We start from the raw sequence: 106,573 nt of genomic DNA, 5'->3' as shown, positions 1-106,573 counted from the left end.
CCACCCTTGCCGAACAAGGCGCGTAGCCACCAGTGGCTATTACGAGTTATGTCCCTTCTATGACCCTCCTATTGACCAATCAAATTCCATCCGTCATATCACTTGCATTTGCTTCAAACAAAATGGCAGCCCTGTCAAGACGATCTGATCGATAATCAAGATCTATATTGTAATAAAATTGGTCTACCCCTCGAAGTGCATGAAATCACTTGAGCACCTTGATCACAAACATGAAAAGATTGGCAAATATTTGTCAGCGCTCAGCTGACGGTACACATGCTTTGCCAATCCTGCAGTCAACCGAAATTTGAACGTTGAAGTCCGTGTTGTTTACGAACTGGATGTCCAGTTCATTACGCGATTTTGATTGGACTATGCAAAGAATCGTCAGTCCAACCATAATGAATTCCGGAAATCCAGCCTAGTTTGGCAAGGGTGGAAACTGGACTTTTAAATTCAGTTAATTCCCTTGTCTCGGGAAGATGCCACCCTATTGATCATGTCGGTGATAAAAATGAATCTAACTATAGAATGTTATTTGATGATGTATGTGATACGGAAATCATAGTTGTGTTGTGAACCTCAACTTTGCTGGGGGCGGTCGGGTAGTCTAGTGGTTAAAGCGTTCGCTCATCACGACACGCCGAACACCCGGGTTCGATTCCCGACATGGGTACAATGTGTGAAGCGCATTTCTGATATCCCCCGCCGTGATGTGGCTGAAATATTGCTAAAAGCGGCGTAAAACCATACGCATTCACTCAAGCCTAGTAACGTTTTGAAGACGGTTGTACTTCTTTTTAATCCAATTCAATTTTCATGTGTATACTTTCTTTCCCCCGGCGGTTCATAACATCAAATATGGGATACTAGGAACTTCCCCGGAATCCCCCAGGGAGCAATCTTAATAGAAGATTATATGTATGGTGTATGCTAGTTTCAAAGAACGATAAGGGGCGGTCGGGTAGCCTAGTGGTTAAAGCGTTCGCTCGTCACGCCGAACACCCGGGTTCGATTCCCGACATTGGTACAATGTGTGAAGCCCATTTCAGGTGTACCCGCCGTGATATTGCTGGAATATTGCTAAAAGCGGCGAAAAGAACGATAATTTCACACGTTTTGGATTCAATGGAAACTGACTGAATGCCAAAAAAATCAAGAAACCTCCAAACTGAACGATGTATTTCCTAGTAATGACCCTGAGATGGTGAGGCAACAAACACACTGTATCAAACACATATTTCTTAACATGAATAATCTTTCGGAAATCGGAAGACATATGTGATTGAATTAAGATCTTGGTGAAGGTGTGCGCTTAGGTATCATTATAACCTTGTCATCTTAGCGTAAATATTTAAAAACTAATAATCAATATTTAATTTACTTTTACGAGGAACTGTCAAAAAAGCAATCACATCCTTTCTTTATAGCACGCAGATGTCATACAATCCGAGAAGGTAATCCGGTTCGTCCTCATGACGGCAATGCTCAATTACGGCTCTCCTCCCACATTAATCTGACACGCCGTGATATAACTAGGATACTGTTCAAAGCGGCGTTAAACCCTACTTACTCACTGCAAAGAGACCCTTTATGAATTGGTTGGTTTGTTATTTTACGCCACTCAGCAATATTCCAGCTATATGACGGCGATCTGTAAATAGTCGAGTCTGGATCTGACAATCCAGTGATTGATATTATGAGCATGAATCCATACATTTGGGATCGATGACATGCATCAACCAAGTCAGCGAGCCTGACCAGCCGATTCCGTCAGTCGCCTCTTACGACAAGCATAGTCGTCTTTTACGGCAAGCATGGGTTGCTGAAGACCTATTCTACCCCGGATCTTCATGGGTGTAATATGGTAATGCTTAGCTCGACGTCAAAGTGAGGTGTCGGTCTGTTGGCGCGCTTGCTTGTATTTCGTGTGGATGTGTGTGTGTGTGTGGCTACGTTAGGTAGTGTGGGGTGACGGGTGGGGGCGTGTCTGATATTTCTTGTTCCATCTTTTGGAAAATATCATTTGAGTTTACAAAAGCATATACTAGTATATATCTGTCTATACAGGGCGGTTAGGTAGCCTAGTGGTTAAAGCGTTCGCTTGTCACAATGAAGGGATGAGTACAGTTACATGGGTACAATGTGTGAGGCCCATTTCTTGTGTCCACTGCCGTGATATAGCTGGAATATTGCTATAAGCGGCGTAAAACCATACCCACTCTTCAAATAACGTATGAAGGGGCGGCGGGGTAACCTAGCGTGTCGATTGAGTCCAGATGGCGTCCAGATCTTGCCGAATGTGAACCGTCTTTGTCGGTTCACTGTCTGGTCACTGTCTGATCTCTGTCGGATCGCATTCGGGAGAATCGGGACACTGTCGGGACAGATTCGGTAGGTTTTTACCATGCGTAAGATACAAATCGGATCAGATTCGGATTGAGAACGGGAAAATCGGGACGAATTCAGCTGGAGACAGCTGAATCGGGACGCTTCCTGAACAATGTCTGATTGTATGAGAATTTCCCGCCACGAAACACAGGATCTTGATCGGACTTTTGACAAATTTTAATCGGGAATGGTCCTATCAAGGACGGCAGTAAAAATCCTGAATGTGTGATAAAGGACCAACTGAAAAATGGCTTTGACATTCCGTTTTGTTTGAATCTAAGTCTCTTTCATGAGGCAGACAGACGGACGGACGGATATGAGCAGCGGCATTGCCTCTTAATTTTATACACATATGTCCAATTCTAAAAGTTATTTTCTAAAATGTGATGTCAATATACAAATCCTCCCCTTTCAAGGGTTTTTAAGCTGATGTGATATATTTTACAATATAGACTACTTAGTGTCAGTTACTGAAACACTGTCGGCTACTTAGTGTCAGTTACTTAAACAATATCGGTTACTTAGTGTCAGTTACTGAAACAATATCGGCTACTTAGTGTCAGTTACTTAAACAATATCGGCTACTTAGTCAGTGTCAGTTACTTAAACAATATCGGCTACTTAGTGTCAGTTACTTGAACAATATCGGCTACTTAGTGTCAGTTACAGGAACAATATCGGCTACTTAGCGTCAGTTACTTGAACAATATTGGCTACTTAATGTCAGTTACTGGAACAATATCGGCTACTTAGTGTCAGTTACAGGAACAATATCGGCTACTTAGTGTCAGTTACTTAAATAATATCGGCTACTTAGTCAGTCTCAGCTACTGAAACACTGTCGGCTACTTAGTGTCAGTTACTTAAACAATATCGGCTACTTAGTCAGTGTCAGTTACTGAAACAATATCAGTGAGCTCTCAGTGAGCTCGGCGTCAAAACGTAATGCTATTATGCAGTACATGTGCATATTCTATGTTAGATGAACACCATTGTCTGATTAATCCATCTTCCCGGGTGAAGGGTGTTAACTGGTTATAAATGTGCAGTCTCCACCCTTGCCGAACTAGGCTCGGTCGTAGCACCTCCAGTGGCTATTAAGAGTTATGTCCCTTCTATGTCTCTCCTATTGACCAGTCAGATTCCATCTCTCATATCACTTGTGGCGGCGTCCAGTCAAGACGATCTGATCGACAATCAAGATCTATATTGTAATAAGATGAGTTCTACCTCGCGAGGTGCATGAAATCACTTGAACACCTTGATTAAAAACATAAAACAGATTTGCAAAATATTTGCAGACGCCCAGTTGACGGTACACATGCTCTGTAAATCCTGCAGTCGGCCGAAATCCGTGTTGTTTACTGACCGGATGTCTAACGTTACGTTTGATTGGACTATGCATAGACTCGTTAATCCAGCCAAAATATAACTCCTTAATTCCAGCCGAGTTCGGCAAGGGTGGAAACTGGACTATACTAGTCAGTTAACTCCCTTGTCTCGGGAATATACGTTAATCTTTCCTAAAATATATTACGTCATGACGATTTTCATCCCTTAGCAGTGCGGATCATGGTTTCGATTCAAAGATTCGTTCCGAGTTTTTATATTTGGTCTATCCGCACCATCCTGCGCTCTTGGTGAACGACGTCAACCTTCGCCCCTTCGGATTCTCCTTAAACATTAAGCTGACACGCCGCGAATTAAATTAATGCATAAACAACATACTCGTTCATTCCCTTTTAGATGCATGCAATGTGGATATTGTAGACAGAAATGTTGACTTTTAAAAAAAACAGTTGTCCACTGAGTTCTCTGACTGGTACCATGTGACCTGTATCGTGGACTTAGATTTTTAAGACAACTGACATTATTCTACACCGGCTGTTTAATCGGATTAACACTTAAACCTTTGATGACTTTCGCCGCAGAAAATTATGAGATAAAGCAAAAGTAACAACCGCATTATTTTTAGTCGCTATAGAAAACTTGATTAACGGATGCATCCAGTTTGACGCCAGTTCCTTAAACTCTATTATTGCCATCGATCTGCAAAAACAAAGTCTCACACAATAGCCTTGTTTGTTAAAACATCGGTGGCTGGAGGTTTAATTTCGATTACGATGTAAATCGAGGTGTCAAAACAAGAAACGAAAGATGGTTTGGGGGCATATTTTTCAATCTTGGAAAATATCGATATTGTGAGGAACACGGAGGTTTAGAAAACCATCGTTCAGGGGGCTGTCTGTGATGAAGCATTAGGCTCTCTACATGGATAGTTCGAGTTTCAGTTTACCAAATAATTGTCATCTATTCGACTTTCTGTATCTCGAACTCTGTGAAGGTCAACTTATACTTTCAACATTGAGACAGAGAAACCATATTGTATATAAGCAGTAAACAGTTAATAGTTATCACGAACCGAATGATAACCCCTAATAAGAGTGAGTGAGTGAGTGAGTGAGCGTACAAGATGTAGTGTGGGTGAGTGGATGAGTAGGCGAGTGAGCCTATGAGATGTTGCTTAGGAGAGTGGGCGAGTGGGTCAGTGGGTGATAAATAATGCTTTATTCTTCGTACAGAGATCATAGGCCTCTGCTCTGTACAGATTTGCGTCTCTCTCTCTCTCTCTCTCTCTCTCTCTCTCTCTCTCTCTCTGTGTGTGTGTAACTGACGTACACACTATGTGATTTTATCTTAAACTAACGTTCTACTGAAGTGTGTGCAATACACATATATTAACATATATATTACATTATATTAACTCTTTCTGTTCCTGATAGCTTAATATCTCTAAGATATTCCCCAGCCGCGTGGCCAGTGTGGACATATTCTGACCCCGAATGTTGACTGATATTCAACAATACTGCAATCAATGAAAGACGTTGAACCATTGTAATTATGATGAGGCCGCAATGCCAACCGAGAAACGTCCATTAAAAGGGTTTGATCTTCGCAACACCAGGAAATGACGAATGGTCATCCCATATGCAGCTTCTTCTGTTCAATATCACTAAATGTCACACATTCTCAACATGTTCGTGTGCACGTATAACGAGTATTGTGTCGCCAGTTAGGACGTTTCAACAACGTAACACACTTATGTAGCCGATTGATCGGACGCAACAGACATGTGAAGTCTCGAGGCAACCCTGTCTTGTTGTCTCGAGGCAACCCCAGTCGTCTAAGGCCTCGCGATTCGCTGTGCAGAGTTGCGCCCCTTGGACACGCCGGAAACCTATGATCGTGAGTTCGAATCCTGGTTCACCCCGATTATGTTTCTAGGTTTGTCAGCACCTTACCCGTGCTCGTGGGTTTCAACAAAGTGGTGAACGTCTGATACCTGTGATCGCTTTCCTCTCACATGAGCTGACGCGCCGTGATATAACTGGAATACTGTTAAAAGCGGCGTTAAACCCAACTCACTCACTCACTCATTGTGTGATTCTCAAGACAACATTGGGTGAAGAAGGCAGTAGACTTAACTTACAGCCTGAGAAAATTAAGAGAAAACTGACACTGGTGTATTTGTGTGTGTGTGTGTGTGTGTGTGTGTGTGTGTGTGTGTGTGTGTGTGTGTGTGTGTGTGTGTGATATCAGCATCGTCGATTCAAACGCTCATTCATATTACCCAATAAAAACAAATCAATTCAAATAAAGTAAACTACGTTTATAACGATAACGCTTATAACGAACTGACTGATATAACGAACTTATTTGTTTAGTCCCGACCATTTGTTGTATAAATGCTGTATGCATGCTTATAACGAACTACGGTTATTACAAACTAAAATTAGTGGTCCCTTCGAGTTCATTACAACCGTAGTTTACTGTAGTTGTATATGTATGACTTCATACGATGATTTAATCGCGAAATATAATCTGCCGGGTGAAAGAAGGAATACACCCATGTTTGATGCTGGCTAATGCTGAAACAAATGTCATGAGATGCTGATGTATTTGATAGGGGGATCGCAGTTAGGTTTTGGGATCTTAAGTTTGCAGTGTCACGGCCACCGTTCAACCAAGTGATGTTTCGATAACGTTTTTAATTTTCGGTCATTTCCAATTTTCAAGTGTTTAGTTTCTTTTACCTCGCGTTGTTTATGTGGATCTGAAGTCAAGACAATCTGGCAATACTTCCTGTATAACAACAAGGAATTAAAGTGTTGGACATACGACGCTTTGAGCTAACTTTACACCTCGGAGAACGTCCCATAGCTTCAGAAACGGCCCTTGCACTTAAAGGACCGTAAGTCTGTATTGACGTAAGGACGTAACGCCAGAGGCAGTGCTAATATCTCTTTATGGAACCGAGCCCTAGAACAACAGGAAATCGACGAACAGCACATCACTAAAAAACATCCCTACTTAACAGCCAATGCGAACACTAACAAGAAGCTAATAAATAGTCCCTAAACCAACTCATTATCATTACGAAATAAGAACTTCACGTCGACTATCAGTGCTGCTCGAGTTGCATGTTGGTTCCGACAAGCCTCTTTTGGAGCGTAATGGCGATAAACCTAATTGTTGTTTATTGTAGAGTTATAACCCACTTCATCAGTGACGCAAAGGTCTAGACCAGATAGGTTCCTTAACAGACAGGTCAGCTTTCTTACTGTTCCGTGACGTCTTGTGGTTTGTGAGAGTTGAGCCTGTTCACAATGCAGTATCAGATATCATTCCGACTTATTCTGTGCCGAGACACTCATGCGAGAGGTAACGGTATGATAAAGTAGTTCTGTGCTGACATCCCGAAGCAGCCTTCAAGGCGGGAGGGCACATGTTCTCATTGTAACCGGTTCTTGGCCTTTTAAAACGGACAGAACAGATGGTGTATGAATCCAGATAGAACGTCCGTGGAGCATTTAAGGGTCCAAGTTGATAACAGTAGGACGCTTGTATTCACTATAATTGACTATCAATCTGAAAGTATAATTACATGTATGATCATTGTGGTACTACTTCCTGCGCTATAAGCATACTGTGGCATTATAACATTGATTAAGATAATACATTTGAACTTAGTGCATGTAAAGATGTATATTTCCAAGAGTGGAGCCATGAAATATCCATATCAAGATACTTAAAATTCTATTCAATGATTAAACATGACTAAAATCCCGAGAAATACTTATTTATCAATAATGCATTTTTACGGAGATGCCTGACAAAGCTACGTTTTAATATTCATGGTTTCAGTGTAAATTCTTATAGAAAGTACCAAACACTAGATACATCTTGTCATTATTGTAACGCACAAGTTGAAGATGAACTCCATGTCGTGTTGGTATGTCCGGCTTATAACCATTCACGTGTTAAATATCTCCCAACTTATTATTATTATCAACCAAATATGTACAAATTCATCAGCTTGTTGAACATGGTTGATTATGATAAGTTACTTAAGCTCTGTATTTTCCTTGATAAAGTCTTTGAAATAAGAAATACTATGAATGTATTGTGAAAGAAAATAGTATCATGTTAGTAGCGCCGTACCATTATATTGTCCCATATTTTACACATGTATTGTTGGCCTCGTGGCCATTTATACGGAATAAATGACTTCACATTTGAACTTAGTGCATCACCCTTACTGTACAGTGTAGCTTAAAGCTCCCCGCGATACGCTATGGTGGAGTACACCACTGTCCCACACGACCAACTGACGGCAAACTTCATTCCTTGGAAACAGTCTGTGAAAAGCCGGACTTCCTTACGGAAAACATCTATGTGTAATTAGGGAATAGGACATGTAGTCACAAAGTAGGCATCCTTACCAGGTCATACCATCAATTGTACTTCCGTTTTCGCTGACGTGTTTCTTTATTTCTGCGTTGATTGACAAATTTAAAACAAGGCATCTATACAAGAAGTTCAACTTTACCCTCAGACATATCGATGATCTGATATAAGTATCATATAGATAATTCCTTCCACCGATTTACCCAGAAAATAAAAGAGACCGGTGAAATGTCCTCAACTGTTTCATGTATTTATATTTGCATAAAGATTCAGAATGGTAGGAAACTCTCAACTTTTAAATTGTCAACTTTCTCTTTATGTCGAGCAATATTCCAGCAGCTTCAGCCTGTCGTATTTACAGTCCAAACCGTTTGAGGTACAATCGAGAATACCCATTCTATGGAGATGTCAAGGCGCGTCATGCGCCCTTCTCACAAGTTGTTACATCAGGGTTACAACATCTCAGTAAGGCTTGCAGAACGTTTATGATGGGCACGTGGAGGACTTTTCCCTGTTTAACGCATCGGTGACAAAAATAATGTCCGATGCCATTCCTTATTTTGACTTACGTCTCCGTGTTCTTTCTGGTAAGCAAATGACTTGCCTTTGGGTGTGTTTGTGACAGATGCCAGCGATGGGGCAGGATACGCTCACCATATCACGAACACCTGGTGTCATCCCTCATCTCACAGACCGCCGTCATAAGGCTGCAGCGTTGAACAAACAAACAAACAAACAAACAAACACATATGGAACATGCATGTTTAAGAAAAGACGAGGGTTGGCCAATAAGTTCTGAGCAACACAAGGGGGCACGGGTGGCCCAGTCGTCTAAGGCGCCGCGATTCGCTGTGCAGAGTTGCGTCCCTTGGGCATGCCAGAAACCTATGATTGTGGGTTCGAATCCCGGTTCGCGCCGATTATGTTTCTAGGTTTGTCAGCACCATACCCGTGCTCGTGGGTTTCACCAAAGTGGTAAACGTCTGAGACTGGCATCACTTCAGGCTTTCCTCCCAGATTAAGCTGACACGCCGTGATATGACTGGAATACTGTTAAATAGCGGCGTTAAGCCCAACTCACTCACTCACTCACTGAGCCATTCATAGAAGGAATTGCGTAATAGAGAAATCCTTTGTCGTGGATATTACATCATGTGAGGGATATACAAAAAAGACGTTTTTTAGAGTCAGTTTAGCACATTGTTTCGCAGTGACCTTTAAAAATGGTCGAATGGTCGAATAATTTTGTAAAAAAATTGTTGAGTGTACAGCATTTCTTTGTTCTTTGTTGGTTTCACACTGAATTCTTTTGCGCATACATTTCTGGGTTAACTTATTGTGCATTGAAGTCGACACGTAACAATGCCCAGTACAATATGGTTCTTCATTCACAAGTTACATTTCGTGAATACGCACACGTTGTATACTGTTCAATAGAAATTATTTTGAAATAACGATATTAATTCAATAAATTCAGTTCACTTAGATCGAGTCAACGATGGCGAAAATGGGCGCCAAGATACAACAACTTCTGTAAACTAAGCAGTTCCTGTTGCCACTGACTTTTGGTTCAGTTAGTCGAAAATTATTAATAGTTTCCCATTAAAAAAATAAAACCTGTTGAATCTACTAATGAATTTTTTACCAACCTAGCAAGATCAGTTACTTCATGCCATTCCTTAAACAATGTGAAACTTAGAAGAGATAGTTATATTGTATTTTCAAAATTAAGTGTCTATCGTTGATCTTTAAAATTACTTACGAAAAATATATATTTCTAATCAACGAAAAGTTTATCTTATTCAAAATTATTGTGTTTTAATATATAATGTATGAGATATCATTTAAGATTTCGCGTGGTACACGAATGAACAAAAGTACTTGTATTAAGTGTATTTATACTTTTCTGTTCAGGATGAAGTTATTTTAAAGAAATAAATGAGTTTGTTTTTAACAGAATTCTCATCAATGATTTCAGTTGTATTGTCATTCACATGAGCATTTAACATATCTGTTAACAGAACAAGGGGGAATATATTTTGACAGGATGATGTTTAAATAAATAGCATCTGTGCCATACAATCGCTCTATATGTATTTCCCTGTGATGTTAGTCAATCAGCTTGTCCAAACGGGAAGAAATCCATGATGTTTTCATGTTTCTGCTATGTAATATTCACTCTAACAGGAAAAGGAATCATTAACATGATTGTGTTAGTGAGAGGATTGCCTACCGGAGATCCTGTGGCCATGTCGCAGGTAAATGTATAATTGAGATAAAGATTTAGTGTATAATTACTTCATAGATGGAAGATTTAAGTCGAATTTACCTTGAAGTGAACTCATCACAAACCAATGCAGAATCGTTACCTGTTATCTTCACTACACACAGTCTGGCCTGTCTTCTGCCAATCGATATATTTCTTCCAAAAGCTGAGTGAAAACTAGTTTTATCTAGTATATGCATCGTTAAGACAAAACCAATGTACACTTCAACCGTAGTCCCGAAACACAGCTTCCCATAAAAGAAGTTCCTAATCATTGTCAAATTATTATGTTTTTCATGGTTCTAGTGTCTTGGGTGTTTTGCATACTGATATTAAATATAGTTCTTTAGGATTTATGTAACTTTTTAAGACGACGAGGATATTACATTGATGCAGTATACCCTGAATTGTGTTAATGAACAACCAGACGAAAGTCCTATTTTATCACGTAAGTGCCTGCCTCAAATGGCTTTTTTACGACATCCTGTCCGCACGGCGGAAGTGTCGCCAACAATTCCACGTTTGGCTACATCGTCCCGCTCCTTACCGCCATCTTTCCTCCCACTCCCCTCCTCAATCTCCCTTCCATCTTCACACAACCGCCTCCGTGGTCTAATGGTAGAGCGTCCGCCCGGAGAGCGGAAGGTCCGGGGTCCGATCCCCGGCAAAAACAAGGACTGGTCGGCTCGGAATCAGTAAACTGTGCCTGAGTGAGGTATTCATGTTAAACTGCGGCATGGTATCTCAGTGTGCTAGCACTATAAATCGGCATCAGTCCGGACTAGTACAAGCAGCTACACACACACACACGTGCATGCACGTCGCTATATAAGTGCAATAATCTTGGACGCGACGTTAAACCCAATTTCACCTCACCTCACCTCCATCTTCACAAAAACCCTCTCTCTATTCCATCCTCCTTCCACGCTTATCTTTCCATTATTTATAGCTCCCTCTTACTATTCCTAATTTTTCACTGACCCCTCTTTAAATCTATAACGAGAAAAAACACTTATATATAACGTTAAGATGGTATAATATAGAGTATACGCCTGAAGTCCCTTGAAAAGGTTTAATGGTAGACGTGGAGGACATTTCCAAATTTCCAAATTTAACACATCAACAAAGACGATGTCAGATGTACCTCCCTAATTGACTTGTACCATATGTTCCCATGCTTTGACTTGCCTCTGCATGTGTTTGTGACGGGTTTGTGGGCAGGATACGCTCACCTTTTCGCGAACACCTGGTAATATCACTATCTGATAGCGATTCATAACCACATGCTCATGATATGGTAGGAATCTACAAGCGACCCTGCTTTGGGCAGAGATTTCTCATGAAATATTGTCGCTTTTATTCAGGGCTAAGTAACGATTCAGCCAATAGAACCGTTTCATAGAATAAGCTAACGTATCAGTAACGCTTCTGTACATTGTTCCACTTAAGCATTCGAGTTGACAGCGACAAACTATATCGCTAACACCAAACACAGTCGGACTACCCAGTCTGGGAATACGGCCGGAATGGCTGAAAGGTCAAAGAATGAAGACGTAATGTAGTTAGTCGTGGCCGGTGAGCCGACACTCCCTGATGACCTAAAGACAAACTTGTCACCCAACAATACAATTCTCGAGTTATGAGCTTACTGGTCGTCGTGTCCTTGCATGGTGTATTCAAACGTCAATATCCAAAGAAGAACATGAACAAGAATATATTTTCTTATGGTGACCATATTCAGAAAAGTCATGAAGCTTTGATCACAATTCAGTGATGATTGGTTTGTTTGCTGTTGTTAAACGCCACATTCAGCAATATTGCAGCTATATGACGACGGCAAGTAGATAATGGAATTAAGACCCGACAACCCAGTGATTGATGTTATGAGCAACGATCCGCATCGTGTGGGTACGATGAGACACTATCTACCAAGTCACCAGGCTATACCTCCCGTTCCATTTCGACGTCTTGTACGACATGCATATGTTGCTAGGGACAATTCTAACCCGGAAGTGCACGCATCCCTGACCTACCTCTGTTAACTTACATGTCAAGGTCAAATTCAAGTAATAGCATTACATATATATTCCATCACACATTCTGATAGTTACTAGTACTAGGATATCAAAATCTTCAATTAATTGAAGTTGTCATTTGAAAAACACACCTGACCTACCTGTGACAACTTACAGGTAAATGTCGTCCTAAAAATCAACGCCATTACTAATATTCCATCACTTGATGAATGAAATGTTTTTACGATTGTGATATTTTTTATACTGGTATCATTGTTGTGTTTTAGATCTTAAGTTTTCAGTGTTTCGCGACGTTTGCAATTGTTTGTCAAATCCAATTTTCATGTTTTGGGGGATGGCCCAGTCGTCTATGCTGCCGCGATTCGCTGTGCAGAGTTGAGTCCCTTGCCCACGCCAGAAACCTATAATCGGGGGTTCGAATCCCGGTTCGCCCCGATTATGTTTCTAGGTTTGTCAGCACCATACCCATGCTCGTGGGTTTCACCGAAGTGGTAAACGTCTAAGATCTGCATCACATCGAGCTTTCCTCCCACATTAAGCTGACACGCCGTGTTATAACTGAATTACTGTTAAAAGCAGCGTTAAACTCAACTCGTCAGGCGCAGTAACAGAGACAACCGCTCCGTGCATCATTGTTTTAAACAGAAACGCCGATGTTGTCCCCGATGAGCCAACGTCTAAAATTCTCTGAAACATAACTGATATTTGATACAATATTATTTATTTATCAAAACAAGTTCAGTTCTGTCAAGTGTTGAGGTAGGTGTCCACAGAATAATTGAGAAATTAGACACTTAAAATATATTAAAAAGTACCAATGTTACAGTTATTGTTGAGACATTGACATTAAAAGACCCCACAAGACATGAACTTGGCAACTGTGTTACCTTGGTGAAGTCTTTTTTAGAATAAGGAAGATGGTAATGTCATTTCATTTGTTATTTATTAGAGCTGTACTCTTTACTTGGCGTTAACCTGATGAAAGAACAATCATTACCCGTGAGACGGCTGAGAAATATCTAACACATTGTCATTCGTTAAAGGTGCACGTCCTCAATGCATGGAGCGAGTAATAATACTCAGGTGAACATTCTGGGTCAGGACAGATCCGGCCCCGTGAAGATCCGGGGAAGAATAGGTCTTCAGCAACCCATGCTTGCCGTAAAAGGCGACTATGCTTGTCGTTAGAGGCGACTAACGGGATCGGGTGGTCAGGCTCACTGACTTGGTTGATGCATGTCATCCTATCCCAAATGCGTGGATCGATGCCCATGATGTTAATCACTGGATTGCCTGGTTCAGACTCGATTATTTACAGACCGCCGTCATATAGCTGGAATATTGCTGAGTGCGGCGTTAAACAACAAACAAACATACAAACAAACAGAAAAGATCCGAAACACCCTTTCCATGTCGAAAGCATCGAATGCAATGGGGATCGCGTGGTCAGTTGAGGTGAGGTGAATTGGGGATTAACGTCGCGTTCACGATTAATGCACTTATATAGCGACGTGCATGCACGTGTGTTTGTGGCTGCTGGTACTAGGCGGTTTCGGGTAGTCAGGCTCTGTGACATGGCGGAACGGAACATATTTTCCCTGAAGATCCGGGGTAGAATAGCTCTTCAGCAACCCATGCTTGTATGAGGCGACAATGCTTGTCGTAAGGAGCGACTAACGGGATCGGGTGGTTAGGCTCGCTGAGTTGGTTGTTGCATGTCATCGTATCCAAATTGCGTGGGTCGATGCTCATGATGTCGATCACTGGATTGCCTGACTCGATATGCCAGGACTCGATATGTCGCCATATAGCTGGAATATTGCTGAGTGAGGCGTTAAACAACAAACAAACAAACAAATAGAGACTGTGGAGACTCCAGAGCCGAACTGGTCCCCAGTACCCCATACTTGTCATAGGAGCTGCACAGAGAAAGTGAGAATGGTTTTACGCCGCTTCTTCCAGCATTATCAAGGCTGAAGATACCAGTAATGGGCTTTTGTAAATATTGTATTTTTTTTATATTGGACATTATAAATAAAAGCTACAAACCCTTTCCACATTCATAAGAAATTCAACTGCCAAACGCAAAGTCGAGTGGACGATTCCGACCATTTCGTGATCATGTGTTTAAGAATCACTATCAAATAGTGATGATACCAGGTATTCGCGAAAAGGTGAACGAATCCTGTCACAGCAGTGGCATAAAAACATACGGGGCGCGAACCCGGGCCTTCGCAATGATGAGCGAATGCTACACCTGATATAGTTGAAATGTTGATGCTTGTAAGCTACTACCTCTGTATACATACACTGCCGGACAAAAGAAAGTATACCCTCTGTTATGTTACATTGTTTCTGTTAAGATTCGGTAGACGCTCATTGCATTGTGTTTGGGCGGTGATTGGTCTCCAGGAATGTGGTACTACATGTATTTAATGTAAGCAGTCGTCAGGAAGTCACTATATTTAGATGCTAGCGTTGCGTTTTAACTCCCGGTATACCCTGGACTCTCTTTGATGTTCTAGTGCTAGACTGGTAGACTGGCACTGTATAGAAATTTCCAGTGGCTGGTCGGGCTGTATATAAGGGGACAAGAGCGTGTTAACGTTTCTCTCAAGTATGTCCTCACATCAAGACCAGCTTTCGTGTAAGGATCATTCATCACCCCTGATTCCCTCCCTAGCCTATCTCGGAAGCTTGACCACTGTCGCCGCAATGTCGGTGACTAATTATTATTATCACTGACTTTTGCTATCACCGCTGTATTTTGTATTTGACCACTGCCATCATATTATATATTGCCACTGATTATGGTACGACCACTTTATTGTTTGCAGCAGCAATTTTTGTTGATTTGTAAACCTAGTTAATTTTGTAAATAATGCAATTGTTAATTGTTGTTTGTTGGTTGGTTTCACACTAAGTTATTTTACGTACAGATTTCTGGGTTGACATATTGTTTCAATTTGGGAACGTAACAACTCAAAAATTGAATATGAGCACAAACGTACAAACGTACAAACGTTATCAAAACGTTACTATGCTGAGAACAGTCGCCGAAACACTACAAACTTAAGGTCTGGACCATAACTACCATACCCGTATCAAATGCATTACCATCGAAAAACAATTTCTTGTAGTTGGGCTTCCCGGCAGTTTAGATGTAATATTGATGACAGCAGTGTCATGAAATGATGAAATCATTTAAAAACCCAACAAGACAGTCGGACAGGTTACCCATAAATATTGCCTGCCCATCTTCAAGTTACCTGCCCGCATTCAGGCACTCGCTAAAACTAACAGACAAATCGCGTCTTGATTAAGTTGCAAGAAACAATACAAACAATTACTTGAGAATCCTCGAGGAGTAATAATAAGACTGAATACGTAAATGGTGTTAAAATTATCTTTCAGACGGACATCCCGATAGAAAAGTTACCAGCCGGCGGCAGGCAGGCAGTTTTTTCGGACACTGCTTCCGCATGCCACCTGTGAGATTCTGTCAGATAACACATTTTTGCGTCATCTAGGATAAACATATCATTTTAAAAATAATTTGTACTTTGAAATCTGATTGTTCTCGGTTTGAATTATAAGTACCAAGAAGGACAGTACCTGTTAAATACAAATAATTAGTCGAAGAAGAGGTCCATATTGGTCTTTCCTTGACATCGTACATCGTTTTCAATCTCAACTTTGACGATAAAGTTCAGAGTTAGAATATTTATTGATAGGTTTTCAATAATTGTGACATATTCCGTTTGTATATTACCACGTCAAGCCATAAATCGAAAACTACATGTTTTTCCAATCGTCTCATATTGCGACAATGTCACGTGACTCACCAGAGGGCAGAACATATCGGCCTGTGGTGGTGGCCCTCCAATGGGGGCTACGTGGCCTTGGAAACCTTCAGATGCTTGTGTTTCAAAAGACAAGCTTCGGTGAGTCAAGTATCTAAATATTATTCTGAGGAATTTATCCAATCAGATCGAAGATGGATTTCAGCCAATTTGTGCGGTACTCGTGTCACGTGATCAAGGTAGCAGACGTCAAAGTCACCTCCGGCGTTTTTCGCAGCGGGAAAGTTAATTGATACTTCACAAGCGGTAATGCAAGTCCTCCCACATACAAACACATCGCGTCAGAAGCCAGGGCATCGCTATTCACTAACAAATTAAAGAGGCTCCGATTTAATGTTTTATCCGAATCTTGTGATACTTATCAGATTGATGGCCTCTGTTTGAGATAGCAGGCAACTGTCACGCATAGGAAGGCACAGTTGTAAACCTATTGTCCAAATTTACCCTTCAGTAATTAAATCCGCTAGAGAAAATCTTTATCTGGCTCACAAATACAAATTTACAGCCTTTTCATTGATATTTTTGAAAACAGGACGGGGGACCACAATCAACGAATGATTACTCCCCTGACATTTTACGTTGCTAATGTAAGGTTCTATATTTAGCCCAATTCTGTTATCTTTAAAAAGGGGCTAGCTGCTGCCCCTGTCCTTGCTGACTGACCATCGGGAGAGCAGACGGGATACCATCTTATCTATCAACATGTGGAAGGTTAGTTGAGACTTGCATAATCTTCGATAGGATTAACTGTTACTCATGATAATCCAGTCATGATTTAATACCCAAGGTGTTAATCCACTTTAAAAGGTGTGTACAAAGAGCTGTTGAGTGCTTTTCTTATCTTTCGATAGAAAAGTCCATATTTTATTCAGAAATATTAATTGTGAAAACTTTGTTCAGATTGCACGCAATTATGCAATGAATTACTTGAGAGTGGAATATAATTTTGAACTAAATATATTGTAAATGCACGGATGCAGCGTTCTAAATTTATAGATATTCGGATTATGGCAATACATGTCAGGCAGATAGAGGTGTCTGATGTTCTTATAGGTGTAACATATTAAGATAAAATGAAATTCATCTTCTATCCCTAGATTACAAAAATGAATACTTAAATATGCAAGGAGTCTGTCCGGCAATAATTTATTAACTATTCAACCAGATAATATATTCAATTTATCAACACAGTAAACAACCAAACCTTGCAATAGGTTCAAGTTATCCAAGAAGGAGCAAAAATTCTGTTTGCAGGAGTATAAAGACTTTCCATTAGTTGAAACTTGCCAGAAATTTGTGCCATTATGAACAAGTATATCAGTTTTGCAAACTCAGTGGTAAGTGCAATGTGCGACGTGTCAGCGTTTGGGATGTCACGGTCGTCCACGTTTGAACCTCAAGCACATTTTTTTGGAACATTGTTCACAGCTCTCAAGGTTTCGACAGCATTACAAAATCATATAATCAAATTGAAGCTACAGGAGAATCTAAGTAATACATGTATAAAATAGAATTTCACTTTGTCTTGGTGACTAGATTAAAGAACGTGACGAAAATTATATAGAGGTCTGAGAGATATTCATCACATTTCCAGGTCGAGGTGTCATGCGGGTCGTTTTTGGTCCACTGGAAATTTCTTATTTTAAAATTACTGCGAACTTTGAAATATTGTCATGCAAGTTATCGGACATGTTGATATGGCTGTCAACAAGCCTTTCTTCCCATTTCTACACGCCACCATACCGTGCTCTTGGGTTTCACCAAAGTGGTAAATGTCCAAGAACTTCATCACTTTGGGCTTTCCCATCACACCAACTGACACGCCGTGACAAAAAAAAATACTGTTCAAAGTAACCTGAAACTCAATTCATTGACTCACACTTTATACACACCAATTTCGGACTTTTAACACGATTACATTTGAAGGGATGGTTAAAGTAAATTAAAAAGGTCTGCTTTTCAAACTTCAAGAATAAACCTATGTCTATGTCAAAATATGATTTACTACGTTGTACTGTTTTTATCTAGATATCCAAATACGTAAAAAGAACCAAACACATTTCCATGATCATAAGAATGTTCTTCCAAAAGATTCGAACTACATCATGAGCATGTGTTTATGAATAACTATCATATAGTGATAATACCAGATGTTCGCGGAAAGGTGAGCCTTTCCTGTCCCACTGGTGGCATCCGTCACACACAGACATGTTGAGGCAAATCAGCTTGAGGCAGCGAGTTACGTATGTCAAATAGAAAATCTGTTTACGGAAAAAAACTTCTTTTTGACACATTTCAGCCTCCATTTTTCTTCTTCGTGGGTTGTTATAAGTCTAAACATGTTTAATTCCAACTTATATGAATAAATTTAATAACTTTCATAACGATTTTTAATATGTTTACTTATTCAATATATTGTTCAGAAATTGTCGGCCAAATTTAATATTGTGCCCTTAAGAATGTTGGTTTGTTTGTTGTTTAACGCCGCACTCAGCAATATTCCAGCTATATGACGGCGGTCTGTAAATATTGCGTCTGGACCACACAATCCAGAGATTGAAATCATGAGCATCGATCAATGCAACTGGGATACGATGACATGCATCAACCAAGTCAGCGAGCCTGACCACCCGATCCCGTTAATCGCCTCTTACGACAAGCATAGTCGCCTTTTACTTTATCTATTCTACCCCGGATCTTTCCTTTATAATGAAATAAATTAAACTGATGTTGTCATAAATTCTTACTGGTCATAATATTCTGGCTTCATAACACTTTTATACACTTCATACATACATGTGCATATACTACTCAAAAGACGTTAAAGAACACCCGAATTTTTCATATGGCTATAGTTTATCTGTCATGTCAAATAAACTTTGGTTGTATGAAAATATGGGGTGTTCTTAAACTTCTGTTGAGTAGCATAAATAATCATATTTGGTAGCATAAATAATCATATTTGTTATACACCACGCGGGATTGCCAACTCGTTTGCTTGTCGGGGTTAATTTAATCATCGGACACAGGTTATTGACTGGTTTTATCCTGACGAAGCGAATGTTTATGTTCCACCGAAAGTAGGAAACGAACTTGCGTTCGTACCTCAAAGTATCCATTGACTCGTGAAACACAAAAAAACAAGTTAAAATACAAGTGACAGTTGAATGATACACTGTGCATGTAAAAACAATACCACGTATGTCCTCTGTATTTTTAAATATTGTGTTATTATTGAAAGTTAAATGTGTCTATTTGCTTAACAATATCTGATACAAATTCATATTGAACGAAAAATGTATACGTTATATACCTGCTTTAAAAAAATAGACAAAATCCTTTCCATATTCATAAGACATCTCTGCGAAACGCAGAGTAGATTGTACGATTCCGACTATATCATAAACGTTTGTCTTTGAATAATTACTAGGTCCCATGAACATTCCGGGGTAGAAAAGGTCTTCAGCAACCCATGCTTGCCGTAAGAGGCGACTATGCTTGTCATAAGAGGCGACTAATGGGATCGGGTGGTCAGGCTTGCGGACTTGGTTGATGCTTGTAATCGTTTCCCAACTGCGTGGATCGATGTCAATCACTGGGTTGCCTGGTCCAGACTCGATTATTTACAGACTGCCCTCATATTGCTGGAATATTGATGAGTGCGGCGTTAAGCAACAAACAAACAAACAAACGAACTTTGAAATAGTAATGATGCTAGGTGTTTGGAGGTTAGAACCGGAGGTTTTCTTGAAGTAATGGTCAAGTGGCGTCACCCGAGTCTGACCACCCGATCCCGTTAGTCGCCTCTTACGACATACATGGGTTGCTGAAGACCTATTCTAACCCGGAATCTTCACGGTCAGAGCCCCCCTAGTACCGACCCTGTCACTAAACACTAAATTCCCTATACGCTCTCTATCCACTCTCTGCCCGTGGGGTCGATGATGGTTCAAAGAGAAAACTATACGTATAGATACCCCACACAGTGAACGTACATTTGAACACATTTCCCGAGTTCGGCTATATCTCTTACAAAAAATTAGAAAGTTAGACAAATCGACTAATAATTACAGTTGTGAAAATAAGCCCTTTTCAGTTATAGACATTGTAAATTGAAAACAAGCTAAGCATGTAGGGCTTTTATCATCTATAAACATTAACCAACGTTGTCCAAACAGCACAATTACGTCACGCGGAAAGGTTATACTTCTATGACGTCGTCGTGTGAATCAGCCTTTCCCTGCCTTCTCATGCAACACGAAGTAAATTATTAACAGATCCCTGCGCTGTTCCTAGATAAACCATTTAGGCAATGGAATTCAATAAATAAGTTTCGCCACATGGTATAATCTGTAATATTTCAAATAATTCGCTAGAGCTAATGGATAAGACATGTCCTGGGTTGAGCTGGGCACTGATCTCCGCCACATTGCCCATTGACTGGCCTCACTCAATCGCGCTTATATTAATATCACGTGTAATACGTAAATATATAAATTGACCAAGACACTCAGATAATTATCATATAATTTCAATTCCCCCAGAAAATTACATTATTTTATTACAAATGACAAATGTAAAACCTTAAAACGTAAATTCTCCCTACCTAACACACAGGGACGGTTCACCACCCCGTGTATTTGCGACTTACAAAGTAGTTTCGTGTTTGCAAAATCTAAAAAAAATATAAACAAAAGTATCAAAAAATATTTAGGTTCGCGATAATTCATTATCATACATTTAGATATGATTATATACAAAATCAACTTAAACAAAAAATATTCTAGAAAACTAGGAGACCGCTGTTGGAAGCGAATTTGAAAGAATACACGCTGGTCAAGTAACAAAAATGACGCTTTGCACAACGAACAGTCCCGATTGACGAGTTAAATGAGAAATTCACAGTTTATAAGGAAACATTTTCGAAAGAATAACAAACGGCAAGAAGTGATATTAACTTCATAAACGACCGTCTATAATTGTTTTGCCTTGTCAATGTGGACCGATTGAAAAAAGGAAGTCAATAGTTTGTGTACGGGCTGGTCACTTACAAGCTCCTCACAGCGATAGTGTCACACGCTGTGAAGCAGTTTGAGTCACTTACGACAAAGGGGGACAATTTAAGGGGAGGTAACTCTTGTGTGACATAGGTTCTGTCAAGGTGTTATGTTCACTGCAGTGAAATATCAAGAGTCATGGTCACTGCAATGAAAATATCACTTTTCACAACTTCGGAAAACTCAGTCTTTCACACTGAAGTATATAATAAATGTATATATGTTCGTTTTGACTGACACAGTTGATATCGTCGACCTCTGACATTTGTACGATTTGTGTATTTTTTTTAAAACTGGAAAGCAGTTTTCACGTGCAAAACATGGAATTTGTAACGGTTTTTTTGGGCAAGTTTATGACACATGTCGTTTTCGGGAATCATTCATTCAACTGAGCGAATTTTGAAAATCGTCATGGTGGACATGAATCTGGTGAATGACATTCATTGGTGACAAGCACTTCAACGTTGCCGCGATTTCTCGTCTTTGGGCACGATGTTGGCAACACAGTACCAATAGAGATCGTCCACGATCAGGAGACCCCGCTTCACCACAGCAGCCAAGGATCATAAAGTCCAGAAGTAAGTGAAGAACAGGGGCCGCGTTCCACAAAGCGACCGTAGCGCAACGACTGTCGTGCGTCTATGTTAAAATATAGGAGTTACGGTCGCCTTAGCGCTACGATCGCTTTATGGAACGTGGCCCCTGATATTCACTTCCGAAATAGAACTCCTACTGGAATGTACCAATCCATCCCTAGTTCACGTCCCACATCCGAGCAGGAAGGCCCTTGACATTACAAATGACTCCCCCCCCCCCCACCCTCCCGTGTACGCCCCTTTCCACCCCCTACCAAATATTTTAAGAAACTTTTGTCTTTGCTTGTACACAGCAGGCGCCATTCAATATTAATAGCGTTTTCAGTTTCAACAAGTTTAGTAAATGCACTTTCGTGTCACTCGAGTGCTTGGTAGATCACTTTATTGTCAGGTCGGAACGATATTGTTTAAAGACCGTCCTATGGAGGGGGTGCGGCTTTGCGGCGGTAGGTAACAAACAAACATTTATATTTTAAAGAACATTATGAGTGGTGGATGCAACCAGTCGGGCAGGACATGCTCACCCTTTTGCGAACACCTGGTGTCGTCACTGGTTTTCAGTAATTCATATACTTTTCACAGATATTTTGCATTTTATTTGTCTTTTTCTGGCGTTGCCGTTTTTCGTTTACCCCAACGTAATCGACTTTGTGTCAATAACATCCTCAGTGACTACGTTGGCGAGGCGTTGCTTCAGTGACGAACCCCTTTCCTTCTTCAAAGGCGAGATTGGCTGATGGGTGTGTATCGGCGCCGGATTTAGTGTTATTCCGGATGTTGCGTACACTAGGTCAACAGAATCGGTGGAGGAAATGTCATGGTGTAGGGAACAGATAGTTTTCATATGCATGGCTTTCAGTATGATAATGCTCGTCCCCCACACAGTGCGAGTCTGACTTCCTGACAGCTCAGAACATAATACCGTGGTCGTCAATGTCAACGGATCCCAATCAATTGAGCATCTGTGGGATGAGCATACGTCAACATCAACCAAAGCCCAGAATCTGCAACAATTACGGCAAGCTCTTCAAGGAGAATGAGCTGTCATTGTACAAGGTGTCATCCGCAGTCCTTACTCCCGAGGACAGGACCGCCTCCGTGGTCTAGTGGTAGAGCGTCTGCCCGGAAAGCGGAAGGTCCGGGGTTCGATCCCCGCCCGCGTCATACAAAAAGACGTTAAAAGATTGTACTTGTTGTTACCCTGTCTGGCGCTCGGCATTAAGGGGTTAAAACAAGGACTGGTCGGCTCGGAGTCAGTATACTGTGTCTGAGTGGGGTATTCATGTTAAACTGCGGCATGGTATCTCAGTGAGCTAGCACTATAAATCGGCATCAGTCCGGACTAGTACAAGCAGCCACACATACACGTGCATGCACGTCGCTATATAAGTGCAATAATCTTGGACGCGACGTTAAACCCCATTTCACCACCACCACCACCCGAGGACAGTTGTAGGATTCACAACCCCAGTGCTTGAGATAGTGGCGTAACCAACACATACAAAGCATTCTGCTTTTTATGGACCTGAAATTTCACTTGAAATCAGCCAAAACACATTTAAAGAAACAAAATAATTTTGACCTACACTCACGATTCAAATTAAGAATGACCTGACACCAGGTGATCGTGAAACAAGGGCGCATGGTTGATGATGACGTCATCCACAAAGCCATATAAAGAACATTTACTTTGTCATGTTGGTAGATGGAATGTTCAGCAGTGGCTCTAATGTTGACGCATTAAAAGTTTTACCGGTGGGGAAGGATGCTCTCAACTATTTATAATATAATACGTCAAGGTCAGAGAATTAATCAGCCTCGATTTTCTGGCAAACAGGTTCCATTGGCGTAAAAGGCAAAATAGTGGTGAAAATTATATGAATTGATCACTGAAAATCAGTGAGGTGAGGTGAGGTGAAATGGGGTTTAACGTCGCGTCCAAGATTATTGCACTTATATAGCGACGGGCATGTACGTGTGTGTGTTTGTGTGGCTGCTTGTACTAGTCCGGACTGATGCCGATTTATAGTGCTAGCTCATTTAGATACCATGCCGCAGTTGAACATGAATACCCCACTCAGACACAGTATACTGACTCCGAGCCTACCTGTCCTTCTTTTAGACCCTTAATGCCGAGCGCCAGACAGGGTAACAACAAGTACCATCTTTTAACGTCTTTTGGTATGACGCGGCCGGGTATCGAACCCCGGACCTTCCGCTCTCCGGGCGGACGCTCTACCACTAGACCACGGAGGCGGTCCTGAAAATCAGTGATGACAACAGGTGTTCGCGAATACTAGCGTATGAAAACCTGTACACCCTCTGTCATAGACAACATATGCGAGGTAGTTGATATCCAACATGGCCATGGTGTACGGGTTCGTCTGAGACGCTGCAGTTTGCTGTTTAGGCGTCGAGGAAAACCAATTTCTCAAGAGTTCGAATCCCGGTGATAATGTTTCTAGGTTTGTCAACGCTATGGCCGTGCTCGTAGGTTTCACCAAAGTGGTGAACATGTAAGACCTGCTTCAAATCTGGCTTTCCTGCCACATCAAACCGACACGCTTTGATATACAGTAAACTACGGTTATAACGAACTCAATAGGACTATTATTTTTCGTTCGTTATAACCGTAGTTCGTTATAAGCATATATACAGCATAATTACAGCAAATAATCGGGACTAAAAAGTAGGTTCGTTTTATCCATCAGTTCGTTATAATCCTGTTCGTTATAACCGTAGTTTACTGTAATTGAGACATTTTTCAAAGCTGCGTTAAAACTCAAATCACTCATTATAACAAGTGAAATTATTTTCAGTAATTCTAAATTTCCGTTTTGTGCGGACTGTCTCGTTCGTTCCATATTTTACCTTGTCTTAACTGAAGAGCCCATTATCATATAACGTCATTAATAACGGCATTATGCATATTATACGAGGCGACATCATCAAATATCCAGGACGTCACAACGAGTTTCATATAACCCATATATTTCGCTGACAATACCCTACAGGTAATACAAAGAATATTCGCAACACGGAAGCACGGATTATCTATACGTTGGGAATTACAAACATAATCTTATTTGGGACAGATAATCCGTAAATCCGTTAATCCCGACATCGCTAGAATGAATAACGGTCGCAGTTTTCGCCGCCAATCGTGGTAGTCTTGAAGGGAAATCAGTCATGCGGTATTTGTGTAGATTGCATCGGGAATATCTTTAACTCTCCATATGCCAAAAAATATGAGGTGGCCTGCGGGAACTTTATTAAATCATGAAATAAAAGCGACAAAAACCTTTCCATAATCTGCTAAAAGGAGAGACCCCTGTGTTATTCTGACCATATTTTAAGCATGTGTTTATGAACCATTTTCAAATGGCGATGATACAACGTGTTTAAGAAAGGGTGAGCGTATCTCCTCCACATGCCTACCATACAACTTTGAAGGCTATATCAAGGCATTGAAATCTGTAACAATGATAAACAACTTTTGAGAAAGAGCCGTAAGACGCTCGTCGAAATCTTCATAGAAAGAGCATGCTCGATTGTTCCTCAAAAGTTGTGAAATGTAAACACCAAGGGCAGGAGCTGCAGACATATGGCTCGAGATGAAGAGAAGGTTATTGGAAAGTTGAAGTCGCCCCTCTTCTCCTCCAGTCTTGTGGATAGTTTTGTTTTACTCTGAATTTAATAGACAACTGAGACAGGCTTCTGTACCTCGTGAATGAATGCTGTAAGTTCCACGCTAAAGACTCGGGATTTAAACCATTCATTCGGATTCACTCGGGGCAGAACATTCGTAATTCCTCGTAGCTTGTTGGTTATTCTCTAAATCATCTCTAATGCTAATAAATATTAAGTAGAATTCTGTTTTATTAGATTGTACTGCATTTCCGAAAGAGTACATATTGATACACGGGTTGAGTATGGAATCCGAGAAGGGACATCGTCGCACTGTCGCTTTGGTTAATTTTGACACTTTTTGCTTGTCTTTGTGAGGGCGACAATGCAACAATGTCCCTTCTAGGATACCATAGCTGAGTGAGTCGCGTTTAACCCTATTTCTGTCATAGTACGCTGCTGATACAAACCATGTGCTACAATGGTAAATGGTAAATGTAAACTAAAAACACCATCACCCCTGTACCCTCTTGTATTATCGTATTATTCAGACCAATTTCCTCACGACTAGCCGATAACGATTACTGCCGGTAGAGCGCCCAAAAGAGCGGAAGGTCCGGAGTTCGATCCCCGGCCGCGTCATACCTAAAGACGTTAAGAAAAGGTACTTGTTGTTACCCTGTCTGGCGCTCGGTATTAAGGGGCTAAAGGAAGGACTGGTGAGCTCGGAGTCGGTATACTGTGTCTGAGTGAGGTATTCATGTTAAACTGCAGCATGATATCTAGGTGGGCTGGCACTATAAAATCGGCTTTAGTCCGGACTAGTACAAGCAGCCACACACACACGTCGCTATATAGGTGCAATACTCTTGGACGCGACGTTGAGCCCAATTTCACCTCACCTCACAACTTATCTATTTTTAAATAATGTTGGTGTTTTCCAGTTGGGTAGCAACAACCGTTTATTTAGGGTGACTCTTGAATATCCGTATCCAATCGCGGCGCCTAAGACGACTGGGCCATCCGTTAACTTCGGTTTCACATTGTATCAAACAAATAATTGTCCCTCAGTAACACATTTGGGAATGGCGAAAACCGATGACAAACGCACAGAGAGTTATGGCATTTCTGATGTTGATACCTTTGTGTAGATTACACTTGTTTGTGTTGATAAATAGATACGAAAAGGAATATTGTGCGTGTTTTTTTTCTGTTCAGTTTACAGAGTTGCGTCCCTTGGGCACGCCAGAAACTCGCGAGTTTCAATCCCGGTTCGACCCTATGTTTTATATTGTGTTTGTTTGTTGTTCAACGCCGCACTCAGCATATTCCAGGTATATGGCTGCGGTCTGTCAATAACGGTGTATGGACCAGACAATCCAGTGAGTGACATAATGAGCATCGATCTACGCAAATTGGATACGGTGACATGCAAGACACCGGGCTTGACCACCTGATCCCGTTAGTAGCCTCTTACGACAAGCAAAGGTTGCTGAAGATCAATTCAAACTGGTATCTTCGCGCATACCCTATGTTTCTTGGTACCATACACGTGCTGGTGATTTTCACCAAAGTGGTAAACGTCTAGGACTTGCATAACTTCAGGCTTTCTTGCAACATGAAGCTGACACTTCGTGATATTACTGGAATACTGCTCAAAGTGGCGTTAAACTCACCTCACTCACTCACTCACTGTTTAGGATTACACGACTCTTTTATTTCAAAGATTTGTTGTTTTAATACTGAAAGTCGAATGTATTTAACCTTCTGTTTTGAGCTTGGGATTGGAGCTTGCCTATCCCTTACTGAACAAATTCTAAAGAATGCTCAAATGACCTTTAGATGGCACATCCATATCAAACCATTTGAAAGATGTCTTCCCGACGGCTCCCAAGGGAGATAGAGCCTGGTATATCTGACAATCACTGATTAACTTAGGTGCCATTGCATAGTTGCGAAGCTTGCTTATAGTGTGGCTACCACTATTTCCGATGCTCAATCCACATGTATACAAGGGGGGCGTGTAGATAGAGTGTTGAGTCTTTGTTGTACACTGCAACGTACCTTCACACTGTTGTGCCAGGGATGTCCACATCTCAGCATCAGCACAAGCACCAGCACCAGCACCAGCACCAGCACCAGCAGTGAAGGTGAGTGGGGCCATCAAATCCCTGTAGTCCATATAGGTACCACATGCGCAGTGCGTACGCGGACATAGTTGGGTGCGCTGGGGGTGGGGGTTGTTGTTGGGGTGGGGGTGGAGTAGGGGTGCGTACCCCCTCCTTTTGCAGCATACCATTTAGGTGGGGTAAAAAAACCAATTAAATTGTTTTAGTGGCGAGTATTAAAAAATATAACTTATTAACTGACTATTCTTTTCGCAATTTTTTCCCCTATTTTTATTTAAACTGCCCCCTTTCCGCTCTCCTTTCCATAAGCTGTATCCCCTCTTGAAGTGCGCCATATATGAATCACTTTGGCAATTTTACAGTCATGCTTCCTTGAATTAGAAATTGCACATGTTACCAAACGTTTCCTTATTAAGATAGTGGGGAGTTGTGAAGTCAGAAATATTAACTGGTCGACATGCCGGTTTTTATTTACCATTACGGCGTAACACAGTTCTGTAAGTTTGAAAACAGTAAAATTAATGTATTGAAGCGATTATGGAATTAACTATAATACCACAACTTGTTTTATGCGTGTGCACTTTATAATAAAAGCGACAATGTCTTTCCATATTCAATAGACATTTCTGCTAAAAGCGAAGTCGATTGTAAGATGACGCGATAATGCAGTAAACATTATCGGATAGAAATAATGAACTTATTAATATTAATATATGTTTTTCATCATTATTTATTGACTATGCGCGTGCTATATCGTAAAGTGGCATTTTAGGAGCTGTAGTGTCAATGGAGACAGAGGTGACAGGTTGATTTTAACGTCTTTGCAGACTGTATTTATACTGCGTGAGTCATTCATGTGCCGCCGTAGCAGAGGTTGACAATTACACGGCCTCAAATCAAACAATACGGGTTCGTACCCCGCTGGCGACACCTGTTTTCGGGGAAAAGCTGAAATTATTCGCTTGTCAGTAAATGTAAAAAATAGTTCCGTCTGTTCCAAGTGGAAATTAATTGAAATGTTGGTCCAAGATAATGTATAGTTGACAAACAACTCTCCATTCCTGAAAAGTAATGGAGCGTTCAAACAAAAGAATGACGTCACAGATGTGTTTTAAGCATAGACAATCCCAAAAGGCCGGCAATCCTGGTGGTCTATCCCCGTGCAACGATATCGCAGTTACCCCCAAAACTCAATTCTTGTGTTATTTAGCAAAAGTCAGCATAAATTGGCTTCACACATTGTACCCATGTGGAGAATCGAACCCAGGTCTTTGACGTGACGACAGAACGCTTCAACCACAAGGCTACCCCACTGCCCTCGAGATTCCGGACTAACGAGGATTCGCTATGTAGACCTTTCCTTTATATAAAATAAAATGATTCTTGACACTTGGATATGCATAAAACACTCTTTTTTATTCTATTTTGGAATACCAATGACATGTGTGTTAATTGAAATAAAACACATATACAGATTTGTGAGTCATCATCAAGTCGACGTCACAATCGTCCATCTCGTCTTTCAATCTTGAAACCAAAAAAGAAAACGCGACTTGCGAAATGCAGAACATTGAAATGACTATTGTTTTCCTTATGCATATATACAAGCCTTTTAAGCACTTCCTATATTCCTATATTCGTTCACTGAAGCTGGACAAGTTGCGTGGAGGGCATGGAATTGTGTCAGCCTCGATGAGTTTTTATGTTTCATGTGTGCGATAATAAAAAACAGCTACAGAGTTGCATCAGTCATCTAGTCTGTTCCTCATCAGTGTAATTACATCCCCAAACGCCCCATTAAACATTGGTTAAAGTCACTTCAGAGGTTAGGAGCTCCAAACACGTCACTTGACATATCGCTTAGTATTCGTCTCAACATTTTAATGAAGGGTTTATGGTTTAGTGGAATCTATTCTCTGCCCGAGAGACACTGCTGTCTGTTTAACTGCCAATCAATTCGAAACAACTGTATATGACGAAGCTGAATAGGTCATCACGACGCATGCGATATATGTGAGTGAGTGTGTGAGTGAGTGTGTGAGTGAGTGTGTGAGTTTATATCATTATAATATCACGGCGTGACATTTCTGTTTTGGAGGAAAACCCAAAATGTGACAGGTCATAGATGTGAATCACTGTGAATACTGAGCAGATGTGCTGATAGGGCAGACATGACAACCTGGATGTGTCGTGGATTGAAAGGCATGATCAGCGGATCCTGGCATATCTAAGGGATACAATTCTAATAAGCTTGTTTCTACTAGATACCATACATATTGAAATTCAAATTGAATAAGTCAAATCTACCTTTACAAACGATGTATACACGTTATCAGCAGATAAAGTGTATGCTTGTCTTTGCTAGTGTATTTCGCATTGCTAGTGTATTTCACATTTCTAGTGTATTTCACATTGCTAGTGTATTGCACATTTCTAGTGTATTCCACATTGCTAGTGTATTTCACATTGCTAGTGTATTTCACTTTGTTAGTGTATTTCACATTGCTCTAGTATTTCACATTTCTAGAGTATTTCACATTTCTAGTGTATTCTACATTGCTAGTGTATTTCACATTGCTAGTGTATTTCACTTTGCTAGTGTATTTCACTTTGCTAGGGTATTTCACATTGCTAGTGTATTGCACATTTCTAGTGTATTTCACATTTCTAGTGTATTCCACATTGCTAGTGTATTTCACATTGCTAGTGTATTTCACTTTGTTAGTGTATTTCACATTGCTCGAGTATTTCACATTTCTAGTGTATTTCACATTGCTAGTGTATTCTACATTGCTAGTGTATTTCACATTGCTAGTGTATTTCACTTTGCTAGTGTATTTCACTTTGCTAGTGTATTTCACTTTGCTAGTGTCTTTGACATTGCTAGTGTATTGCACATTGCTAGTGTATTCCACATTTCTAGTGTATTTCACATTGTTAGTGTATTTTACATTGCTAGTGTATTTCACATTTCTAGTGTATTTCACTTTGCTAGTGTATTTGACATTGCTAGTGTATTTCACTTTGCTAGTGTATTTGACATTGCTAGTGTATTTGACATTGCTAGTGTATTCCACATTTCCAATGTATTTCACATTGCTAGTGTATTTTACATTGCTAGTGTATTTCACTTTTCTAGTGTATTTCACTTTGCTAGTGTATTTCACATTTCTAGTGTATTTCACTTTGCTAGTGTATTTGACATTGCTAGTGTATCGCACATTGCTAGTGTATTCCACATTTCTAGTGTATTTGACACTGCTAGTGTATTTCACTTTGCTAGTGTATTTCACTTTGCTAGTGTATTTGACATTGCTAGTGTATCGCACATTGCTAGTGTATTCCACATTTCTAGTGTATTTGACATTGCTAGTGTATTTCACTTTGCTAGTGTATTTCACTTTGCTAGTGTATTTGACATTGCTAGTGTATTTTACTTTGCTAGTGTATTTCACATTTGTAGTGTATTTCACTTTGCTAGTGTATTTGACATTGCTAGTGTATTTCACTTTGCTAGTGTATACTTTAGTTCCCTGCGATTGTCTCGTTTGTATGTATCATTATTAGAACTAGGACCCGTGAAGATCCGGGTTAAAATAGGTCTTCAGCGACCCATGCTTGCTGTAAAAGGAGAATGTGCTTGTCGTAAGAGGCGACTAACGGGATCGGGTGGTCAAGGCTCGTTGACTTGGCTGATACACGTGATCGTATCTCAGTTACGTGGATCGATGCTCATGATGTCAATCACTGGATAGGCTGGTCCAGACTCGTTTATTTACAGACCGCCGTCATACAGCTGGAATATTGCTAAATGCGGCGTTAAACAACAAACAAACAAACAAATTAGGCGTTTACGGCGTTCATAATTGAATTTCCGGATACAAAGTTCCAGAGAAATACTGTAACTACTTTTTCTTAACAGATCATCACCTTACTGTCAAGCGTAGAGGTGAGATGAAAGGGGGTTTCACACTTCCATAACGACGTGCATGCACGTGTGTGGGGGCACGGGCACGGGCACGGGTGGCCCAGTCGTCTAAGGCGCCGCGATTCGCCAGAAACCCATGATTGGGGGTTCGAATGCCGATTATGTTTCTAGGTTTGTCAGCACCATACCCGTGCTCGTGGGTTTCATCGAAGTGGTACACGTCTGAGACCTGCATCACTTTGGGCTTTCCTCCCACATTAAGCTGTCACGCTGTGATATAACTGGAATACTGTTAAAAGCGGCGTTAAACCAAACTCACTCACTCACTCCTGAAAGCGGAAGAACATTATTGTAAAGACAAACTGAATAAAAGAGATCCAAGCGATTTGGATGATCCATGCAAGATATATTATCATTTCTGGTACAAGTTAGGGACGATAGTAGAAGCTAATTTCCTTGGAACATTCGGTTCGTTACAAACATTGGTAAAACTAACATGTGAAGCGACACAGACAAAGCGCCGTAAAATATAACCCACTCACTTACGATGCACATAAACCTTTTGAAACATCATTCTGTTCTTAAATTGTGTGTTCTCTGGGATCGATGAAGCAATACAATGAACAGTGGATTTAAGCTATCTAGTTTGTTGAAACCTCTTCACTTTATTTCAGCCTCGATAAAAACACATTTCTTAAACACAAAGTAATCTTCCATGCGTCAAGAAGATATAGTATGACGTCAGATTTCTCTTTTATTACGTCATCGTGACACCATGTAACAACAATTGCTTAACGTTTTCCCACTGGGTAGTGAAGTTCTGAAATAAAAATAATTCCTAAAAAAAACAGGACACAACTTTCTTTGAAGCGAACGTCTAGTGTTTAGTTATAAAAGAGCAAAAAAATGAATAATATATTTCAGTTTTTAAGTCATAGTAACAAGACAGGTCAAGCTTCTGATTACGTAAAGTACGCACGTATTATGTATTTTATTAATGGAATAAAGGACATACGATGATGCGCAAATCTACGTAAAATGTTTAGCATGTTGTTCGTTATGACATGCCCCGGATGTGTACACTGGGTGACGTTCGTTTGAGTACTACTTAACACTTGACGTTTTACACGCAATTATTTTCATTTTTTGTTGAAACACTCTAGCACCTTAGTCTGTTATGTTTTGTGAAGGAAATCCAATTTCAGTAAATTTACTTCTAACTGATTTCAGAGCCGATATCTATTATCAGCGTTTTGCTTCGTAAATCTCGAGTTGATAGCCTGTCAAGATGTAACGTAGATTCAGTCGGTCAAATCGGACAACCGTCCTCACTCTCGTCTCGCCCTCCCGATCGACAAGAGCGTCATCGTGTTTTGTGAGAAAACTAGCGCTGTTTGGAGAATAGACCCTGTCTTTGAACCATATTGCTGTTGACACGCGGACTTGTAAATGAAGTTTTAGAGCTCCTAACAGCGCCAGATCAAACGAGCCTGATGAAGTGAGCAAATAGCCACGTTCATTCACAATTGCGCGGAGTAATATGGAGAAGTGATGTGGCAGACCATTCTAATCGATAAATCAAAGAGCGTAAAGGTTCCGAGTGTCACACTGCACACAAGTTGTTAATCACTCAAGCGCGTTTCTTTATCCTTGACAACTAATGATCTTGATCTCTCCTCTTTTACTAGAACCGGGGAGGGTGGAATAAAGATAAGTGCAATGTGGTTTTGTATGTTATAGAGGTTCCGTGCCAGTGGTAAAGTTGTTATCTGTTGGAATCTTACCTCAACAGAACGGAAGGTTAGCTGGTGCGAAACCGTTCACAACATATTATTCACTCTAGCACCAGGAATACATTATGTTTTAATAGCATGTATTTATTATAATGAAACCTAGCAGTAAGTATACTCATCTAGGAGTCAAGGGATAGGTGTTTCTTCTTGGTTGATCATGCATTATTTCGCATTCCCAATTATCCATAGATTTATTTTCGCTTATTTGTTTTGCGGCTATGGAGGAAAATCCAAAAACTGTTTTCATTAAATAATGAATGTTTGTGCATCTGGTGCCGTAGTGTGAACAGTTTGTAATGTTAGGTGTTAAGTTGCAGTGCCACCCCAACAAGAATACAACAGAAATGTCTTCGTTCAGCGATCTTCTTGGTCAGGCATCTGTGTCTTAAGTTGATTTTGATTTGTTGAACTTTACCGATAAAAACACTCATGCTAAGTTTGTTAGTGGGGATGACAGTCATCCATGTAAAATGTTGGATGCTGTATACTACTACTACTACTACTACTACTACTACTACTACTACTACTACTACCACCACCACCACCTGCACTACTACTATTACTACTACTACTACTACTACTACTACTACTACTTCTACTACTACTACCGCTGACTTGGTTGATGCATGTAATCGTATCCTATTTGCATGGATCGATGCTCATGATATCAGTCACTGGATTGTTTGGTCCAGACTCGATTATTGACAGACCGCCCTCATATACTGGAATATGCGGCGTTAAACAACAAACAGACAAATTACTACTACTACTACAACTGATTCGTTTTTGATTACCTGGCTTATATATTTCACGGAATTCAAAATAAAATAAACAAATAAAGGGTTTCTTTGAAGGGAACTCGGTCGGTGCTGTGAAATGAAGGAAATTGAAATACAAAATAGAGAAAGAGGAGAATTAGAAGTAATTAGAAGTCAGATCCTTTTCCATATTGTCTTACTTTTGTCTTACTTTTGTCTTACTTTTGTCTGACTTTTGTCTGACTTTGACTGGATGGCGAACAGATTCGGTGTTTATTTGACGTACCTATGTCGTATCCGTACACCAAGGACCTAATGAGAACGGCCATGCAGTCAACAAGCATCTGATACTGTGTCAAGTGTAAGTCAACTTACATTGAGCTATATGATAGGGGGCACGGGTGGTCCAGTCGTCAAAGGCGCCGCGATTCGCTGTGCAGAGTTGTCATCCCTTGGGCACGCCAGAAACCTATGATTGTGGGTTCGAATCCCGGTTCGCCCCGATTATGTTTCTTGGTTTGTCAGCACCATACTCGTGCTCGTGGGTTTCACCGAAGTGGTAAACGTCTGAGACCTGCATCACGTCGGGCTTTCCTCCCACATTAAGCTGACACGCCGTGTTATAACTGGAATACTGTTAAAAGCGGCGTTAAACCCAACTCACCCACATATAGATAGATTGCTTGTTGTTGTTTACGCAGCACTCAGCAATGGTCCAGCTGTATGATGGCGGTCTGTAAGTAATCGAGCCTGGACCAGACAATCCAGTGATTGACACCACGAGGATCGATCTCCGCAATAGGTATACGATGACATGCATCAAGACCAATTGTAACCCGGATCTTCATAAAAGATAGATGTAACAGATACTGACAAGTCGACGGTGTGGACGTCAGTGGCTGACTCTGTCGATAGAACATGAAATCTGGTTCTTAAACAGGACAGCAGGATGGTTGCACTATAATAGTTACCGTTATTACGACTATGAATTTTATAACCAAGGACTTTTAAGACAACACATTTCAGTTACGTATTTGGACAAACACAGCTTACAGTTATTTGACCTGAGCTTACAAAATGTCAATCACCTGGCGTTACATCACATACATGCGCAACATATAACGCTACCTTTAATATCTGTCCCTACTCCGCGGTCTGCCAGCACTGAGCGCATGCTTGTGTGTTCCACAACAGTGGTGACCTTCTACAACCTGTGTGGTTTTAGACATTCTTCCAATATTATGGCGACGCGTAGTGATAAAACAGAATTTATGATGTTGCGTTAAACACTCACTCACTCACTCACTCACTCAGAGCTGTAGATGCACAGTGTAAGCGTTATCAGTTCGGAGATAATTCTTTGATGAATAATGAGGTGAGGTGAGGTGAAATTTGGTTTAACGTCGCGTCCAAAATTATTACACTTATACAGCGACGTGCATGCACGTGTATGTGTGGCTGCTTGTACTAGTCCGGACTAATGCCGATTTATAGTGCTAGCTCACTGAGATACCATGCCGCAGTTTAACATGAATACCCCACTCAGACACAGTATACTGACTCCGAGTCGACCAGTCCTTGTTTTAGCCCCTTAATGCCGAGCGCCAGACAGGGTAACAACAAGTACAATCTTTTAACGTCTTTTGGTATAAAGCGGCTGGGGATCGAACCCCGGACCTTCCGCTCTTATTTGTTCTCCTTCTTGTTGTGTTAGTGTAACAAGATACAACTTCTGCTGGTGTAAGCAGGGTTCTGTCACATGAGTGGGCGAGTCAACAGGCTATTCCTATAGGCAATATTCCATTCAAGTCACGGACAGGGGACATACGCGGTTTCCGAGTGGGATGCAGGATAGCCCCCACCCCCATCCCACCCCACCCCCAAGCAATACAATCAAGTTGACTTGTAGAAAACAATATGAATAATGTATTTGGTGTCATGCCTTCAAAATACAATCATTATTTCACTTACCCTTTACCATCAAACACAAATTATTTCCCGAATTATGTGCCATTTAAAATAATATTTTAAGTGCACTCCCTACTCCTCCCCCCCCCCTCCCCCCCCCCCCCCCCCCCCCCCCACCCACCCACGTGGAGGAATCGAGCCAGGGTCTTTGGCACGAAGTGCTAAGGCAACATGGAGATGTACATGATTTCAAATAACTAGACTGAAACCGTCTGTTATTTCACATTAAGTCACCGAATTTGTCATTCATAATACTTTCCATCCTTACACCATTTGTTTATAGACACCATTACTTTCCAATGTTATGCCAGCTTAGTGTATAACGTTGAATAAGCAGCAACGCTGAACTATTGTGTATTGATAGTAAGCGTCCAAACGCGTTTCGGAGACAGCTTTAAATGATCTGTCTCATTCGAATTCTTATGATTGTCTAAGTTTCCAAAGACTCATCTTGTTGACATGCTCAACAGATCTGGAGACGAGGCTCGTGGGAGGAGGAAGTGGAGAGTTTTCGCCTCTACACTGGAGAGTTCCCCGGCCCTCTTATCGATGATATGATTAGCGGAGACTAACTCCCCGCAGTCCTCTGGGCTTGTCAATGCACGAGCTTGATTAATGAGCCCCCCGCAAGTTTTATCTCTTTAAAAGGAGCTCTCACTAGAAGCTCGGTCGTTGCACGGAGATAGGCGAACAGGGTTGCGGGCCTTGTGGAAGTTTATATGCTTAAAGACCAGGAAGTTTGAGAACACCGGTCCACCGTCTCCATCCTCACACCTGACACTAAGGCCCGTACACAGAAATTGCATGTAAGTTGTTATTTTCTCCTCAAAGATGCGTTCCACGTCTTTTTTCATGTAATATTTGACGGTTAATGTTTTGGCTTTTGAAAAGTAACTGCCATTTCGAAAAACTGACATGATTTGGCAAATAGATACATTGAGACAGGTAACGTCCTGATGTACTGTGTGTGCATCTTAGAGAGCGCAAGGAAAGTATTGCCGATGGAATATGAACTCATTTTGGGTCTCTGACCAGGGTTTTCTTTAAATCAATTGTAGCTGATTGTAATATGTTAACAGTAAACATATACAATAAGATCCTGTCAGTCATCTATCTAGTTTTTCGAAAAGTAGTTGTCTTCTTTGAGACACATAAATTGATTTCTTTTGAGAAGTGACGGCCATTGCTTACAGTTAAGCTTTTCAATCAATAATTCACCATCAAAGGACTGGTAACGTTATTCCAGAAATTATGTGGGGACATTCGGAGGATTTAGTTTTCAGCGTGATAATGTGCCATACTATAAATTGTAAAATTCCTAGAGTTTTCCCATCTATATAATCACTAGCACTTATTGGCTGGGTAAAACAATGTGTCAATGGAGCCGCTGCCGGTAAATCAGGACTGAGTATCTTTTCGCGAACACCTAGTGTGATCATTCATTTTCAGTCATCTATTGACATAATTTTCATTACCAAGTTTGCCTTTTATGCAAAAAGGAATTTGTTTCGACAGATATTCGAGACTGAGATTTCTCTGGCGTTGAATGTATATAAAAAAGTAAGAGGACATTTCAGTAAATGTAAATGCCTTTTATGCAATATGGAATTTGTTTCGACAGATATTCTAGACTGAGTTTAATCTGGCGTTGAATTTATGTAAAACAAAGTAAGAGGACATTTCAGTAAATATTGAACAAGACGGTTTTCTAGATTTAGTATGGACCAATTGCATATGTATATCTATAAATCTAACTAATGTATACAAGAAGAACAGACTCTCCGTTTATCTAATCAAGTACTTATATTGAGACCATCCCTTAATTATTTGTTTTCACAAGCTTTTTCATCCATATATAATGTTAGCACTACATTGCTTATGGGATATAATGAGGTGCTTATTCCGAATGAACCTTGTAGAATTTCTTTTGTAAAATATTTCCAAAACGACACAAGTAAGATAACGTTTGTTTTATTTGTTTGTGGTTTAAGGCCGCAGCAATATATATGCCAATTACACGACGACGATCTGTAAATAATCGAGCCTGGGCCAGACAATCCCGGGATTGACACCATGAGCATCGATCCTCGCAATTGAGATACGATGACATGCAGTCAACCCAGTCAGCGAGTCACGTTTCTTGGGATCTATTCTATCCCAAAACCTACATTAAATAACTAAAAACATTCCTCTGAAATGTTTTGGTGGAAGGACTCATGCCTTTGAATCGATCAGAATCCTTGGAGTGTTTTTCAACCAAACCTATTTTACTTTTTAAAGGTTAAACGCACAAAACCGTAAGCAGTTCGTGTTGTTTGTTTTGCGAAAATTGGTTCTACGTTCCATGAAAACTTGCTAGGAAACACATTAAGAAAAAAGAAAGCGCATAACGAAATTCTGTCGCCTTGATATTGAATTTATATTGACTTTATAAATGTAAATTAGGTTTAAGTTTGAATATTGCATTTTACCATTAAAATTTGTTTCCGTGGATAGTTCTTCAAGAGGAGGTATCTTAGACATTATAAGCCTGTTGTGGCTGGAGTTGTTACCTTCATACACAAGTGTCAGGATGAACAATAAACAGGAAAGGTCTCGCACAACATTATGCACTGAAATACGTTCATACCATTGTAACTCCGGGGGTCGCCATTTTCTCTCACAAAGTCTTTGACACGGGCATATATGTTAACGGTACACTCACCGATTTGTTTGGTCAGACTAGATTATCTGCATAGAGACGCCAGATGGCTTAAATAATGCTGAGTGTCACTCGCTCGCTCCCTCCCTCACTCCCTCCCTCCCTCACTCACTCACTCTTCTTTTAACAAAAGCTCCATGTTTTGAACAGTATGCGTAACCGTATTCGATATATTCACGTCAAGACGACATAATCATATGAGTTTAAAACCCCATTTTTTAGAAAGTGTAGTCCATAGTTTCTGTGTATATTTACATGCATCTACATATCTGTGCATTAGAGCATACTGGTGTCAACATATTTGTGGAATAGAGTCTATTGTTGTTTCCATATCTGTGCAGTAGAGCCTAGTTGTGTCTACGTACCTCAGCAATAGAGTCTATTGTTGTCTTCATATATCTGCAATAGAGCACATTGTGGTCTACGTACCTCAGCAATAGAGTACTCTGTTGTCTGTATTCCCTGCAATAGAGCCTACAAAACGCAGCTTCTTTGTCTCTGACCGTGCTCTAAATGCATTGTTAGTTTATCACCACTTGGCAATGACGGAACTACTTTTCCCCTATCATTTACCTTCATGATAGAACAACTTCATAAAATAGCGCATGTTGCCAGCTGGATTCGAACCCACGAAGTCCTCACGGACGGCTAACGAATGTAGTCTTCTTCGACGGCTTCATAGGAGAAATTTCTGAAATTAACACCTAAATATTTACTGACATCAGGACTAATTGATTATCCGTTGATGAACTGTGATGTATGTGTTTTATGCAGTTTGTATACAGTATGTGACTCTATGCGTTGTAGTATTTGTATGTACTTGTGATTAGGTAGGTGTTGGTTCAACGAAACGAACAGATAGAACTTGGCAAGTAATGTTAAGGTGATTGGTGAATGAGCTCGAGGTTTGTAGGTGCTATAAATGGTGGACATGATGTAAATAGGTTAGAACATACATAGAGTGATTTGGTAGCTGTTATTTCAACGAAACGAACAGAACTTGGCAAGTAATGTTAAGGTGATTGGTAAATGTGCTCGAGTTTTGTAGGTGCTATAAATGGTGGACATGATGTAAATAGATTAGAACATACATAGTGTCTATTGTTGTCTACATACGTCTGGAAGAGACACAGAGTCTGTGGGTGTTCAACGTATCCTGACAACAGAACCGAGTGTTTCTCAACATGCCTTTGAAACAGAATCTAATTCATAAATACCTAGAATAAAGTTTTATCCACAGACCCAATGAAGCAAAACCAGAACAACATGTGCCTTTTACTGAAATACAATATTTTCAAGGGACGGGGACACTGGTGCAGGAACCGAGTTGCGTCCCTTAGTCACACCAGAATCTTATGATCGTGCGTTTGAATCCCTGATTCGCCTTGAATATTGGTCTTAGTCAGCAGCATTGTCAAAGTGCCCCCCCCCCCCCCCCCCCCAAAAAAAAAATAAAAAATAAAAATGATAATACGTTCCTCCAACACGAAGCTGACGCCCCGTGATATCCTAGCTATGCCCATGCATGGTCAGGTCACCATATAACATTATGGTCTGTAATCATCAATATTGTCAAGTTGTATTCAAATAAGGCAGTAAACACCCCATTGGCGTAATACGCTGTTCAAATATAAACAACCAACAAAAGAAAGTATTTACTTGAAAAGAAATATTGACCAAAACATTACAAACGCAACCAAGACGTCACTAGGCTGAAAACACTCGCCGAGCCACCGCAAAGTTTAAAGGTCAATATCGCCTGGGAAACCCGTATCAAATACATCACCTTTAAAATATCATTTCCTTGTATCAGTAATAGTCAACACCAACCACTTTCTGTTACCCTATAGTTTATATGCTGCAATACATAAACGCTGTATGATGCAACCGAAAATATAATCCTCACTTCTAATGTGCATATAGTGATATTTTCTTGTGGCTCTTTTAAATAAAACATGAGCAAATGTCAGGTATGATTTATTATTGAGAATATATTAAATTGTGTATCCTGAATGCCCGTGTATTGATCGATAAACATACATGTGCTCAATCATAAACCTCATACAGGAAGAATATTTGTGATGTATTTAGGCATGTGATCATTAGGGGAAAGATCCCCATTTCTTTAAAATGCCTATTTCTACAGCGATATGTATACCGGCATCTGGCACAAATCCAAATGTATTCCACATTTTTTTGTATGTATACATGTAGCTTTCAAAGCGTTTCATGACAGACGTGTGGGGGGTATTTCCAATCAGTGACAAAAAAATATGCCTGGCTCATTTTTCTGACTCCCTATTTTGACTTGTACCATATGTTCTGTTTTCTCAGGTGAATAGATGACTTGCCTTTGCGTGTGTTTGTGACGATTGGTACAGGTGGGGACGGATACACCCACCTTTCCGCGAACATCTGGTACCATTGCTATATGTTAGTGATTTATAGACACATGCTTATGATATTGTCGGAATCGTAAATTGAATTTTGGTAGATATTTCTTATGATTGTAAAAATTATCTTTGTCAGTTTTCTTTGTTTGAAGAAACAACCCTTTCATGCAGAATTGCATCCTCCATCTGTGTTAGGATCCCATTAAAGTAGGTTTGAGTCCCAGAATCGCCCAAGTTACATTTGCCAGTCATAAGTCATACTTGTGCTGTGGATCTCATCATGAGTGAGTGAGTGAGTTTGGTTTAACGCCGCTTTTAACAGTTTTTCAGTTATACCACGGCGTGTCAGCTTAATATGGGAGGAAAGCCCGAAGTGATGCAGGTCTCAGACGTTTGCCACTTCGGTGAAACCCACGAGCACGGGTATGGTGCTGACAAATCTAGAAACATAATCGGGGCGAACCGGGATTCGAACCCACAATCATAGGTTTCTGGCGTCCCCAAGTGACGCAACGACTGGGCCACCCGTGCCCCTAAAACCATTTGAAACTTTCAAAGATTTTTATTGCTGTAAGTGATCAACAGAGCATTCTCGGCTGTGTCTCAAAATTTGCAAAGTGAAGGCACCAAAAGTTGGTGCTGCAGGGATATTGCTCAACATAAAGGGAAAGTTGAGTTTTGGAAAGTTGAAGTCATCCCTCTTGTGGAAACTCTTTGTCACTCTGAATCTTTATACATAGATCTAAATATGAAACTGACGAGGCGGTCATTTTGTTTTTAGCTTAGGTGGATAAGTCAGTGGAAGGGAATTCGTTATTTGACCATTACTGAACAATGTCAGATGATCGATTTACCTCAAGCTCAAGTTAAACTTCTTGGCCAAATTCCCGTGTTTTGATCTTGCCAACCCGAGCAGTATTTCTGTTTCTTATGCATAAAGAAACAGATCAGCAAGAAGGGGAGCACCCTTTGTGCCCGTGGGGATGTCTTCTTGACTAAACGTTGAAGAAACAATTATTGTCGAATTAGGAAAACACGAGAAAAAACTCGTGTTGCTTTAGACTCTCAAGGTACATTTCTACCTGCTTAAACATTAAGCAATTCCTCAAAACATCCTTTAACTGACCCTTACGGAATTGTTCTTCTTTTGGAAAGACACAAATATGCCAATTTTGCTTACAATATGTGTCTGTTTCTTTGGTTTCTCGGTTAAAACATCATCACTATGGATCAATCAGTCCACTATTAATTATTAACAATTGTCATCGCATTAGAGTGTCTCATTCAGATAGAATCTCATGGAGAGTTATTATCTGTCATATTATTGAACCGACACTTTGCTGCAGTATTACGGACCAGTCCTGGTGTTGGGGGTGAGCGTGTTTAATTGCCTCACAGACAGCGGGGGCCATTCACACGAAGAACTTCAATCATATCCGACCCCACGAAACATCTCTTAAAAACTTCTTCTCATAATTTTAATGGATATAGGACTGAATATGTTCACTTTACCTTTACGTAAGTGCTTCTTCAAAAATGTAAAGATTTCAAAGTGATTTATCTATTTTTATATTTACATTATTACTTTTACATTGACCGAGATACAAAAACGACTACCATCTTAACACATTTATTTAAGATGCCTTAATAACTTCTGAATTGGGGTTTACCATAACGGTTAAGCATATATGCATCCACTGTGATTGGGAGCAAGTACCGTAAGGCAGGTGCCTCGTTACTGTTACGGAGATAAACGTTGTAGTCCTTATTTACTTTAGTATTGCCCTGAGCACTTGGAACATAACACTTTTCTCTCTGAGTATCAACACGGGGATTTGGCTAATATGTGTAAATAGATTATAGGGACGACTTGTCATTTAATTTGTTCACAAGGCTCTCCTAGTACAGCTCTGCAAAGGATGTACCAATCGATGAACCAGAAGAAGGAGTAATAGGTTTGTCTGAAAGACTGGTTCCCGGAATATCCCGGACCATATGTTTTTTTCTGCTAGCTCATTTATACAAATAAATGTGACAAACCCCTTTCCAAATTGAAAACACATGTTTGTTAACCGCCATGCAAACACGAACACATGTTGTACACTGGCATGTACAGAAAACATATATGTTTGTAGAAGGCATATATATATATAGATATGTTTTTATACATTGACTTATATACAAGAAAGCTTATGTGGGTGGATCGGCAAATAAAGGAGTATACATGTGTGAAGGTTGGCATATAAACAGCCCTCATGTTTAAAGTCTGGTATGTAAACAAGTACACATGTTGGTAGACTGATAAATAAACAAATACACGTGTTGGTAAACTGGTAAATAAACAAGAAAACATGTTGGTAGACTGGTAAATAACAAGTACACATGTTGGTAGACTGATAAATAAACAAATGCACGTGTTGGTAAACTGGTAAATAAACAAGTACACATGTTGGTAGACTGGTAAATAGACAAATACACGTGTGTTTACCACTCAGCACGGGTTTGGTAATGACAGGCAAAAGATAATCATTTTAGCGGATCTGGAGTCTCAACCACTCACCAACTCCGCAGACGAAAAACTGTGCATGTTGACGCGTTCACTTTCAAATTTCTCTCTAATCCTATTTCAAAGACATTCAAGTTTTTATTGATAACTCTCGCTGCACAGTCTCATCACAATTATGTTGTACAGTGTAGTTTTGTTTCAAATGACTATTAGTCTCTAAAATTACAATATCCTTATGAATTACATAATGAGGTTTAAGTTATATGAAACAGTGCGCCAGAAAATATAACAAAATGTGCGTTGCAGATGGGTGACACGCGGCATATTTTTAAACAAAACACATTGGTACTTTGAACACTTGAACAAAATGCAAAACCAAATTGAATAGCCTGGTATGTTTTGTTCTTAGGTTTATAAAGGCAATTGCTATGTGTGAAACTGATCCCAATACTTATGCGACCTGTCCTCCTGCGAATCTATCTGTTTGTAAAAGTAATTAGACACAACTATACCCAAAGGACTTCCTCGGCTTTCATTAGTGCAATGTTGGCATAAAGAGCATTATCCAAGGGACATAATTATACACATTTACGAAGCCATTCTCTATAATGAGATGTATTGCTTCGCGTGGTAGTAATTGATTGATGTCAGGTGTTTGTGCATATGTATTAATCAATTGTTTGTTTTTCAGATAATGAAGTTGGCCGAGATCGTTCTCTGCATAACCACTGTCCTTCTTTTGACCTTCACAACCGGGAATGGCGCTCCCCAGTGGCGACCCCAAGGACGATTTGGAAAGAGGGTACAAAACAACTTGCCACTTCTTATAAATGAAGGTAGGTACCTTTCTGAATTATTAAGCAACAAGCACAGACATCCAGTCATAAAGCGACACGTTCCATAGCAGCGTTACTAAATAATAACCAAACATTCCCACATTTAGCCATATATCAGTTACTTAACTCGGACACCTCTTCCCCAACCATCAAGTAAACAGACAACACAAAACTGGATGTCATGTATGTGTTGTCCAGGGACTGGCGGTCTAGCGCTTCTTAATCATGTTGTTTATACATGTAAAGTTTGACACAAACAGTAATGATGATGTTGCCTACAATGACATGACCACCGTAAAAGGATAGATTATCTTGCAGAACAGTTTTTAATGAGTCCAGATAATCTAAAATGAACCTTGCACATCTTGGAAAGAAGTGCTTCTGTTTATTACGACCATGGTTAATTATGGCCTTCATGGCATGGGTCCTTTATGACTGACATAGAGATTGAAGGAAATCTTTCATTAACTTTCTTGGAATGGTTATCACCACATGTGTCGTTCCATGAATAAATTCTTACATAATTATTTTTTACATGAGAGTCTTGCCTTTGAAACAACAAGAACCATTGTCTTAATTTTGCCTGGTGGTGTAAATTTGGTGTATGACGGGTCGTTCCATGAATAAAATTCTGACATATTTTTATTTTTTTAATAAGAGTCTTGCCTTTGAAACAACAAGAACCATTGTCTTAATTTTGCCTGATGGTGTAAATTTGGTGTATGACGGGTCGTTCCATTAATAACATTCTGAGATATATTTTTATTTTTTTAAATGAGAGTCTTGCCTTTAAAACAACAAGAACCACTGTCTTAATTTTGCCTGGTGGTATAAATATGGAAAAAGGTCTATTTCGACATCCATGCTTGGGGTTTCAAATGCACCACCATTCCACGTGTCATGAATAGAAATGAATTCAAACTAAAACGTGTCTTCTCATTTGAAAACAAAAAGAATAGCATATCCAAGTTTACCGTGCCGTTAAGCATTTTGCGTTTGCTTTTATTACGTAACAGGAAGGTCTCTAAAAGACAGTGGTGTCTCCTTAACATAGATCTAACCTTCCTATGTGGCTGACACATCTGTACTAGAGTTAGTTTATGTACAAGGCAAGGCACTAACTGAAGTGCTAATTATATGGCAGATAAAGTGTTACAATGACGTTTATGATTTGAGTTATTTTGGGGGGCCTAAGTCTTGCTTGACAATGGTTTAAGGATCTTTACCGAAACGACGCCTTTACATTAATTAAAGAAGTTGTTATCCATAAATTGTGTCTACTTTGAATATTTTGTTCCTTTAAAATATTTTTCATGATTACTTTACTTACGTCGTGAAACGCCATTGATTACTTCTAAAAATGGTAATAATCAGTCCAGTTATTTGACCAGGTAATTAATAAGGCTCTAATATCTAATTATAATCAATAGTGCATCATAACAGATCCTGCAGTGCTTCTGCCTACCTGCTGGTACAGTGAGATGAGACTAGAGAACCCAACAGGGGTTATGATATCATTATCGACTAATATTCCAGTCATTATTAAGTAATTACTTATGGGTATTAGCTGCGCCTCGTTCCGGGGACCCTGTGGTATGGTACGTCTTGTCCAAAACATGACATTTGTTTCGTCGGAATAATCAAAAGGGCAAGATCAGCGGCATGTACATTCCATACTCGGAATCGATATTTAACATCCTATTAAACAGCATGCACAAATCCCTGTTATCTTTTTTAACTAACACATTTTGTTTTCTGCAACTACGCCGAATGCAGATCTAGAGGCCAAAATACTAACCCATGACCATTAAATGTATGGTTGTGTTTGTAGTATATCCTCTGGAATACTAGAAGGGCCATTCTTATGTTTCTTATTGTCGTGCTTTGAATAATTTATTTGGCGTTCAAAGCGATATAATATCCTTTCTCAAGGTATTTAGAAATCAATTACATCTTAAACCATGGAATTTACCACCTGTGCTTAAATATGTGCATTGGACAAAATACAGGTATATAGGTATATTTTGACGTATTAATCCACTAATGCAGACAGGATATCAGGGTTACAACATTCAAGGCCCCGGGAATGCTTTCCAAATGTTCTATGATTTGAGGACTTCAGCCAAGGATTTTAACTTCAGGTATATGGATGAGTGAGTGAGTGAGTTGGGTTTAACGTCGCTTTTAACAGTATTCCAGTTATATCGCGGCGGTATATGGATGATCTATTGGCGTTCAATAATGGTCAAATAACCAATTCCTTTCTACTGATTTACCAACCTGCACCACCGGTGGCACCTGTCCAAAACACATACAAAGAAAAACACGGGAACATGTGCTACAAGTCAAAAGGAAATAGCATCTGGCAATGATGCGTCAGTTTTGGAAATGTCCTCCACATGTAAAAAAAACTTGTGTTGTAAACCTGATCAAACAACGTTTGAGCAACACTCGTATGACGCTCTTTGAAATCTTTGAAGAAAGATCATCTCGTTTGTGCCTCCATCGTTGTGGTGAGGTGAAATGGGGTTTAACGTCGCGTCCAAGATTATTGCACTTATATAGCGACGTGCATGCACGTGTATGTGTGTGTGTGTGTGGCTGCTTGTACTAGTCCGGACTGATGCCGATTTATAGTGCTAGCACACTGAGATAACATGCGGCAGTTTAACATGAATACCCCACTCAGACACAGTATACTGACTCCGAGCCGACCAGTCCTTGTTTTAGCCTCTTAATGCCGAGCGCCAGACAGGGTAACAACAAGTACCATTTTTTAACATCTTTTGGTATGACGCGGCTGGGGATCGAACCCCGGACCTTCCGCTCTCCGGGCGGACGCTCTACCACTAGACCACGGAGGCGGTCCTCAAACGTTGTGAAATGTAGACACTGAAGACTGGACCTGCTTGTATATTGCTCGACATGAAGGGAAAGTTGCCTATCTTCTCGTTTGCGTTTTACATACTGACTCGTTTTATCACGATCTCGTGATTGTCTGCTATACTTAGTACTACTATAGGAAAACTGCCCATGGTGTATAGTTTCGTTCAACGATATTCAACACTACTCATATTGCGTACAATCTAAACTCAGGCAATCATAACAGTAATATTCCAAGATTGTCATTGCTTTTGTTCTGTCCATGACGTGGTCTCGTGGTAGAGCGTCCTCCAGGAGAGCTGTCGAAGGTCTGTGGTTCGAGACGTTAAAAGATTGTATTTGTTGTTACCCTGTCTGGCGCTCAGCATTAGGGGCCATAAACGTGGACTGGTCGGCTCGGAGTCAGTATACTGAGTCTTAGTGGGGTATTCATGTTAAACTACGACATGGTGTCTCAGTGGGCTTGCATTTTAAAATCAGCATTAGTCCGGACTAGTACAAGCAGCCACACACACACACACACACGCGGGCGTGCATGCACGTCACATAAGTGCAATAATCTTGGACGCGACGTCACCAACGTCACCTCACCTCACATGTAATATATAACTGGTTGCAGTTTCCATTAGCGCCAGCTAGTCAACTTAACATGCCATTCAAGAAATGTGTATGGAATTCGCATGACATTCATTTCAATCTTTATAAATAATCATTATTTGAGTTGAAATTGATATCCAATTACTCCGTTAAAATTGACAGCTTTATCAAAATAATCAAAACTGCTGTCAGTTTCTTAGTGACCTTAAATCCAATGACGAGAGGAAACTCTGGTAATTTGAACTTCATAGCTATGGACACAAGCAATGCTGTACGACCTTCGCGAACTAGGCAATAAAGTATATCGTGGTCTTTCAAGCTCTAACTTAGTAGTTCTAGGCATTGAACATACTACAGTAAAAGCATATTCATGCTCAACCAGGTGTTTGTCAATTTGAGACAAAACTAACACCTTGCTCGTGAGGAACGAATTGTCACGTGAAATCGTGAAATGATATTGCTCTAATGGTTTTGTTCACGCTCTCATACATGTGATGAGTTGCGTCCCTTGTGCACGCCAGAAACCTATGATTGTGGGTTCGAATCCCGATTCGCCCCGATTATGTTTCTAAGTTTGTCAGCACCATGCCCGTGCTCGTGGGTTTCACCGAAGTGGTAAACGTCTGAGACCTGCATCACTTCGGGCTCTCCTCCCACATTAAGCTGACACGCCGTGATATAACTGGAATACTGTTAATCAGGTCTCCTGGTATCAGATGTTTATTATTTTATTCCGTAATTATAAGTGCTGTAAATACAGTAAAAACATTTAAACAGCTGCGTAAATAACGATCATGATGAACGTTGATATGTCGCTGAATGTCTGAAAACGAACCATGTTTTTATGCTCTCCTATCAGACACATTCATATGTTCCTTTAAATATGAAACGAAGCATTTTTCATGATTTCATTTCAAACATTATGGAGACCGTCTCCATGGTGTGGTGGTAGAACGTCCGCCCTGAGATCCCCGACCGCGTCATTCCAAAAGACGTTAGAAAAGATGGTACTTGTTGTTACCCTGCTTGGCGCTCGGATAAAGGGGCTAAAATAAGGACTAGTCGGCTCGGAGTCAGTATAATGTGTCTGAGTGGAGTATTCATGTTAAACTGCGGCATGGTATTTCAATGGACTAGCACCATAAAATCAGCATTAGTCCGGACTAGTACAAGCATCCACACACACACACACGCACGCACGCACACACGCACACACACACACGCGTTCATGCACGTCGCTATATTAGTGCAATAATCTTGAACGCGACGTTAAACCCAATTTCACCACACCACCTCAAACATTATGCTAATGAAAGGCGGAAAAGGAAAACAAAATCTACTATAGTATTATTGTTGAGCGTACATACACGCAGCTAGTATGAACAGCTTACCTATATGGTGGGGTAGCCTCGTGGTTTAAGCGATGGCTCGTTAGCTGAAGACAGTGGTTTGTTTCTCAACAAGGGTATACCATTTCCGATTTGTCCCACTTTGGTACTGCTCAAAGAGTAACACCTTACTCGCCCACTCTTGTTAGCAGACAGAATGTAAACGGTCTGCATCACTTTAGAATTTCCTTACATGATCAAATAATAAAATTGACACAACCCTTTCAATATTCATAAGATTTTAAGATTCCGACTATTTTATGAGCATGTGTTTATGAGTTTATGACGCTCTTTGAAATCTTGGTAGAAAGAGCACGCTCGATTGTACCTCAAAATTGTGAAATATAGACACCAAGGGCTGGAGCTGCAGGAATATTGCTCGACATAAAGGGAAAGCTGACAATTGGAAATTGACATCATTCCTCTTGTCAAAAGTCTTGTGGAGTGAGTTTTGTCACTCTCGGATCTAAATATGAAACAGATGACGCGGTCTCACTGGTCTTCTTATGGTGGGTAGATTAGTGGAAGGGAATTGGCTTTTTGATGGTTATTGGACGATATCAGATGATCGATATACCTGAAGCTTTAGTTCAACTTCAAGGCCAAATTACTTTTATTTGACTTTGCCAATCCCAGCAGAAATTCTGATTCATGTGCATGAAGAAACAGATCAACAAGAAGGGGAGCACAACCGGTGCCCATGTGGAGGCCTACGTCTTGCCAAAATGTCTTACCCCCAAATTTTACATAGATGTTATCAACGAGGAAGTCCAGGTTTTCACCTATTGTTTTCTCAGTAAATTTCAGACGGCATTTGCTTTCATTTATGACAATTTGACCTGAACCTCTGAAGTTAAATATGCAACTATTCTATGGTCACCACGTTTTGTAACAAAAGCCACATGTATTACGGAATTAAGTTTTTCATTAAGTTTGTCATGTGGAATAGTTGTGTACAATGTTGAAAATCAAATGTTTTAACAGAATTGAACCTTGTTCTTTTGGGGTATTGTAAAAAGTCAAGCAAATCCTTTGACAGTTTGAGAAACCACATAATATTAATTCCACTTGTCTCAAATACTACAGAAAGTCCTTCCGTGATTGTATTTAGGATTATGGTTAATCTTTCAGACATGATTTGTTGGTACATTTGCTACATGGAGCATTACATCTCTATTTGTATGGATTTGTATGGAGCTTCGGAATCCAGTACAAGAGAGGAATGGACAAGTCTTCAGGCATTAGAGTCAAGTCAAAAGTTGATAGAACTCATGCAGGTTTTGGTAGGATTTCTACCTCAGTTAACATACTGGCAGTATATGTGGCATTATTTGGCATGTCACTTATAGCAAGGCCTTTGGTCGACCGACTAGTATAGTGATGCTCAGGGTAGAATAGGTCTTCAGCAACCTATGCTTGCCGTAAAAGGCGACTATGCTTGTCGTAAGAGGCAACTAATGGGATCAGGTGGTCAGGCTCGCTGACTTGGTTGATGCATGTCATCGTATTCCAATTACTTGGATCGATGCTCATGATGTCAGATTGTGGTCCAGGCTCGATTATTTACAGACCGCCTTCATACAGCTGGAATATAGTGTAGTATTTGTCTAGCGTTGGTGTTGTTAGTGTCGGACAGTGTAGTATGTGTCTAGTGTTAGTGTCGGACAGTGTAGTATATGTCTAGTGTTAGTGTAAGTGTCGGACAGTGTAGTATGTGTCTAGTGTTAGTGTCGGACAGTGTAGTATATGTATAGTGTTAGTGTTGTTAGTGTCGGACAGTGTGGTATATGTCAAGTGTTAGTGTTAGTGTCGGACAGTGTAGTATATGTATAGTGTTAGTGTCGGACAGTGTAGTATATGTATAGTGTTAGTGTTGTTAGTGTCGGACAGTGTGGTATATGTATAGTGTTAGTGTCGGACAGTGTAGTATATGTATAGTGTTAGTGTTGTTAGTATCGGACAGTGTAGTATGTGTCAAGTGTTAGTGTTAGTGTCGGACAGTGTAGTATGTGTTTAGTGTTAGTGTCGGACAGTGTAGTATGTGTCTAGTGTTAGTGTTAGTGTCGGTGTAGTTTATGTCTAGTGTTATGATCATATCCTAAAAACCTCCATGGTCTATTGGTAGAGCGTCCGCCCGGAGAGCGGAAGGTCGAGGGTTCGAACCCCGGCCGCGTCATACCAGAGACGTTAAAAGATGGTACTTGTTGTTACCCTACCTGGGGCTCGGCTTTAAGGGTCTAAAACAAGGACTGGTCGGCTCGGAGTCAGTATACTGTGTCTGAGTGTGGTTTTCATGTTAAACTGCGACATACTATCTCAGTGAGCTAGCACTATAAATTCAGCGTTCGTCCTTACTAGTACAAGCATCCACACACACACAGACACACACACACACAGACACACACACACACACACACACACACACACACACACACACACACACACACACACACCACACATGTGCATGCAAGTCGCTATATAAGTGCAATATTCTTATAAACCCATTTTCACCTCACCGCTCCTTGATCATATCCGAATTATACAATATTAAATAATACATGTTCAACCATTTGATACGACTGAGACATGTTGACCGATGTGGTTCGTCCATCTGTTTCTTCGAGAAGTCTGCTTTACAAAATCAATATCATGGATTAAACTTATACACCCATAAGCAATTTATTTCTTGATCCTGGCCCAGAAATAATACCAAGATTCATAGGCTAATTTAAACACACTTTTTGATGGACACATGTGTAAATATTTCATGTGTGTCTTGGGCCAATATTGCCTGTTGAGACATTCTTGGCACCAGTCACACTCTTGGTTCAATAGTCCGGAGTTGAAATTAATGCCCAGTGACTTGAACATGCGCACTCCTCTCTGGACCCCGGGGGTTAGCTATTATAGTGATGAAACAGCATATATCATATACCATTGCAACAGCGATGACTTTAACTTCCAACAGTCAATTTCCCTTCATGTCTATCAATATGCCAACAGCTCCCAGATTTTGGTGTCTAGATTTCACATCTTATTACGTACAATCGAGCACACTCTTTCTTCGAAGATTTCAAAGATAAACAGCATGCCCATAGTTGTCATCCTGTACAATTGTTAGCCAGTTTGCAAGAGACAGCACGTGTCATCGTTGTGTAAGTTTTGAGACATTCTTTATCACTTCATCGAGTTTTTCACTATTGAACGCTGAGACGAAAGTGCATTAGTGTTATTGTTTAAGAGTAAAATACACGAATAACTAAAAAACATTGCCTTGCAGGTAGTACTTAAATCTGACATTATCTCTCCTCGCTGAGCATGTTGGCGACGCAGTGATCCCAGTCTACCAACACCAAATAGAAAAGAACGATATTATTTCTTTTAATTGTTTATGTCAATACTCTCACGACATGGTACAACATCGATATGGCACATACAATGTGTGCCAGGCACGCTTCCTCCTCGAAGTACTTTTCTAAATAAGTGCGAGATAAAGACATTGAATCTGTCAATAACGGTAATAGGGAATTAGTCGGTATACGCCATAACGTTTAGTCTGACAGAACGGGGCCATTGTTCAGGCAAAATAGAGCAGAGCGTGAAATTCAAAATGGTGGACACATGCTAAGTTTCCGGTCTGCTGGAGCATACTTCCGGTTGGCGGTGTGCTCGCTGATTTCGTTTAACATTTCGACAATACAATACCAACACAATCGTATGACAAGGAAAGCAGAACGAAACACCACCCGCAGCATCGTGTTTCAGTAAGAGGAATAGATTTCTCAAAGACACGGATGAAGGCTATGACGTCATTCGAGGCAACAGACACGAAGTTCTACGAAAATAGCCGGAAGTGGTCGATCTGTGTGCTTAGTTTCGCGAGTCTGTTTAGAGTAACACGATGTAGTTAGGCACATTCGATCTACTCAACTACAAGAGACATTTCATACAGGATGGACCCAGACAATAGTATATGCAAAAGTTCTTTTCCGAGGAATTTGTTTGACGACAAATGAATCTTTATCGAGTACGATGTAATGGTACATATTCGATCTGCTCTCCCACAAGAAATATTTCACACAGGAAGGACTCAGACAAAAGTATATGCTAAATTAGTTTTCGGAGAAATTTGTATTTGGATATTTGATTTGTCCATCGACCTTCAATATATCCTGTTTCATGTGGCAGAGATGAAATATTTAATGCCCCGTTTAATCCAGGAGTAACATGGCACTAGAAATGGTTTCTTTTATTGTGGTTCTATATTCCTCAAGATAGAAGCCCATGTTGTAGATATGCATGTGCACTTACATAAAGACGCTTTCAATACACGCTTGCATACGTAGTGCAATGACCACAGGCTTTTTTGATGAAGATAATGCCGTACATGTGATCGCCCAGTGGCATTCCTGGTAGGCATCATTACAAGATCATCATTTCAGATGTGACATTAGTTGGTACCTGCTGCTAATGTTAAAAAGGTATATATATCCCGCGCGTCTTTTCCCATGGCTGATGTAACCGTCTCCGTGGTACAGTGGTTGAACGTTCGCCCGGAGAGCGGAAGGTTCGGGGTTCGAACCCAGGCAGCGTCGTACCAAAAGACGTTAAAAAATGGTACTTGTTGTTACCCTGTCTGGCGCCCGGCATTAAGGGGCTTAAACAAGGACTGGTCAGCTCGGAGTCAGTATACTGTGTGTGAATGGGGTATTCATGTTAAACTGCGGCATGGTATCTCAGTGGGCTCGCACTATAAAATCGGCATCAGTCCGGACTAGTACAAGCAGCCACAAACACGCACACACACACGTGCATGCACGTCGCTATAAAGGCACAATAACGCGACGTTAAACCCCTTTTCACCTCACCCATGGCCGATTAAATACGTGTTTATGAATATAACAGAGATACTTTGAAAATGTGTTTTTTTTTAATTATACGCTGGGGATGCTGGATGTACTGGAATTGAAGTGTTGTACGATTGTACGATTGTATATCTTGAAATTAATCTGAACATTCCCCCTCATCTTAACACACACAGATACTCCACGGTCGATGTCTTACTCATTACGTGCCATGTCTTACCCCTGAATATGTTGCCATGGTAATTGACCTAACTGTAGTTTTAGCTTGCTCAACTGCTGGTCGGAACGCAGCATACTTACATACATACACTGTATACATAAGTTTCGAGCCTACCTGGATGAAGTTCCCTATTTTGACTTGTACCATATGTTCACGTGTTTTGTTCGGGCGAACAATTGACATGCCTTTGCATGTGTTTGTGGTGGATGCACCGGTGGGGTAAGATACGGTTACCTTTTCGCTAACACCTGGTGTCATCACTATTTTGGTGATTCTTAAACACATATAGTCGTAACCGTGCAATCAAGATTTCAAGCAGCCATTTCTAATGATAATGGAAATGGTTTGGTCGTTTTCATTTACATTTCACCACTGCCGTTTTCTTCCAGATTCATCAAACCACTCCCCCGAGCCTGCCTCCTCGCCGTATGAGATTCCTATAGAAAAACTAGAGACACACAGTGATGGCAGCGTCCTCAGGCTCCTCGACAGACTCTGCACGGAGTCCAATGTCCCTGGTTTCAGGAAATGTTTATGGTACGTCATATCTCCCACATCCTCATGGACCTGTGAAGATCCGGGGTAGAATAGGTCTTCAGCAACCCATGCTTGCCGTAAAAGGCGACTATGCTTGTCGTAATAGGCGACTAACGGGGTCGGGTGGTCAGACTCGCTGACTTGGTTGATGCATGTCATCGTATCCCAATTACATGAATCGATGCTCATGATGTTAATCACTGGATTGTCTGGTCCAAGCACGATTATTTACAGAACGCCGTTACATAGTTCGAATATTGCTGAGTGCGGCGTTAAACAAACAAACAAACAAACAAACCTTCTCATGACTTTGGAACGTCAATACATTTAACATATTCTACCTCTGTGTTACTCTGTGTTACAGAAACACAGACACACGAACGCAGACGTACACACACGACAAAAGCGATACGGACAATACTACATGTGTTTATATTGTTTGTACTTCCGCATTTTCTTTCAGTTTTACTCTAAGGTCACATGATATAGCCATCCCGGTGATTAGGGGTCATAATTCTGACTGATCAATAAAAGATAACAAACAAACTTCAACATCGAAAATGGAAAGAAAGTGTCACAGAAAAATCTCATCTTTTCTAAACGTGTACTTTGTGAAGATTATTTAAAGCCATGGCAATGTATTTTATCAGAACCTAAATGACAAGGCTGCAAATTGGCAGTACAAACTACGGCAAAACAAGGTTAGGTAAAATTTAGATCTCACACGCGGATCTGCTTTCTCTGTCCAGTCGATAACAGCAGCAGATGTGGAAGATTTTCGTAATTTATAGTTGCTGGTTATCGAAAGGCAACAAAACAACCACATACTTTTTAGTAAACATTCTGTGAGTGGCAGGTAGAGCAGGACACTCTTACCCTTTTCGCACTTGGAGTTATCAGCGATTTTTATCATTATTATGCTTTTAACGCCGTAGGGGATTGGTTCCGGTTGATAATCGAGAGATATGTTCTGTTCTGAAAGACGATTCATGTCGGATTAACGATTAATCAATGATTAATGTCTAAGCGGTCGAACACAGCTAGTCCTTTACAATTAATTCCGTATTGTGAAGAGCTACGGTGCATGGGTCGAGCCGACGTGGCCCATTGACGGCTCCACGTGCAGCCTGTCACACTCCACCTCAGTCCCCTGTTTAATGGAAATGGACTCTTCCGTGGCACGCGTAACGACCACAGCACCAAACCGCGGTGTTCACGCCGCGTTTTTTCTTAGTTTGTTTGACATCAGCGTCATCCAAAACGCTCTGGTGGTTCCGTGAGCTGTGACGTGATGTAATGGCGTGGCTGTTCGACGTGTGTATGCGTCAGCAGCCCCTTCATGGCCTGCAGTAGGGGATGGATGTGGCACGATAACAGTAAAAATCACTGATGTAAAGTGTAATCTGTTTGGTGCCCAGCTGTTAGTTATCCCTATTTCTGCTTTTATGCCTCATGGAAAGAGAAAGCATTACTTGTTTATTGTTTCTCGGCATGGGCTAAACGTATTAATGCTTTCTCTCTCCTTGTATTCCGTAGTAAGGAGTTACAGTCTACTGAATCGAGAGACTGTATGTTATTCTTACGACTACTTTGAAACACTCGACTGAAAGTGGTTTGATGGAGTGAGTGAGTTGGGTTTAACGCCGCTTTTAACAGTATTCCAGTTATATCGCGGTGTGTCAGCTTAATGTGGGAGGAAAGCCCGAAGTGATGCAGGTCTCAGACGTTTACCACTTCGGTGAAACCCACGAGCACGGGTATGGTGCTGACAATCCTAGAAACATAATCGGGGCGAACCGGGTTTCGAACCCATAATCATAGGTTTCTGGCGTGCCCAAGGGACGCAACTCTGCACAGCGAATCGCGGCGCCTTAGACGACTGGGACACCCGTGCCCCAGGTTTGATGGATCTGGATGTACACGGTAGTGAGTTGGGTTTTACTCCGCTTTTAGCATATTCCAGCAATATGACAGCGGTGGGCACCCGAATTGGGCTTCATTCCATGGGGGAATTGAACCCGGGCCTTTTGCGTGACGAACGCTATAACCACTAGGCTACCCCACCGCCCCCATAATAATAAGAAATATCTGCTGAAAGCACAGACCTTTGGAAGATTCTGACTATCCGTCAGCATGTGTTTATGAATCTCCATCAAACAGTGATAATACCATGTGTTCGCGAGAGACTAATACATGTACATCACATATACGTTTCAGAATACACAAAAAAGATGACGTATGCATTTCACAATACACAAAAAGAAGAAGACAGAGACCGTTTTCAATTCCGTATTCTGTATTAATAGCGTACTGGTGGCTCGTCACGCCTAAGACCCGGGTTCGATTCCCGACATGGGTACAATGTGTGAAGCCCATTTCTGGTGTCCCCCGCCGTGATATTTCTGGAATATTGCTAAAAGCGGCGTAAAACCATACTCACCCCCTTCCTGAAGTAAAACACTTGCTTGATAGCGGTGTTAGAACCAACACCGAAACGTCGCTCTTAATTGTAATAAAGAAGTTGTTCATCCATAAATCTTATCCTTACTCAGTACTTCAACTTCTAAATGCTAATCAACGAAGAAAAAAATGGTTGATTCTTTGAAGATACAAACGTTTAAAGACACAACTTCCAATTCTTCACCCAAACACCCAGTTCCTTAAGCAAAGCGGGTACCGTTGTTCCAGCTTGAGTTCAAAATTGTTTTGAATTAGCCATGAAAGACTGTATTCCATAAAGTCGAAAGTACAGTAAACTACGGTTATAACGAACACGCTTATAATGAACTGACGGATATAACGAACTTACTTTTTTGGTCCCGACTATTTGCTGTAGTTAAGCTGTATATATGCTTATAACGAACTACGGTTATAACGAACTAAAATTAGTAGTTCGTTATAACCGTAGTTTACTGTAGTTACAACTGAAAGGTTTATTCTGTTATTTTCTTTCGCGTGTCATTTCCACAAAAAAAAGACTGAGACATAACCCACGTAGATGAAAACCATTCTTCACGGTCTCCTCTGTGGCACTTTAAAGAATATGTCGATTGATGGCTTCACACCATCAGAAGATCCCATGTCGCTTTGGCATCTCGTTTAAGATGGACGTACCAATGAACTTCAAATGACAAGCGCTCAATATGGAATGCGTCGTCGTGTTTTAAACTTCATATTTGTCTACAGGCTTATCTTGGACTGATCACATTGGTGTAGACGGGAGAGTATCGAGGGAGCATCGTAATGACCAAATTACATTACAAGTCCAAATACGATAGTTTTCATATTCAGTCCCCCGGTCCAGGGAGCATTCCTTGCCTCAGTAGTTCCGAACAGCCGGATTATATACGACGTGTTATGAATAATAAGTCATCCCTTGTGTGTATGAAAACGTGCTGACACACATACCAATATGCTCATCCTGTCCTTTATAGTCCATCAGATTTATGCCGACTAACGATGTGGGTGACAATTAAATAATGACTGCTCCCTTGGGAGCGATGGCGTCTTCCTTTGAGATGCGATATTAGTCTTCTGTCAACGTTTACATCGTTCTCTTGTCAACTACATCTCCGTCAATATTCACGTTTGACCATTTGATGCTCATCGGATTCACGTAATTCTATTTGGACAACTGCGGAACATTTACTTATTAAATCCCGAGCAAACAGCGCTATGGGATGTCTAACCAGATAACACGTTGGGTCAAGGGAAACTATCAACCTTTGTAGAATATTGAGATTATTCCTTAATGAATCTGCAACTGAGGTGAAAGATTACAAAGTTTGTTGAGACATTCAGTATTTAATTCTAATAGCAAAACACCTTCAAGGGCGCGAACGCTTTGAATACTGCTAACCTTTCTCAGTGAGACTATGACGCCAAGGTGTTGCCTGGCCTCGTCGTATTCATTACTTAATTTTTAAATATTTAAATATCCGGCCTCTGGAATTACATTGTACAAAAATAGAGTGGGTGGTTGTCGTAGAGGCTGTTGAGAGTAAGAGTTGATCAACACGTCGCGGTTAAAATTCTTAATTCTGAATATTTTATGATGGAGTATCTTTGCAACCGCGTACAAAGTATTTTTACACACCAAGAGTTGATGCATTGTTTCTGAAGTAAGAACATTTTTCTCTTTAGAACAGTATCATACACTTTCTTTACATATTGTTTATATATTCATTTTTTTTATATGTGAAAATAAATTCATATAAAAACAACCTTAAGAATGGAATCATAGAAGGTCGTTCATGCGTGGTCAAGCACACTTGCCATTTAAGCAGTTTGGGTTTGGTATCGCTTGCAAATTCATTGCACCTACAATTCAGATTTACCATTGCACATCAATTATTGTGAAATGGTTCTGAGAGTGTACTGTCATCTGATTGGTTGATAAACATTGGTAAAGGGCACTGGACTTTTCACTGTGTATGAATATTTTTCTTCACAGGCATATTTGTTTCCTCCATCCCCAATTTTAAAGAAACCCATGCCATTTATCTTTGGAACACGGATACCACTTTGAGAACATCTTCGGCATGATCAATCCCCTTCAACACACTTTCGATTGAGTTGCTTTTTTACCATTCTATTTACCAAATCTGTTTGAGCATTCGATGCCCGGAAATTTAAAATTTGAAACCTCTCGCTAACGCCGTCGGTGCCAAATGAGATTTCCTGGTATTATGTTTATAACCTAAATACACAATTCGCCGTGAATAGCTGCAAGCTTGCTGATGCGGCTTTAAGCAATAATGACTCAGTCACGCCTTGAATACACATACTCCTTCCTGCAATTGTCGCTCTTTAAAATCTACAATGTTCTCATTTGTGTTCCAGGAACAAACGCAAGTAAGACGCTGAGGCATCAACCATAGCTGCGACCGGAAGGGAAAGACCCGTTGTTTCATACCATCACCAGCTCTACCCTAATAATGACGTAGTTATGACGTAGACGTGACGTCATCCGCACGAGATGATCACGTCACTCCTCTCTGACAGTCACATTCATGAAGTGTATTCAGACTCGAATGATTCTTCAAAGACACTTTAGTTCTGCTGTTGTAATTTTGTGATAAGATTTCTATCTCAGGAGAAACTGCACCTAACAGACCAAGATAGTCCATTAAATATGTTACTATATATCAGTCGTAAGTCAAAGATATATCTAATGTCCATATCCGAATGCTGAAAAAATGGTTGTGTGCTGGCATGTAGTGTTAACATTGGGTGATGGTAAGTACACTATGCACAAGACATAGACCATACCGACCACAAAGTGCTTCACTCAGTAAAGGAACCGCTGATTCCTTTAAGGAAATGGTTTTGGAACTGAAGTGCATTATTTGACTGCTACCGATGTTAGATTCTGACCCCATAAGATTTCAATGGAATTTTCATAAATGAATGAATTATTACAGATGTGGCCATAATTGCCACACGTACTTATCCGCGAGATTAACGCTACATGCCATTGCCACGCCATTACCAATTGCCCAGCCAGGTTTTGCTCGGATATGTTGCTCTGTTGACGGTAACCAGATGTGTCCATGTGATCAAATGGCCGCCTCTATTTCACAGTGTTCTGTTGCAAAGACAATAAACATGTGATGGATGATTATGCGTTTCTTCAAATATCATTTGCCCGCGGCTGTGAGTGAGATCAGGGAAGTGTGGATACTGTGTGATAAAGAGGGCGTCCTGCAGTCAGTACCATCATCCTTTTTACCACAGTATCCAGTAGCCAGCACTATCACAGTTATACTACAGTATCCAAAAGCCGGCACTATCATAGTTATACTACAGTATCCAGTGACCAGCACTATCATAGTTATACTAAAGTAATCAGTACCCGGCACTATCATAGTTATACTACAGTATCCAGTAGCCAGCACTATCATAGTTATACTACAGTATCCAATAGCCGGCACTATCATAGTTATACTACAGCTTCCAGTAGCCAGCACTATGAAAGTTATACTACAGTATCCAGTAGCCGGCACTTTCATAGTTATACTACAGTGACCAGTACCCGGCACTTTCATAGTTATACTACAGAATCCAATAGCCTGCACTATCATAGTTATACTACAGAATCCAATAGCCAGCACTATCATAGTTAAACTACAGTATCCAGTAGCCAGCACTATCATAGTTATACTAGAGTATCCAGTAGCCGGCACTATCATAGTTATACTACAGTATCCAGTAGCCAGCACTATCATAGTTCTACTACAGTATCCAATAGACACTGTCATACCTACACGGGAGTGGGGTGAAGTTGACAATGTCATACCTACAGGGGAGTGGGGTGAAGCTGACACTGTCATACCTTCACGACATCAACCTATAGTCAACAATGTCATACCTACACAGGAGTTGGGTGTAGCTGACATTGTCATACCTACATGGGAGTGGGGTGAAGCTGACACTGTCATACCTACACGGGAGTGGGGTGTAGCTGACACTGTCATACCTTCACGACATCAACCTATAGTCAACAATGTCATACCTACACAGGAGTTGGGTGTAGCTGACATTGTCATACCTACATGGGAATGGGGTGAAGCTGACACTGTCATACCTACAGGGGAGTTGGGTGTACCTGACACTGTCATACCTACAGGGGAGCGGGGCGTAGCTGACAATGTCATACCTTCACGACATCAACCTATAGTCAACAATGAGATACCTACACAGGAGCGGGGTGTAGCTGACACTGTCATACCTTCACGACATCAACCTATAGTCAACAATGACATACCTAGACAGGAGCGGGGTGTAGCTGACACTGTCATACCTTCACGGGAGTGGGGTGTACCTCACTCTGTCATACCTACACTGGAGTTGGGTGTATGTGACACTGTCATACCTACACGGGATTGGGGTATACCTGACACTGTCATACCTACAAGGGAGTTGGGTGTACGTGATACTGTCATACCTACACGGGAGTGGGGTGTAGCTGACACTGTCATACCTACACGGGAGCGGGGTGTATTTGACACTGTCATACCTACACAGGAGCGGGGTGTACGTGACACTGTCATACCTACAGCGGAGTGGGGTGTAGCTGACACTGTCATACCTGCACGGGAGTGGGGTGTAGTTGACACTGTCATACCTACAGGGGAGTGGGGTGTGGCTGACACTGTCATACCTGCACGGGAGTGGGGTGTAGTTGACACTGTCATACCTACAGGGGATTGGGGTGTAGCTGACACTGTCATACCTGCACGGGAGTGGGGTGTAGTTGACACTGTCATACCTACAGGGGAGTGGGGTGTGGCTGACACTGTCATGTCTACACGGGAGTTGGGTGTAGTTGACACTGTCATACCTAAAAGGGAGTGGGGTGTATTTGACACTGTCATACCTACAGGGGAGTGGGGTGTAGTTGACACTGTCATACCTACAGGGGAGTGGGGTGTAGTTGACACTGTCATACCTACAGGGGAGTGGGGTGTATTTGACACTGTCATACCTACAGGGGAGTTGGGTGTAGTTGACACTGTCATACCTTCACGGGAGTGGGGTGTAGTTGACACTCTCATACCTAAAAGGGAGTGGGGTGTATTTGACACTGTCATACCTACAGGGGAGTGGGGTGTAGTTGACACTGTCATACCTACAGGGGAGTGGGGTGTAGTTGACACTGTCATACCTAAAAGGGAGTGGGGTGTATTTGACACTGTCATACCTACAGGGGAGTGGGGTGTAGTTGACACTGTCATACCTACAGGGGAGTGGGGTGTAGTTGACACTGTCATACCTACAGGGGAGTGGGGTGTATTTGACACTGTCATACCTACAGGGGAGTGGGTTGTAGTTGACACTGCCATACCTACAGGGGAGTGGGGTGTAGTTGACACTATCATACCTACACGGGAGTGGGGTGTAGTTGACACTGTCATACCTACACGGGAGTGGGGTGTATTTGACACTGTCATACCTACAGGGGAGCGGGGTGTATTTGACACTGTCATACCTACAGGGGAGCGGGGTGTATTTGACACTGTCATACCTACAGGGGAGCGGGGTGTAGCTGACACTGTCATACCTGCACGGGAGCGGGATGTGGCTAACACTGTCATACCTACACGGGAGTTGGGTGTAGTTGACACTGTCATACCTAAAAGGGAGTGGGGTGTATTTGACACTGTCATACCTAAAAGGGAGTGGGGTGTATTTGACACTGTCATACCTACAGGGGAGCGGGGTGTATTTGACACTGTCATACCTACAGGGGAGTGGGGTGTAGCTGACACTGTCATACCTACAGGGGAGCGGGGTGTATTTGACACTGTCATACCTACAGGGGAGTGGGGTGTAGTTGACACTGTCATACCTACAGGGGAGTGGGGTGTAGCTGACACTGTCATACCTACACGGGAGTGGGATGTAGTTGACACTGTCATACCTACACAGGAGCGGGGTGTACGTGACACTGTCATACCTACACGGGATTGGGGTGTAGCTGACACTGTCATACCTGCACGGGAGTTGGGTGTACGTGATACTGTCATACCTACACGGGAGTTGGGTGTATTTGACACTGTCATACCTACAGGGGAGTGGGGTGTATTTGACACTGTCATACCTACAGGTGAATGGGGTATAGTTGACATTGTCATACCTACAGGTGAATGGGGTGTAGTTGACACTGTCATACCTTCACGGGAGTGGGGTGTAGCTGACACTGTCATACCTACACATAATCGATCTATAGTCAGCACGACAGCCAGCTGCAGTCAGCAATGACATACCTACGTGACGGCGACCTGAAGTATTCTCCAACCGTTGATACGCAACGCGGGGAACAACATTTATATGGATGTTTTTGTTTCTGTCAAAGCGAGTTACCGAACTGAGAAGACATGTGTGTAAGATTGAGTGAGATGTGTTTAACGCTGATTTTAACAGTTTAATGTGGGAGGAAAGCCCGAAGTGATGCAGGCCTTAGACGTTTTACCACTTCAGTGAAACCCACGAGCACGGGTATGGTGCTGACAAACCTAGAAACATAATCGGGGCGAACCGGGTTTCGAGCCAACAACCATAGGTTTCTGGCGTGTCCAAGGGACGCAAAGCGAATTGCAGCGCCTTAGACGACTGGGCCACCCGTGTCCCATGTTTATAAGAGAGAACATTAGATGAATATCCAGCATTTCGTAGAGGCTTCATGATCTTGCATAAATAAGTTGGAATTCCAAATTTGGGCGAGTGAGCATATCAGGTATTGCGTGGTTGAGTGGATGACTAGGCAAGTGAGCGTATGAGATGTTCCGTAGCTGAATTGACGAGTGGGTGAGTTAGCGTACGAGATGTAGCGTGGGTGAGTGGATGAGTAGGCGAGTGAGCGTATGAGATGTTGCGTAGGTGAGTGGGTGAGTTAGCGTACGAGATGTAGCGTGGGTGAGTGGATGAGTGGATGAGTAGTCGAATGAACGTATGAGATGTTGCGTAGGAGAGTGGGCGAGTGAGTCAGTGGGTGAGTGAGCGTACGAGGTGTTGCGTAGGTGAGTGGGTGAGTTAGCGTACGAGATGCAGCGTGGGTGAGTGGATGAGTAGGCGAGTGAGCGTATGAGATGTTGCGTAGGTGAGTGGGTGAGTTAGCGTACGAGATGTAGCGTGGGTGAGTGGATGAGTAGGCGAGTGAGCGTATGAGATGTTGCGTAGGTGATGGGCGAGTGGGTGAGTGGTTGAGTTAGCGTACGAGATGTAGCGTGGATGAGTGGATGAGTAGGCGAGTGAGCGTATGAGATGTTGCGTACGTGATGGGCGAGTGGGTGAGTGGTTGAGTTAGCGTACGAGATGTAGCGTGGGTGACTGGATGAGTGGATGAGTAGTCGAATGAACGTATGAGATGTTGCGTAGGAGAGTGGGCGAGTGAGTCAGTGGGTGAGTGAGCGTACGAGGTGTTGCGTAGGTGAGTGGATGAGTATGCGAGTTAGCGTACGAGATGCAGTGTGGGTGAGTGGATGAGTAGGCGAGTGAGCGTATGAGATGTTCCGTAGGTGATGGGCGAGTGGACGAGTGGGTGAGTGAGCGTACGAGATGTAGCGTGGATGAGTGGATGAGTAGGCGAGTGACCGTATGAGATGTTGCGTAGGTGAGTGGATGAGTGAGCGGACGAGATGTAGCGTGGGTGAGTGGATGAGTGGATGAATAGGCGAATGAGTCGTTGCGTAGGAGAGTGGGCGAGTGAGTCATTGGGAGGGTGAGCGTACGAGATGTAGCGTGGATGAGTGGATGAGTAGGCGAGTGAGCGTATGTGATGATGCGTGGGTGAGTGAGTGGGCGAGTGGATGAATGGGTGAGTGAGCATACGAGATGTTGCGTGGGTGAGTGGGCGAGTGAGTCAGTGGGTGAGTGAGCGTACGAGATGTTGAGTGGATGAGAAGATGATCTTGAGTAGCTGTGTGGACGAGCGTATATCTAGATGAGAGGGAGATTGATGTTTAGGTGAATGTGTGACTTGATGTTGGACTGGTGAGCGTTTTTTGTTAGGGTCAGTGAGTGTTTGAGGAAGTCAGTGAGTGAGATGGGCGACATGGGAGTACCATGGTACGACAGTGAACATTGGTAAAACGCGCGGAAGACTAGAGACGATTATAGTGTAAAACTAATGGTGTGTCCGTTTGTTGTTTTACGCCGCATTCAGCAATATTCCAGCTATTTGACGGCGGTCTGTAAATAATCAAGTCTGGACCAGACAACCAAGTGATCGATATCAAGAGCATCGATCCACGCAATTGGGATACGATGACGTCTCAGAATAGTATAATCATCACTAAACAAGCGACTATGTCGAACTGCACGTGCAACGAAAACACAGAAACAACAACGTCGGCAACAATTAAACAACATATGCCAATTTTAAAATCTGGAAACCATTTGCCAGAACCTCTCCACTTTGGCCCTACAGTCTACCATCGTCACTGCTTATTTTGTCATGTGGAGTCATTGCATGACACAAAGTTTTACAGAATTTATTTACGCTATGAGATCTAGAATCCTCTGGGGGGGGGGGTATTTTAACCTATTGACAAACGTCATGTCAAGCATCGCAGTATTTTAAGCAGGACAACTCTCTTTTTATTTTTAACACACTGACACAAACACTGATAATTTACACAGTTCATAATCAGGGTCGTTCAGAGGTAAAATATAGTAGGTCTTGGGTGAATCGGGAGGAGACATTCACATCCCTGTACTTGGTCACTGGTCCTCAAATTTGTCCATTTTCCACCTGATATACGACAAGCCTCATCTAGTTCCCTGAATACGTTATCTGTTCTACCTCTTTAAACAAAAAATGAATAAACATTTTAAACATGAAATAACTATTCATAAACGCAGATCATAATAATAATAATAATAATAATAATAATAACAATGACAATGAAGTAAATAATCATACCCATTGCATAATAATAGCGATGACAATGTAGTAATAACCATCCACACAACATAATAATAACAATGACAATGAAGTAAATAATCATATACACAGATCATAATAATAGCAATGACAATGAAGTAAATAATCAAACACATTGCATAATAATAGCGATGACAATGAAGCAATAATCATATACACAGCATAATAATAGCAATGACAATGAAGTAAATAATCATACACACCGCATGATAATAACAATGACAATGAAGTAATAATCATACACACAGCATCATAATAACAATGGCAATGAAGTAATAATCATACACACAACATAATAATAACAATGACAATGAAGTAATAACCATACACACAGCATAATAATAACAATGACAATGAAGTAATAACCATCCACACAACATAATAATAACAATGACAATGAAGTAATAATCATACACACAGCATAATAATAACAATGACAATGAAGTAATAACCATACACACAGCATAATAATAGCAATGACAATGAAGTAAATAATCATACACACAGCATCATAATAACAATGACAATGAAGTAATAATCATACACACAGCATAATAATAACAATGACAATGAAGTAATAATCATACACACAGCATCATAATAACAATGACAATGAAGTAATAATCATACACACAGCATAAAAATAGCAATGACAATGAAGTAAATAATCATACACACAGCATCATAATAACAATGACAATGAAGTAATAATCATACACACAACATAATAATAACAATGACAATGAAGTAATAATCATATACACAACATAATAATAGCAATGACAATGAAGTAAATAATCATACACATTGCATAATAATAACAATGACAATGAAGTAAATACCCATACACTTATGCATAATAATAGCAATGACAATGAAGTAAATAATCATACACACAACATCATAATAACAATGACAATGAAGTAATAATCATACACACAGCATAATAATAACAATGACAATGAAGTAATAATCATACACACAGCATCATAATAACAATGACAATGAAGTAATAATCATACACACAGCATAAAAATAGCAATGACAATGAAGTAAATAATCATACACACAGCATCATAATAACAATGACAATGAAGTAAATAATAATATACACAGATCATAATGATAGCAATGACAATGAAGTAAATAATCATATACACAGATCATAATAATAGCAATGACAATGAAGTAAATAATCATACACATTGCATAATAATAGCAATGACAACAAAGTAAATAATCATATACACACAGCATAATAATAGCAATGACAATAAAGTAAATAATCATACACGTTGCATAATAATAACAATGACAATGAAGTAAATAATCATATACACAGCATAATAATAGCAATGACAATGAAGTAAATAATCATATACACACAGCATAATAATAACAATGACAATGAAGTAAATAATCATACACAGATCATAATAATAGCAATGACAATGAAGTAAATAATCATACACACAGCATAATAATAACAATGACAATGAAGTAATAATCATATACACAACATAATAATAACAATGACAATGAAGTAAATAATCATACACACAGCATCATCATAATAACAATGACAATGAAGTAAATCATCATATACACAGATCATAATAATAGCAATGACAATGATGTAAATAAACATACACACAACATGATAATAACAATGACAACGAAGTAAATAATCATACATACACAGATCATAATAATAACAATGACAATGAAGTAAATAATCATATACACACAGGATAATAATAGCAATGACAATGAAGTAAATAATCATATACATACAGCATAATAATAACAATGACAATGAAGTAAATAATCATACACATTGCATAATGATAGCAATGACAATGAAGTAAATAATCATATACACACAGCATAATAATAACAATGACAATGAAGTAAATAGTCATACACAGATCATAATAATAGCAATGACAATGAAGTAAATAATCATATACACAGCATCATAATAGCAATGACAATGAAGTAAATAATCATATACACAGATCATAATAATAGCGATGACAATTAAGTAAATAATCATACACACAGCATAATAATAACAATGACAATGAAGTAAATAATCATATACACAACATGATAATAGCAATGACAATGAAGTAAATAATCATACACACCGCATAATGATAACAATGACAATGAAGAAAATAATCATACACACAGCATAATAATAGCAATGACAATGAAGTAAATAATCATATACACAGATCATAATAATAGCAATGACAATGAAGTAAATAATCATATACACAACATAATAATAACAATGACAACGAAGTAAATAATCATATACACACAGCATAATAATAGCAATGACAATGAAGTAAATAATCATACACACAGCATAATAACAACGATGACAATAAAGTAAATAATCATATACACAGCATAATAATAACAATGACAATGAAGTAAATAATCGTACACACAACATAATAATAGCAATGACAATGAAGTAAATAATCATACACACAGCATAATAATAGCAATGACAATGAAGCAAATAATCATACACACAGCATAATAATAGCAATTACAATGAAGTAAATAATCATATACACAACATAATAATAGCAATGACAATGAAGTAAATACCCATACACTTATGATAATAATAGCAATGACAATGAAGTAAATAATCATATACAGAGATCATAATAATAGCAATGACAATGAAGTAAATAATCATATACACATTGAACAATGTATAAGACAAGAAATAATAGAAAAAAATAAGAAATAGAACAGAAAGATAAAGGATAAAATAAGTATCGAAAATGAAAGAATAAGATATATTTATGCGAGGTGGATGTACATTTTGTTTTTACAAGAGACACTATTAAAGATTACTATTATTATTATAAACAGATAAAATAAAAAAAGGAAACAAAGAGGGTTTCGATGATCCTGGAACAGTCAGGATGGTTGGGCTCATCATCAGCTCAGGGCCTTTGCCCCGTCTACACGCAGCTCAGACAGTGAATGGGACTTCTCACAGGAAGCACTGCTTAGTCGAACCCACCCAGAACTTTTCGGAGAATGTGAAGACTACCCAACACTGCAACCTTCTGCATTACCCAGATTGTCAGAAGGGTTGTATTCCTGATAGCAAACCCGGCTACTCTCCCAATGTCAGTCAACAGATTGGGAGGTACCAAACCTGAGGCACCAAGAACAGTGGAAAGTCGGACAACTTGGTACTGGGGATGCAAGCGTGACATTTCAAAGGCGAGGTCCCCATATTTGCCATGTTTTTCCTCAATCTTGTCAATTACATTAGTGTCAAAAGGGACAGAATATTCAATAATATTAACGATTTCATTAGATTTATCAATAAGGACACGATCAGGTTTGTCTGCCTGGATACGCCTGAGGCTGTAAACTGGCCTATTCCAAAGAATTTTGTATTTATCATTTCCATGAGGCCCTCTACATATTCTGGGTCGCACCATGGATGGACCTCTATGTCAAAACCACAAGCATGTCGAAGACGGTAATAAAATGATCGAGCTACACCATCATGTGGCTTAAGATACTGTATTTGTGCCAAAGCAGGGCATCCGCTGACAATGCGTTGGATTGTCTCATTATATTCATTGCATAATCTACATTTCATATTTACATTTTGACGCAAAATCACACATTGACGGTTTCGAGTGGGAAGTGACTGGTCCTGAGCAGCAAACAGAAAGCCTTCTGTTTCACTTTTCAAGCCAGACGACTTCATCCAAGCGAAGGACTCTGCAGGGTTGCTGATGTCCTCAACACACTGCACATAAACTCGATGCAGTGTACGCTCAGATAGCCTGGGCCGATTTGATATGGCACTTCGCTTGGTTGACACTCATTTCTGTACCGTCCAGCAGTACAGAACCATCAACAAAATCAACACCGACATTGATATTATTCCCCGCAACCTTGGCTCGTTTTAGAAAACTGTGGAATGCCTTGTTTTCATTATAAGTCTTGACATGCTTCACAAGAGGATCATCAGACAAAAAAATGTGTGGAAAAATACACAAGCAATTCTCTCATGAAAAGCCTCAACATTAATCAATCCACACCCTCCCATCATAATTGGTAAATATAAGCGATTGAGGGAAGAGCGAGGGTGGGTGGATTATTATTATTATCATGGGTATTATTATTGGCAAAATATTAACACGCAGATATTCTATCCAATCAATCCCTGACACTTTTTCCGTGTACAATCAACACAAACAGATAATGGTGGGTTCTGCCAATCAATTGATCAAATAATTAAGTTGATGAGGCAAGTATGCCACGGGGTACGACAATACCCCGCCCGAAATCATCACAGGGACACTACCTTAAGTATAATTTAGTGTCGTACTCCTTGTCATCAACTAAAGTAAATGAGTGTTAATTAATTAATCAATTAATCAAAATCCCGTGCAGTGGGTCTCTCCACATCGTTTTGCTGTTGTTGGTGCATATCGACATCCCTTTCATCTTCATCTTAATTTTATTGACCATTTCACTCATATATGCCATTTGGGGAGCAGTTTATTTTTAATATTCGTGTTCATCTCTCAACCGACCGCTTTTTTAATGCCAAGACAAAATATCTGTTTTATTCCTTGTCGGTTTAAACACGATTGAATTCATCTGATATCTGAAAAAGAACCTCGATTAGCCGAAACAATTAACAAGAATTAATCTCTTGAAATACAGTCAACTACGGTTATAACGAACACGCTCATAACGAACTGACGGATAAAACGAACTTACTTTTTTGGGACCCGACTCTATGCGCAAGTTATGCTGTATATATACTTATAACGAACTACGGTTATAACGAACTAAAATTAGTAGTCCCCTTGAGTTCGTTATAACCGTACTTTACTGTAGTGAAATATACTCTCGGGGTTTGTGGTATCGCGAGTAAATAAACAAATAACTGTCTGAAGTGTTGATTTAGTATCTACTACCGACGTTCCTACCCAATGTTTGAACTGGAGGGGGACGACAAACACAGACATGAGTGAGTGAGTTGGGATTAACGCCGCTTTAAGAATATTTCAGTAATATCACGGCGTGTCAGCTTGGTGTGTGAAGAAACTCCAGAATGAAGCACATCTCAGACGTTGACCACGCAAAAACCAATGAGCGCGGGTATGGTGCTGACAACCCTAGAAATATAATCAGGAAAAACCGGCATTCGAACCCACGATCTGCATAGTGAATTACGGCGCCCTTCCGGAATAGACTATGCTAGCTGACTGATTTCAGAGGAGATTATGATTTGATGTTTATATTTACGTAGGGGATTTGAATTATTTTTGAAAACTAATTCTAACTCGGATCTTCACGGTCTCCAATTCTTGTGATGTACGTATAGCAGTTAAAGTGTTCCTACCTGCCTATGTTTCCAACAAGGCATTGATTACAACGCTAAGACCAATTTGGAAATGGGCACCAGACAATGGAGCTTAGTCTCTATTGAAGAAAATATTCCATATAGGCCAAAACCAAAATACCAAATAATAACTGAAACCATTAAGCTCATGTTTGAAGCTTGTGCAGAAGTTTACATCACCCATGTAAATCTAATGTAAAATCTTCAGTATTTCCGGTTGTCAAAAAAATGGATAAAACACTTTTGCGTTTCTAAAAGGAACGAAATACCAAGAGACACGAGTTTTCTTATTAAAAGTTAATCATATGATTGACAGACCAACCACTGACCGCATTGTCAGGGAAACTCAATCCCTGGTTGTTGGGCGTGTATTCCGAACATGTCACGCCAGTATGTACCTATTCAGTTTATTTACAATGGAAATATCGAAATCCTGCAAACGTATTAGGCAGTTCCCTTGACTGAAGGTTAGATCAGCCCATTATAAACCCATTATTTTTAATCTCACATAAATTTAGTTTAAAAAGGTACGTTTTACCACCTCAGCTCTATGTACCATTGATTACCATTCATTGAGGAGCCCATCATGCAGATTGAGGATATTAAGTCGTACTGCAAAATCGTACCGATGAAAAGCAAACTAAATAGATATCCGAAAGCAACAATTCGGCTTAAATGGCTTGAACGTTATATATTGTTTTGCCAATACCAACTCGTCACCATAATTTTAGACATTCGAGTTATTATCTCTAAATTATTATGTAGGTTATCGAAAATATCCACATATCTGGTACCATTCCAATTACCCAGGGCAAATCAAGCAGGACAGAAAAACAGAAAAATCCATGAGAAATGCTTAATTTTTGAAGAATCTACCTAAAAGGGAACCTGTAACCCAAGATGATTCTTTGCTCTATATTCTTGTAATGTTTATTTATATCTTTAAAGAACCAGCTGAGGCCGAAGACAAACACGTGTTTAGAAATAAGATAGAACCCGTGTTCACCTTTGCGCTTCAAGTCAATCAAAAGATAAGAAAGTATTCTTGTTTTAAAAATATTTTTTATTTCAATTCAGTAGACATAAATGTAACATTGGTACAGGTATATACGTGTAGCAATTGATAGAATCTTAAAACATGATCACATGTAGGTATGTACATATGTTGATTGACTGAGAAATTATAATAAGTAGGCTGAAAATTCCTTCCTTTTTCTATCGAATCTATTAATGCTACTATTTTTCATTGCGATATTTTTTTCTATTTTACATAATCTTTTTTTTGAAAAAAGGAAAGTATAATGGAGTTTTCTTAATGCTTGACTGGTGACTGTTTTTTTTGCAAGAACAAGTATGTGGTTGAAAAGGTAGTTGTTTTTGTTGTAACAAAATAACTTATCCAGAATGGTAACATGAATATCATATGCAAGTTTCCAGTTTAGGTACATTTCAATTTCTAACCAAAATTCCTTTACAAAAAGTCATTCTACTTTCACATGGTATAAGTTTTCAGAAAAAGTTTTCTGAAAACTTATACCATAAGAAAGCATTCTAGACCTCGGTCAAATGAAAGGTTTTCCTTGATTTTTCGTTGGCACAAATGTGTCTTTAATATACATCGACTTTAAAGCTTGAGGCTTACTCTCACTTCATCGGAGCATGGGTAGTTCAGTCGTCTCGGGCGCCATGTGTTTGAATGATCCTTGGCACTTGTGTCACGAAACTACCTTCCTACCTTATTTGGCATCCGTAGGAATAGAGGTCCCAGGCAACCAGTACTGGTCGTAGGAGCCTAAATGGATCGGGTGGTCAGGCTCGGTGACCTGGTTGATTGCATGTCATCGTTTCCAAATTGCGTGGATCGATCCTCATGACATCAATAACTGGATGGATTATCTGGTCCAAACTTGATCATTTACATACCGTTGTTTTATACTTTAAAATTGTTTATTGCGGCGTAAAATAACACACACACGCACGCACGTACGCACGCACGCACGCACGCACACACACACTACATGCATCTTACGTTTTTTCTACAGTAGCTATCACGCCGTGATTAAACTGAAATAGCGTTCGCAACCATGAACTCTTACTCTCTTTCGGGATTAGATTCGAGCTTTTACGTTATATCTTCGCAAAGATGTTTAATTGCTTTATAAACAACTCAACATCGTCTGGTCGCAAAGCAGTAATTAATTGTTGATCATTTCATTTGTTGAAAAAACATTATAAAAAGAAAGAGCAACCAAAGAAGATCGAAGAAAGTCCCGAAACGTATGTGTTTTTTAGAATTTTGTTTCACACATCGATAACACTAACAGTGCCGTTATTTACATTGTTTTTTTAATTTTCATTGTTCAGTCAGCAAATGTAGCGACACTTACAGAATCAGTCCAGAGCATTTGTGAAACAGATCAGTCGTCAGATATTTACCTAAACTTTGAACAATGTCCGTTCAGGGTTGGTGAAACAGCCCACGAACTATAATACCACCCGGATGTAACCTGCATTGCGTGACGACAGCCAATTATCGACGCCGTCTCCGGGCTGTCACCCAATCGGAAGGGGAGGTAAAAGCTACAAGGGCGCTGTCAAAATTAAAACCGGAAAGATAGCGAAAGCGAGCCAATCTTCTCTGTCACGGCCTTGTGGACATAAAACCACCGAATTAGCTCTGATTGAGGGAGATTTCCGATTGGCGAGAGAGGCTGGCAAACTTTGATGGTACTTTTATTGAGCTCCCGTCCCCACTTGGCGTTAGAGGGGATAACGAGGCACTCACGCTGAATTTTCGCTAAAACTTTAGATAAAGATTTTAATAAACCTTTGTACTTCCGGGGGCACGACAAGATCCGCTTTTTCAGAATTCGGATAATCTGAGGTGGCCAAATTGAGACGATCTAAAGTGGAAGGTAATTAAAGATTGCTGACGTAGGTTATGTGTCATTATGATATTATATTCGAGGATGTGCTCAGTAGGGCGTGAACCACCGATTGTAAGTTATCAGAACGTCCCTAAGCCTGTATTGACCGTTCTTGTATCGGGAACAAAGACCCACTTAAGATAAAACGTGCCACAAACGAGCTGGATTTACCAAGTGTACTTATTGTGGACTTATTGTTGATAATATGATAGTGGGATCACTGAGTAGCTGAAGTTAATGAAATTGGGTAAAACAAGCTCACGTTTAAACTACTGACGTTCAGATGTGGCGGGGTAGCCTAGTGGTTAAAGCTTTCGCGCTTTAGACCAACAAAGCTGGTCTTGTCCTTTTAGATAAATCCAATGAAATCTTTTATATTATTGATTTTTCTGTTGACTGAGATTGGAAGAGTACCCGGGTTTGCTACCAGGAATACAGCCCTTCTGACAAATCTGGGTAATGCAGAAGGCTGCTATGTTTGGGAGTCTTCACATTCTCCGACAAGTTCTGGGTGGGTTCGACTAAGCAGCGCTTCCTGGGAGAAGTCCCATTCGCTGTCTGGGCTGCGTGTAGAGGGGGCAAGGACCCTGAGCTGATAATGAGCCTAACCAGCCTGACTGTGCCAGGATCACCCAAACCGTCTTTGCTGCATTTTTATTTAAATCTGTAAATAATAATAATAATAATAATCTCTTTATATTGAAACCAGTGAGTATGGTTTTACGCCGCTTTTAGCAATATTCCACCATTATCACGGCGGGAGACACCAGATATGGGCTTCACACATTGTACCCATGTGGGGAATCGAACCCGGGCCTTGTGCGGAAAGAACGAAGACTTTAACCAATAGGCTACCCAACCGCTCCAAGCCGATCTAGAGGCCAAGGCTGCGTTTTACATACATAGTCCACAAACACTGACCGTCTAATCTGTGCAAACAAGCACACAATCAACATCACGATTGTGTTTTTAGGAGTACATGTGTCACATGACAGACTTGTCACGTGCGAACCGCCATCCCACGTGACATGGATGATACTTCCGGCAGGTATGCGCCATTAACAAGGAAGAACTGACACTGTGTGTTGCCGTTTTCTGTACCACAAAGAAACATCGCTGCATGATAAATGTACACATGGTGCACAAAGAAAATTAATAATTATAGTATTATGATATATATATATATATATATCTGTATCGGGATGTTTCTTGGATTGACAAGTGCCGTAAATCCGATGTTGTGGCATTGGTTCTAAGAGAAATAAGAAAGGCAAACTTACAACATATTAATTTTGTTCTACCTATTGCAAATTTTAAAAAGTCGAACCCACTCCATATGTACCAAATGTTGTATTTGGGATAACGCTTAGTTAGTAAAGTATTTTTTGAAAGTGTTATCCCAAATATTTGTTGTATTTGACCACTTTCTGAAAGGCATTGTATATTCATAACTTTCGGCCACGGGACTCGTGCCGGGAGTCTCATCCTGGATTCGAACCCACGTGCACACCTACACACTGAGGCACCTAATCGCCAGCACACAAAGTCAGCGATCAAACCCACTCAGCCACCGAGGCTTCCACAAATACGAAAGTCAGACAACTGGTAGTCCAGATCACGTACATTGTCTACACGGCTCCTGTGGCCAAAAACTATGAACACACAATGTAATATACTCTACATATTTTTTAATTAGATTTCTGTACTTAAAAACAGTATTTACTTGTCAAGCTTCCGTACATACATTTACAAACTAATTACCAATCATACAAAATAATCTTTTAATAATAACGTTTAATTATCAAAGCTACAATTCAATAGTGGATAGTTCACATCTTTACAGATTGTTCTATACTGATGAAGTATATAAATATAAGCGACAAAACTTAATCGACATAATGATAAATATCCCCGAAAAGGGTAGACCAGTGTACAATTCAGCTTGTCCCATAAGCATGTGTTTATGAATTACTATCAAATAGTGATGACAAAAGGTGTTCGCGAAAAGGTCAGCGTATCCTGTCCAATCGGTTGCATCCGTCACAAACACATGCAAAGGCAAGTTATTGACCTGAAAAAAGCCTCGGAAACATATACCGTATTCGACGTAATAAGTCTCTAATAAGCGCCCACGGCGATATTTGCTAATATATTGGCTACTGAACAATCCAAAAAAGCACCCCTTCCGTTTGATATTTTGTACACAAGACTATTTATTCGTGAATAATAAGTTTGTTATAATGCACCCTTAATTATGGGCAATTAAATTCTTGAAAAATAATATCTGTCGTATATAAACGTTTCAGGCTGTCAGCATAAACCACGAAATTTACGATCTTTCAACTCTGTTGTTTTTCACCAAAATAATATTCTTATAAGAGCCCCCTATTTCTAATTTTGAGAGCGCCCTGTGCGCTTATTATGTCGAATACGATAGTACAAGTCAAAATAGGAAATGACATCGGGCATACTTTTGGTCACTGATGCATCAAATTTGAAAATGTCCTCTATATATTCAGTTTAACATTATGAAACAGATTGTGAACAAGTGTCGTAAGACGATTGGTGAAATCTTCATACAAAAAATCTAGGGGCGGTGGGGTAGCCTAGTGGTTAAAGGTTTAGCTCGTCACGCTGAAGACGCGGGTTCAATTCCCCACATGGACACAACGTGTGAAGCCCATTTCTGGTCACTTTCCCTTTACAGGTGGTGAATGCAAGCCTGTCTCTCTACATTCCTGGTGTGACGATACCCATTAATCAAAACTTGTGCGCTTCCTTTCTGTGAAGAAATAAACTCAACATTCTGGAGACCGGCCATGTTGATATGCAGTCAATCTTTGACAACGCTCACATACCACAGCAAACGTACGCGTAATACAATTGGTTGAAATTGGTTTATTTAAATACTTTAGGTACATTCATACTTCAACCTTTACTCGGTTTTAAATCAATTCTGTATTTCCCGGAACTGTGTAAAAATAAGCAAACCTGCTTGTTCTCCAATTCAGGTTTCTTTAGAAATATATTACAGTAAACTACGGTTATAACGAACTCAAAGGGACCACCCATTTTAGTTCGAAATAACCGTAGTTCGTTATAAGCATATATATACAGCATATATGCAACATATGGCCGGGGCTAACCAGTAAGTTCGTTATATCCGTCAGTTCGTTATAAGCGTGTTCGTTATAACCGTAGTTTACTGTATGTTTAAACAAACAAATCTTAAGTTAAATAATATAATCTTTTACTCAGTTTCAGTTAATCTTTCCACTTGTTAATCCAGCTTATCTTTACTTGTGTCATCCTTTACTCTCATGGATTAATTAGTCTTTGGGACTGTTCCATTATGTGTAGGTGAAATCCCTTTGTTGTTTTAACAAAGTGGACTGGGCTGTAGATGTTTTGGCATGTTGGCGTTTCCCCGCCGTGATATTGCTGGAATATTTCAAGCGGCGTAAAACCTCACTCACTCACTCACTCACTCACTCACCCACCCAAAACTCACTCACTCACCCACCCACCCACCCACCCACCCACTCACTCACTCACTCACTCACTCACCCACCCACCCACCCACCCACCAACTCACTCTCACTCACTCACTCACTAACTCACTCACTCACTCACTCACTCACTCACTCACTCACTCACTCAATCACTCACTCACTCACTCACTCACTCACTCACTCACTCACTCACTCACTCACCCACCCACCCACCCACCATCCACTCACTCACTCACTCACTCACTCACTCACTCACCCACCCACCCACCCACCCACCCACCCACCCACCCACCCACCCACCCACCCACTCACTCACTCACTCTCACTCACTCACTCACTCACTCACTCACTCACTCACTCACTAACTCACTCACTCACTCACTCACTCACTCACTCACTCACTAACTAACTAACTAACTCACTCACTCACTCACTCACTAACTCACTCACTCACCCACCCAAGCACCCAATCATGCACCCACCCACCCACCCACTCACTCACTCACCCACTCACCCAATCACGCACCCACCCACCCACCCACCCACTCACTCACTCACTCACTCACTCTCTCACTCCAACAAATGTAACCATATTATAACTAACTGTAGTATATAGATCGTTCTATACCGCACAACCCATTGTCATTTGCTTGACAAGGCTTAATGTTAATATTCTTAAAGGTTTCAAACTGAATCAATCATGACAGGATGTCCACATTTGAAAGACGCATAGGATGTAACTGACAAAACGACCAAGCTGTCCACGCAATATAATCCCAATATCTCATGGCTTATACTTGGATCAACGTGGAGATAGAATTCCCCGTCGTGCTGTCGTGTCGTCTTATGTATCACAAGTACGATGTACATGCGCACGTAACAGGGGCTGATACAGGATTCTCTCATCAAAATGCATATATGCACAAACAGAATTTAACCTGTCAAAAATACAGCAATTTGTTGATATATGTCAGCCATTTCAGCCTGTACCATCGCACGTACTGCGCATGACACACACTTGACATCTTGTGACACCACGACAAACAATTCTTTCCAAATATCTGCATATACAATTTAAATAATTAAATAGAATTAATTTGGCGCACATTAGTCTTAGAATAGCCCGTATAAAACAGTAAGTTGAAAGAGAGACGTCCACTTGACCGCGAGTTGGTGCCAGCCGGTCAGAGAGTTCCGGAATGGAATAAGGTGAGTAAGAGTTTTATCTCGTACTCTCTGAGGACCTCGTCAAAGTCCCTACAGTGAGTGAGTATGGTTTTACTCCGCTTTTAGCAATATTCCAGCAATATCACGGCGGGGGACACCAGAAACGGGCTTCACACATTGTACCCATGTCGGGAATCGAACCCGGTTCTTCGGCGTGACAAGCGAACGCTTTAACCACTTGGCTACCCGACCGCCCCCAAAGTCCTTACAACATTTAGTTAAACAATTAGAAAGACAGGCGAGATGACGTTTGAAGATTATTTCATAACTTGTGAAACATTAATTGTTATATTTGATTACTTCCAGATGGGCGAATATGGTGCACTAATAATTTTTTCTATCTGAGATTTGTTTGTTTGTTTGTTTGTTGTTTAACGCCGCGCTAAGCAATATTCCAGCTATATGACGGAGGTCTGTAAATAATCGAGTCTGGACCAGACAATCCAGGGATTCACATTATGAGCATCCGTCCAAGCAATTGGGATACGATGACATGCATCAGCCAAGTCGGAGAGCCTGGCCACCTGATCCCGTTAGTCGCCTCTTGCGACAAGCATAGTCGCCTTTTACGGCAAGCATGGGTTGCCGAAGACCTATTCTACCCCGGGTCTTCACAGGTCGTCTATCTGAGAAAATAGATTTATAGGATACATATGTTATTAACCATTACCTTTCAGAATAAGCTCAATATATCACAAATAAGGCGTTTTATGACTTTGTGTTGAGTATATATTGACATGTCTTATGATCTGAAGCGCCACAATTCTCAATGTGGAGTTGCGTCCCTTAACTGCGGTAGGATTCTAGATCACGGATCCGCGTACTAGATTCGATGTGATTGTGACTCTTGGCTTGTCAGCATCATACCCGTGCTCATTAGTTTCACCAAAGTGATAAACGTCTGAGACATGCACCGATTTGGGCTTTCCTAGCAAGACGGGCACGGGTGGCCCAGTCGCCTAAGGCGCCGCGATTCGCTGTGCAGAGTTGCGTCCCTTGGGCATGCCAGAAACCTATGATTGTGGGTTCGAATCCCGGTTCGCCCCGATTATGTTTCTAGGTTTGTCAGCACCATACCCGTGCTTGTGGGTTTCACCGAAGTGGTAAACGTCTGAGACCTGCATCACTTCGGGCTTTCCTCCCACACTCAGCTGACACGCCGTGAAATAACTGGAATACAAGCGGAGTTATACCAAACCCACTCACTCACTCACTTTCCTATGAAGATGACACGCCGTGATTTAACTGAAGTACTGTCTAAAGCATCGTTAAACACAAGAAATAGCCTAACCACACTGAAGTGAAGTGTTTCATAAATATTTCTTACAAAATGATATGCAAACGTGTAGGAGTCCGCCAAGGCGGTAGATATGTTCCACGTCAGACCTTACACTCAAGAGAGTAAGTAAACACTATATATGGGATAAAGATCACCCATGTATATTAGTATTCAAACGCAGACCAAGTACAATCGCATCTACACTACATTAGCTACATCTTTCCTAAACGATAAAGCCCATGCTCAGAAACATGGAATGTTTATGCATGTTGAGGGATCTATCGAAAAGAAACAAACTAAACACCATTCATGTATTCAGTCCATTAAAACTGGTTTGTAAACGAGATGCTGTCAACAATGTGCGTAGTTGCACGGTTGAACCATTAGCATAATGCCCATCTCTTCGGCCTAGGGGCATACATGCAAACACAGACATACGTCATTGATCGACGGCACACCGAGTTCTTAGGTGAGATGTTAAAAAATGTTTGTCTACATGGTGATGATGATGGTTGCCGAAATCAAACAAAGGAATCATATCAAATAATATTAACATCCATTTGAAACATTTATTGACGTTGTCTGTGTATTCCATAATTACTCTATCACATACATGTGCATGTTCATGCATGGATTCTTATCTCTATCATTCCAAATTGACGCTCTTAATGACATCTTTATCAGTACCCAGATAGGAACGATGCTGTATATTTCATGAAAATTGGGGGCACGGGTGGCCCAGTCGTCTAAAGCGCCGCGATTCGCTGTGCAGAGTTGCGTCCCTTGGGCATGCCAGAAACCTTTGATCGTGGGTTCGAATCCCGGTTTACACCGATTATGTTTCTAGGTTTGTCAGCACCATACCCGTGCTCGTGGGTTTCACCGAAGTGGTAAACGTCTGAGACCTGCATCGCTTGGGGCTTTCCTCCCACATTAAGCTGACACGCCGCCATATAACTGGAATACTGTTAATAGCGGCGTTAAGCCCAACTCACTCACTCTAATGATTCAAAGTCTTTATACACCATTGAGGTATCAATATTATTTGCAATTGTTTGTTTAAACTATACAAAAATATAACATTTGAAATGAATCCGCCATTCATAATAACCTGAAACATCGGTAGACGCCCTCCATCATTTCGGGGTTTTCTCCCACGTCACGCTGACACGTCGTGACGTTATTGAAATAATGTTCAAAGCGGCGTTCCACCAAACTCACTCAGGAACACGGGACAGAAATTCAACAGAAAATCAATGAATGAGAGCCGTAACTTCAACACCAGCTCCAACATGCCTGAAGTATCATGAGCAACGGCGAACCATGTATCTGTCAATCATTCATTAGTTACAATGACTGTATTAATGATGGATAGTATGTACTCTCTATGTATGTATCACGATAACGTAGTGTCAGTCCAATTTAACCCCACGTGTCCATTGCTTAAAGCAAGTATTTCCTTATTTCTGTCCTTATCTATTTCCTTATTTTATTTTTTATCGGGCTTTGTAACTTGTCCCATATGTTAAATGTATTGACGTTCCAAAGTCATGAGAAGGTTTGTTTGTTTGTTTGTTTGTTTGTTTGTTTAACGCCGCACTCAGCAATATTCCAGCTATGTAACGGCGTTCTGTAAATAATCGTGCCTGGACCAGACAATCCAGTGATTGACATCATGAGCATCGATCCATGCAATTGGGATACGATGACATGCATCAACCAAGTCAGCGAGTCTGACCACCTGACCCCGTTAGTCGCCTATTACACCAAGCATTGTCGCCTTTTACGGCAAGCATGGGTTGCTGAAGACCTATTCTACCCCGGATCTTCACAGGTCCATGAGGATGTGGGAGATATGACATACCATAAACATTTCCTGAAACCAGGGACATTGGACTCCGTGCAGAGTCTGTCGAGGAGCCTGAGGACGCTGCCATCACTGTGTGTCTCTAGTTTTTCTATAGGAATCTCATACGGCGAGGAGGCAGGCTCGGGGAAGTGGTTTGATGAATCTGCAAGAAAACGGCAGTGGTGAAATGTAAATAAAAACGACAAAACCATTTCCAGTATCATTAGAAATGTCTGCTTGAAATCCTGATTGCACGGTTACAACTATATGTGTTTATGAATCACCAAAATAGTGATGACACCAGGTGTTAGCGAAAAGGTGACCGTATCTTACCCCACCGGTGCATCCACCACAAGCACATGCAAAGGCATGTCAATTGTTCGCACGAACAAAACACGTGAACATATGGTACAAGTCAAAATAGGGAATTGCATCCAGGTAGGCTCGAAACTTATGTATACAGTGTATGTATGTAAGTATGCTGCGTTCCGACCAGCAGTTGAGCAAGCTAAAACTACAGTTAGGTCAAGTATCATGGCAACATATTCAGGGGTAAGACATGGCACGTAATGAGTAAGACATCGACCTGGAGTATCTGTGTGTGTTAAGATGAGGGGGAATGTTCAGATTAATTTCAAGATATACAATCGTACAATCGTACAATCGTACAACACTTCAATTCCAGTACATCCAGCACCCCCAGCGTATAATTAAAAAAACATATTTTCAAAGTATCTCTGTTATATTCATAAACACGTATTTCATCGGCCATGGGTGAGGTGAGGTGGAAATGGGGTTTAACGTCGCGTTCAAGATTATTGCACTTATATAGCGACGTGCATGTACGTGTGTGTGTGTGGCTGCTTGTACCAGTCCGGACTGATGCCGAATTTATAGTGCTAACCCACTGAGATACCATGCCGCAGTTTAACATGAATATCCATTTACACACAGTATACTGACTCCGAGCCGACCAGTCGTTGTTTTAGCCTCTTAATGCCGAGCGCCAGACAGGGTAGCAACAAGTACCATATTTTAACGTCTTTTGGTATGACGCGGTCTATCGAACCCCGGACCTTCCGCTCTCCGGACGGACCACGGAGGTGGTCGAATTTACCTCGAGATGACCCACAAGTAGTTAATTAGAAACCAATGTTTGCCGCTCGACTCGAATGGGAGAATATGGTGGTCTTATGTGTCTTTCCAATACTCAACTTTCTATTATTCGCTTTTACGAAACCCAACTTTCCCTTCATGTAGAGCAATATTCCAGCAACCCAGGTTTTTGTATACAATCGAGCATGGTCTTTCAAAGCCTCAGTAAAGGTTCCAGAAAGTTTTATGGTAGATTCCACATGTGACGCAACAGTTCCAAAATGATGTCAATTCCGGCAATTCCCTGTTTTGACTTTTACTACATGTTCGCAGGTCTTTTCCAGGTAAACATTTTACTTGCCTTTGCATGTGTTTGTGACAGGTGCCCCCGTTGGGGCAGGATACGCTCACCTTTCCACGAACACCTGGTATCATCACTGTGATAGTGAGTCATATACACATGCTCATAATAAAAGCGGAATTCTCCAACGGACTCAACAGTGACTTCTTATGATTAAGGGATGTTATTATCCATCTTATTGACCAACAGCATTGATCGTTCTAAATGTTGTCAAACACGTTTAAGCCCAGTTCTGACTCTATTATTTACAGGCCGCCTGTCTCGACTCTTCTGGGACGGAGACAATCCTTCCCCTTGGTGTTTATTACTGGTTTTCTGTTGTAGTGATTACTTCATTTTGTATTTTCTTTTGTTTCATCTTCTTAGCAGCCTCTGTTGCAAGATGTCCACCCATGCCCTCATCATCTTAAGTCTGACCACGTGGTGTTGCCTGGCAACAGCCTTCCGAGGGGTGAGTTCCCATCAACTGAAACCCTTTTTCTGAAACGAAGGGTTTTGGGTCCTTTTTTCTGCATTCTGTATAAATTTTGAACACTGTACTGAGAATTATATGCAGATTTTCTTTTTAACGTTTACGTGTTTTAACCACAGCACCTAATGTAAACGTAAGACTAACCCGGGACTAAATGGTTTTGAACTTCCAGGAAATGTAATATTATATTATAGCGTGATGACTGGAGCTGAACTAATTAGGTATTGGTAACGGCAGTGTAAAGGCAAAAGTGTATTTTTTTCTCACAGACTTACTCTCAGGTGAGGTTTTTAGAAATGTAATACGATTTTAGACTCATAAAATAAAAATAGCCAGTAACAGTTTAAAAACAGGTCTCATAACTTTCAAAAAAACATTTTGAATTTCAAATTTTATCATTTCCAAGAAGCCAAAAAACCCAAAGTAATACGCACCTCGCCCTTTATGTATTATGAAACAGTAAATATGATAAAGTGTCGTTAATGTCTCTACTATTTCATAAGCTGAAAATAGGTGTGGCCTGACAACCCGGGCTATTCAAGTTTAATATGTAGTAATGCATTTATAAAGATAATCAGCTGATTGATAAAACTGTTTAACCCTCATTTGATAAGCTAAGGTACAGACACGCGTATGTAGAAATATCATGTGAGATCTACATAAAGATGTAGACATTACGTTGTATCTGCATATTGATGTAGACATGTGGTATTATCACAACCTGATGGGGATTCATAAACACTTGCTTCTGATATCATCGGATGAATGTTGCTACCGGTGGGGCGAGATACGATCACCTTTTCAAGAACCTGTATCATAACTATTTGATAGCGATGCAGCAACACGGCTCATGGTCCAGTCGGAATTGTACAATCGATTTCTTATGTATATGGAAAGGGCTTTGTCGCATTTATCATCATCATCATCATCATCATCATCATCATCATCATCATTAGTATTTATATCATTATGATTATTATCATTGTTATGGAAATGATTTAGTTTATACACATGACTTATCACATTGATGAGTGAGGACACGTGTTATATCTACATATAGATGTAGACACGTGCTAAACATTCATAATGATGAGGACACGTTGTATCTAAATACTGATGCAGACAAGTGTTTCGTCTACATACTGATGTAGATACGTGATATATCTACATTCCGATGTAGACCTTAGCAGATTTGATGTAGTGTTTGTAGCACCTTAGCAATGTCCCTACGCACAGAAACACAGCCAGGTAGTAAATTCGTTTTTCGGTTCTTTGAAACTTATAAGAACAGCGCAACAAAGAAATAATCCTCTTGCTATTGAGTGAGGCGCGAGTAAAATCCCTTATTCTGCCGCGATCTCTCGTTTATGCGTGGCAGCTAGAAGCAGGGCCGACTGAACATAATATAGTGAGTGAGTGAGTGAGTGAGTGAGTGAGTATGGTTTTATGCCGCTATATCAAGCATATAATAAGCAATATTCCAGCAATATCAAGGCGGGGGACACCAGAAATGGGCTTCACACATTGTACCCATGTCGGGAATCGAACCCGGGTCTTCGGCATGATGACCGAACGCTTTAACCACTAGGCTACCCGACCGCCCCTGAACCTAATATAAAGTACATGCAATGTTAAAGACACCGTACAATTGATGAAGATTTCGTCTACGGCTAAGCTAAACTCGATGATCGGCGGCATGAAGATAGATAAACACACAACGCTACTTCATTAAAGTAACTGGAATTTTTAAAAATAAGTGTTGAATCAAAATTTCTACTCTTTGTTTTATGATATGTAATATGAAGATAATTAATAGAACACTTTTAAGGTAGACCAACTGTTAAAACGTTTACTCGTCATGCCGTAGAACAGAGTTCGATCCCTGGACACAACATATGTCCCATTATGCCTAGTTCTCCAGTTGTAAGAAGGCCGGGGTATTAATGGTAACGACGTTAAACCACACTGACTCACTCGTGTAGGTGACAAAAAAAAATCTAGCCTTGCTGGATTAATAAGTGACAAGTACAGTCTTCTGAGAGAAATAGCTGACTTGATTGATTTGCTAGATACTGACTGTATGTCAGTACTAATTACGCAGAAGTAAAGGATCATGGATACACAGAGTTGCGTCCCTTGGGCTCGCCAGAAATCTATGATTGTGAGTTCGAATCCCGGTTCGCCCCGATTATGTTTCTAGGTTTGTCAGCACCATACCCGTCCTCATGGTTTCACCGAAGTGCTAAACGTCTGAAACCTGCATCACTTCGGGCTTTCCTCCCACATTAAGCTGACACGCCACGATATAACTGGAATACTGTTAAAAGCGGCGTTAACCCAACTCACTCACTCACTCATGGATACACAATGCCTTTAGAAGTGGTCAGGTGTAAGAAGTGTTACGTTCGGGACAACGCTTTCTAAGTAAAGTACAAAGTCTAGTTATACTCTGAAAGTGTACCCCCAAATATCACATTTGTTACATTTGACCACTTTGTACAAGGCATTGTGAATTCTTAGCTTTCGGCCATGGGAGATGTGCCAATTTACACTTGTCTGAGGGGTGCACAAAGTACGTGATCTAGACACCAGTTGTCGGACTTCCATTTTGTGGAGTGAGTGAGTGAGTTTGGTTTTACGCCGCTTTTAGCAATATTCCAGCAATATCACGGCGGGGGACACCAGAAATGGGCTTCACACATTGTACCCATGTCGGGAATCGAACCCGGGTCTTCGGCGTGACGAGCGAACGCTTTAACCACTAGGCTACCCGACCCCCGCACAATTTTGTGGAAGCCTTGGTGGCTGAGTGGGTTAGATCGCTGACTTTGTGTGTTGGAGATTATGTACCATACTCTGAATCCCGGATGGTACTCAACTCCAACTGTACAAGGTGTTAACTTTACTGAGAAAAAGTTATCCCAAATATAACAATTGTTACATAAAGGCTTATGTCATACAAAAACTAACACTTCATACAAACAGAAAGTGAGTGAGTTTGGTTTGACAACACTTTGAAAGGTATATCAGTCATATCATGGCGTGTCAGCTTGACGTAGCAGGACATCCCGAAGTGATGCAGATTACCACTTTGGTGAAACGAATGAGCACGGGAAAGGTGCTATAGATCTAATCAGTTAGAAACGGGATTCGAACCCAGTTGTCTGCCACGCCTCAGGGGCGCAAATGCTACACGACAGAGCCTCCAGTGCAACTGGTAACACAGGCAATTAGGTTCGAATCCCCTCATGACACAAGTATAATGTGTGAAGTGTTTTCATGGTATTTCCCGACTAGATTATTATAAGTGGAGCAAATCGATAGTCACTCACTCACTGTGTTTAAATGTGAATATCATTATTTCACCAAGAAAGGCAAAAGGCACTACGGTATGCTGGGTCTTCTTTGTATATATTCGCCTTTTATGCTATGCCACAACAAATCTCATCCACTCAACCTTTCTTTGGCGTGAGGGACGGTATGTGTGTGTGCGTGTGTGCGTGCGTGCGTGTGCGTGTGTATTTGCGTTTGGGGTGGTGGTTGGCTTGGAGGAGGGGGTATGACGGTTAAAGCATTCACCGAAGTATCCAAAAAATGTAGTTTGCATTGGACTTTCTTATCATGTTACTACATGTATATTGAGCACCTTTACAACAGAATGGACGATGGTAGAAAAATAAAATCAGTATTTTCCAATTATTTTTAATCATTGACATCAGTTGCTGACTAATCTAGATCTAAAAAACCCAACAACATACAGGCTACTGCAGCAAAACAATATTGTCATTTAATGAAACAAGAAACAAAACAGTTTATGGTGACGAAGAACAAGACACTACAATTGCCTACACACAACGATGAAGCAATGGAGAGGTTTCCCTTACTCCCACAACGTATGCCTCAACAGTATGTGTGTGCATCTCTTGATGTTATTACGTTTATTGAAACTGCGAGGAAGAGATTTATACTATAAATATACTGCACCCCTGTCAACACATGTTTTGTTGTTGCTCAAAGTTAATACATCTGTTCAACATTTGTGCTCATCGTCGAAAGGAAATCATTAAATACATTTAGTGTTAATAAGTGTAATACAGCGAGAAACAATTAATTTTAATAACGTTCAAATGTTAAGGTATGGGAACAGTATTGAATTAAAGAAACATTAAAAGTTGAATCGGCTTGTTATAATAAATTACAGATAAGTTATATCTTTCTCTTTCAGGTGAACATCCCTCCTCCTTCATCAAACTCACCACCACCTCTAGGTCGGACAGTTGGCGTGTCACCATGGGGATTAGACACGCACATGACTGATGTCGGCTGTGATGACTCTGCTACTGCTGGGTACGTTGGCGTGAGACTGAATTTGAACATCCTCGGCGACAAGGATGATGAAGATGAGGATGAGGATGAGTTGTCAGGAATGGAATGGAACGCCTATACAGATAATATAGCCGACGTTTTGAATGGTCGGGGGACCATGGCGTCCTTTAATGATATCAATAATGTACACGGCCTTACTGCACATGAAGAAGAAATATTGTCAAATCTCGCGTCAAGTCCAGTACATGTTAAAGGGCATTCTGGCAGAACAACTACAGCAGGCTCATGGACACAGGGTGGCTTAAATGGTATTACACACAGACTTGGCTCTTCAAGACACATTGGGGTTGGATCTGTCACGTCTACAGGTCTACTGAATCAAAGCGGCCGTGTAGTTGGTGGCACCGCCATCACGGGAAACGAAGGAGGAAAAGTTTTAGATGGTGAAGACAGAAGGACCCCTTCTGGTGGTTTGTCTTCCGTGGGTGGCTCTTCTTTCAACATCCTCAACATGAATGATGACAACAGAATATCTTCCTTAGCAGAAGCATTCCAACTGTTTGCAACGGCTTATGAACAGAGCCAGCCAGGAGGTTTCACTCAGACTGTTACCATACCTGATCCAGCCCTTCTGGAGCAAATGGTGACAGATTTCCGTACTGCGCAACAATCGTCTGTATCTACGTCAGCAGCAGCACAAGGAACTACGCATCTGGTGCGTGGAGCACAAAGTCACAATAACGATGTTACGGTATCAAATGCACAGAATAATGTCATTCGAGGAACCGTTTCCCCTTTTGAGGATACATCTTTGTCGGGTGCTGCTGAGGCAGGGAGATCGCTTGGAGTTGACCTTGGATCAACAGTTGATTTCCAAACCATGGTTGATATGTTGGCAGACAAACTGGCAAGTGATGCTGGTATAAGCACAAAATCTGACAGCAATGACGGGTTTAGTACGTTCGGCTCAGGTGGTCATAAGGGGTCACCAAAAGACGTTAACTTTGATACAGTGACGTCACAATCTGACGGTCTCTCGGCGACAAGGGTGTCAATGATTCCAGGCATTAGTGAATCATCTGGACAGATTATTGGCGCCACAGACACAGTAGCATCATCTGCCAATACGGTCACAGGGCTAGGCAGCAACGTTGGGTGGATACCAAGTGGTGATAGGTTTCAAACGGTACACTCCAATACACCCTGGAGTAACATAAATTTTCAACAAAATGGGCAAGCGAATGATTTGGGCGTTACAACAAACGGTTTATTGGACAGCGCATTATTTGCAAGGGTAATGACAGCTGGGAATGAAGTGATACAGTCAGGGGAACGGGGTAGTGCATCAACAGATTCAACTTTCAGCAGGAGATTGACAAATACAATTCGGTTGAATAATAATGACAATAGTGTCTCCAACAGTGCGGTGCGGCCATCCATTAACGTAGGTTTTAACACTATAGGTTTCAACCGTCATGTTTGGGAAAAGCCTCCACTATTTACTAGATTTGCATCAGAGCCAGCAGGCAGTATTCGTGCCACAATGCCAAGAGGATCAGGCAATAATGTTGGCTTTGTTCCCTTGGATTCAGCCAGTGAGAATTGGAGCAACACTATTGGTGACCTCAGAGGAGCTGGACCGACCGTTCCTACTGTTGCTGTCGGCATGGCGTTGTCCAGCCAGTTTGGGGTCACTCGAGAAGCAGTAGCCAACAACGGCTTGAGTAATGGGCAGTCAAACCTCAATGGTGGTTTCAACACAGGAGGTCCATCCGATACCTTTCTCTCGAACAATGCCCCTGCAAGCAGTCAGGTAGCCAGGATTCACATGTCTGGTGTTGCTGGTGGGATCACAAGTAGAGGTATCGTAGATGAGGGTCTTTCTGATGCCTGGGGTACCATTAACGCTGCTAGCGGTAGTTCCAGGACAAGATTTCTAAATCGGGGTCCGTCTGATGCTGGGGGTACCCTTAACATTGCTGACGGGAGCTCCAGGACAACTCTCCTAGTTCAGGGTCCTTCTGATGCCGGAGGTAGCCATAACATTGTTGATGGGATCTCCGGGACAACACTTCTAGATCAGGGTCCGTCTGATGCTGGTAGAACCCTTAACACTGGTGATGGGAGCTCCAGGACAACTCTCCTAGTTCAGGGTCCGTCTGATGCTGGTGGAACCCTTTACGCTGGTGATGGGAGCTCCAGTACAGCTACCGTAGATCAGGTTTCTACTGGGGATAGTCTTAACACTGCTGGAAGGCACACAAGTGTTGATCCAGGATATGATAACAACCTTAGGCCAAATATAATCAGAATAGGTCAAAGTACCTCTACCACAGTGCATGGTTATCCAGGATCACATGACACAGTCGACACAAGCACGGACAGAGGAGGAGGAGGAGGTTTGTCAAGTATTGGAAATTCAGACAATTACCCAGGGCAAAACGGTGCATCGTCCATAGATACTGTTGGGACATCTGTTGGAACATCTCTCCTCAGTTCGTATGCTGTCAATACCGGCAGTTCTACTGGCACAGAGAGCCAGGGTTCTTTAAATAGTCAAACAGAGACTATTCCACAGAACGGAAATATGTTTTCATCCGATTCCCTCAGTACACAGTCAATCAGTAATGGTGCAGTCTTCAGTGACGGTCATGGTAATGTGTTTAGGCTGTTTAGAATCCCCAGTTTAACAGCAGGCTCAGCCGCCATCACAAGCGTTAACAGACAAGGCATAGATGGACATTCTAGCGGAATCCCTAGCATTTCACCAGCATCTTCAGCGTCTTCGGCTTCTGCCTCCAGTAATCAAGCAACGCTGCCGCAAATGTCTACAGGAGCAGAGCCTATGCCAGGCACAAAGCAAGTTGACCGTCTAACGTCTTCAAACAATGCATCTCCATTGCAAGAAGGTGTTAGTGATGAGAGCAAAAGAACACGTCCAAGCACTTATATCGCCAGCAATAACGCAGTGTCTCAAAGCACAGGCCGTATTGACAATGTGTCCACTTTTGCAACGGCCAATAATGTTCTTGTTGGCGATGCTAATGCAATTGGCGATATAAAGTCTCAATCGCCCACCCAAGTAACTGAAACACAATCCCGACCATTCCTAATTTCTTCCAACCAAGTTGAAAGTACCAGTGATACCCGGCCAGTGTTCCTTTCAAACAGCAATCGAGTCGGAACAAGTCAGGGCAGTTCCTCAACGTGGTCGCATCCCTCTGACAGGTCACGGTCATTATCACCTCCCCAAGACCCCAGTACCAGGCAGATGCCGAGCACACGTGCAGTCAACACAACAGCAAAGTCAGTTGGGTCGTTTGTTGTGCCAGAACAGAATAGTCAGTTCCTTGAGAGAATGTTCGGCGGCCAGCCTCCAACGACGTTTGAATCATCTTGGAATGGGAAACAACCTACCCATTAAAACATGAACTGAATTTCATGTCTATATATGCATATACGTTACCACCAGTTGAATGTATGGTATTGCCAAAGGACCAGATTTATTTATGAATCGTGTACGAAAAACGTGTATGCCAGTGAAAACTTTTTCATTTGTACACATTTTTTCGTATTTTATTAAAACTGTATTCATATGAACTTCCGGGCAAAAGAAAGTAAACACAAATATAAATATACAGAAAAATGGATTTCATAATTTTTTTACAAATGTCAAAACGTTACAAGGTTGGAAACCGTCGCCAAACCACTGCAAACTAAAGGTCCAAAACACAACTATGATACCTGCATCAAATACATCATCATTGAATAACCATTTCTTGTTTGTTTCATTCTTAGCATCAAATACGAGTGCATACTTCTTTTGCCCGGTAGTGTATGTGAAATATGTCCATGTTATCCATCTAGAGCTACATCATGTACTGGTTGCTAAACAGATAACATTCTGCCTGCATCAAAGTAATTGTCCATCAATATCAGAAACATTCACTGAACGTTTGATACTGAATAATATTTTCGAATATATATATAGATACAGCAACACTACTGTTAATGTCCTAATTTATGTAAATCTTAATCTTTGTCCATGGGCCAACTAGATAAGGTGTAGCGTCTGACAGTTTTTTTTATATATAAACTGTATACATGTGTGTACTACCGTTGCAATACATAATAGAACATATAGCAATACATATACAGAACTACATGAAACATATCCTTGTTTGTTATATGATAGAGTATTATCTTGTACAATTTACAGTGGAACAATGTCAGAAACATCACTGTGTTCGAAATCTATTATGAAAAAACGTATTTGAAAAATTAAACTTTGTGTGAAATATTCCTCGTCTTTATCTGGGACATGTTCCCGAGGCAAGAGGGTTAACTGACTTTAAAAGTCCAGTTTCCACCCTTGCTGAACTAGGCTGGTATTATGGAGTTACATTTTGGCTGGACTAACGAGTCTATGCATAGTACAATCAAATTCGCGCAACGAAATCGAAATCCGGTTCTTAAACTGTCGTGCTGATTTCGGTCGATTGCTAGATTTGCAAAGCATGTGCACGGCCAACTCGTGTCAACAGATATTTTCCAAATATTTTCATGATTTTAATCAAGGTACGGTGCTCACGTGATTTGATGCACTTCGCGATTTAAGACCCGTTTTAACACAAAATAGATCTTGATTATCGATCAGATCATCTTGACTGGGCGCCGCCAATTTGTTTGAATCAAATGCAAGTGATACGAGAAGTGGAATCTGATTGGTCCACAGGAGAGGTTTAGAAGGGACATAACTCGTAATAACCACTGGTGGTGCTACGATCGAGCCCAGGATTTCCAGCCGAGTTCGACAAGGGCGGAAACTGGGCTTTTAAAGTCAGTTAACTCTCTTGCCTCGGGAAGATGATGCATAGAAAGTTGCTGAAGATGTAGCATACAGTAACACGTGTGGGAATCAGCTGAAGGTGATAACGATTCCTATATTATTCCTGCTACATGTGTCCGTGTCCCCTTCCACCAGACCCGTGGCGATCCGGGGTGGAATAGGCCTTCAGGAACCAATGCTTGCCGAATAAGGCGACAATGCTTGTCGTAAGAGGCAACTAACGGGATCAGGCTCGCTGTCTTGGTTGAAGCATGTCATGCGTGGATCGATGTTCATGATATCAATCACTGGATTGTCTGGTCCGGACTTGATTATTTACAGACCTCCGTCATATAGCTGGAATATTTCTGAGTGCCGCGTAAAACAACAAACCAACCAACCCTGTCAACAACTGTCACATTGATTCATGGTGTGATTTGTACGTACATCTGTAGGGACATGTAACATGGAGTTCAGTCAAACATGTATATCAGCTAAATCCGGAATTGATACACAGAGAATTGCATTACGAATGTGTGACCATTTGCACACATATCGTTTACTCACAACAAAGGATGTGTCAGCTGAAAAGGAAATATATTAAAATTGCAAAATTTGCGTTAGCCTTGATATAAAGTGTTTGCTTGCGCAGTCGACAATCTACGCAAACTATTAATACATACAGACACATATTAGAACGGACCTTGTTGTGATATCTAGAACACATATCGCAAATTGGTGTCTGCCAAGACACAGACCAGGAATCAAATATATTTAATGAAGCCCACGTAAAAGGGTCTCATCTGGCCCGACTTGCACAGAACACTTTAGAGCTGCAATCATTGACCGTCCTTCTCGGAACGACCACATGCCTCGGTTACAATCATAACATGTTACATCACAAACATGTTTTGATTTTAAAATTTACTTAAAGAATTTCCCCAAAACTAGCTGGACTACTCACTATTGTATCGTACAGCTAACCGCCGTTTCCCTGTAGAGGTTTGTTGGTGGACTGGTATTTTTCTTGAACAAAAATGCAACTGTTTAGAGTTACATATTTCATACCGATTTCACCATGTTTTAGAATGACGTTATATAGTTGGAATATTGCTGAGCGTTATACAACAAACGGAAACATTCAGAATGTCGTTACTTTTCAACACAGAGAAAGATTATATTTATATTCACTACATCTTTAATATGTTTATGTTCCAAAACTACCTGGTGTATTGAGAGAATTGCGTTTTACCCTAATATAATGCAAAATGTTCTGTTATGAACTAAAACGTTATCGTGTGGTCGCAATCAAAAGATATGATGTAGGGTGTTATTCATACATTTGGTCCCAACTAACGTGATATCATTGTAGTTCCTGATTCAACTTGACACAATGGCTTTTAAGAGTTAATAGAAAATAAACGGCTTATGTTTCAACTTTAAGATTTTACTGATACGATTCACATCGACAATTTGAATATAGGCCGTAATAAGAACATATCTCAGAATATGCGCCAGAATGATTGGTTATCCAGCTTGGAACAATTGTACAGCGAGGTGTTTGGGTCATGTCGTAATGACCGAGTATTTACTAATAACTCGAAGACACCCTGTATGATCTTTTATTGGGAGTGGTATGTCGTTAATGTGTATAGATGCATCAGCACGTGGATGTGTTGTTGTCATGAAGGTGCTGATTTTTCCAAATATAATAGACGCCTTTTAAAAGTATGAAAATGATTGCGTTAGGTAGCATCGTAGCGAAGATCAGAATATAACTTCAAGCCTACTGATATCATCTTGTGCCAGTGAAACACTTCATGCACGCTAATTGCAATACCTGTGTCCACCGATTGCCATGGCATTGGATAAATCGTAAATAGAAGCACACTGCGACTCGGAACTGTTGTTTTGTCGTGTGACATGTACCAGGCATCTCAGAAGCTGTAGTATCAATGGTGACAGACTGCCTTATGGATGTCAACTTCTTTCAGCAGAGCAGTGCTAGTACCTTTACCTAGAATGTGGTCAACAACTGGGTTGGGCAGGTTACAGAACATTAGCCTCAGATATTCAAGCCGACCATAAAGAAACACCAGGGCAATTTAATCTCATCCGTCTGCTATCGCCCCATCAACTTGAATCATCTGGAAGCGGTATTGTAACCTGACAGTGTAAATACACAGTGTAACTGCACACTATAACAACACACTGTAACAACATACTGTAACAACACTCTATAACAACACACTGTAACAACAAACTATAACAACAAACTATAACAACACTAATACAATACACTATAACAACACACTGTTACAACACACTGTAACTACAGACTGTAACTACACATTGTAACTACACATTGTAACAACACACTATAACAACACACTATTACAATACACTATAACAACACACTGTAACAACACACTACAACAACACACTATTACAATACACTATAACAACACACTGTAACAACACACTATAACAACACACTGTTACAATACACTATAACAACACACTATAACAACACACTATAACAACACACTATAACAACACACTATAACAACACACTGTAACAACACACTACAACAACACACTATTACAATACACTATAACAACACACTGTAACAACACACTATAACAACACACTGTAACAACACACTATAACAACACACTGTTACAATACACTATAACAACACACTATAACAACACACTATAAAAACACACTGTAACAACACACTGTAACAACACACTATAACAACACACTGTAACAACACACTATAACAACACACTGTAACAACACACTATAACAATACACTGTTACAACACACTGTAACTACAGACCGTAACTACACATTGTAACAACACACTGTAACTACACACTTTAACTACACACTGAAACAAGGCACTGTAACTACACACTAAAACAAGGCACTGTAACTACACACTAAAACAAGGCACTGTAACTACACACTAAAACAAGGCACTGTAACTACACACTTAACAACACATGGTATCAAGACACTGTAGCCACACACAGCAACTACACACTGTAACAAGACACTATAACAACACAATGTTACAACATAGTGTAACTACATACTGTAACAACTCACAGCAACTACACATTGTAACAAGACACTGTAACAAGATAATGTAACAACACACTATTACAACATAGTGTAACTACATACTGTAACAACTCACAGCAACTACACATTGTAACAAGACACTGTAACAAGATAATGTAACAACACACTATTACAACATAGTGTAACTACATACTGTAACAACTCACAGCAACTACACATTGTAACAAGACACTGTAACAAGATAATGTAACAACACACTATTACAACATAGTGTAACTACATACTGTAACAACTCACAGCAACTACACATTGTAACAAGACACTGTAACAAGATAATGTAACAACACACTATTACAACATAGTGTAACTACATACTGTAATAACTCACAGCAACTACAAATTGTAACAAGACACTGTAACAAGATAATGTAACAACACACTGTTACAACATACTGTAACTACATACTTTAACTACACCCTAAAACTACACACTGTAACAAGACACTGTTACTACACACTAAAACAAGGCACTGTAACTACACACTTAAACAAGGCACGGTAACTACACATTGTAACAGCACACTGTAACTAAACACTGTAACAAGACTTTGTAACTACACACTAAATCAAGGCACTGTAACTACACACTAAAACAAGGCACTGTAAATACACACTAAAACAAGGCACTGTAACAGCACACTAAAACAAGACACTATAATTATACACTGTAGCAAGACGCTGTAACTACAGACTGTAACAAGACTTTGTAACTACACACTGAAACAAGACACTGTAATTATACACTGTAGCAAGACTTTGTAACTACAGACTGTAACAAGACTTTATAACTACACTCTGTAACTACACACTGAAACAAGGCACTGAAACAAGGCACTGTAACTACATTCTGTAACAAAAACAAAACCTTCTTGCCGTCCCGTGGCTTTATTCCCTGTCATCAAGTGTCCTGAGTTATTTTTCTACCGTTAGAAAACTAACTGTTAATCCCCACCCAGCTGTTGGCCATTTGCTTGATAAACGTACAAGCTGCTGAGTTACAATCCATCAGTCAACTCTTCACTTGTACCACTCATTAAATCCAGTACAATTCTAGCCGATCCCATAAACTAATTGCCCGACCCTTGTATCTCGCCCCAACATTACAGTTACGCAACTGATGACGCGGACACGATATGTTAGGGTGACGCTCCAGCCCATATCACCAGGACGGGTGTTGTTAAATGAACTTCAGGTATACGACCGATGGTCGCAAACATTGAAATGACGCTTGACCATTTGAAAACCTTTGTCAGCAGCATCTTGACCATCTGAGTAGGCTGTCGTGTAGATCTGTATCTTGTGACTACGTCCTTTACGTCATGACGACGTGGTCAACTCGGGGTCAGTGTGGTCAGGAGGGCGGCAGTTGCTGCCATGAAGTGGACCTGGATCTATGTGTGTGTTGCCTTGTGGATGGGATTCAACCTCACTGATGTAGAAGGAAAAACTGAAGGTAAGTGTGCGGGGGGATATTAGCGGATACGCGAATGCGTTACGGACATGTACGTACATGTAAAAAAATGCAAAAAAAGTATCTTCATTAATCAAAACGCGACAACGCGACATTTTGACCATTTGTCGCATTGTCGCTTTTTGAATGATGTTATTGTTTAAAACCAAAGGACGACAATGCGACAGCATGACATTTCAAGGTCAAGATATGTCGCTTTGTCTCAATGTCCCATCTAAAATGAGTTTTCACACTGGTTTGGGCAACATTTGAGAACAGACGGTGACACCATGAATTGGCTTCAGGAAAAGTACCCACATGTGGAATCGAACCCGGGTCTGCCACTTGGTGAGTTCTGTGTCTATCACTATGTTGTGCCACCGTCAATTTTGGTTCACAGTTTTCAATATTATTTCATTCAATGAACTTTTCTTTTAAGAAATGACATAAACTAAGATATACAAAAACTTAAGTACAAGCGCCTGTTTCCAATGCATTACAATCAGAAGGTGCTTACAGGTGCCTTATATGCACGCACGCACGCACGCACGCACACGTATATTTGATGGTGGTTTCGAATCCCGGGTCGCTCTGACTGTGTTGCTAGGTTTGTCAGCAATATAACCAAGCGTTGAGCATTTAAGACCTGAATCACTTTGAACTTTCTTCTCACATAAAACTTATGTGATTTGATACAAATGCTGATCAAAGCGGCGTTAAACTCACCTCACTCACTCATTGGGTGTTTTCTGTAGCTGTGACGTCATGCAGCACGGGCTGGCACTTCCACGACGATGTCTGCTACTCCTACTTCCTCGCTGCCTTACCGTGGGTGGACGCCGGAAGAGCCTGCACTACCCATGACGCCCAGCTCGTCAGCATCCTGGAAGAGGAGACACAGATGTTTCTCCAGGGTAAGTGGGTGAGTGAGTATGATTTTACGCCGCTTTTAGCAATATTCCAGCAATATCACGGCGGGGGAAACGAGAAATAGGCTTCACACTTTGTATCCTTTTGGGGAGTCGAGCCCGGGCCTTGGGCCTGACAAGCGAACGCTTTAACCACTTGGATTCCCTGCCACACCCTCTCGAGGGCAGGAGTTGTACTGCGATTTGTGATATATATATATATATATAGCACATTTCTGATACAAACCCTATTATGACTTGTACCACACGTTTCCGGTGAACAGTTGACTTGTCTTTGCATGTATTTGTGACTGGTGCCACTGATGGGGCAGGATAAGCTCATAGTATTTCTAACACCTGATATCCTCACTATTTGATAGTGCTTCGTATGCACATGTATATTATGGATATATGTTTTGCTGCTTTTATTTAATTAACAAGTCACTGGTGGTGTCTTTGTGTAGTAATGTAAATGATATTGGTCTATAAAGATGAATCTATAATATCATCTTCACTAGGCAAGGGAATTAACTGACTGTAAAAGTCCAGTTTCCACCCTTGTCGAACTAGGTTTGAATTTCTTGGCTTATCCGTAGCGCCACCAGAGACTATTACGAGTTATGTTCTTTCTATGTCCCTCCTATTGACCAATCAGATTCCACCCCTATTACCTGCATTTGCTTCAAACAAAATGGCGGTGCCCTGTGAAGACTGATTAATAAACAAGATCTTAATTGTTACAAAACAGGTCTTACTTCGCAAAGTGCATGAATTCAGGGGAGCACCTTGATTAAAAACATGAATAGATTTGAAATATATATGTTCACGCTAAATTGACGGTACGCATGATTTGCAAATCCTGTAGTCGACCTAAATCTGCACGGCAGTTTACGAACCGGATGTCGATTTCGTTACGCGATTTTGATTGAACTATTTATAGACTCTTTAATCCAGCCACAATATAACTCCATAATTCCAGCCTAAATTAGGTCGGCAAGGGTGGAAACTGGACTTATATAGTCAGTTAATTCCCTTCGCTCGGGAAGATGCTATAATATGTGTTTCCTACGCCATCGTTTCGTCAGGCATGCTGAAGTACACCGATAGCGACTACTGGTTAGATCTCAAGTACGATAGTACCCAGCGGCAATGGCGTTGGAAGGGCAGCGGGAATGTCGTAAGTAATATTTTGTATTTATTCTAATTATTCTTCTGCAAATACAATCCGAAATGCGATCCAAAAATTACAGGAGGCCCTGTACCCAAAGGCATCGCATTTCGTTTCAGTTTTGCGGCCCTTACTACCAAGATTCGCTAGTCGTATGTTCGAATCCTAGATTCTCTCAATGATGACTATTGGTTTGTCTTCACCATACCCGTGCTCGTGGGTGTCACAGACTTGGGGTACGGCTACGACCTACGTCACATTCAACAGCGATAAAACTGAAATACTGTTTAACTTCACTAATAATTCGAAAAAGCGATGCCTCAATGATAGTAAGCACGACAGAGCCACGGGTGCCCCACTTCTCTAGGGTTCTGGAATACGCTGATCGTGGGTTCGAATCCCGGCTTGCCTTGATTATGTATCTTGGTTTGTCCAGACCATATTCATGTTCGGATGTTTCACCAATCTCAACTTCGGACACGCCGTGACATACTGAATTTTTATTCAAAGCTGCGTCAAATCAATTTCACACATTCACCATGGGCGACATATCGAGCATTAAAGGGGGCATCGGTGGCCCCATTGTCCAAGGCGCCGCAATTCGCTGTGCAGAGTTGCGTCCCTTAGAAACTCCAGAAACCTATGATTTTGGGTTCGAATCCCGGTTCCTTGGCTTGTCAGGACTATACTGGTGCTGATGTGTTTCACTAGAATGGTTAACGTCTGAGACCTGTATCACTTCGGGCTTTCCTTCCACTTGAGGTGACACGTCGTGATATCACTGGAATACAAGATAGGCGATAAACACAACTCAACTCACTCACTCCCGAAGTTAGACCAGCAACACTATATGCCCAGGCCTTAACATAGACTTGAGGTCATCGTAATGCTAAGTTCTATTTGTGCGACTGACCACGTCATCTCCTTGTAGCCAGAGTACAGCAACTGGGCGTCGTTGTCTAAACCGCGTCAGAACGACGACAAGGCTGTGACGTGTGGGTATATGACTGGACGCCTCCGGCCCTACCAGACTTTGTCAGGAAGCGTTGGTATGTGGGGCCAGGCTGAATGCAACACCAGGAAACGATTCATTTGTCAAAAGACACCCAGTAAGTTGAAAACATAACTTGATAAATATTAATAACGTGCATATTTATAATGCACCATTATTATCCCTTTCAATCGGTGCGCACTCGATGGTCATTCTCAGCTCCCTTGGGAGTATACCACCCAAGCTACCTGTGAGAAGCTAGAAGGTTAACAGTCAAATTGCATCCTACCAGGTACCCACTGTTGGGTTAACAGCTGCGTCTGCCTCTATAAATATTACAGTGCAATAAGTTGTATTTAAACAGTCGATGTACGTGTGTTATTGTATGTAATCAACATTTAATAGATAGCTGCCACCAAGTTGTAAACGGTCATTACAAGAATCGTAAAAATGTTCACTCAAACCACAATAGTTGAAGTTGAGAAAAGTGATATTTTCTTTGCAGTGAACATAACACTTGATATTTCACTGCAGTGAACATAACGCTTGTTATTTCTCTGCAGTGAATATAACACTTTGACGGAACTATTGTCATGCAAGAGCTATCTCCCCGCAAATTGTCTCCCTTTATCGTTAGTGTCTAGACCCTACAGAAACTGTTGACTTCCTTTTAACTACCAGGAGTGCGTTGACCTAGACTTTCGGTTGAAGCATTGTCACGCCGAACACACGCCCGGGGGCCCAGTTCGATTCCCAACATGGATACAATGTGTTGAGTCAGCTCTTTGTATCCTTGCACATCTTTTGCCTAGAATATTATTAAAAGCGTCGTAAAACCATACTGACACATAAGTACAGTGTTTCATTTTTCTTGTTTTCTAATTTAGGTTGATGATCATGAAGAGTTAAAACGATCTTAGACTATAGTTATAGAGACCCTCGATGTGTCATTCAGTGCATGGTCTATATATTGAAAAAATATCGATGGCACTTCTTGGTAATGGTAGGTGTCAGATGTGTATTCAGACTTCGTGAATCTTCTATCTAACATCCGCGGTTATTTTATGCCTTCCCTTTTCGCGAAAACCTGATATCCATGTTGGGAATCGAACTGGGCCCCCGGGCGTGTGTATCTGATTTTTCTGTGATCCATTTATATAATTTCCATAGCTACTGTAAATCTGGAAATTAATACGTCACCAAATTAATACGACTGCTGACCTCCAGTCAAAAATGTGACAAAATCAATGCGACCCTCCATCCCCCCAACATCCCCCACCCCCCTCCCCCCATCCCCAGTGGAATGATACATTACCTTAATCCAATTAAACAGCAAATAGCACTGCTTATTAGCGCTGATCAGAGCACTTCCGTAAAAACTAACTAAATATAACACACAGTTTATATGTTTAGTCTGTTCACTGGTAATAAGGAAGTTCAAAGGAAATAAAATTATTGAACCAACAACAGGTCACTGATTGGTATGCGGAGAAAGTGTCAACAAGCTTGACGCGAGTGGGTAGAACTCTTGACCCCAGCAGTGATAACTCACCGGATGCCGATTGTGTAATTCCTATTCTTTGAATGACATTGTTATATACTTGTTACAACTGCTGCTCACTAAACCATGTGTGTGTTTATATTCAAGTTGGTATTTCCGCTATCCTAAGTGTGAAGTGAGGCCGTCTTATTGTTGACAGTCATTTGGAAACATAAATGCGAAGTTCGTTAATGCGTGCAAAGGCCACTCGCATTTCATACACTCTCGTGTTAATTTCAACATTTACAGTATTTGCCCTTTACGCCAAGTGGAAACTATTTCGAATCTATGATGGTTATTCTCTTGCACCGATAATTTATATTTCCAGCATTACACAAATATACCTGTGATGACGGCTGGTCTCTGTATGACAACATGTGTTTCCATGGTTACCAGACACCTGAATCTTGGAGTGTTGCAAGGCAACTATGTAGAAAGACGCACACGAACGGAGACCTATTGACGATCGGCACACAGGACCTTCAGCAGATCATAAATAGTAATAACAATAAGTAATATTATTTATATTTCTACATACCTTTTAGTGTATCATGAATATTTTTTAAGGATATTTATGTGAAACTGTGTTCTTTACTATATTCGTATAGTAATCCCCCCAAATATTCATGATCCCTGACATTTTTTGTACACTGTATATTCACTGGATGATACTTCTCATTTTCAAACTTTCCACCCTTGGTCATATGTGATATACAAACGGTAATACCTTATTTCCAAACATAGGAGGGATAATGTTTGAAAATAATTTTTTTATGTATTGGAGAAAACACGCTCACGAAGTTTTGGTAGACAGAGCATGCCCTGGGGAGAGGGAAAAACCAAGGAGGCATGCTCTGTCTACCAAAACCGAGGGAAAGTGTTTTTTCCATGCTTATAAACCGAAAAAAGAAACTTATAACAACATTTATCAACATTTTTATGTTTCGAACATACTTTCCATGAACCTTAGGAAACGCGCGTAAAATATCTGTTGCTGGCTTACTTATCTTGAAACGGACATTCTAAAAACGAGTGAGGCTTATCAGTACCTCTCTAGCCTCATGGTTCACTCACTGGGCTACACATATGAAGTTTGCGAGTTCGATCCCCGGGAATATAAGGAAAACATTTGTCATTTGATTTTACATTTCACTACATGTTACAATCTGAACGGAAGTTATATTAATAAAATACCCAGGACAGTATATATAATCCCAGGGACATTACAATGTCCCTGTTTATAAGATTTAACGGGACTGGAAAGTAAAACCTCTCAATAGGTTTTAATGCCTATAGAAAGAAGTCTCTTACTTAATAGCGATCCCAATGATTAGGTTTATAAACATTGTTTTCAACCGCCGACTTGAAACAAATAATTAAATCAAGTGATGTAAAACCTCATATTGACAAGGGTGTGACCACATCTTGGTGTATGACCTAGGTGCTATCGTGGAGCGGCGGGTAAACTACTGGGTGGGGCTGCACTACGACCGAAGTTCAAAGGACTGGATCTGGCTGGACATTGGCAAGGTGATGCAGCGCAAGGGGGAAGCTCACCAGTATAGAATAGTATAATGAAACACTCTCGCGTTCTCGCATTTCCGCCATTTGGAAACAAGCTAAACGTGCCAGATTTACCCAAAATGTCGCGTTCTCACATTCTCGCACTTGCATATTGAACTGGTTTCCAAATTCCGAGATCGCGACAATATCCCTTACAGTAACCCATACAACAACTCAGAGGCAAAAGTAATTCATCATGTTCTTATGAATCACATTGTTATTTCTAGAAGCACAACTGTTCTTAATTGTGCTGAATATGGACCCAATAGGAGTCAAAGTATTCTTATAAAGCTTCCGATGTAATTCTCTTTATTTGTTCCATGAGAAAACAACTTCTCTCATCGGCCTCTTCCTGTTTCGCATCTCCTTCAGCCTGACTACAGGAACTGGGCTCCGTCTCTTCCTGACAGCGCAAGGCGCCAGAGGGGGCAAGAATGCATGTATTTGATAGGTGGGTTGACCCACCGGTTCTACAACCAGGAGCCCCTGCTCATAGGGATGTGGGATCACGGGAGGTGTGAATCCAACCTGTATTTCTTCTGCCAGAAACCTGCAAGTAGGTTTGCTTATCTGAGTCGTAGTTGATCTAACAATCCGAGTCCCGTGCTGGGATTCGAACCCTAGATCTATTAATCCTCATTCGTACTCCTTACATGAACAACACGACAAGGCAGATATGACAGATGATCCATACTCTGCTACAGACAACAGAAAATAATAGTTTTATTGATCCCATTTCCGACTCGCTGACTTGGTTGATGCATGGCATCGTATCCCAATGAAATACTATTAGATTGAGTGAGTGAGTTGGGATTAACGCTGCTTTTAACAGTATCCCAGTTATATCACGGCGTGTCAGCTTAATGTGGGAGGAAAGCCCGAAGTGATGCAGGTCTCAGACGTTTACCACTTCGGTGAAACCCACGAGTACGGGTATGGTGCTGACAAGCCTAGAAACAAAATCGGGGCGAACCGGGATTCGAACGCAACTCTGCACAGCGAATCGCGGCGCCTTAAACGACTGGGCCACCCGTGCCCCCATTTAAATAGATTGATGTTCATGATGTTAAGCACTGGATTGTCTGATCCAGACACGATTATTTCCAGACTGTCATAAAGATGATATATTGCTGATTGCGACGTTATACAAACAAACAAACAAACTTGATTCACTGATCCGCCTATACAAAATGTCTCAAATGTGCAGTGTTACATTTTAAAGTTTTGCTGACAGGTCCGTAAACGTATTTCATTTATGAAAGAATATTAGAAGCAAAGTCATCATTTTATTCTTCATTCAATTCCTACTGTTGCCGAACTCACTATCAAAACATATTTCAAGGACAAGGACTTCTTTTGGTTCACATGATCTATATTATAGCAAACTTTAGAAATTGTCATGAACAAGAACAAGAATGTGTCCATTTCATCTCTCACTGTACAGACCAGTCTAAAATGTGTCTAACACGTTGATGCTAGATGTTTTCGGGAAGCGTTTCCTAAATATTTGAACACGAGTCTTTGACCCAAGCTAATTCTCTGAAGATGTAGATTACAACAGTTCTAACATATTTTGCAACATAAATCTTCGGTCATGGACTTGCTCTTAGTTAGATTTTCACTACAAGTTGAAAATAGTATCCTTTTCACTCATTTTAGTAATTCTAATGTTTTGGATATGTCAGAAGTCCAAAAGTAGCATGTGTGAAAAAAGGAAAAAAAGACTAGTTGTCAACCATTTGAACATTTGTATTTTGAGACCAATACTTTAAAGGTTTCCGTAACTTTATAACATCACATTTCAAGTGGGCCGAAAATGTCTTATTTTACCTCACCCTTTGTGTTTACTGATGTTGAGTGATTGATTCTATCCAGGGATTATTATGATTATTATTAATTATAATGAATATTATGAATATTATGAATATGAATATGAATATGAATATGAATATGAATATGATGATGATGATGATGATG

At 40.7% G+C, this 106,573-nt stretch overlaps 1 protein-coding gene across 2 annotated transcripts; it reads left to right on the top strand.

Moving 5' to 3' along the window:
• The first annotated feature begins 16,931 nt into the window (after positions 1-16,931).
• Positions 16,932-60,698, top strand: LOC139465303 (abdominal ganglion neuropeptides L5-67-like). Of its 2 annotated transcripts, none has more exons than XM_071246987.1 (4): positions 16,932-17,015; positions 44,452-44,596; positions 54,939-55,086; positions 59,929-60,698. In XM_071246987.1, exons 1-4 carry the CDS (start codon positions 17,007-17,009, stop codon positions 59,942-59,944), a joined length of 318 nt encoding a protein of 105 aa, XP_071103088.1. In that variant the 5' UTR covers positions 16,932-17,006; the 3' UTR covers positions 59,945-60,698. The 2 variants fall into 2 exon arrangements, with proteins under 2 accessions (XP_071103088.1, XP_071103089.1); XM_071246988.1 differs by lacking the exon at positions 16,932-17,015 and adding an exon at positions 36,734-36,966.
• Positions 60,699-106,573: the final 45,875 nt, after the last annotated feature.

This window comes from Haliotis cracherodii, unplaced genomic scaffold (genome assembly GCF_022045235.1).
Source record: "Haliotis cracherodii isolate W230 unplaced genomic scaffold, xgHalCrac1.p SCAF_18, whole genome shotgun sequence".
Taxonomy (NCBI): domain Eukaryota; kingdom Metazoa; phylum Mollusca; class Gastropoda; order Lepetellida; family Haliotidae; genus Haliotis; species Haliotis cracherodii.
The sequence above is the reverse complement of the archived record's forward strand: the minus strand, read 5'-3'. Positions and strand labels throughout refer to the sequence as shown.

Excerpts from the sequence above, each read along its gene's own strand:
- LOC139465303 (XM_071246987.1), top strand. Across the intron at positions 44,597-54,938 it reads GCCACTTCTTATAAATGAAG|ATTCATCAAACCACTCCCCC; the intron begins GTAGGTACCTTT and ends GTTTTCTTCCAG.